This window comes from Choloepus didactylus, chromosome 1 (genome assembly GCF_015220235.1).
Source record: "Choloepus didactylus isolate mChoDid1 chromosome 1, mChoDid1.pri, whole genome shotgun sequence".
NCBI lineage: Eukaryota > Metazoa > Chordata > Mammalia > Pilosa > Megalonychidae > Choloepus > Choloepus didactylus.
Genome location: NC_051307.1, coordinates 115,202,312 through 115,346,490, shown reverse-complemented (window position 1 = coordinate 115,346,490; position 144,179 = coordinate 115,202,312).

Below are 144,179 nucleotides of genomic sequence, written 5' to 3'. Positions count from 1 at the left end.
TTTAAGCCACTCTGTTTGCAATACGCTGTTATGGCAGCCCTAGAAAACTAAGACATCTCTTCTCCACCTTATTTTTCTCAATCTAGGGGCTGAATACTGAAACTCCTATTCCCCTCTCCTTCTGGAAAATCAAAATGGTGGCTTTCTGCTTGTCATCTGGGTTCTGACTCCACTGGCTTTTTCTTCCTTGCTTTATCTACAGTTTCCTCTTGGCAGAGAGGCTGATGTTCCTCTGCCTCATCCTGTCTCTGCATTGTCTTAGTGTGAAGGCAAACCTAGGTTGCATGGGGGGTGCAGGGCACTGGAAAGAGAGATGCAGCAGTGAGGCATGGTGGGGCTGTTGGCCACATTTTCCATTGTCCAAGTCTTAAGCATTTTCCTTCATTTTTGACCAAACTTCCTGGCTTTGCTCTTATCCCTGACCCAGGGAAGTTAGTGGTAGAGCCGTTGCTTTCCTCCCACAGCTAGAAAAGTTAGGTCTGGGAATCAAGGGGCAGAGTAATGGGTCATGAGCTTTCTGATTACGCCTAATAACCGACTTCCAATTTTTTTGTTTTCCATCCCTGTGACTCTGGATTCATTAATTCAGTGTTCTTTTTTTTTTTTTTTTTTTTTTTTTTAATTCAGTGTTCTTAATACCTAATTGAAGAATGCTGCTGAGGGGATCAGAACTATGGCTCCACTGACATGGTAGATGACACTCCCTCCTGACCTTCTGACTCATGCCACTGGTCAAAAGGGGAGGTGGGGAGGGAGGAAGAGGGTTCCCTGTTGCTTGGGAAGATAAACCTGGATTTTTAGGGAGAAATAGGGTAGTATTGGGGAGCACAGAAGAAACCTAGGAATTGCCCTGGGGTGCCTAAGCTGACTTACATGCCCATTGGTAATATTTGTCTAATAGTGAGATAAAATTTCATTGTCATCAGCCCTTAATCTTGCTTCTTTAATGCCTTTAATAGTCCAGCCAAACCATTAGGTTCTGCTCATAAATGAGTGTGGATTCTTATGTCAACCAATTCTTCTTTCAGGCTAAATAAATACAGATGTTCTTAACTTCTGTTTGCTGTTAATCTTTCCTTTCTCTGGGTGTCCTTTAGGGTCAGTCACATCTTAGTGCCACAGCTGACCATTTCAGATTATTGTGCAAGGTTCAGATATTTTTCTTTTTGGACATCCTGAGACATTTTTCTTAGTGTACTTGAAATTAACTTCCCTGATGGAAAACAAGACCAGTTTATTGGTAAATTTAGTCAAGATTTTAATTGAATAGTTGACTAATATTTACCTTAACGTTTACGCTGATTCTTTTCCCAGTTTTCAACCATCTATTTTCAAGGAGGAAGTAGTCATTGTTGAATGTGTTTAGTAGAGTCATTGGCTTGGTGTGATGTGAGGGAATTTTATGTCCTTTGATTAAAATTTTAGTCACAATTTGTTTTTATTTTTAAGATGTTCTCTAATATAAAAGTCAGATTATTTAAAAATATTTAGGAGTTTTGCAGTCACCAGACACTTTAATGAAGATTAATAGAGAATATTTATTTTATATTTAGTAGTACTTTATTCAAGCTTACTTAATTATACAGTAAAATGCCTCAATCTTAAGTACAAGTTGATGATGTCTTATCTCTATCCTTTCTAAGCACCCACAGATAAAGATATAAATCATCTTCATCACCTTAGAAAGGTCCATCGTGCTCTTTTCCAGAAACACCCCACTTCAGAGGAAACTACCAGTCTGAATTCTAGCCTCATATATTAGTTTTTCCTCTTCTTGAGCTAAAAGATATTATACAGTATAAGATTTTTTTTTCTGTCTTCCTTCACTCAGCATAGCTTTTTATGATTGATTTATGTTATCTAATATTCATTTATTCTTTTTAAATTGCTGAATATTATCCCATAATATGGATTTACCACAAGATGCTTATTCTCTAGTTGATGGACTGAATTTGGGTTTTGTCCAGTGTTGGGCTATTATGAATAAGTATACCATGAGCATTATTTTTTATTATTGTGGGAAATACACATAATGTAAAATTCACCATTTTAACTATTTTAAACTCTACAACTCAGCAGCATTTAGTATATTCATGATGTTGTAAAACCATCACCATTAGCTAGTTTCAGAACATTTTCATCACCCCATAAGGAAACCCCATACCCATTAAGCAGTGGCTACCCATTTCCTCAGTCCCCTAGACCCTGGCAACCACTAATCTACTTTCTGTCTTTATGAAATTGCCTTTGCTAGATATTTCATATAAATGGAATCATACAATATTTGGTTTTTTTTCCTTTGGCTTCTTTCACTTAGCATAATGTTTTCAAGGTTCATCCATATTTTAGCATGTATCAGCGCTTCTTTCCTTTTTATGACCGGATAATACTCTACTATATGGATCTCCAACATTTCTTTCTATATTCATCAGTTGATAGACGTTTGGATTGTTTCTACCTTTTTTTTGATATTGTTAATAGTACTGTTATGAATATTCATGTATACATTTTTGATTGAACACATATTTTCAATTATTTTGGGTATTTACCCAGAAGTGAAATTGATGGTTCATATGGTATTTATATGTTTAACTTTTTGAGGGCCACCAAACTGTTTTCCACAGAGGCTGCACCATTTTATATTCCCACCAGCACTGTATATTTATTTCAATTTTTAAATTTCATTATCTTATTTCCATTATTTCCAGTTTCTCCACAATCTTGCCAATACTTGCTATTTCCCATTCTTTTTCGTTATAGTAGTTCTAATGTGTGTGAAGTGGTATCTCATTATGGTTTTGATTAGCATTTCTTTAATGACTAATAACATGGAACATCTTTTCACATGCCTATTGGCCATTTGAGCATCTTGCTTGGAGAAATGTATATTCAAGTTCTTTGTCCATTTTAAAATTGTATTGTATGTCTTTTTATTGTTGAGTTGTAAAAATTCTATGAACATTCTTAATATTAAAGTTTGTGTTTGTGAGTGTGTGTATACATAATACACTCATTTCTCTTGGTTTTATACCTAAGAGTGGAATTCCTGTGTCATAGGGTAAGTTTAACTTTTTTGGAAACAGCCAAATTGTTTTCCAAAATGGTTATACTGTTTCACACCATCAATAGCAATTCAGAAATCTCCAAATGGTTCCAAACCTCATCAGTACTTGGTATTGCCTTAATTTTAGCCATTCTAGTGGTAAGAAGGTTTACATTTTGATGTACTTTGATACTATATACCTGTTGCTAAACACAAGACAAGGCGCTGAGCATCAAAAAAGGACTGAAAGGAAAAAATATTCTGATTGGACAGAATAAAAGTTTCACAAATTTTAATTAACATCTGGAGAGTCATACCATGACATAGATTTATTTTTCCCTTTAGCCATGAATTGAGACAAAGTAGGGCAATCAGAGGACAATCTGGGTCTTTTCACAAAATGTTAGTAATTTCTTCAGTGAAAAACATTAGCTAACAAAAAAGAAAATTCAATTTGCAGCTACTTGAACTGAATGTTCTTCTATTTTTTTATTCTTTGAGTTTGAACACTCTGTTCTCACTATCTGGAATGTCAGTCTAGGCTCTCTTTTCTTCAACCTTCCAGACTTAGATCCTATATCATTTCTTATGGGAAAACTTCCCAGCTCTCACTTGTGAGACCAGCCCCAAACAATGCCAACCTGTGCTATAAAAATGAAGGACTGCTTTATAAATTATCTTTCCTAAGAGGTGTGCAGTTTTTGTATAAAATGTAGCTTACAAATTATCTGGTTTTAGGTTATGAGTCAGCACTAAAATTTTAATCTAAGTTTGTTACAGTTTGTCATATTTTAAAATTATTTCCAACTCAAATCATCTGTTTGAGAATGTGGTAGAAGAATGAGTTCTTTGAATAATTGAGGGAAAAAAAAAATCCCTGAGAGCAATGCAATATGCCTTTGGAAAACTTAGACAAAAAGGAAAAATTCAGAGTGTGCTGAGAGTAATTTTCTGCTTAATTCTGAATAAGGATATGAACTGAATGATAACACTAAAAATATTTGTGAGACTATGCACAAATGCTTATTACGTCGGAATATTTAAAATTACTAATTATAGATAAACTTTGCAACTTTAATAATCTATTCCTTTGAAATAAAACATAATAAACTAAAAAATGTTTGCCATTTGCTTTCGTTATCCTGTCTAAGGTATGTCTCCAGCTCTTTGGCTCATTAAGTCAAAATCATCGCCACCTTTTACTTGGTGAACAACATTGAATCAGTTTCTCTGAGGTAGAGAGACATAGCCTCAGAAGTTAGCTTTATAAACCCAATTTATAAAGCCTTGGCAATTAAAAAAAATCTCATCTCCAATATAAGAGAAACAAAATAAGATTGATTTTAAATAACATTCCTCTTTGAAAAAGTTATTTATATGAACCTTGAAAGTAATAGTCATTATGTACAGTTACAGAGAAAATTTTTATAGAGAAAATTATTCATCTGGATATTTTTGGCAGTGTTTTGGATAGGAAAAAAATAAGTTTTACAACGTGATTCTCCTTCCAGAATTATTCATATCTGTATATTTGGCAGGTATTGAGCATACTCCATTGTGTCTCGGAAGAGATCCATAAATAATGATGAATCAGCACAAACAGTTCCAAATTGAAACATTCAGAGAGTCACTGTACTTCCCTTGTCCTCAGATGTTTGAAATAAACATTGGCAGTGTTTATTTAAAAAGGTTCTGGACTTTTTGAATGTGTCAGCGGCGTGCCTTGGCTCTGAACAGATTATGTCGCATTTTTTTTTCCTCATGAGTCAAAACTGTAAACTTAAAACTACCTAATTAACAAGATACCAAACAATAAACTTGGACCCAAACCTCAGTTATGTACCTTGTCTGAAATTAGATCATTTCAATAACCCCTCTCCATGCCAGACACAGTATTCGCTCTTAGTCTATGACATTCTTTAAACATTAACTGTGGCTTCTTGATAGTTTGTTGCTGTTGTGTTGAATTCTTTTTATTCTTTACCCACTTTGGTAAATTAAGGATTTGACTTGAATTTATTTTTTCTCAATAGGCTATGAATTATATATGGAGATGTAAAAGGAAAATACCTCAAATGAAGTGTAAAAAAATACTGCTGAAATGGACTCACTTATTTTAAATAAGAATTTATAGGCTAAGATTTACTGTGAATAACTCTCAGTCTGAAGGAAATGATCAGTGGAGAATCTGTATGTACTGCAGCCTAATGATAAACATTTAAAAGACAATGAGAAATGCTCATCATACATATTTATTTCTAGCATTTTCTTGGAATTTTTGAGGCATTGATAATGCTTCAATTGATTGGCATATGTTTTGGTATATGTGCCAAAGAAGACCATCAGTTGTGAAGAATGAGGCAGCCTTATTTCCTCTATTTTCTCTTCCTTTACTGCAATTGATCCTACTAAACTTCAGTTTCCTCCTTTTATCAATGGAGATTATAATGTTTTCCATATTTTTTTTTTACAGTCATATTGGCTGCAGGGATCACCCAAAATAATGTTTACGGACACTTTTAGAGACATGAAGGGTTTTAGTAATATATTGGATTTTATTGTTGGTGCTGGGTAATGTGGTCTACTCTCTCAAAATCTTTCAGCCTCTGTAGTAATTTTTGCTCTCTTCTTAACTTCAAATCTGCTATGTTGGCTGCTGTAAATCATAGGTGGTGGCAGAAGGATTTGGGGAGGTCACTTATCTATGCAGGAAGCAGAGGTTAGAAATATTTAGGGGGGTAGCAGGGGAAGAAGTCATGACATTTAAACTTTAAAATAACCCTACAGAGTAGTTATGTTTAGATCAATATTGCAAATGTGAAACTGGAAGGTTATAGTGCTATATTATCTTGGATAATGGAACCAATATCTAAACTAAGATCTGTTTACAAAGCCTGTTCTTTGGCTAAGGCAGAAACCCAGTAGTGTATTCCCCACAGCCACTAGCATTATGTTTTGTGAAAAATAGATGCTTAGAAATTGCACCAAAGATCAGAGTACTTAGCTGGGAAGGACAGCACAGTGTTTTACAAACTGGATGAAACCACTGTGTAATGTTGATTCTTTTTTTTATAAAATCTTTGTACTGCATCCATAAGCTACTTGAAAATTGGACACTGCATTTTACTTCTTTGTCTTTTTGGTTAAAGTAAGAGGTTAAAAATGTGCTTTATTAGGTTAGCAGCACAAAATGCAAATTATAGATGAGATGATCAGCAATTTGACTGTCTCTAAATTTGTTTATGGGAGATTTTTAGTAAAAATGGCTTTTGTCATAATGGAAAGAATAGCAATAATTTTTATGGAAGTGAATGATTGTAGCGTTGGATAAGACATATGTAAAAATTCCATCTATTATTGCTACAAAATTATTATATTTAGACCAATAGTCAATCTGCCCTTATCTCTGACATTCCCTATGATTTTTAGAGAATGGAAAGATTGCTTGGATAAACTGAACCAAAGGTAATGATGTAAGAGAAAAGTTGATTTCCTATTCTGACCCTAAAATTAGTGTGTAAATTGTTCTTTAAAAATTACTCTTGGCAATTTTTATTTCCATCTGTGACAGAGTAACTGGTACAAGTTCAGCCTCCTGCCAAAAACCACTATAAAACGGAACAAAACACATGAGGCAATTTTTTCCAGGCATTGAAAAGCAGTCAATGGAGGACTGTAGTTGCTAGAAGTTAGCCTCACAATGGGTCTAGCATTCTCCCTGAGCACAATTTTCTGCTCCTGTTCAGGGAGATAGAACCAAGTAGATTGGTGGTCTCAATGACTGGTCTCTATATTGACTGGTCTAATCTATGTGGAATTGGTATACCAGAGAAAGAGGAGAAAGAAGCGAGTAGAAACATATTTGAAGAAGTAACCGCCAAAAGTCCCTAAAATTTAAAGGATGCACTAATTTACAGATTCACTAAAGCTGAACAAGTCCTAATATGAAAACTACAAGTAAAATCACATGTAAGCATATCATACAAACTGCTGAAAACCAAAGTTAAAGAAGAAAAAAATCACTAATACATGGGCAACAATGATGATACAAATGACAGCTAATTTCTCATCAGAAAGATTGGAGGGAGAATGCAATGATATAACATTTTAAAAGTGCTGAAAGGGGGAAAAAAAACCTGTGAATCCAGAATTCTATTTTCAGATTAAATATTTTGGTAAGCAGAATAATGCTCCCTGTCCAACATGTTCACACCCTAATCCCTTGAATCTGTGAATATGTTACCTTACATGACAAAAGGGACTCTGTAGATGTGATAGAGGTCACAGATATTGAGATGGATCCTGAATTTTTCAGATGAGCCCAATATAATCACAAGAGTCCTTAAAAGTGGGGAATCTTTCTCAGCTGTGTTTAGGGGGAAACATGGTTAAGAAAGAAGGATCAAAGAGATCCAACACTGACAGCTTTGAAGAAGAAGGGAGGGGGCCACAAGCCGATGAATGCAGGTGGCCTTTAGAAGCAGGAATAGGTAAGGAAACAGATTCTCCCCTAGAACTTCCAGAAGGAACACAGCCCGACTGACACCATGGTTTTAGTCCAGTGAGACCAATGTTGTACTTCTGAAATGTAAGACAACAAATTTGTGTTGTTTTCTAAACTGCTAAGTTTATGGTAATTTCTTCCGTTAGCAATAGAAAACTAATACAACATCCTTCAAAAATGAAGGTGAAATGAAGACATTGTCACATAAACAGAGACTAAGAGAATTCATATTTAGCAAACCTGCATTACAAAACACTTTCACAAAGAAAAAGGTGAAAGAATTTGTCACCAAAAGAACTAAACTTCAAAAAATTTGCTAAAGGAAGTTCTTCCAACTGAAGGGAAATGAAACAAGAACGATGGGTAGAATAAACAGCATTGGAGGTGATGAGTGTATCCTTTGTTTTTGTTACTTTGTTGCTGTGGAAGGGTAGAAGCAGCACTTCTAACTCTATGTCCTGAGTAGAATCTTGAAGTCAACAGGCACCCTGTTAACACAATGACACAGACTGAAAATAAAATTTTGGTAAAAGATAACTGATGCCAAAGGTATGCATAAGAAAGCTGGTTGGCTGTATTAGTCTCAGATGAAGTAGACTTTCAGACAAGGAGTCTTACCAGTGGTAAAGCAGGTACGTTCAGTGCCAATTCATCAGTAAGGCATAAAAATTTTACTGTGTTCAGTTAGAGATTTTAGAATTATCTCTCAGTTACTGAGAAAAGAAGCAGACCAAAAAATTAGTAAAAATACAGATACACAAGATCTGAACAATATCATTGATCTCCTGAACCTAATTGATATTTATGGAAAACTACACCCAACAATGGCAGAATATGTATTCCTTTAAAGTACTCATGGAATATTCACTGAAATCATATCCTGGACCTTAGTAAAATCTCAATCAATTTAAAAAGACAAATCTTAAAGAGTCTAGTGCCTGACCACAGTGAAACTAAATTAGAAGTCAATAACAACATGAAATAAAGGAAACTTACATTTATTTGAAAATTAAAAAACAAACACATTTCCAAATAATCCATGGATCAAAGAAATACAAGGAAAATTAGAAAATAGTTTTAACTAAAGGGTAATAAAAAAACAAAACATTAAAATTTTGTGGGATTCAGTTAAAGTGGTGCTTAGAGGGAAATTTGTAGATTAAAATGCTTAGAATAGAAAGGAAAAAAGATCTAAAATCAATGACGTAAGTTTCCAGCTTAAAACTAGAAAAAGAAGAGCAATTTAAACCAAAATAAGTAGAAAAAAGAAATACTATAAAATAACATCCAAAATGAATGAACAGAAAACAATAGAACAAAAGTGCAAAAGTAATAGTTGGTTTTAGAAAAGATTAATAAAATTGATAGATGCATGTCAAGGAGTGAAGAAAAGAGAAAACACAAATTGCCAATATCAGGTACTTCACTACATATTGTACAAACATTAAAAATTAATAAAACAATATTATGAATCAAGAATTTTGAGAACTTGGATGAAATGGACAAATTCCTTGAAAAATATAACTTGCCAAACTGAGACTTGTCCTAAATTTATTTAAGAAGTTGAAGTTTTACCTAAGAAACTTCTCTCAAAAAACAAAACATAACAAAATAAACAAAACCTCAGGTTCAGATAGCTTCACTGGTAGATTTTGTCACACATCTAAGGAAGAAATAATAACCAATCCTGCACAAACTATTTCAGGAAAAAGAGGATGGGGGAGAAATCTCAAATCAAAACCCTGTTAGCTAAACATGGCAAAGTCATTAAAAGAAAAGAAAATTATAGAGCAATAACTTATGAACACAGACGAAAATCCTTAAAACTATTTTGGGTTGAATCCAGGAATACATAAAAATGATAATGCATCATGACCAAGTAGAGCTTTCTTTTGAGAATGCAAGGTTGGCTTAACATTTGACAGTGAATCAAGCTAATATACAACATAGGATCTAGTCATACATAAAATGACATGGATGAATCTAAAAAACACTCTGCTAAGTGAAAGAAATCAGACATTAAAGAACACATGCTACCTGTTTTCATTTCTATAATGACCAACAACAGACTACAAATCACTGAGATTTTGGAGTTGGTTGTAAATATAGCATAACTGATGTAAAAGCTAACTAATATACCACCTTTATGCAGCACAGAATTTAATAAACTTTTGACTTTGAAAAGTTATATAAGTTTTAAAGTTCTGTTTCCCTAATTCTAAAATGGGAATAATAATAGTAGTACTTATTTCATAGTCTTGTTTAGATAATGCATGTAAAGTCCTTAGCACATTTCCTGGTGCTCAATAAATTATTATTTTCTTATTCATTATTAATAAGATCATTTATGTAGGGAGTTTGGCAAGTATAATTTAGACAAATTTTCAAAACAATTGTGCTATAGATACATGCTACCTACAGCATTGATTATCAATGATCATTCCTTAAATTTGACAAAGAATTTAGTTATTATAGATTTTACTGCTTGGTGAAGGAAAAGAACAAAGAATTTGGAGCCTAAAGACCTAGTTCCACCTTCTTCCTCTGCCATGATATGACTTTGTCTCTCTTGGATTCAATTTCCTCACCTGTAAGAGAAAGATAATGAATCTGTCTTATTTATGTCACAAAGTTGCTTTAAAAAATGAAATACCTCGTAGGAAAAGGTCTTATAAAATGCCAAATGCCAAAAACTTAAAAGACCATTATCATTACTGAAGAGTAGAGCTAGAGAATGTTCCTGCCTCTATTCATTATTTCTTGCTTGTTTACTGACACTATCATTCTCTCTCATTTAAATTGCTGCCTTGAACTGAATAAATGTTGATATTAAAGACTTTCTATGGAAATCTTAGCAGAATTAGTCCAGAAAGGAAACTGATGACTACAGTGTTAGGAGCGTGAATCACTTTCATGGCTTGCTGTACCTATCGAATCATGTTGAAGTTTTTGGGTGCAATATTGTGGGTTCCCATCACCTGTGTCTCTCTATTCCCCAGCCTCATTTTATCCCACTTACCTCTAAACCTTCCAGACTCTGTTAGTTGCCTTTTGAGCATGAGTATGAGCACATGCCCAGAATGCTTTTTCAAAACTTTCTTACCTGAAAAATCTGCTATGTCTCCTTCCAGCCTTTGCTCAGGCATCATTGTACTTAAGAAGCTTTTCCTGAATCTAGGTAAGGGTGAAGAGCCCCTCGCCTCAGCTCCTGCAGTATTGTGCATGTAGTGCTGCATTATAACCACCTACATGGTGTTGGATTGTGAATGTGGGAGTCTGTCTTATCTACAAGATCCTGAATTCTACAAGGGAAGGACCGTCTTTTATTCATTTTTGTAGCCTTAGGGTGGAGTAGAGTTCCTAATGCACATAAAAGACTCAATAAATAAGCACTGAATTGAAAAAAATTGAATTTAGTTGCTTATACTTATGTTATGAATCCATCAAAAGTGTCATGGCAAAGCTCTAAAAAAAACCATAAAGAAATTATGGAGTTTTCAGTTTTTGGAATGTGGGATCCACTCAATACTAATAATGACTGGTTATAAATTGAAAATTTAGGAGCATTTTTCTTTAAATATATTTGATACCTCAAAATCTGTGTTCATGCTGTTAAAATGGAAAATTGGGAAGCTATTCTTCATTTAATGGTGTAGTTTATAAGAAAAGCCATAAGATTGCTTTAAATGGTGACTGGTGAATGGACATTAAATTGCCCACTTGCCTTGAACATGTGATACGCACAAAGTTGAGTATATAAATATCTTTAAAGAATGTGTTGGGCATGCCTGTAGGATTTTCCTTTCACTTTAGATGTATAAGGTATAATCTTCCAGAAAGATTGTACATTATTCCAACTAAAAACTTTCAAATTTCAATTGATTTCCATGACGACCTCAACTAACATGGAAAAAATATGTCCATTAATGTGGAGTACTTCAACTAATGTGGAGGTGTGTTTCAATGGGGAAAAACACAACAGAAATTTCCAAAGCCCAAAAATCAGTTCCCAGAGAATTTGGTATTCTTGGCCTTGTTAGGATGTGGAATGGAAATTTTCATACTGCTTTGGAATTTGGGCTGAAGTCCAAAGGTGAGGGGGCAACTAGTAACAACTCTTTCATTTTCTACAGAAGAACTAGACGTTTTCCTCATAGGACATGCCAAAATGTGCTCCAACTGTCAACTTTCATCACATCAATAACACATTTAATGGCCTGGAGATTCATTACAGGATGATTCCTTAAAGGGAATTTGTAGGAGTACAGAGCACTGTGGCATGGGAGGGCAGGAAGATGTTTGACCTTGCCTCAAACCTAGAGGACACTACAGGAAACCCTTTGGAGAAACGACAAGAAGGAGAGAGACGCTTGTCTGAAAGGAAGACTGCTGTCTTATTCCCCGCCGCATGCTTGCTGAGGCGCAGTAACTTGAAGGTCTTCTCATGTTGCTGTTAGAGAAGAACGTGAACAATTTTTTGGGAGAGTTTGAAATGTGTCCTCAAGAGCAGTGCTTCACAAACTTTTGGTGATAAAGCAGCAGCTTGTTTTAATTTCCAGTCCATTCTGGACTAATACTTCTGTTAAATTCAATAAAATGGATTTCTAGAAAAATGAAATAAAAACAATATTCACCAATCACACACCTGTCTAATGATGTCCCATTGTTATAAAAGTCTCCAAGTATCATTGTCAATTTATGTACTTACTGTATAATGAACTGGTAACAAACTGTTCAAGGAGCAGCGTTGGATGCCTGGACCCAGATTAAGTAAGAGCAGAGACTCACCTGAAGATCTAGTCAAATGCAGGCTCTGATTAAGTAAGCCTGGGTGGGTCCTGAGAGTTTTTATTTCTAAAAGACTCCTGGGTGGTGTCAATGTTACTAGTCTCAGAAGCACACGGATTAACAAGACTCTAAAGCAGTACAGTTCAATACAAACATCATATGAACCACATGTCATTTAGTTTTTCCTAGCATCCACATTTTTAAAAAAAGGGGAAATAGGTGATATTAGCTTTAATAATAAATTTTATTTGAACCAATATATCCAACATATTATCATGCAATCCATGTAATGATTATTAATGAAATATTTTACATACTGGTTTTCTTTTTTATTTGTACTGAGTCTTTGAGATCTCAATAGCCACATCAGGTTAATGGCTAAAGTATTTGACAGGGCAACTCTAGAGTTTGAGCAGCATAGGGATTGGGGCCTGATTCTTTTCAGGAGAATCAGAAGGTGAGAGACAGACTAAGGCTGCACCAAGTGGCAGAGGAAGGCCAGTAGCTCAGCAGTGCCTGCATTTTGAAAACATGCTGGAGAAAAGATATGTTAGTTTTCTGTAGGGCAAGTGGACACTGTCGAAGATAGTAGGTATGAGTTGTCTTGAGAGGACCTTACCAAAAAGGGATACTTGTGAAGGTGAAGGGATTCCAAGGACTTGCCAGGAGCAGGAGTTAAGGGTCGTATAAGGAATTAACCAGAGAGTGTTTTACATAGACCAGGAAGTGTTGTATTGTGTAGGCCCCCTGTAGACTGTTGCCAAAGAATTAACAAAAGTGGCTTATGAAAAGTCAATTTTGAACCTCTGTTCTATAAAGGGGCATTTGACAACAAAGAAAAAAATCTACAAACAAACCCAAGCTAGGGAGGGGGAAAGAGAGAAGCCTTGAATTAGAGGAGAGATTGAAGTTGTGGTATTTGATCAGACTGGATGTTTTTAGTTCCTGAAAAATAAGACTGTTGTACAATATGAGAAAGTAAGCAAAAAGTTATGGGATCTGCCCAAATGTCACTAAGAGGTGGGGAAGGAAAATCTGACAGAGCAGTTTTGAGAGAATTACTCACGTTTGTCAGGAAAAGCCAAGCAACTCCTCAAAGATACATTTCAGAAATTAATATTTCTCTCTTGTTAGATCATCTTGTTTTACTTTCTATAAACTTATCTTATTCCCTATGCTTGTGGCAGAAACTTCCAAGTCAAATAAGAGGGTAACCACATTATCTTTGGCATCTCTCTTCTTCTGAGAGCCCTAAACTGGGAAAGTAGGTGAAATTGAAGGAAGACCAGAGAAATAGATTAGCATGTTACTGGCTGTAATATAGCAACCCAGCTGCCAAGTGTCTTATAAACAACAATAATAATGTCCCACATGGCAAATTCCCAAGGTAGGGTGGATCTTGGGGCTAGTTGATGCTGTGCCTCTGTGATAACAAGTTCTTTCATCCTTTTCTCCACTTGGCACTATTTTGAGTTAGTTTCATCATCAGACTGGTAGCAAGAAGGTTGTGTCAGTTCTAGGCATCATGTTCAAGGGCAATTATACCTAGGAGAAGAAAGCCTCTTCTGATTCCCTCTTTTTCAAGAATCACCCTTCACATCTCACTGGTGAGCTGTAGCCCATTCCCATTCCTGCACCAATTACTGACAAGGTAGATGAAATCATCCATACAAATAACTATAACTAGACTCCGAGATTGTTATAAAAACTGTTATGAAAACTGTGACAATTCTTGAAGATTATTCAAGCTTATGGCTATTATATATATTTTTCTAACACTAATTTCTATAAACTTTCCTTAGAGCCATAACGTGTAGTTCATGTTTTTCCAGCATAATACTTAAGCATAATAGTATGGTTGGAAATTTCATTCTATCAGATCTATTATTCTATGAAGTGATAGGAATAATTAATACCAGACTAACTCCCTCACAAATAATCCTTGAGGAAAAATTTCACTCCTTGCACTAGCAGCTCATATTAATTCTCCTCACCTAGAATGCCAAATTTAGAAGAAAAAGAAACCCTAGAAGAGAGACATTGCTTCCTTTTCTTTGCTTTCTTTTTCAGGAGATATATTTTGCTCCATAGCTTTTCCTGGTTAGATAGTTTTTTTTTAAAGTTCTCTTCTCCATCTTTCTTTCTTGTTTACTCTGGCATTGCAACTTGACCTTGACTTTAAGGCCAAAGCCTTTTCAAACTGAGCAGTCAGCAGAGAATAGAAAAGAAATCAATGTGAAACATACTAGAGAAGAGTAAGTGTAAGAGTAACTGCCAGGAAGTCATGCAGGAATTGGAAACAACTGAGGTAATATGTAAGGTTAGAATAAACTACACCGAGATTTTTAGGATTCCTTTATGGTTTGCTTTTCTTACATGGTGGGAGGTTAGAATTATTGTAATTTAAAGCCTGGACTATTTTCAAAGCATTTTAGGGGCAAAAAGCTACTTTAAATCTGTAAAAATGAGATTTCTGTTCTGTTCCTGAAAACCTCTTTCTTTCTCTATTTCTCCAAAAGGTATGGGGAATGATTATTCCATACACCTGACATGGCACACAAACTTAAGAGTGTTTCTTAGAGCTCCATGGTTGAAAATTAAACTGAAAATCATGAGGCTTTTAAGATTTGCATTGGAAATAAACCTACTTTTGAATGAGAACGTATTTTGATTTCATAAAAGTACCTTACCCCATGTACAAGCTGAACAGGACTGAATAGAATCACAGTAGAAATTTTGATCATAAAATTATCCATGCAGTCCTAAGATCAATTGTCATTTATGCAAGAATTGTCTTCTCTTTTCTTCTTTTTCTTATCATGAAGTCAAGAGCAAATCAGTCAAAGAAAAAAAAATCCCATTACTTTGTTGAAGATTAATATTTACCAAAAATTACTGAACCAGTGAAAGAATGATCAGAAAAAAATTTAACCATTATGTATGTATGTGTGTATATATTCTCTACATCTATGCAAATGGGAAGAGACAAACAGGTTTTTAATCATATTTCCACATAGAAATAGGGTTTGGATGATTTGACCTAATTAATTATTAACCCAAAACAGACTATGATATATTTTCTGGCATATATGAAATTCTCTCTCAAAAATAAATTGATATTAAATATGTGGAAACCTCACTCAAAATATAAATTAAATATATGCTACACTTGGGATAGAGAGAACTGTTCAATAACTCAAATTTCTAGACATATGTGTTATAGATGATTATGCCGAGAATAAAGCATCTGTTGTGTAACATTCTTTCACAACTTGTTACTTTTGCACTGACCTAGCATACTTAAATTGAGGAATGTGTTGAGAACAGAGCTTGGTGTAGCCTCATTGATAACCATGAGTGTCAATTATTGGCAGAAATAAGGTTATTGATGATTTTGCCCATATCACACAGTTGAAAGTGAGGAAAATTGAAAAACTTTTTTTCCCATATGGAAGCATTTGGAATAATTCCCTGGACAAGAAGAAATCTATATTAGGGGCCAAGTAGGGGAAGACACAGGATGAGCCATTACTTTAATCAGTATAGTAAGTTCAAAGATTGCTTTGCTACAACATCACATCTTATCTCAAATTTGACAGAGTATCGTAAAGGGTCAAAAAGACAGGGACTTCCAAGCAGAATCAAATATGTGCATTTCATTTCATGGAAAATCAGCAGGGAAACCAGACAGATTCTGCTAACTTTGATTTTCCTTTTATTTATTTTCTCAGTCTGAACACTCCAGGCGAAAATTCACTTGGCTTCCACTAATTTGCAAATACTATCATTCACTGCTGTTTTGCTACCCATTTCTCAAATCTCAATTAAGAGTGATGACAGTTTACTTGCTAGAAACACACAGAAGGGTTTTTTCCAACCAGAGGTCTTCACTCATTTCCTGCTAGTGGACTTGGCAAGTGGGGTCAAAACATCCATTACTGAGGCTGAGTTTTAATTTAGAAGGTTATCACCAGAGTCAGCTATATAATTATAAAATAGTTTACAAATGTAAACTGTAACAGAGATGCATAGTAACAGCCCAGAACAATATATATCATGAAACCTGTTTATAATGGCTTTTTAAAAGGGTGACTTTTAGGTTACTACTTGTGGAAAACTTACATAACCTTATGAGGCACCTCTAGGATGAACTTAAAATTGTCTGCTCTCTGCAGATACATTAACAGAATGAAGGGAAAAAACACATAGTCATCTCACAGGGTGCAGAAAGGGCTTCTGAAAAAATCCAGCACCCTCTTCTTGATAAAAATGCTTAGAAAACTAGGACTAGAAGAAAACTTCCTCAATATGATAAAAGGCATATATGAAAAACTCACAGCTAACGTCATATATAATGGTGAAAGACTGAAAGCTTTCCCCCTAAGATCAGGAATAATACAAGAATGCCCACTGTCACTCAACATTGTGCTGGAATTTCTAGCTAGAGCGATTAGATAAGACAAAGAAATAAAAGGTATCCAAGTTGGAAAGGAAGAAGGAAAACTTTCCCTGTTTGCAGATGACATGGTCCTTTATGCAGAAAATCCTGAAAAGTCCACAACAAAGCTCCTAGAGGCAAAAAATGAATTTAGCAAAGTGACGGGGTACAAGATCAACACTCCCAAATCAGCAGTGTTTCTATACACCAGTAATAAATAATCAGAAGAAGAAATCAAGAAAAAAATTCCATTTACGATAGCAACTAAAAGTATCAAATATCTAGGAATAAAGCTCACCAAGGATTTGTACCCTGAAAACTACAAAACACTGCTAAAAGAAATCAAAGAAGATCTAAATAAATGGAAGGACATTCTGTGTTCATGGATTAGAAGACTAGATGTTGTTAAAATGTAAGTTCCACCCAAAGTGATATACAGAGTCAATGCAATCCCAATCAAAATTCCAACAACTTTCTTTGCAGAAGTGGAAATGCCAATCATCAAATTTATTTTGAAGGGTAAGGAGCCTCAATAGCCAAAGCTATATTGTAAAAGAAGAATCATGTTGGAGAATCTTAGAGCTTATTACAAAGCCACAGTAATCAAACAGCAAAGTACTGGCACAAGGACAGACGTATAGACCAATGAAATCAAACCGAGAATTCAGAAATAAGCCCTCACATTTATGGTCAACTGCTTTTTGACATGGGGGCAAGGACCGCTCAACTGGGAAAGAACACTGTTTTCAACAAATGGTTCTGGAAAAACCAGATCTCCATTTGCAAGCAAACGTAGGTGGACCCCTACTGTGATGGTTAGGTTCATGTATCAACTTGGCCAGGTGATGGTGTCCAGGTGTCTGGTCAAGCAAGCACTGGCCTAACCATTAATGATTTAATAAACTGAAGGCTGATGATTTAATAAACCAGCCATAAATGTCCTTGCAGTAATGGTTAGGCCAGTGCTTGCTTGACCAGACACCTGGACACCATTGTCTGGCCAAATTGACACATGAACTTAACCATCACATCTACTTCACAGCATATACAAAAATCAGTGAAAAAGAATCAAGGACCTAAACATAAGAGCCAGAACATAAAAGTCCTAGAAGAAAATATAGGGAAACATCTTCAGAACCTTGTGTTAGGCAATGGTTTCTTAGACTTTACACCCAAAGCACAAGCAACAAAGTGTAAACTAAAAAAAATTATTTTAGGACCTCATCAAAATAAAAACTTTTGTTCCCCAAAGGAAAGTAAAACAATAATTTATGCAATGGGAAAATATTTGGAAATCACAAATCCAATAAGAGTTTAATATCTAGAATATATAAAGAAATGCTACAACTCAATAAGAAAAAGAAAAACATCCAATTAAAAAATGGGCAAAAGACTTGAATAAACATTTCTCCAAAGAAATTATACAAATGGCCAAAAAGCACATGAAAAGATGCTCAGCATCATAAGCCATAAAGGAAATACAAATCAAAACCACAATGAGACACCATTTCATACCCACTAGAATGACTACTATTAAAAATAGAAAAATGAAAATTAAAAGTGTTGGAGAGGGTGAGGAGAAGTAGGAACACCCATTTATTGTTGGTGGGGTGTTAAAATGGTGCAACTGCTGTGGAAGACAGGCAGATTCTAAGAAAAACATAGAATTACCATACAACCGAACAATCCCACTTCTAGGCATATACCCCAAAGAATTCCAAGCAGAGACTTGAGCAGATATTTTCACACCGATGTTCATAGTGGGATTATTCATAATTGCCAAAAGACAGCAGCAACCCAAGGGTCCATCAACCAAATGAATAAACAAAATGTGGTATACACTCAATGGAATATTATTCATCTGTAAAAAGGAATGAAGTCCTGATACATGTAGCAACATGGATGAATCTTGCAAACTTCATGTTGACTGAAGTGAGCCAGATACAAAAGGACAAATAGTAAATGAGCTCAATGATATGAAATAAGCAAACTCATAAAGTCAGAATCTAGAATATAGGTTACCAAGGGACAGTGTAGAATAGGGGATAGGGAGTTAGGGCTTAAAATGTACATATTCTCTATTTGGAATGATGAAAAAGTTTTGGTAATGGGATGGTGGTGATTGTAGCAGAACACTGTGAACTTAAGAAACAGTACTGAATTATGTATTTGAATGTGGTTAAAAGGAGAAAATTTAATTTGTATATATGTTGCTAAAATAAATTTTTAAAAAAATTCCATGGAACTGCGTAACACAAACAGTGAAATCTAAGTTAAATCATGGACTATTTTTGATAGCACAATTATAAAAATGTTCTTTCATCAATTTTAACACATATACCACACCAATGCTGCGCAACATTGTGAACATAATTAACTGTACTGAATTATATATTTGAATGTGGTTAAAAGGGAAAGTTTTAGATGTACAAATACTACTAGAATAAAAAAAAATTGGTGGAACTGCACAACACAAAAAGTGAACCCTAGGTTAAACCATGGAATATAGCTAATAGTACAATTATAAAAATGTGCTTCCATCAATTTTTACAAATGTGCTACACCAATGCAAGGTGTTAATAGTAGGGTGGTATATGGGAACCCTGTATTTGATGCAAGATTTTTCTGGAAACCTACAATTTCTCTAAAACAAAACAAAGCAAGGACAAAGACAAAACAAAAATAACAAGAACAACAAGTTACTTTGTATGTCTTGCATGTGCTCTGGCCCAGTCTCTACAGTCCCAGTAAAATTAAAATCCAGTGGTGAGATGAAACACGGTTTTGGACTAAAGAAAAGCCAAGTGAGGGAAGGAAAGAAAGAATTGTTCACTTTTCCCTTATTTCTTCTTACTACATGAATAAATTTCCTTATCCTAAAATGTGTGTCGTATTGCTTTTAAGATGGTGGGACCTTTACAAATCATAGAATACAAGAATTATTCCTATGTACAAAATGGATACCTACTGCAAGGGTAATACCTAGCATATAGCAGGTACTCAATACACGTTAACTGCTAAGCACAGAAAACAAACTATAAGGAGTCTTGGACAGAGACCATCTTGTTAGCCTGACTTCTCTTTACAGCTGAAGAACTGAAACCCAAGAGGCTGAAAGAGTCTGTCAGCTCATGCAGTTGGGCCGTGGCAGCCAGGCCTGTAACTCGTTTCTTCTCACAGGTTCAGTGTTTCCTCTACTTGTCATTGTTGCAGAACTTGGGCCTCAGCGTATGATTTGATAACCATCATACTCCACCTGCCCAGGGGTAATCGATCAAAGGTGATAGAAGTTTGTGAGAATTCCTTTAAAATTTTAATTCACCCTACAGTGCATAGAAGGCCTTGTGTGTAGAAGGCACTCCATAAATCTCCAAGGAATGGAATTTGTTGAATAGCTGTGGTGAGGGCTGGCCCTGATTCACTCCCCAAGGCTCCTGGTGCTTGCTGGACTCTTGCATCAGGCTTAGACAACCAACCTTTCCGACCTCATGGTCACAGGCACTAGGGCAGGCACAGGCAGGCTGCCCTGGCCGACCGTGGAGAACCAGGATGGGGGTCTCTTTTTCTTTTGCTCATAAACTAAGAAGCTCTCTGCTTGACCCTGGTGTAAACCTCTGGCTGCAGTGGTCGGGAGCCATGTTGTCTCTGCCAACCTAGCTGCCCCAGACAGCCCTCATTTTCTCTTCTTTTCTTTCTAAGACAGAGATATAAACTGGGAGGCATTTCCCCTTGTGGTCTCTTCCAGCCCTGAACAAACTGGACTGTTTGTGACTTCCTAGAGGCCTGATGACCCTTGACGTCCACATAGCTCTCTGCCTGTGCAGTGTATGTTGTTTTGGTGGCCTTGCTTCCACAGGATCATAAAGAAGATGTGGAAATGGGCAACTGGCTCTGAAAAATGGAGATGAAGCAAAAGAAACTGATAAAAACCCATTTAATATCGTAAAGTTTATGGGCTCTTACACCCCATGGTCCTTCTTTTCAGCTGACTTGCAGATGGGTTGTGCTGTTGGCTGGCTTAAAAGAAAAAAAAAAAGCAGCTGTTATGGCTTTATCCATTAAGTACATTACTGCATTTGGTTAATTTTACTTATGCATTTTGGCTAAATGAGATGTTTTTAAAAAAACAAATCTGAAAATGTTTTTAAAGAGCTGAGTGCGAGGTGAGGTTAGGTAGGACTGCCAGTCCCCCCCCTGCTCTCTGCCTCATGTCCTCCTCCCTCTGTGACTTTCCTCACCGTATCTTCCTTCTCCAGGAAATGACTCCTTCTAGCACCAGCCACTGTAGGAAATTCCTGGCACCTGTCAGGAGAGAAAAGGGAGCAGAGAAGTAGGGTAAGGAGAAAAGAAGGGAAGAAAAAGACAGGGCAAGACACCATCACAATAGGATTTGGAAGAGTAATACGTGCCGGGATGAGTTAACCCTCCTCATGTTTGTTGACATTGAAGTCCTGCCTTCTCCCAACAAGTCCCACTGTCTTAGCTTTGGGGTTTATCAGTGCTCATGAGTTCCTAGAATAAGTGACTTGTGCATTGTGGCCCAGTGAATGAATAATAAAACACACAGGTATTTTTCATTATGGAACATGTGGCATTGGAAATAGATTAGTTGCACGACCAAGGACAAACCTCTTAGCTTCTCTGAGCCTCAGTTTCCTCATCTTAGACAGTGAGTAAAGGCCTGCCGTATTTAAATAAAGTATAATGTCAGCAAAGGTTGTACAGTGATTTCTAATTTTGTTTCTATTTTATCCTACAGAAGAATTTGTAACACGAATTTACAGGTTTCTCCTGTGTGCAGGTACATACAGGTGAATTCATATTTGAAGTTAAACCTTGATTTTGTAGTGGGTAATAACACACTTCACAGGCTCTGAACTCAACAGTCAAAGAAAAAAGTGTGCCAGACAATATTAAACAGCAGGGGTGACTTTATTCAAAGCTATATGCAATAGGGAAGAGATAGAGCCCAGAAGGCAATTGTGACAGAGGAGAGAGAGAGGGCTCAACTCTTCTGAAGCAGAGGGCAGGAGAGTCTTTAAGGACCAGGGAGAGCTAGTGGAAAAGTCCTGGAGGGGGAGGTCAAGGACTAGGGTGTGTCGATTACATGGTGCTATCTCCTGGTTTACTGTCAAGGCCAGGTAGGACATAATCTATTTGGATTCTGTAAGTGTCAAGGTGAGGAGGTCAGGGGCTTTGGGTCAAGGAGAAGCCCGTCTAAAGTTTAGTTAAGCTATGGAGAAGTTAAGGCCATCTTAGTCAGTAACACAAAGAGTGGGGTTTTCTTAACCTAGATTGTTTTCCAGGATCACAGGATTCAGGCAAAATCCAACATTGTCACTACTCATACAGAAATGCCAGTCCTGACGAGGTCCACCTCAGACACTTCTGTGGGCCCCCATTTGAGACCTTATGTGCCTTCACAGAGCGAGACCAGGTCTCCCCTCACTTCAGACCCCTGCGGCTCCCCATACCAGCTTCTGCTCCTCTGAAGAACAGATCCTTGCCAAGCATCCTGGCCCCAACGCCCTCAGTGCTTGTGGTCCACAGGTGTTGGTCTTCTGCCAGGTGAGAAGGGAATAGTTTCCAGTCTTCTCCATTATGCCCTGAACAATGGGCCCCTCCAAACTGCTAGAGAGCTTGGTGAGCGGATTCTCATGGTTCGCTTGCATCTCGCTGGTGGTGAATTGAGGGTGCTGTGGTAGCTCTAGGACCATCTGTTGAACCTGGATCCTTTCTCCCTCCTCACGCTTGGTGCTAGGGCTGAGGCAGCCTTGTCATGCCAGTCTCCTTCCTTCAGGGAACACTCTCAGAGATTCTGCAAAATCCTCCCAGCACTTTGGCTTCCCTTGTCTTCCCACCACCCTCGGTGCTCTATACATTCTTTTATAGATCTGATCCCCAATTGTGAATAGGGCTTACATTTTTTTTTTAGGAGATTCCTCATCCACCATATAAATCACCAGAAGGATTTAAGCACCTTCATAGACAGGAGTGTCTTCCAAAGCCAAATGCCAGATACGTCTGGATCGTATTTCTAGGCTAACTAGGATCCTCTCCCTGACCCCTTCACCTTTTATTGAGAAACTCCCTCTGAAGGGCATCATAATAGGGCCCTTTATTGTTAAACAAATTAACTAAAATCTTTTGACTAATCTCCCAAAGTAATAATACATATAATTTTCTAAGACCCGTTATACCTGGGAGTCACTTTATTTTTAAGGAGATGGACGTTAAAATGGGGCACATGCGAGGCTTAATACTCCTTGGTGTTGTTGAGGAAGTCATAAAAGCCAGTTTCTACTTAATGAATTATGAAGAAGTTGATTCCTCATGAAATAGGATTCATGGGGTTTAAAATAAATTTTTATTATTGGCAGACCTTTTATTTTCATGTCTTCTAGCATAAGACTTCAGCAACATGTAAGCTGTTCTTACCATTTACCTTAAAACTGTAAACATTTAATTCATTTGATCATATACATTTTAGTAAATGTTAGCCCTACATAAGGAGGGAAGCAGAGTCTTTACCCATCAGAAACTTAAAATCTATACCTAAAGAAAAACTTATGAATCCAACCACTCATCCAGTATATATTTATTGAGAATTTACTATGTGCTAGATGCCATGGGTGTCAAAAATGAGCAGGATATAGATGCTGCCTTGAAGGGTGCTGCGTGATTGTCCTCCAGACCCTTTATTAGTGTATTGTAACATCTGGGAGTCAGCCAGGAGTTAGGCCAGTCATAAATCGATAACCTCATTTCAGGGCTGGAACACAGACATGGCAAATGAAGCCTAGGTCCGCCCCAGGCAGTATTGACTGAAGCAACAGATGACTTAGAATAGCAGGAGGCAATGAATAATTTTGCTACCAAGAATGGAAGAAAATTCCCTTTTCTCTCAATCCTTTTCACTTAAATAGCATTTGGGGATATTCCTGCCTTTTCTTCAAAATCCACAAATGTTTATATTAAAGCACTGACTGTTAATGCTTCATTTGGGCTGAGAGGGGCAAGGTCTGGGAAATGTCATACTGAGGAATGGAAGTGGGTTTTGAGGGGACTTTTTTTACTTGTAGCAGCATAAGAGATCATCTGGTTTGCTATAATCCAATTATTATCTGGAATGGTTTCTGGATAACATAGGAAGCTAACATCTCATTGCTACCTTTTTTTGGCATTTTAAGGATTTGGAAGACACCAGGTGGTTGAAGCAGTGAGGCAAAGGCTAGGAGCTTGACTCTGGAGTCAGCTGGCCTGGGTTTCAATCCTGTTTGCATCATGTATATACTCTGTGATCCTGGACAAGTTACCAAACCTATGACTACCTCAGTTTCCTTATCTCTATTATGGTATGATGTGGTAATGGTAGTATCAACTCATTGGGTTGTTGTGAAGATGAAATACTGATATTACATTCTTAGTACAATACTAGCACACGGTAAGTGCAATATGTATTAGCTGCTATTGTGTCCTATCTCTTAAACGGCATAGTATTTTCACTGCTGTACCCAAATGGCTTTAATCTGCTTTATTGTTTAAATCGAGACAGCAGTCAATTTAAAAGACCATTATTATCCACCTTCTCACTCGTTTTTTACCCATAGAATCTCTAGCTAAATTGAAAGTGTGCAGTAATGAGGCCAGATGGTTACATGGAAAACAAAAGGTAGCTTCTCAAGCATGAGCAAAACTGTAGATAAACTATAGGGTGATTAAAATTGTGATTTTAGTTATAACTATTTAAGGAAATTTATCAATAGCAACTCTGAGAATGAAAAATTAATTTTAATCAAGAAAATCTTCTCAGTTTTGATATTTATCCTTTATTCATTTATATTACATATGTGTTCGTTTATGTTCATTAATACCTTTGACCTGAAAATAATTTAAGACAGTTTATAAAGATCCATATTTTATAGCAAGATGTTAGTTTGCTAATACTGCCATTATGCAAAATACAGAAATGGATTGGCTTTAATAAAGGGGTTTATCTGGTTACAAATTTACAGTCTGAAGGCCATGAAAATGTCCAAATTAAGGCATCAACACAAGTATACCTTCACTGAAGAATGGCCGATGGTGTCTGGAACACCTCTGTCAGATGGGAAGGCACGTGGCTGTTGTCTGCCCCCTGGGTTCTAGTTTCAAAATGGCTTTCTCCCCGGACATTTCTCTCTAAGCATCTGGGGGTGTTCTCTTAGTTTCTCCCAGGCAAACTCTGGGCTAGCAAAAGTCTGTTTCAACAGCCGTCTCTAACATGTCTCTCAGCTGCAGCAGTCTGGGCCTCTCATGGCTCTTTTTAACGGACTCCAGACCCACACTGAATGGGTGAGGCTGCAACTCCATGGAAATAATCTAATCAAAACTATCACAGTTGGGTGAGTCACATCTCCATGGAAACAACCTAATCCAAATATCCCACAAGATTGGATTAAGAGATCATGGCTTTGTGGGGGACATAATACATCCAAACTGGCAAATTCCACCCTCTGGACCCCAAAAAGACATATTTTTTTCCCAAACACAAAAATACATTCTTTCCATCACAATATCATAATAACTTAAATCATTTCAGGAACAATAGGCAAATACAAGATCTTATCAAAATCAGTTACAGGTGTGATCTGTCCTAAGGCAAAATTCCCCTCTAGCTGTGGACCTGGAAAACTCAGAACAATTTATCTGCTTTCAATATACAAAGGAGGGACAATCATAAGATAAACATTCCCATTGTCATAGGGAGGAAAGAAAAACAGGGTTGAGGGGACCAAAACAGTTGCTAATACCTGCAGAGTGAACTTCATTAGATTCCAAAGTCTGAGAGTCATTTATAAAATAATTTTTTACCCTTGGGGTTTGAAAGAGCAGCAGTCCCACACTTTCAAAAGGCTTATGTGGCAGCCTTGCTGTCTCCAAACACTGGGGTGAATGCTTCTACATATCCATGCATTGGGGAGACCACCTTCTTCTCAAACCTATGCTTCTCAAACATTGGGGCAGCACCTGGACTCTCTTCCACTTTTGGGGTACACACTCAACCCCTTCAGAACAGGGGGGTGGTGGCCAGGCTCTCCCCAATCCCTGGGGAATGTGCTCCACCCTCTCTGAGGCCTGGGTAGCAGCACTCTTCCTGAACATCGAGGTGGAAGGCCTGTGCTCTACTTCTGGGGCAAACTCACCCTTTCCACATGTGTGGGCTGCTCTGTTCTCCTTGCCCAAGATTTTTTGACCCCAGACTTCAAGTTCCATGGTCCTGTCTTTGAAGAATTTTTTTCTTTCAATTTGTTCCTTCTCTGTCCCCTCCAGTCCAGACTGGCAGCGGTTCCATCTATAGAGATCTCACAAAAAATTTGTTTGCTTGGTGTTAAGCATATAGTGATCAAAGCCATCAGACAAGATTTTCTACAGATCCTTTCTGGATAACACCATCTCCAATCCTGGCTTGTACTGAAATGGCAGTCGGGTTCCATGTTGGGTCAAATCCTCATGTGGGGCTGTAGCCTCTGGGGTGTTACTTTCTGGAAACTCAGAATTTTCTAGACCATCAATTTCTGGTTTCTTTGAACCCAAGAGTTCAGTTCTCAGCTTATCTGTTTCTTCTCACATTTTACTATAAGCTGCAAGGAGAAGCCAGGCTGCATTTTCAACTTTTAGTTTCAAAATCTCTTTAGCTAAGTATCTCAGCTTGTCACTTTCAAATGCTGCCTTCCAACCGACACCAGGACTCAATTTTGCTAAATTCTTTGCCACTTTAAAACAAGGATCATTTTTCTTCCAGATTGCAATGACACATTCAACATTTCTGTCTAAGACCTTACTGGAAGTATCTTTAGAGTCCATATTTCTACCAACAGTTTCTTCAAAGCAATCTAGGCCTTTTCTATCGAGTTCTCAAAATTCTCCCAGAATCTTCAACCAGCACACAAGACAATATCAAATTCAAATTAGTAGAAAAAATTAGATAAAGGGAAAATAAAGGCAGGAAGAGGAGACAGATTTTGCGTGTGAAATTGTACCTTGAAGTACCATGTCCTTGTTACAGGTGGTCCACCAAATTGGTTTTAAGATGCCTAGTAGAAAATTTTAAGAGGAGAAATGAGAGTGGCAATCAGATTCATCAAAATCATTAGGTAAAACCAGCTACCTGCTCAATAAAAGTATAATCATTACCGATATTGTGATGAAACTAGTTTTTCCCATGTTGCTTGGGTATTATATTCATCAGAAGCTTGTAATATGGTGTTAATAAATTCATACATTATCTGTGTACTGAACCCCTCCCACCAGAGAAATTACTAGAAAGTGCTGTAGAGAACAGAGAGCTGTCTAAGAACTTCCTTGTTCTCAAAGAATATGCATCTAGTAGAGTATAAAAGTGATACACCAATAAACTAAGTTCAAGATAGAAAGCAATGGTGAGAGGTACAAGTATGGTGTTAAAGGAAGTAATTTAAGTCTCACAGAAATCTATGGAACACCCCAGGAGAAGATATTGTAACAAATAAGTTATTTACATTTTCTAATATATTAACTGTCTTAATTTCTTAATGTGGTTTTTAAATACCATTCTCTACTGTAGAATTCAGAACCCACAGAGTGCAGTATCAATACATCATCAACTGAAGACTATTAAGGATAAATTGGGTGGGAAGATTTGACATTGATACTAGAAACCTCTGGGTAATTTTATCCCCTGACTCTATATACATCTTAAGAAATAAATTTATTAACTGAGTGTCAAGGCTTCCTCATATTAGTCCTTCATCTCAAACTCTCAAGTATTAATTCTACAGTTTTCACAGAGGAAAGAAAAATTTGCTGATGCCTTGAGTTCTACATACCTCAAATGACTAAATAGGTAAGATTCCCTCTTTATCTTTTTTTTTCCCAAAGTATATGTACGCTCATCCTATACATTCATTCAACATCACTGAACATTTTTTATGTGCTGGAAATGGTACTGGGCATGGGGTTACAACAAAAGGGATAATTAGCCCTTTTCCAAGAGAAGAATGCATTGTTTAGGTGGGGAGACAGCTGTATAAACAAATAATTATAGCAACAAGTGTCAACAGACATATATAAGAAAAGACAAGCTGTGTGTGTGGATGTAGGTGAAAGGCCACATTGAGCTGGTATTTCAGCTTCTTGTTGAAAGATGAGCATTTTGCCAAGTGGAGTATGACAGGAATGACATTCACTGCAGGTAGTGGAAATGTTCTTGGAGAATCTCCCAGATTGCAGATGCTATCAATCTAGTATTTCCTAAGTCCCAATCAAAGATTCCGTGTTGGGCTAGGTGCTGTGATAATTAGGAAGAAATGGAAGACTAGCTGTTAGTCTTCAAAATGTTTACATGTAATGCGAAGATTGGCTTTTTATGATCTTTTAACAGTGATTAACTGCTTGAGACTCTAGGTTCTAAATAGTATGTTACACCATAAATTCTATGGATTGGAGTAGAACATGATTACGAAATTCAGAGGGAGCAGCGGAAGCCTCACAGACTTGGTAAAATCTAATTTGATACTTGAAAACTGGGTTAGGATTTGTGTTGTGGGGGAGAAAACAGTTCAGAAGTCTAGCTGCAAACACTTGTTGAGTGCTTGACATGTGTTGGGTTCATCAAGGCAGCAGCATTGGGGTAAGGAGAAACTGGAATTGAAGATACATGGATCTGTGAAAAAATGGGCTGGACCAGTGAGTTGGGGTTGAGGGATGGTGGGATGAGAGCAAAGAGGGAAACAAGATTGGGCAAGAAACTTTAGCTGGATTATTGAGTGTTCTTTAATACAAGCCATGGATTTGTGGATCTTATATTTGGAATTACGAAAAAGAGGGGTCACTGAAGGTTTTTGAGTATTGGCGGGAGCTGATTAAAACTCATAAAGAAAGTTAATTTTTCTTATAGTATGTGACATCCAAATAATTAAAAGGGATCATAGAGATCCTTTTACTCACCACCCTTCACAGAGCTTCCCACTACCATCATTTCAAAGAAAAGAAAATTAAAGTCTAAAGGGTTTACGTACTTTTATTAAGACCAAATACAGTAATCTTTTCTCCATTACAGACTCCTTCTTTCTCTCCTTATGGTGCACATGTGTTTTCTGTGGGCTGGACTGGATGGACCCTAAAGGATCCTGGATGGGCCAGGGGAAGGGGGGAGGCTGGGCTTTGCTCAGACTATGTTATAGCCACAGAAGCAGAAGGTTAAAGCTGATAGAGAGGACCTAACCCTCATCCAGTCCCATCCCATGTGCTATAGAGAAGAGGAAGTTGAGGCCCCAAAGGGGAAGTGACTCATGCAAGGCAATGGCAGAAGCAAAGCTTGACTTAAACCAAGCTATTTTCCCTTCAAGATTCTCCCTCCTTCTTTCAGATCCTGTACTCCTGGTTTCCTCTCCTGACCCCAGCTCTGTACCTGCTCCTGTGCCGCATTCCTGGGTCCCTCTGTCAAAGAAAGAGCTTGTTATTTGGGGCTGGGATCCTTGGGCTGCTGACCAACTTGTCACTTCCCCTACTCAGTTGCCAGTTGTGTGAGTGTGTGTGTGATGTGCTGGGGGAAGAAAGTTAAGGGGGATATGCAGAAGATAGCTCTAGAATAAGTTTGTGTAGCCATCCAAAGAGAGCAGCAGTTCCCTCCATTCCCTCCATTCTTCATCCCTCTTCTCTCCAGCAAGGACCGGTCACATGTGACAGGGAAGGGGAGTGAATGATAGGAGAGGGGCACGGGTGGCATGAGAAATGTAGACCAGCCAGAAAATGTAAAGACCCTTCACACCGTTACCCTCAGCTCTGTCCTCTGGCACTGCTCCCTTCCAGCAGAGGTGGGGAGGGACAAGTTATTATCTGGGGCTGCTGGGGAAGTTGCTCTGCAAATGACACAGCAGGAGAGAACCATACCATAGCATCTTCACCAGTCAGACTCCTGCTCAGACATCAGCAGGGAAGAAGAAACATCTGCACTGGTAATGAGAACACTTGCTTGTAGTTTGAGTGACAGCCAGTGTCAGAGAAGATTGAAAGAGGCAGGGCCTGTAGTGAGAGGCAAGGACAGAAGATGGAAGATATTTGAGATATTCAAACACAAGAACATTTGCAAATAATATTAAAAGGCAGTTAGAAGCAAACATTTAGATTTGGAAATTTAAAAGAATAAATAGGCCCTTACATTAATAAAATTATTCTAGGTGGCTTCTCTCCTGCCTCCTATAGATGTGGCTACTGCAATTGACAGTGGCTTAAGCAACAGATGGACATTCACATTTTAGCCTTTGGGGATCAAATGAAACCTTAAATAACAAACTTGTCTCTACATAACTTAGAGTAGATCATATACAATTATGGCATATAATTACTCCCCAGTATAAATAAAGAAGATAGGGTTTAAAAATTAAATTACCTTGCTGTAACTTCGGTTGTGCTTATAAATAATTTTTGCACAGTATGAAACTCCAGAATGCACACTTAAGGCCATTCAGCCATTTACATGCTAATGTACATTTATTATTAATATACCAAATAAAACATTTTTCTCATTTAAGGTTATAGGTGTGTGTTTATAGTAAAGAGAGCAAATGTCCCTGAACTCCATTCATGTAGCTGCATGGTATTTTTCCATTCATTTAAACTGAGTTGGAATTTATCTATATGGTTTATATTATATTTGGGGAAAGCTAGTAGCAGAAATTTTATAACATAGACAATGGTATTAGCATTTTCAGATCCTCAACTCAGTCCTCACTGCTTTACACATGTAATTAGGTTGTTTCCATGGTAATGATCTAATTATGGGCTTCTTCTTGGCCTTGTGTAATCACATTTGCTGCATTTTGGCAGCGATGTTTTCCTTATTTTGTTGAGCTGCAACACTTGACAAGATGCTCTCTCTTAAGATGAATAATGATTTTTCTCGGGAGAGAAAGAAAAAATAACGCACCACAAAGTTGGTTTGAGAGGGATTAGAGATATTTGACAAATCATGCCAGTATTAAAATATCTATTCCCCTTGAAAGCATGATCTATTTTTATCTTTGTGCGTGTGAGTCATTACTGATGAAAATCTTAGGAGGTTCTTATTTTTAAATATCATGCACTCTGTTTAAATATATTCGTTCTGTGGGACCTAGAACTGAAAGAAAGTGTTAGGTCAGAAAAGGAAAGTTCCTGAGAGCTTGGCAGAAAGAGAACTGGAGACCACATTCAGTGAGAATATTATATTGCAATTGACAAGGCTATTCATGAAAAGATATTTGATTATGGTTGCCATGGCAGTAGGAAACACCTGAAAAAAATCAATTAAGGCTTATTTTGGCAGGAATCCAAATGCAATCCTTTCTGCACATGCAGAAGAAAGGGAGGAGGTGTAAATACTCCTAGAACAGACAGCTCTATTGTCACATGGTGTTCTTAGCAAAACCCTGGAAATATGACAAGAATAAAAGTTTGAATTCTTTTAAATGTATTAAACACTACTGAGCTATAAAACATTTTATATGGAAGATCTTTATAACAGAAAGAATATATATAATGGGCAGGCAGGGGTTTCTTACTCTAAGGGTTAGCAAAAAGGTTTGTGGGCTCCAGTGGCTGAATGCCCAAGTATCTGGGACCCAGGGGCTAGGAATTGAAAGCTCTCTCTTTTATTCACTAATATTGAAATGATTTCAAATCTAAAATTAGTGGACCAGAGCTCTAAGGATCTGGCACATTGAAAATTGCATTCTGAATATCATTTTGCAAGGAATAGGATAGGTGGATACAGTTTTCAGTCTGTACCTAATTGACTAAAAGGCATACATAGATTTAGCATGGTTGTTGGAAATAATTATAAAAATAATAAATGATTTTCTATTTATAGCAAACCAATCTTTGTAAAATATTGCATAGTTTGGCTTTAGACTTATATAATATTATTCCTCTAGTGGGGGAATGGTATCCATGAGATATTTAGCTATTATTTGCAGTTAATAACAGGCATGTTTATTCCTTATTCAAATGTATTCATTCATTGGAAAAAACCACATTTATTTACTACTTATCACATGTCAGGCTCCATACAAGACCGTGAGAGTAGAGGAATGAATCAGATAGATACGGTGGCTGCTCTCAAGTTATTTATAGTTTTCCAAAGATCACAGGCCAAATTCAATACTGTGCTAAGCATGTAGGGAAACATGCAGTGCAATGGGAGCTTAGAAGAAGGGGTCTGACAGGGGCAACATTCATTCTAGCAAAGGGCACAGGGATCAAAGACAACCTGGAACACAGACCAGACATCATGGAACAACTGCAAATAGGACTGAGTGATGGAAGGGGAGTGATGCAAGATGAAGCAGGTTCATGGTTTCAAGCAAAGGAGCAACATGGTCTGATTGGAAATACTTGTTGCTCCTATCTTTGGCATATAGTTTCTAAGCAGTGATTTTAGAAAAATCTTTCAATGATTTGTATTCTGAAATATTTCAACTGCCAACTGGGACTTTAATTACTGTGGTCTTAGGTGAATCACTTTGCCTCGTTAGTAACCCCAGTTTTCCTTTACAAGGGCCCTCCTGGTTCTCTTCTTCTATAATGTCATTTGTCATATGGCTTGTTCTTTTGTTAGCAGACAGATTTGCTTACAGTGTGAATGCACATGTATGTTTGAGTGAATTACCTTTGATTGCTCAGAGCTCTGTCCTATCCACCAGCTGGCTGATGTAAAACTCTTTAAACACCTTTACTCCCACCATGAGGCCCTGCCTCCCAGCAGGGTCAAGGCAGGAGGGCGTTAGCGGCTGTCACACAGAAGGCTGGGAATGTGCTTGGTCGCTGTGTGTGAGAGTGAATGATGGTTTGAAGAAGGAGTCATAAAGCGTTGGGAGCGTGGCAGTGAATGGCTTTCATGTTCTCTGCTCTTTTTGATTACACCAAGGACAGTTTTTTTATTGAGTAGCATATAGTGTGTGGCAGTGTTTTAAGTACTTTAAGGCCACAATCAAAATAAACCAGCTCTTACTCTGTTTGGTCGACAAGTCTACCTAACATGTAAAGAATAGAAATACACTTGTTATAAGTCAAAGATATGACTTGAAGGGAAAAGGGAGGTCAGATATCTGTTAGTTGATTGTAGAATAAACTTTCTTTTAAGGGTTTGCTGGAGAAACTGGACCTGGAATTCAGAGTTCTCCTAAGACAGAGAATGGAGATTTGGCAATATGCTCTGTCTGCCAAATGATTTTGCTTAGGTTGTTAATCCTTAGCATCAACAATGCTAATTTAAAGAATTTTGCATGTTTAATGTTGGTGTATATAGTTTGCAGAAGAAAGGCTATCATTATTGAATAAACATTTATTCAGAAAGTGTTTACTAAATACCTAACATATGGTGTAATAAGGTTAAAAAACCTTTCACCCAGAAGTTCATTCGGAGTTTACAGTTAATTATAGTATAATATGTTAACTATGTGGTGAAATATATTGAGTGGAACACAGATGAGGACACTTAGCCTAATTTGGAGGTTGGGGCAGGAGGGGTGTTATTAGGGAAGGTTTCCTGCTGGAGGTGTCCCTGAGATTAAAATTATAGGATCTTGTCTGGTGGAGTTAGCAGTAGAATGATTATAGGCATAGGACATGGCTTAAGCAAGGGTCAGGAACTGTACAGAGTATGTGTGTGGGTATCACAGTCAATTTATTCTAAGTGTGAGGAACAGAGGTGGGGGAGATGAGGCTGGAAAACCAGATGGTATCTATATCATTATCGACTTTATATATAGATATCATATTAAGGCGTCAATTTTTTTATAACATATTTAAGAGAATTAGAGAGTTGAAGGTACAAGTTTCTTAGAGATCAGGTAATTTGAGTCTCTCTATGTATAGAGGAGGAGACTGAGAGCTAGAGATAATAGATGCATTTTCCCAGGACATACAGCTGTTAGCAGTGGGATTCTTGTCTGGGTCTTTGTCATTCTTTTATTTATTTTCTTAATGGGTCAAGTCTAGGTCTATTATAACTATGCTTATGAAAATCTTGATGTAGCCAAGAGAATTCAGGAATTAAGAGAAAATAGAATATTTATAAGAATCTCTTGAAATTGATCATGGTAGCTTTTGCTCTGGGACAATGAAGGTGAGGTGATCTAACTGGTCACTCAGTCAGACATTCATTCATTCAACATTTTTGAACCCTTACTATATCCAGGCACTATTCCCAGGCTGGTGTTACAGGGATAAATCTGATTGATAAGGTCTTGGCTATTACGGGCTTAACTTCTAAGGGATCCCATGGTTTAAGCATTCTACTTGCTTTGTTATATGTTAAGACAATTTTAATTTGTCCTAATTAAAATTGGACCTTAGGACTGGATCTTGTAACAGAAAAAGAACATTAGTGGAAAAATGGAATCCGAATACAGTTTGTAGTTCAGTTAATAGCATTGTTTCCATATTAATTTCTTAGTTTTGATAATTGTAACATGGTTATGCAAGATGTTAACATTGGGTAAGTTGGGTGAAAGACTTATGGGAACTTTCCATATTATTTTTGCAATTAGTCTAAAATTATTTTAAAAAATTTTAAGTTAAACAAATGAAAAAATTTGGGCTTTGGCCATGCTCTGCTCTTCCATTTCCTGTGTTGTTCCTGATCATCTGCTCCCTCATGCCCAGTGATTACTATCGATTGAGGCAGTACAGAATAGATGAAGGCAGGAGGGTAGCTGGATCCTGGTTTCCGTGTGTTGCCATTCTACTCTTCTGTTTTCAGATGTCAAGGATGTCTTCCTGAGTACCTGCGCTATGCAATCATTGGAACGAATGTTCATTATCACTATCCTGGCCAATGCCATGAATTCCAAGGCAGAAGAATGGAGATCATAGAGAGAAGGTCCCTGCCTTTTCTATGCCACCTGGGATTTGGCTGTGGGTTTTAATGCTGCTCCTTAGTGTCTGGATCTAGGGATGCTGGAGTTGAAAGAGTTTTTGAAGATCATCTCACCCAGATCTTTTGTTTCACAGATAAGAAAATTGAGGCCTGGGCAGGTGAAGGGATTTGTTCAAAGTCACATTGCCAATGTGGGGGAAAGCCTGAGGTCAAAACAGCTTTCTTGACTTCTGGAAGGGGCTTTCTCTATTTCAAGCTATTTCCTGGGCATTTTAAATAGCTGAGATTTGAACTAATGAAGTTGGTACAAAACTCCCTGGGTGACAGTTCATTCCATTATAAACAGACCATAGCCATTTACGTTATACCATCTCAGTTCCTGTTGGTAAGTCTACCACAGGGTGTGACCTGTGGGTGGCAGTATACATGATTGCTGAGCAATATTGGCTGAACTTGATTACTACATATTGATCAAAATATTCCCCTCTATTTGCAAGCTTCTCCATATCTGGACTGACATCAAAAATGAAATGTGCAGAAATAACACAATCCCACACAATTTTGTTACCTAGTGACTTACATATAGCTCAAATATTCTTGCATATTTTTTTATTGGTTCATTGAGTGAGACCCACATATCTCTAGTAGTCATATGAATTAGCCATTTATTATGTCTTACCAATTCTTGCTAAACTCTACAAAGACTATATCACAGAGAATGGCTGCAAATTAAAGCCGACACATAGCAGCTGTGACAATAGCTAGCATCTGATCCCTGCTTATTCCCTTGTCTTTCACGTAAGCTCGGTGATTTGATCAATAAATCCAGATAATTACAACTATTAGAAAAGTTAAGTGTGTTTCAATCATTCTTGGCCCATATGATTTCCTCCTGGATGTCGTGGCTGTTGGTCTGGTCTCACTATGTTACATGTTTCAGCCAAACCCATGATTGCCACTCTGGCGATGCAGCCCAGTCTTGCATCCTTCCCCTTGAGCACACCTTCCCATCTTCCCCTGCACCTGCCTGGAACCTTGGCAGAGGCTGCCTGCGGGAGCTGCAGACCACAGGCTCAGGCTTTTCAGCCTCTTCTCTTCAGCAGTTGTAGTCCTCGAGGAAGCATGTTTTGCCATCATTATACACATCTTGTCTTGAATCAAATCTGTTAATCAGTCGAAGTCTTCTCCAAATCTCTCTGGAGCTGAGCTTTTCACCTGCTTTTTCTTCACTGAAGATCTCCCCAACTATTCCGGGTTGCTAATGCTGCCATTTTGCAAAACACCAGAAATGGATTGGCTTTTATAAAGGAGGTTTATTTGGCTACAAAATCATGGTCTTAAGGCCATAAAAGTGTCCAAACAAAGGCATAAAACTGACTATATCTTCACTGGAGAAAGGCCATTGGTGTCCGGAAAACCTTTCTTAGCTCAGAAGGCACATGGCTGCCTTCTGCTATCTCCCATGTTGTGTTTCAAAATGGCATTCTCCAAAACATCAGCAACAGCTTTCAATGGCCATCTTCAAAATGTCTCTCCAAACTGCGGCAGCTCTGAGGTCCTTCTGTTTGTGAGCTTTTATAGGGCTCCAGTAAACTAATCAAGACCCTCTAAATGGGTAGGGCCACACCTCCGTGGAAATAACCTAATCAAAGATATTAACCACAGTTGGATGGGTCACATCTTCATGGAAACAGGCAAATCCAAAGATTCCAACCTAATCAACACTGATACCTCGGTCCCCACAAGATTGCATTAAAGAACATGGCATTTTTGGGGGTGTAATACATCCAAACCAGCACACCAACCTTCAACTTACTCCATCTGACCCCCTCCATTTTCCTCTCCTACCCTTTCTCTTATGTCCTTCTCCTTTCACCCCCGGCTTTCTTTCCACCAGCTAATACTGTCTAGAACAGTGTTAGGTCCTGGGGACACAGAGGTGAATAGGATGACCTCTTAGCTCCTCAAGGGCCCATTTCTCTTGCTCCCTGCCTGTCCCCATTTCCAGCCAGGCTCTGCCTGTCCCTACCTGATCTGGGAGGTCCAGCCACCTGGCTCCTCGCTCGACACTCTTCCTCTCCCTCTGCACACTGTAAACCTCCATTTACATCAGACAGTCTCTAAGGTAACAAGCTGATGAGGAATAGCTGTCAGACAGCATGAAGATATTTAATGAGGGTTTAAAAAGAGCCTGGGAATAAAGTCATATGAGAAATTTGTTATATATTTAATTTAGGAAAGATTGTTGCAGTATCAGAGGAGGAAAGGATGAAAATATATTGCCCCCCATAAAAATGCAGTAAAAGATAAAGCACAAACAGCCCCTCTGTTATGTTGAAATATTGTGATTAAAAAGAGGCAGCAAGGTGGTGAGACATGGGGGAGGGATAAGGGCATCCACACTACAGGTTTGGATCTTTGCCAGAGCTCTGAGGGAATTAAAATGCAAAAACAAAGCACAATGACACAGGGGCTCTGAGGGTCTTCAGACGAGGAGTCCTGGTACTTGGTGAGCCAGATGGGCCATGAAATGAACTTAAATTTCAGGCCATTTTACACCTCTCTGTTTTCCTCAGCCTGACAGCACTGGCAGGAAGCAAGGTCACGTCAGTCTTTTTTTCATTGTACATAAACTAATATTATATCTTTATATCCTGGAAATCTATGAAAAGAACCAGCTTGCAAATGAGTCAGCCTGGCGTGTCCAGATAGCTCAGCCAATTTTTGGCTCTGTGCTTTAGCACATTCCATTAATGGGGTGGATTGCGTTTGTGTGAAAGGCTTCGGAAAGTGGCACACATTTTCTAGTCTATCACTCATTTGAGCTACCAAACCTGGGATCAATAAATATTCCATTACCACATTATTTATAGCCAACTATAAACAATTTATGTCATTAAATCTTTGCCTTTTGATTGTCCCTCATTAGCAAGGGATCAATTCCAGATCCCTGGCTGGGTCATGCTCAGAATTAAAGAAGAGCAATGTGTGGGAGTGTTTGTTCCTATGCATATTCATATTTTATGTTAAAATAGATAAATGATGAAAATTATTTCTGCATCTGATATTTTAATAGTGCTCCAGTTCCTAAGTCAACTTGAGCTTCCTTTCAGATGTTGTGGCAACAAGGGAAAATCACTGGGTAGCGCTTGGGACAATGCAGGCTGTCATCTCATATCTCTAATGAAATAGCTTTGTGACTTGTCAATGAGTCATTTGCCCTGGTTTCTTCATCTGAACAAATGAGTGGATTGAAATGGGTGATGCCTAAATTTCTCGATAGGCCTTAAATTCAGTGAGTGAAAGAGGACTGTAGAAAGGGGTAGTAGATGGCAGGTGGAAACAGGATTTAAATGGCATCCTTTGCTGACGTTCAGAATTCATGTTAGAGCAGAGGTAATGAAAGTCGTGAAAGTCTGAGTGCTCCCTGGAGGATCACTCATTGGTCGTGAGCATTTTGCAATTGACTGCTGCCTAATACGGGGGCATTTCCAGCTGGGAGAATACAAGTTGAACCAGAGTTGATAGACTGCCTTGAACTAGAGACAATTGAAGACATATTTTATTCAAAATACAGTGGTTTTGTTTTTGTTGTTGTTTTGCTTTTGTTGTGTATTTGAATGACTTCAGATGGGCTCGTGCTGTAATTTACCAGAGTCCTCACCACTTGACCTGATTCACTACTGACCTCCCTACTGTGGAGACATTTGAGTTGCAAACACCTAGCAGAAGGAACTGGGAAGGCAGAGCTGGCCAGACACTCAGGCAGCAGCATTGCTGAGCACCAGTTCTGTGCCAGGCACCATGGGTGGCGCTGGGGAAACCAAAGGAGAAATGTGGGGCATGGCTACTCCCCAGTGAGCTCACATTCCAATGAGGAACACTGGCCCAAACATCATTTTATAAATACTTAAATAATCACAAGTGTGCTAAGTGCTGTGACAGAGCCTGGAGCACGTTTTGTGCATGCATATCACAGGAGAAACTAACTTAGTTCTAGGAGCAAAAGAAGGCTTCCTCAATGAAGTGATCTTTAAGCTTATACAAAGAATTTAAGTAGAAATTATTCAATGAAGAGTATGCAAGGGAAGTGTTGAGGGAGAGGAAAAGCCCAGAGGTGGCTAGGACATAGCAAGTTTGTAAATGAAGTCTTGTTGTCTTGAGCAAGATTAACATGAATTAACGAATACTTCATTAGTAAAGGACTGGACTGTGCAGGGACCAAGGGGGTGATAAACTCACCATCTTTTTCCCTTCCAACATGTTCTCTGCCCCCCTATCCAACTTTTTTTTTTTTTAGGTTAATGAGTGATTCACAGAAGCTCCCAGTTACACAGTCAAGCAAACTTGGAATTGTTCTAGAGTCCTCCTTCTCTGTCTCATCACATAACTTGCCAGTCTCCAAATCCCATCCTTTATTCTTGTGGAATGTCTTTTACCTCTTCTACTTCTTATCCTTTCTTCTTGCTCCCACCCTTCTTTAGGTTCTCACTCTTGGGCCCATGTTCTACCACCATGGGGTCCCAGCTGCTGTCTTTGTCCATGAGCGCCCCTATCCCCAACCCAGCTTAGGTCTTCCTAAAACATTTCCTCACACTGGCACACTGACTGACCCTCTCAATGGCTATCACCTCAAGAACAAAGGCTCAACCTCAATCTGCCACTGAAAGACCCAGAATACTATGAGAACTCTGCATCTCCTTATTCAACATTTGAGTCCTACAGCCTGGCTACTCTGGAATACACACAAAATTGGGTGTCATGAGAGAACATTTTTTAATGCATTTTTTTATTGTGAACTTTAACATATATACATAGCAGGGATAACTTTTAAAGTATGGTTTAACAAGAAGTTAGAGAACAAATTTCAAAGAATGTCATGGGTCACAGTTCCACAACTTCGGCTATTTCCATTGTTGTAAAATATAACATATGTACAGAAAGGTGTTAACTTTCGATGTACAGCTTAACAAGCAGTTATATAGGTAATTTAAAAAATTGTTATGGTTACAGTTCCACAGTTTCAGTTCTTTCTGTAATATGCAATATAGGGTATCTACAGAAAGGTGAAGACTTTCAAAGCACAAGCCAATGAGTAGCTATAGAGCAAATTTCAAAGGGTGCAGTAGGTTACAGTTCCACCATGTCATTTACCTCCTTCCAGCTATTCCAATACCCTAGCATCTAAATATATATATATATATATTTTTATATAAAGTTTTACTATTTATAGACCTTTGTTAAATCTTTTCTTGTTTGTTGCTACCCCTTCCTCTCACTTAATCTCTTCCTCCATCTTCAGGAGTGCCTCGACAGTGAGCACCCTAACTTGTTCACATTGAAAGGGGGTGTTGACAGTATGGGGAAGGAGGCTGAATCTGATTATTGTTCTTAAAGAGGCTGTTGCCTCTGGGTTTTAGGACTTGTCTGGCATAGGAACACTCTGGTGGATTTAAGTTTCTGAAAGATAAAACTCAGAGAGTGAGTCTTTTATAGATTCTCAGGTAGTGACCTAGGTATTTGGAGACTACTTTTGGTGAGGGCATGACATACTGTGGCCATTTGGGATGTCTAGCTGGAGCTTGCATAAGAGAAATCTTCAGGATAGCCTCCTGACTCTATTTGGGATCATGAGAGAGCATTTTGAAAGGAAGAAACAATGTGACTAAACAGGTATTTGGGAGAAATGCATGATTCTTTACTGCCATTACCACAATCTGATAGTGACATTCCTTTTGCTCATACATGCATATAACTCACATATTTTCACTAAGGTGTAACAGACCTTTGTATTCTGCTAATGATGCCCTGTAGCAGATTGTGTCTTCCAAGGTGACGACAACAACATTTCCCATTCACCATGTTTTTCTTCCAACATGACACTGACCAATATGACACTGATGTTTTCACCCCTTGAATCTGGGTGGGTCTGTGACTACAGCCAAAGTGATGCTATGTGACGTCTGAGAACAGGTCATAAAAAATATTATGGCTTCCTCCTGGATTTCTTGGAGTGCTTGTTCTTGGAATCCAGACACCAAGTCATGAGGAAGCAGAGAGACCACTTGGAGCAGCCACAAGGAGAGGTCATGTGTATGTGTTCTGGCCAAGACACCTAGGTAAGGTCTTGATCCATAGCAAACATCAACCACCAGGCTCTGAAATAATTCCAGGACCAGACACCAGCTAACTGAAACCACCTGAGACTCAGAGAAAGAGTTGCTAGGCTGAGCTCGGTCAAGCCCCAGATGTTGAGGAATAATGATAATATAAAATGTTTGTTGTTTTAAGTCACTTAGATGTGGTGATTCATGATTCCAGCAATAGATAACCAGAACATAAGTTAAACCAGTAAATTATAGATGCAATTTTAAACTAGAAATTTATTGTAAGAAAATATTTCAAAAGGAAAAAGATGTTTTGTGACAAATATACCAACATTACCTATATTCTAGAAATAGTGGGGAAAGAAAGCCAGAGGTCCAATTTTTTTGTTTTGTTTTTTCCTTATATCTACTCACATTTGTTTTACCACTTAGCTTGTTAATTCCTTGAAGGCAGGGATATGTTTTAAACTTGTTACCCTATGTTATTTTTTATCAGAATGATGTAGTCTGTAAATATTTGTTGATGATTTATTTTAACAATATTTCAAGGGATATGCAAATTGTTCATTGATTTTATTTAATCCTTCCAAGTTGTTAAATCTCATATTATAAGAGAGATTAAGAGCCTTGTTCTAAGTTCATATAGGTATAAACTGGTGGAGCTGTGTACTATACCCAGATCTTCTGACCTCAGTCTGGGACATCTTTCACTCTGCCAACAGGTTCTTTTTTGTGATTAGTATTGCTTTCTTACAAAATTATAGCAACATGATAGACACTCATGTGTGTGGAGAGGGCTGTATCTTTGTTCTGTAGCCTTGATGTACCTTTGAATGGCCTTGCCGAAGGTTTTCTAGGAACCAGTATCTCAGAAGTGCCCACTGACCTTGCTGGCGGTTATATTTCAGAGGGGCTCCAACCCAGCACTACCCTAAGTTTTTCTTTAAAATACCAAGGTAGTTAAGTTACTTTGGTACATTTAATAACCCATCTTGCAAAGGTTGAGAATAAAAGGAAAGATAATGCAAAGAGCACCAATTGTGCAGTCAAATCTGAATTTGAAGCATGATTCTACCGCATACCAGTTATGGGGGTTTGAAACAGTTTCCTGTCCTCTCAGAGTCTCAGTTTCCTAATTTCTTAAATGGGAAGACAGTAATTCCTGCCTCATTGCGTTGCTGACAGGAGACAAAGAGGTGATGTGTGTAAAACACTCTCTAATACCTGGCTCCTAAGCACTGAATAATTAGTAGCTTATTATCTATAACAACAAAAACTTAATTTTGGCTAAAGTTTTCTAATTATAAGCACTTAAATATCACTGGAACTCTTCAGAGATGCGTATTCAAAGTTGTTGTGTGACCTTGGGGAAACCACCACCCCTCTCTGGGAGGATTTGGCTGGAGGATTCCTTAAATTTAAAAATTTGACTTTTAAGCAGTAGCTTATGTGACATTAAAGCATTTTGGATTTTTCCATCTTTTAATTACCACCGATTCATCAGCGTTTGTCTTTCAAATATCAAGTGACCTCCTGTCATTCTGGTATTTGATTTGCTAACAGTTGGAAAATGTTTACCCTCTGCAAACATTTCATTAGCAATGGCTACAATGATTATAGTATCAGTACATTTTTGCTAAGAATCCAATGGCTCCTCCATCCTTATGGTGCATTTGAGAAGGTGTCAAATGGAGTTCTTAAAGTCATATTGGCTTTCTTATGGTGGTGTCCAGCATTGTCCCCAGGGCTTCTATTATTTTAATTCATTCAGTCAGAATTAAATAAAACTAAAATCACAGGTGAAATTTCTGATTATGAGGGTTATCATTTGCAAAGAACTACAGCATAATCCTATAAATTTGATATTATTATGCCAATTTACAGATGATAAACAGCCTCAGAGAGAGTAAATTGCTTGTCACATAAATTCAGATAAACTGGAAGAAGTGGTTCAGAGCTGAGTTTCTAAGTCTTGTCTTGGTTCCAGAGATTGTCCACTCAACCACACTCTGTTCCTCTCTGTTGTGGAAATTCAGAGCCATTCTTGATGCATGGGTTGAGGGAAACATTGCTAACTACTTGCTAAATGTTTCCCTTGATTAAAAATGAAAATGTCAGCACAGTAGAAATGGGGCTACATCAGAAATGTAATCAGGAGCAGATCATGGAAAGACAGTATAAAAATGACAATTTTCCACAGGGTAATAGGTTGACATGACAGGTATCAAAATTCTGATGATAAGATCTCAGAGAAAGTACAGTGATGGCAAGGCCAGGAGCTGTTATGAGAAAGGAGAAGGCAGTGGAGCCTTTTTATGGTCTTCTGACCTTGTGGCTCCCATAGTGCACCGTGTGCCTGCCCAGCCACTCCAGTGCTGAATCCCTAATACCCAGTTACACTTCTGGGCTGGTAACTGAAAACTTGGAGTTTAATTGATTATGATGTGGTAAATCAGAGCAATGTAGTGGATATAGCTGAGAGGTGCAGGGGACACTGCAATGCCAGGGGAAGTAGGAGATCTCTCGAGCCTTAGTTCCCTTGATAATCTCTAAAGTTCTTTCCATCTCTAATATTCTATGATGTTTACACCAAAATGTTTTCTACTGATTTGAATTCAGAAAAGCAGTCAGCCCACAGAATTGAAGTCCCAGCCATGCTGCTGAATAAACTCAGTGTGTGACCTCAGACCTTATTCTATACATTTATTTAGCCAGGAATTAGAAATTGGAACAACTTACATGAACCAAATAGATGGAATAGATATCTTGCCCTAATCATATGTTCCTCCTCAAGGAAGCACTGTGGATGCAACATGGACTTGAGAATCCAGGAAGAAATGAACAGAGGGATGGGGAATTAACTGAGAAATGTAAATGGTCTCCTGCTGCTCGAGGCAAACAGAGAGGGCTGCCCATTTCACTAAGTGGAAATCCTGGATTCAGGACAGGTGCTTTGGTTAGGAATAGTATTTTGAGGTGTATACTGCAAACCTTAAAGTTGTACAGAAGGGTATCCAATTATAATGATTCAGGCTATAATGATTCATGTTCAATCTCTGTGGTATAACCAAGTTTTTTTTCTTTATTAGAAAAGTTGTGAGTTTACAGAAGAATCAGGCATAAAATACAGGATTCCCAAATACCACCCTATTAACACCTTGCATTGGTATAGAACATTTGTTACAGTTGATCGCAGCACGTTTTTATAATCATACTGTTAACTATAGTCACGATTTAACTTAGGGTTCCCTGTTTGTATAGTGTAGTTCCATGGATTTAGAAAATTTTTTTATTCTGTTACCATCTATACAATGTAACATTTCTCTTTTTAATCACATGCAGATATATATTTCAGTGCTGTTAATTACGTTCACAATGTTGTACTACCATCACCACCATCCATTACCTAATAGGAACCCTGTATATTTTAAGCCTTAACTTCCATAATCAAGTTTTTAACACAGCTGTATGTACCCAGACATAAATTGAAATAATACTCATTTAGCAGAACATCTATGGTATATATATTTAAATGTGGGAATGTTTACCCAATTATAAAAATAATATATGCACAAAAAAGAGAAACAAAATCATCCCAAATCCCATCATCCAGTGATAACTATTGCTTATTTTTAGTGTATATTTTTGTCATTCATTCAACAATTATAAGTAGAACACCTACTATATACCAGGTATTTTTCTAGGTACTGGGGATGCAAGCAGAGACTCAGATGAAAATCTTTGTCCCCAAGGAAATTACCTTTCAGCTGGGGTTGCAAGGGTGGGGGGTGGGAACTCAGAAACCAAGCAAAATAAATATGTAAATTATATAGTATCTCAGAAGTTAATAAATGCCATGAAGAATACAAGCAGGAAAAGAAGAATAGGAAGGACATGCCAAGTCAAAAATGAGAAAACCCATTTCTGACTTTTGAGGAAAGACCTAGAGAAGATGAGAAGTTGAGCCAGGTAGGGTAGGGCATTCTGGGCAGAAGGAACAGCAAGTGAGGTCCAGATGCTTAAGGAACCACCAAGAGGCAAATGTAGCTCCAGCCGAGTGAGCAAGGGGGAGATTGGTGGGGGGCACTCATACTGATGAGGGTCAACCAGGTCAAGTAGGACCTTGTTGGCCATTGTGACTTGACTTTTCTTTGGAGTGAGGCTGGAAATCATCAGAGAGTTTGTGTTCTGAGTTGTATTTTAATATGATCACTCTAGTTGCTGTGCTGAGGCTAGACTATAAGGGAAGAGGGGAAATCAGGGAGAACTAATTAGGCTATTTTAATAATCCAGTGAGCCATAATAGCTTGGACCAGATTGATAGTAGCAGAGGTGATGAGACATTGTCAGACAATGGGTATATTGTGAAAGTAATGTTGGCAGGATTTTCCAATAATTGAACATAAGATATAAAAACTAGTATGGAGTCAAGATGGCTCCAAAGTTTTTTTGGCTTGAGTAACTAGTATTAGGGAGCTGGCATTAATTGAGATAAGGTAGATGCTGGAAGAGGTAGTTTTTTGGGACCTGGAAACTCAAAGAGTTTGGTTTGGGATGTGTAAAGTTTGAGATATTGTCCACGTGGAGATTTGGTCAGGACTACAGGAAGAGGTTTAAGTGAAAGATACTCATTTGGGAAATGTTAGCTCAAAGACGGCATTTAAAGTTGTAAGACTGGTTGAGATCAACAACAGAACTGGTATAAAGGGGATGTTGAGATACCAAGTCCTCAAACTCCAACAGAAAGAGCAGAAGTGTGCAAATTCCTTCTTTTGTATGTATTTTAATATAATCATTTAGCAACGTGGTTTTATTTCCATTTTATTATTTATTCTACAATATCACTTTTAATGGCTATCTTGTATATTTATCATCACACATGCAACCAATTTCCTATTGTCAGACTTTTGGGTTGCTTATACTTTTCCCATATTATAATATTTTCAAGGAATATCTCTATACATACATCTTTGAATATGTCTTCATTTCTTTGGGATAATTTTCTAGAAGTGGAATTGTTGGATTTTTGGTTGCATTTTGCCAATTTTCTCTCCAGAAAGCTTATAATAAGAAGTTACAAGAAAATGCTATTTCTTTATATCCTCCCAACACTAGGTTCTACCTGTCTTTGTAATCTCTCCCAATCGAATAGGTGAAAATGATTGGTGAATATAAAATTTCATAATTTCATTTTAATTTTTTTTATGACTAGTGATGAAGGTAAGCATCTTTTCATCTTATTGGCCATTTGTGGAAGATGGTTTCTTTTGCTTCTTAGCTATGGCGTAAGGTGATGGTTAATTTCACATGTCAACTTGGCTAAGTCATGGTGTCTAGTTGTTTGGTCAAGCACTGGCACACCTGTTACTGTGAGGGTGTTTCATAGATAGGATTTGCATCCACAATCAGTGGATTGCATCTATGATCAATAAGGGGGATTGCCCTCAGCAGTATTGGGAGTCTCCCTATCCATTTAGTTGTAAAAGCCAGAACTGAGGCTTTCAGAGGACAGAAAAATTTCTGTCTTCACTTCAACATTGTTTTTTGCCAGAATTACCAGCCAGACCAGCTTACCCTGGAAAATGTGGACTAAGGGCATCAGCATCACTATTATTGGAGTTTCCAGCTTGCTGCCTGCCCACCAAAGCATATACTTCCTAGACCCCATGGTTGCATAAGCCAATTCCTTATAATAAATCTCTTTATGTATATATACATATACATATCTGGTTGGTTCTGTTTCTCTGAGGACCCTGACACAGTTAAGGTTACCACAGAGCAGCTTCTGCCCCTCCTTCCCTCTGATAGTGCAATCTAGTTTGGGGTTGGCTCTCATTGGTATAAGTACCAGGATCAGATTCAATGACCATCTCCAACTTTCTATGTCAAGTGAACATGGTGAGCCTTGAGGAGTCCTTTCCTTGAAAGTTTGCTGTTTACCCACTGTGCCACCTAAACAGTGGGTTCAGGAGTGAGATGAATTCTCTGCTAATTTCTGCCCCAAATTGAAGCTGAGAAGTTCAACAAGACAGGATCTTTGAGTTAAACCCAGCCAAAAATAAGTTTTTGTACTTTTCCTTCCTTTTTTCCCTTTTAAGAAATTCTCCATTGTGAGTGTCCTATAGTTAACTTCGGGAGTTCATTTCAGGAAAAGTTAATACTGTTTTGTTTTCCTACATATTGGAGAAACAAACTATATTTGGAGTTTGGCAAATAATGTCAACTATTTTTTTTCCCTGAAATGTTTCAGTCTTTGGGAAAGCCAAAGTAGTCTCTGCCAAGCCTCTTCCTCCACCTCCTTTTTATTAACCCACATGCATTTCAAAAGAAATCTAATCTGGCTGATTCGGATTCATTTACCATTAAATCAAATGCAGTTTATTAAGACATGCTTGATGTTCGAAAGAATTTGGGGACTTTCACCTTTTCAGAACCAAGATATCTCATTTTGTTGGCTATAAATAGAACTTAAACCTCAAGAGGATAAAATTCAATCTGAAAATTTCAAACTCATGAGCTAAGAGGGTAACCATCTTGGCATTTCCCTATTTATGGTTATTATTTTCATTTAATTCTCAATTTTTATATATAATGATGAAATTAAAGTTTTATAGAAAACATATTGATCAACTATGTCCCAAGACATAAAGATTAATTCAGAAGTTTTAAAAAAATCAACCTTCTGTTTTGTAAGAGTTTTCTGAAAAACTGAAGTGAAATTATATTTTTAACTGAATTTACAAGGGGCTTGTTTGAAAACACTGGCTGACACTTCCCTTGAACACACACTGACTCTCACTGAACGATCTAGACTTTGTGATGCATCCCCAAACAAGCCTGGTGAATAAGCAAGTTTTCATAAGTATTATTACTTCAAGCCATTTTCAATCTAATAAACATTCAGAATTCTCAATAGTTTTTAAAGTTTTAATTTAATTATGACTTGATTATTTGACTGTGGTATTGCTGTTTCTTTATAACTTTATGCTTTGTGAGTCAATCCTTAAGTGAGGATGTTTCACTTACTTAAAAGGATAAAAAGGAAATTATCAAAGGGGGGAAAATTATAGCACTATAATAAAAAACAGAAAACAGAACCTGCAATTGAGATATGTTACCACCAGGAGGTGGTGGTACTTTTATCACATCATCTGAAGTATGCCTTAGGTCTCAATTAACTAAGTTTTCCAACATTTATCATTTCTTTATTTTACTTTTTCTCATTAAAAATACAACTCTACTGAAATGGTAGTTTTAAAGTAACATTTTACAATTCATTTTTGTTTACATTTTTATTTCAAGATGGCAGACTAAACACAATTTGTGGATGGCCTCTTCAGTCCAAGTATTTGGAATAAAAGGAAAGATTTTTGTTTGTTTTAGTGATTAAATAAAGAGCCCATGATCAAAACAACTCTTGGTAAATCACAAAATGGGAGAATTCCCAAGAGAAGGGAGAAGTCATAATCTGAGGAGGGAAATGCTAAACAAGGAGGAAGCAGAATAAGTATGCTTACAATAGGAGGTGATCCAGAGAGAGCAGTGAGATTGTCTACATTTAAATAGAAAGGAGAAGTATGGGACTTCTGGGTATAGAGACAAGGCAGTGCACTTAGCAACCTGACCATAATTAGGAAGGGAAAGGAACCCTCATTCCTAGAAGACCAACCATGGAGGTATGTAGCCCAGTGACACATCCGCCTTTCCCCTCTCCTCGTACTAACACATACCCCAGACATTGTGGTAGGCACGTTTGGTAGCAACTCTAACCCCTCTTGTAGACAGGCTGAGCAGATATATACAGAACATAATTTAAAAGAGACAAGCAAATGCAAAACACAATAAATGTAATTAATATACACAGAGATGTGAAGGATAATATTTTAAATATAAAACAAGAATAGACAGTTGTGAAAAAGAACCAGACCTCTTGGAAATGAAAACTGTGATTGTTGAAAGACGTTAATAGGTGGGCTGCAAGATATACAGGCTCATTGTAGAAAGCTGAGAATTTACTGAAGGTTTTTAAAAAGCTGGGAATATTACCCATAAATCTAAAATTCAGAGATTTCTGCTGTTGCTATTTAAGGATATTGTGTTCCAGTCATTTTTTTCTTTATACTTTACATTATTTTTATCATGCTGAATAAACTACTTTCTATCTGCTTTTTTTTCCAGAGCAGTTTAGGAAAAAGATGACTAAGGTGCTGCTTGATACCTTTGTGACTAATTAATATGTTTTATCCACTGACATTTTTATACCTATAACTTTTTGGAACATTTTATTATAATACCTTATATTGAGTCCAAATGTAAGGCTCCTGCTTAGCTTTTTAACATCCTGATGGCAACTCCATTGTCTTCTTTTTCACATGAAGTTTGGCAAAGATGTGAGGACACTCTTTTCCTTTAAATGGAGAGTGTTACTTTCATACTTAATATTTATGTCTCTTATAATTCCTCTTATAAGAGCTCCACTATTACTAGAAACTTCAGCTCCTGGGTTAATAATCCTGTATTTTAATGAGCTCTAGTAATTATACTTTGATGTCTAAGACTTCTTTTCCAAAATTATCAGTTGAGGTTCCTTTTTTTATAACAATGTAATTTTAATTTCATATTGAAGAGCAATGAAAATTTGCACACTATAGCACAACTATAATTTTAAAGAGAAAAATCATTAATAGACAAGGTAATTTTAATCCAGGTTACTTCTACACAAGGGTAGTCAAAATATACTGAGAAAATTTTTCTTCATAAGCTAGAGAATTAATGTGTTTATTCAACTTCAAAAAGTAGCATACAAATAGGAAGACCTGTGAGACAGCTTGGTTTTCTGCTTTATTGAAATAGTTTTGTCAAAGTGAAGTCTTACTGGTGTCAAGGTAGAAAACAGATATTTCAATAGCTAGCTTTCCCCTAAACAGGTAATGGAACCACTTTGACATCTACTAGAACCATAGGAATTTTGAGTCTGAATAGCTCCATTTGGCTACCTTCTACACATTAAGCTAATTCTCTGCTACCAGTTGACCTCCCGATGGCAGATGTCTCCACCTCTTTCTTCTACAATCCCAAGGTATCTTCCTGAATCTCAAGATTTAGGGGCAGGTAAAGTTTCTAAGTATGTACAATTGTGCTAATGCCCAAGGGAAATTTAAGTTTTCAACGTGGCTTATTTTGAGGCAAGGCAGTTGAACACCTCCGTGCGTCATGCTTTTTTTCTGTGAAAGACCGTGTCCCTGGTCTTGGAATGAAGGGAGTGTGGGAGTCAGTGGGGCCTTGGAACAATCTCAATGCACCCGGGACCACACTGCCCTTTAGTGTTGTCTTCTTCTGTTATCTATAAGGTTATAAACAACTTGAGGCAGGAATTGTGGCTTAGAAATCTTCTGTCTCCCTCTTAGTTCCTATCACAATGTCTTGCACATAACATGGTGGATGAGCTTCTGAAGGCAAGTTCTAAGAGTTGGGCTCCTGACTCTGAAACCTGATTATATGACCTCGGGCAAGCTACTTAATTTTTGCAAACCTCAGTCTTCTTCTCTGCAAAACGGGGATAATAGCACCTTCCACCATATAGTTATGATTAAATAAATAATACAATCTATGCAAACTGTAAATCATGTGATAAAGCATAGTGTAAAGCAAATGTTGGATAGAAAGTTGTTAAGTAATAATAATATTAACACATGTTAATGTGTTGAAAAATGAATCTTTCTTCAAAGGGTTTGTGTGTCTCAAGAATGAACATGTGCAATTACCTTGTTTTGTCTTTTGGTTAGATCCTGTTAGATACTGATGACATATTTTCCATATGTAAGTATTGCAAAGAATAGTTGGCACATAAGAAAACTCTGGGGAAATCCGTATTTAACCAGCCAGGCGACTGATACTAATCTCATCAAAGCCTACAATGGAGAATTAGATGAAATCAGTTTCAAAATAAATAGACCCTATTTTTCCAGTGTGAAGCAGCTTATCTCTCTAGACAGTTTGCTAAATAAACATTACTTTTTGGGGTCAAGTTCTAAAAAACATACCATATTTTGTTATCTTCTCCTGAGAACAAATGCTTCGTTTCCTGGAGCAACTTCACTATCAGTCCACAGATTATTTACCTTTTGGGAGAGTTTTTCTTGGAGGAAGAGATCTATTTTACAGAGAAATTAGCTAAAGCAAAAATTTCTACTTCAGCAGTACTAAATTTGTAAATTTGTTGAAAATTAACCTTTTGGCCCTAGTCATATTTGTGAGAACTAAAATAATGACTTCAGCTTTGTGGCTTTCTTACAAAACAAAACAAAAAAATTAAACAAAATAATTTTAAAAACCCCACAAAGTTTACTCTATCCCTTTAATTGCTCAGATTATTTTATAACATGAATTATAGTCAGACTGGACAAGCCCTGTTGCACATATATTTGAGATGGACATCACTTCAATTGACACTTTTAGGAGGAATAATTTTTAGGCTTTAATTAATAATGAAAAATTCACTAATTCAGGGTCTCCTACTTTTAATTGTTTGTATGTTAATAGGTCAACTGAAGAAAATGACTTTTCTCATAGGATGCAAGGGGAAGCACAAACATGCAGGCTTATGCAAACTTTAATTAGGCTTATGGAAAAACTTGTCAGCATTTTTTAAAAGGAAATGTACTTAAGAAACATATAATTTCTTAAAAGCTTATTCATGTTGATCTACTAAGCAATATCATGAGAAAGTCAAAACTCAAACCACTAGAAAATTGGGTCTGTGCCTCTAGAAAATTGGTGCAATGCAAAGTGTCAAGCAAGCAACTACAAGCAAAATCTCTACTCCAAATGAGATTACACCATAAAAATAATAATAATGACTTGTTTTTATTACAATGTAACCGGAATTTCTCCAGGCCTCACCAGCCTGTGGATATAAATGAGGTCACCTTATTAGTCATTATTCAAATTATTCTGGCTCATTGCCCCTACCTGTATAATAGAGTTCTCTGAAAAGTCTTCCTCTTTATTTTCTGGGAGTCCCTAGATGTGCTCACCAACAAGTCTGCCCTTGCTATATCCTGCTGACACTGTGCTACTGATGATTCTCTAAGGACTGTAGTCTTTCCCACTGTCCTTGTCTGCTGCTGTCTTCCTGGGCACTGCTGGAGGCTCCAGTATTCTACAAGATACCATTATTATAACACTGAGCCAGTGCTATGCCCAAGGTCCTTGATATTCAATGACAAAGTGCAGAGAGAAGAATGACTTTTTCCCCATTGGGTTTTTCTCTGTAAGCAGAGACCACAGTGGCCTTGCTAGAGAACATTCCTTCCATAGGACGTTACTGTTCTACATGGGATACAGACAGGAACCTGATGGGGGCAGGCCCAGGAGACAAATCCAAGTAACAGATCCCTTCAAAGATTATGCATTTCTTCTAAGTCAAGGTTCTCATACCAGATCTTACTTTCCTCAGCTTTCCCTGAGAACACTTGGGACCTCATGTATATTGAATTATGAGCAAGTTCACTATATCAATTTATCTAGCCATCATCATAATGATCATTATAGATTATACACAGAACACTTAGGATGAGTCAGGGATTGTTACAAAATTCACTTAATTCCTACAGCACCATAAGTAGGTAACTCCTCACATTTTCAGAAGAGGAAACTGAGGCCAGGAGAGTTAATAATTGATAAAACTGCCTTTCAGGAAAATCTGAATCTTAAATTTGACTCCAAATGGAGAGTCTATCAGAATAATAATAGTAGTCATTGTTATTTTTCACTCCTCTATGTTCCAGATGCTTTACAGATACTATCTTATTTAATCCTCATGACCTCACCCAGATGTGTAACTCTCACTACATTGTAGAGATAAAGAAACTGGCTGAAATAGAATAAGTAATTTTCCCAAGTTTCCTTAGCTAGACAATGGCAGAGCCATGATTTGAACTTATGTATGTCTGATTATAAAGCTCTTTTTTGTATGTGACATCCTTTCAGAAATTACTTTTGCTGCCTTTATACATCCTTCAAGATTGGAATTTGTCTCTTCATATGTGTCATAGTTCAATTCTTAAGATGGTAACTTACTAGATGTTCTTGGACAAGTTACTAAAGTTTTCCAAACTTCAGTTTCTTCATCTGCAAGATGGGGATGGTAATAATAGGACCTACCTCATAGGGTTTTTGTAAGGATTCAGTGAGAATTCTTGTAGAGGATACAGTCCCTTGTACATAGATATTGCTCAGTGTGTGTTAACTGATATTGGTATCAAAAAAAAGAAAAATTAGAGTACTATGATGCTAAAGCAACCAATGCTAAATATCACATAAAAAATCAAAGCTATCCTGAAAATCTTTCAAGAAATTTCCAGGTTTAAAAACCAAATGAAGAGTTATCATTAAAATTAGTTTCCACACAAAGAAAGCAATGCTTTACAGTAGAAGAATGGGAATTCTCTTCAAAAGTTAGGATTGGGAAGGCAGGTCCATGACCCTGCCTCCAGCAGAGAGATTGTTCAAATAATAGTTCTAAATAGATTGTGCTCCTTGTGGGAGAAGAGGTCATATGCTGAAAGGAAGACTTTGTAGATAACATTTTTACCAAATGAGGAGAGGCAAGATATCTCCTGTGATCTCAGAAAGGGAATTTCAGCAACTCTAGACATTTTGATATTTAAGTAGACTTGGAGACACTCTTTACATTCCTGTGAAACTAACCAGACATGAATAGAGAAAAACAAAGAGGCAAAATTCACGTCTTTCCTTTTTGCTTTCTCTTTTCAATTTCTTTAATTATCTGTTTAAATAAGATTGGCAGAGACTTCAGCATTCATGGAGTTATGAACACATACAAGGAAGGTTCTGTAATAAAAGAGTATGTATAATTATGTAGTTAACGAGAAATTTGAGAAAAGAATCTGTGACTAAGATATTATGATGAACCATCTATAAAAAACCGTGGCAAGGTAGTGCTTTTATTTATTTATTTTTGCCTGTATTACATCATTTTCTATAATTTGACTTCAAACAAGCTATTCAACTTTGTCTCAGTTATATGTCACAAGAAACCTTTCCTCTCTTCTGACTCTCACCCATTTACCACCACATTCGGTTCTCTTTACCTAGGATATGATTCTTCTTACCTGTTCACCAGCCAAAGCTCATCAATCCTTCAGAGCCTAGCTCAAATCTCAATTATTCTAAGAAACTTGCTTTACTTATTCCAAGCATTGCAGTAAGTAATTAGGAAAAATGTAACAGTGAAGGGGAGCTTTTCTTGGTTCAAATCCTGGATTAGCGATTTACTGATTTATCTAATTTAGCTTCTCTGAATCTCAATTTCCTCAAATTTGGAATAATAGTGCTTCATAGGATTTTGCTATTCTTAAATAGAATAAAGGCAAATATTTTTATTATTGACTTCTCTTTGCTCTAAGCTCTTATTTTACTTTTCATTATAACTACCTGGTTTAGATCTAGGCTTCCAATTCTGAACATGACAGACTAATACATAACAGTTCTATCCTCCAAAGATTATAGAACTTGAAAAACTATATGAAACAAATGGTTTCAGGTATTGGGTAATATATAGCATAAGACTGTGATCCATTGACAGAAAGGATATGCATGAGGTCAGCTCAATACTCACCCAGGAGTTTTCCCTGAGGATGATTCATAATTGAAGTTCCAGAGAATAAAGCACACAGAGAGAGCAGTGGTTTTGTGAGATGTAGAAACAGAAACCAGAGTTTGAGACTGTTGAGTCAGCTAGAATTTGTGGAGCTGGGCAGTGAAGAAGCAGAAGTAATATGGAAAAAGTGCTCCAGGAATCTGTATTGAGGTTCCTTGAGTCTTTGACTAAAAATATTAAGATGTCTACACATAAGGCAAGACTATGAGGCTTGACATAGAATAACTACTGGGACAGGTGAGGTGAACAGTGTGATTCTAGAGATGGCACTGTGCTAGGCGACTTTGGAGTACCATTAGCTAGAGTGAAACTTGGGAGTTCAGCTGAGACCCCAGAAAGCCTATGACTTAGGAATAGCAAGGACTACTCTATATTCAATCCAACAAAAATAAAAAAATAAGCCTCAAGAGCATCAAGATAATTCACCAGTAAATTAATTGACCATCAGAGCAAAACTTTAAACTCTTTAAAGGAAGACAATAAAATTCAGAATCTCAACAAAATCTCTAGACATGTGAAAAAGCAGTTAAATATGACCCATAACCAGGAAAAGGCAGTCAATATAAATATATGCAGAGATTTCATAGAGATTTGTGTTAGCTAACAATGATTTAAAATAGCTATTTAAAATTTGTCCAAAGATTTAAAAGTAAAGATAGCAATCATAAGTGACTACATAGGGGAATTCCAGCAAATAAATGAAAGCTATAAAAAAGATTTAAGTGAAAATTCTAGAATAAATATATAAAATCTGAAATAATAACAAACAAATGGGTTTAAGAGTAGATTGGATATTGCAAATGAAAAGATCAGTGAGTTGAAGACAGTGTAAAGAAACTTTCCAAAATGCAGCACAAAAAGAAATAAGACAAAAAAATAAATAAATAGGTCCTCACTGACTCTGTGGGGGTTAGATAAAGTGGTCTAACATACATGTAATTGGAGTTACAGAAAGAGAAGAAATAGAAATTGGACAAAAAATTGAAGAAATAATGGCAAAATCTGCCAAAGTTGATGAAAAAATATCAACTCAAAAGTCCAGGAATCCCAGTGAATTTCAAGCAAGATAGCAAAAAAACAAAACAAAACAAAACAAAACAAACAAACAAAAAAACCCACTCCAAGTCACATTATAGTCAAATTGACTTAAAAAAATATAAAGAGAAAATCTTAAAAACATGTAAGACTAAAAGACATGTTACCTATAGAGTTTCAAAAGTAAGAATGAAAAATGGGCTTTACATCAAAAAATAAAGCAAGGGAAAAGACAATGGGGTAACATCTCTAAAGTGTTGAAAGAGAACACCATTAATCAAGAATTCTATGTGTTATGAAGCTATTCTTCAAAGGTGAAGGTGAATAAAGGCATTATCAGACAAACAAATGCTGACACGAGTTCATCACGAGCAGGCCTGATATATAAACAAAATACGATGGAAAGTATTCCATACTGAAGGGTAACAATACTAAATATAGATTCAGATTATACAAAGGGGTGAAGAGCACCTGAAATGATAAATATCTGGTCTTACCCAGTGCAATAAGGCAAGAAAACTTTGTAAAAGTAATACATACTAGAAAGGAAGAAATAAAATGATCTTTATACCCTAATGATATGATTGTTTACCAGAACTAGTAAATGAGTTCAGCAATATCACAGGATGCAAGTCAATATACAAAAATCAATGCCGTTTCTGTATATAATCTACAAACAATTTGAAAATTATATTTAATGTTATTATTTACAATCGGTTCAATTGCAGCCAATCTTTCGTTAAACTCAGTGATAAATTTAATGAAGAATAAGACCTTGACATTGAAAATCACAAGGTATTGCTAAAAGAAAGAATTAAATAAAATAAATAGGAGATATGCAATATCCATGAATTGAAATACTCAATATTGTTAACACGTAAATTATCCCCAAATTATTCTACAAATCACATGCCATTCTAATCAAAATTCCAGCATCTTTTTTTTAAAATAGAAACTATCTGATTTTAATTTTACTTGGGCCTTAAAAAGCCAAAACAATCTTAAAAATGTTGGATGATTCACACTATATGATTTCAAGGCTTACTGTAAAACTGCAATAATCAAGACAGTGTGGTCTTGACATAAGGATAGATATTTAGATTAACGGAAAAGAATAGCAAGTCCAGAAATAGACAGACCCACACTCATATGATCAACTGATTTTGACCAATGTGCCAAAACAATTAAATGGGAACAAGAGATTCTTTTCAACAAATAGCACCATAACCACTCTATATTCATATGAAAATATAAAATAAATCTGAAGCCTGACCTTACACTATACACAAAAGGCAATTTGAGGTGGATCTTAGTCCTAAAGATCTAAAGCTAAAAATATAAAGTTTCCTGAAGAAAACTTAGGAGAACATCTTCTTGACCTTAGGGTAGAGGGAGATTTCTTAAACCAAGCATAGAAAACATTAGTCATAAAACAAAAATCTAATAAACTGCACTTCCACAAATTTCAAAACTCTTCCCATCAAAAGACACATAGAAAATGCATATTCAAGCCACAGAGTGGGAGAAAATACTTGCAATGCATATATCTAACAAAGGACACATATCTAGAATATATGAAGAACCCTTCAAATTAGTAAACAGAAAAACCCCAATTAAAATGAGCAAAAGACCTGAACAGACACTTTGTAAAGGGATATATGCAAATCATCTGTAAGCACATGAATAAGTGCTCAACATCATTAGTTTACATGGAAGATTAAAATTAAAAGATTGGCAATACCAAATGTTGGAAAGTATAGAGAAGTAAACAGAATTCTCAAGCATTGTTGGTGAAAGGGTAAAATGTTATAACAGTTTGGAAAACTCTTTGTCAATTTCTTTTAAAGTTAAACCCAGCAATTTAACTCCTAGGTATTTATCAGTTGGGGATTGAATCCTGTACCTCATAAAAGACATGTTGAAGTGTGGATCTGCATTCCTGAGGGTGAGAGCCCATCTGTATATAGGACCTCTGAAACTACTATTATTAGTTAAGGTGTGTCCAAGCTGAATGAGAGTGGGGCTTAATCCAAAATGGTGAAGTCCTAATAAGCAAAGGAAATTGGACATAGAAATAGAAGCCAGAGAAAAGACTGTTATGTGACAGAGGATTGCTGGAAAGCTATTCCCAGAATTTTGACAGACCTTGGAGAAAGCATGACCTTGTCAATACCTTGATTTTGGACTTCAAAACTGTGAGTCACTAAACCAAGTTGCTTAAGCCACCCATGCTGTGCTCTTAGTCATAGTAGCTCTGGCAAACTAAGACATTATTGAAGAGAAATGAAAAAAAATCACAAAAAAAGACTTTTGCAAGAATACATATAACATCTTTATTCATTATAGCCCCAAACAAGAAATAGTCCATATCTGTCAATAGGAAAATGGATAAAGAAATTGTGGTAATCTGTATGATGGAATATTACTCAACAATAAAAAAAGAACTATTGATACAGGCAAAACCATGGGTGACTCTCAAAAACATAATGCTGAGCAGAAGAAGCCAGACACAAAAGAATATATAAGCACTGTATGAAGTTCTAGAACAGTTAAATCTAATGTACAGTGGTATAAACCAGAATGGTGGTTGCCTCTGGAGCATGCAAGGTTGGAAATTGTTTGGAATGTGGCAGAAGGGAAATTTCTGAGGTGATGGAAAGATTTATATTTTGTTGGAAGGTTGCATTTCTGCAGATGTATGAATTTATTAAATTCATTGAATGGTACATGCTATGTAAATTACATTTCAATATAGAATTCATTTAATTTGAATAAATAGATATCACACTGTGTTTTAAAATAAATGTTGCTTTTTTAAGTATATGCATTTAAAAATACATAACCTAACATCTAGATGTTTTGCAGGTATTCCAGGCATAAGTAAGCCACATGTTTATATGTTTTAACACAGCTGGGCATATATTACTCTAGATGTAAAAATAAATACTTATGGATTGGTAAAGAATTGTAAAAAAATATCTTAACATAGCTTATGTTGCTTAGAATCCTATTAGAAGTGTTTGTTAGTAGGGAAGGAGAGGCAGAGGTACCAGGTTTTTGATAAGTTAACAAATAAGGCCTTTAAAAAATTAGAAAGATAAAGTAGAGAAGGAAAATGTAGGGTCATTTTCTTATGTGGCAAGCATATTTTGGAAAGGGGGAATGTTCTGGTTTGCTTATGCTGCCTTTTTGCAAAATATCAGAAATGGATTGGCTTTTATAAAGGGGGTTTATTTGAATACAAAGTTACAGTCTTAAGGCCATGAAGTGTCCAAGGTAAGTCATCAACAATCGGGTACCTTCACTGGAGGATGGCCAATGGTGTCCGGAAAACCTCTGTTAGCTGGGAAGGCATGTGGTTGGTGTCTGCTTGCTCCCAGGTTGTGTTTCAAAATGACGTTCTCCAAAATGTCCATGTCAGCTTCCAACGGCTGTCTTCAAAATGCCTCTCTCAGCTGTAGCTACTCTCTCAGCTCTACTGCTTTCTTCAAAGTGTTCCTCTTGGCTGTAGCAAGCTCGCTCCTTCTGTCTGAGCTTATATAGTGCTCCAGTAAACCAATCAAGGCCCACACTGAATGGGCAGGGCCACACTTCCATGGAAATTATCTAATCAGAGTTATCACCTACAGTTGGGTGGGTCGTATCTCCGTGGAAACACTCAAAGAATTACAATCTAATCAACACTAAGATGTCTGCCCACACAAGATTGTATCAAAGATAATGGCGTTTTGGGGGACACAATACATTCAGACTGGTACAGGGAATGTCTTCCTTGGAGATCGTGACGTGCTAGTTCCCCTGCAATTGGCATGAAGCTTTTCCCCCTCCTGGTATTGAGTATAGGGTATGACAGGGAGATGCAAGGGACACTCTGCTCTGATACACATGTTCACCTTGGCTTGACAGTGGCTCACATGGCTTGAAGTTATTTCCAGTTTTCTCTTTCATTTATTCTCTACATGTTTATTGAAGAATCAGCTATAAACAAGACAGCATGCTCAGTGCTCGGGTCATAAAAATGAATGAAGTTCCCTGCTCCCTAAGAGATTACAGACCATTCAGACAAGATGAAGCAGTGAACAGATGATTATAATCATAGTCAACTCTATTATTCTTTGTAAATTAATTTCTGTTTTAATGATTATTATCATATACAGGGCACCTACCTGGTACTTTATTTCATTCATTTTCTCATGGTAAGAATTATTTTCATTTCAGAGAAGTGGAAACCAAGGCTTTGGGAAGATGTACCACAGAGTTGGCGAGTGGATTTGGGCTTGAACCTGTTCTGTGTGGCTTCCTGGTGCGTGGTCTTTCAACCAGGGTCCACTAGCATCCAAAATACATTTTGGTCACGCTGCTCAGCCTACAACACCAATACTTAATTTTGTAACCATACTGAAGGCAAAAAACTTCAAAGGAGCCTGGAGCTCATATCTTGCTTCGGTGATTTTTAATTTTTATACTTTCTAAAACTTAGATAAATTAATCATCACCAAACACAGAAAGGAAAAGAAAAAAAAAAGGAAGTCAGAATCATTTTGTGTCAGCCATATGTTTCTATTTAAAATCTCCTTGTTAGGAGATGGCAGTGGTTGGGAGCAGCACACATGCAGTGATTTTGCACATCGTGTCACATGCTGAATCCGTAGGTTCTGCTGTGCTTCCTGCTTAGCTGAGTCATGCAAAGGCTTTCTTTATCCCAGCTCTAACTCTGGCAATTAGAGTGGATGATTGGCTCGGGCACTGAGTGCCTCTCACGCTAGTCATTGCCATAAGCATGTGTTGGCTTCTACTATGTTAAAGAGACTGGGCTGGATGCTGGGTAGGCTATGGCTGTGTGGTGCCTTGCTGTCCTGTAGCTAAATTTCTGGTGAGAGTGACCCTCTTATGACTATGACCCAGCTAAGGGTAAGAGAAGTCAGAGTGCAGTGCTGTAAGAAAGTAACTTCAACAAGCCCAAAGGGGTACTATGGGTGCGGGAAAGCTGACTTCCTGGTAGAAGGATGAAGAAAGGAAGCTAAATTTCCTTACTCTACCATGTGAGCTGTATTAATCAATGGAACATTGTTTACTCCTCAACACAACAATGTGTGTGTATGGGAGGTATATTTATTATATACATATTTTAATTAAAAATAACACAAGCATAACTTAAAATTGAAATTGTATTAGTGAATATACAATGAAAAATAACTCTTTATTTCATCTCAGACTTCCAGTTTCCATCCCCCAAAATAATCAGAGTAAATGGTTTATTGCATATTTTCCCAGTAATTTTCTATTTAAATGTATCTGTACGTATCTGTGTATGCATCCTTTCTCTCTACATACATGGGAGCACACTGAACACATTGTTCTGGACTTGACAGTTTTCACTTAATAGTGTATCCTGAGATTCTTTCTATGACAGTATGTAAATATGGCTTCACCTCCTTTTTTTTATCTTATTAATGGCTACATAGTTTTCAATATATGTGTTGGAGTTTTGAGAGGATCCAATAAATAGCAACCCTCTTCCCTTGCCCCCAGATTCTGAGAATGGGTGGCTTATGAAAGCTACAATATTGATCTTATTGTGGATAAAGGCTAGAGGCTGGGGTTTGGTGTAGCTAGTCTAGGAGGCCTGTTAGATACTGAACCTGTTTTTGTAGAACCCGTCTGTGTAGCCCGGAGCACTTTCCAAAGAGTGAAGCTGAGTCAAGAATGCCCTGTTCCTCCTCCCAGCTTGCAGTCACGTTACCCCACCTTCGCAGGGTGGAGCGAGTAAAGGGCAGGAGAGAGGACATCAGGAAACTGTAAAATATTTCTTTCCATGGAACCAGGAGTGAGGAAAAGGTACTCCTCTCTGACAGCATGCATAAAGTGTCTTAATTTAGCTGGTCCCCCGCTGATGGATATTTAGACTTCTTCCATTCTTGCTATTGGGCATTCATTTTTATTCCTTTCTTATATCAGAGACAGCCTGAGGTTCCAGGTGGTTATGTGTGCAAAGTTACATGGCTAGTGGGGAGCAGAGCCCAAATTCTTACTCACATCTGACTTCAAGTCCAGGGCTCTTTGCATTTTTTACATTCCCTACTCCTCCACACAATTACTAACATTTGTACTGAAAATCTTTAACAGTCTGTGAGTTAATTTTAGCTAAAATTGTGCCTCGTAGCCCTCACATGAGGTAGTTGAGATGGGGATTATTTTCCCTTTTGTAGAAAAGTAAACTAAAGTCCAGAGATGTTGCTACTTCTTTACCAGCATCACAAGTTAATGGTGAGGTCTAAGACCCACTGCCATTCTTCTCACTTCAGACCCTCCCATACCACGGACAACCTTGCACCAGGCTGGAAATGTGGAATGCAAACCAGGAGGAGGGAGCAGTGTAATCAAAGGCATGTTGGTGGGAAAACGCAGTTTGCTCCAGAGTGACAAGGAGCTTGTGTCCTTCTCAGGCATGCACATTACAGTCGCTGTGTCAGAAATGCCTGCAAAATGTTTAAAACACAAATTCCTAGGCCCCACCCACTATATGAGAAGGAAACTGGGAATTTACATTTTAACAAGATACCCAGGATTTTTTTTTACAAGCGAGTCCATGAATCAGGGATGGGGAAAACACTGCTTTGGGGAATTTTAAAACTGTAAATTTTATAGGATATGGTGAATGGTTCATAGTCAGAAGAATTGTTTCTTGGGATAGTGTATTATTATAGAAAGAGCATGAGTTTAGGAATTAGCCAAACCTAGTTTGATTTCTAGTCCCTCCATTCCTTAGCTGGGTGAACTTGGGGAAGTTATGAATCTTATCAAATCTTAGTCAGCTCACATATAAGTTTGTTAGGAGGATTAAATGAGGTGATATACAAAAAACTGTGTCCTTTAGATTCTCCATAAATGTTACTTCCTCTCCCTTTTGTTTTCTTCTATTTTCCCACATTCAATAATCTTTCTCCATCTCCTTCACCTGTGATTTCTCTGAAAAGAAGCCTTTTGGTCTGATTTATCTTCCCATCAGAATTACTTAAAGTCCCTGCTACAGAAAAGTGCACAGATGTTCAACAGGACAAAGCTTGCTTTAATCAGGCTGCTTTGTGGACAGGCCTTGTTATTCTGCTTGTTCTATTAGATCCATGGGATGAGATGAGCAAAGCAGAGTTATTGCATCCCTTTTTGGAGGACATGCACACAGATTTGTTAACAAAATGTTACATTAAGACGGCTTGTACTGGAATGGATTTTACTTGTGTTCCCTAAATGTGTCAGAATGAGTTAGATTGCTGTAGACAAGCTTTGTAGGTAGACCGTTCTTATTTTTCTCTGATACCTCCTGTTCTAGTTTGCTAATGCTGCCAGAATGTAAAACACCAGAAATGGATTGGTTTTTATAAAAGGGGGTTTATATGGCTACACAGTTAACGTCTTGAAGCCATAAAGTGTCCAAGGTAATGCATCAACAATTGGGTACCTTCACTGGAGGATGGTCAATGGTGTCTGGAAAACCTCTGTTAGCTGGGAAGGCACGTAGCCAGTGTCTACTCCAAGTTCTGGTTTCAAAATGGCTTTCTCCCAGGACATTCCTCTCTAGGCTTCAGCTCCTCAAAAATGTCACTCTTAGTTGCTCTTGGGGCATTTGTCCTCTCTTAGCTTCTCTGGAACAAAAGTCTGCTTTCAAAGGCCGTCTCCAAAATGTCTCTGTAAGCTGAAGCTCCTCTCTCAGTTACTGTGCATTCTTCAAAGTGTCCCTCTTGGCTGGTGCAAGCTTGCTCCTTCTGTGTGAACTTGTATAGTGCTCTAGCAAACTAATCAAGGCCCACACTGAATGGACAGGGCCACACCTCCATGGAAATTATCCAATCAGAGTCATCGCCCACAGTTGGATGAGGCACATCTCTATGGAAACACGCCAAGAATTGCAATCTAACAACCCTGATACCTCTGCCCACACAAGATTGCATCAAAGATAATGGAGTTTTGGGGGACATAATGCATTCAAACCGTCACACCTTCCTACTCTGTGATTATCAGTGCCCACCTCAGCAGCCCTCCAGATGGAGATCTTTTTCTTGCTCTTATTTTGGCTTCAAACCTGACACCATTGTGTCCCCTAATCTCAGAGTCCTCCTCTAGGGAGAGGGACTTGATGAAAAACAGTCCCAATAAGGGTGTTCACACTAGAAACAGCTGTGTTTGCTAAGCCTCCTGAATTATACCTGCCTTTTGAAAGAAGAACTTTCAAGGCCTAAAGAAAAATGAAAGAGAAAAGTGAGAATTTTGTGTATCTTCACAATTTTAGGATGGCATCAGGGGAGAGGGTAAGGTTCAAAAGAAACTAAGAAACTCATAAGGATGTCTAGAGGGATTGCATAATCTGCTGATGGGTGAGACTTGCTCTATAAACATGTTCATGTTTTTAATAGGCAGGGAAGAAAGATATATGAACAGAAAGACAAAAATGTCCTTATGAAAACAATGTAAAGAAATATTTTAAATATCAGTTACCTAAGATAAATGGTCATACAGCCTATTGCTGTAAAATTATGCTTTCGATTTTGCAAGACTCAATGTGCAATTGACCTAAATTTTTTCTTTTGGAAAAATAATTCACTTTCCATGAGCAATCAATTTAAAAGAAAATTACCAAAGAGAAAATAAAGCCTACTTTCTTTCCTATAACAAAAGTAATTCACATTTGTAGTTGAACATTCAGAAAATACAAAGAACAGGTGAAAGCAAAAGAAATACAGCAACAAGAGAATATCTGCCCACATTTTAATGTACATACATCCACACTTTTTTGTATTCATCTAGTCATTCTTTAGGAAGTCAAAAGTGGAATCATAATGGACATTATTTTTGTTATTGCTTAAAAAAGTGTATACCAGTGCTTCTCAAATTTTAGTGTGCATATGATTTCCCTGCAAATTCTGATTCAGTGGGTCTGGGGTGGGGCTCAAGATTCTGCATTTCTCATAAGCTCCTGGTTAGTACCCAGGCTGATAGCCCAGGGAACACACTTTGGGTAGCACATGTATATACCATTCCAACCATTACTGAGCCCTTCACAAAATTTCCTTAACTACGTATTTTTAATCCCTGCAAGTATTCTGTCATACAATGTATGTATCTCAACAAGTTGCTATTATTGGCTAATGAGGTTTATTCCTTTATTTCTGTCATTATAAAAATACTGTGATGAACTTCCATGGTGGGAAATCCTTATGCGGCCCATTATCATTTCTTTGGGGTAATTTCCTTGAAATGAAGTGCTATGTCAAAGATCATTCAGAATTTTATGGCTTTTAGTACATATCGCCAATAAGCTCTGAGACAAGAAAAAAATACAGTTTTAAAAGAATTGTAGCTGGTTAATTATACTTCTCTGAATTGAAGGTTTTATTTTGGCTTGTCCCATTCCCTAGGGAGAAGTTGCTCCCATTGCCACAGTAATCCCACCACTTTCTCTTGTCTCTTTCTCAGTATTCTATTACTGGTGTCTGTCCATAGGGACGTCTGTCCAAAGCTGGCCAGTGTATTAGCCTCAGTGCTCAGCACAGTTTCAGACCCTCAAGAAATGATAGAAGAGTGAATAGCGTGATGGTTAATTTTATGCATCAACTTGGTTAGTTTATGGTATCCAACTGGTTGGTCCAATACTAGCCAAGTTGTTATTGTGGAGGAATTTCATAGATGGGATTTTCATCTAGAGCCAGTTGACTTTAAGTAAAGGAGATTGCCTTTCATAGTGTAGATAGGCATCCTCCAATCATTTGGGGGTTTTAACAGCAAGAATGGAGGGTTCTGGAGGGCAGAAGAATTTCTGCATCAAGACTTCAACATGACCTTTGCTGGAATTCCTGCCTGCCAGCTTTCCATGGGGAAACCGGACTTAGGAGTCAAGCATCGCCTTTACTGAAGGTTCTAGCTTGCTGCCTGCCCTACAGAGTTTGGACTTGCTAGTCCTCACAGTTGTGTGAGCCAATTCCTTATAATACATCACTTAACACACACACACACACAAACATCCTATTGGGTCTGTTTCTTTGGAAACCCTGACTGATACAAATGAAAATACACATATTCTAAAATATACTTTTCAAGAACACTTTATTAGGAGCAGTGCACATTTTTTTCCCAACACATTGGATACTTTGACCATCAGTTAAAGCTTAAGCATCAAAAATTATTTGCTGCTACTTGTGGAAAATCAAACACAATAATATTTGGTGTTAAACTATTTCTTTTTATAAAGCAGTCCATGTCTGTGCCATAATTCATTACAATTCCAAAAGCTGTGGGCTATTATTATTCTGCTCTGGGTTCTAATTAACAGCATATAGTTCATAGAACATTTCACACATCATCCCATATGCATCCAGACCTTATTTAAAATTTTGATACTTTATGCATCATAAGTTTTTACATTAATTTTTATTTTAAAAAATACTGCATTAATTATTCATCTTGACTACTGAGCTTCTTGCATCCCCTTAGATTTGGGGCTTTATCAATTCAGGATTCTTCTTTTTGTTCAATTGCTAACTCAAGAAATCTTTCTTGACTCCTGCTGTGTGATAGGAACTGTGATAGATAAGTGTTATGTATGGAAAGATAAGCAAAATGTGATACTTATCTTCAGGTCTCTTCCAGTGTGATAAGGGAGGCAGCCAATCATGCTAAGATAGAGTTAAACCCAGAGTGCAAATGGACAGAGAAAGGAAAGACAGTGACACCTAGAACAACCTGGTGAGTACAGGGAAGATGTCTTGGAAGGGATCATGCCTAAGTTGTCTCTTTCAGGAGTAGATTTTTGTGTGTGTTACACTAACAACATACATACACACATGCACACATGTGCACACACACTTTTCAACATTAAGTCCATAGCCATTGTTCTGGGAGGCCTTAAATACTTTGGCCAACATTCATTTAATCTAAATTGAATTTTATAAAACAAAATATTGAGTGTATTTGTGTGAGCAGGCAGGAAGTAATGCCGTTTGGAAGCCCATATGGCGTAGGTTGAGAATTACCGTGGCTGCTGAATTATGCTATCACTGACTTAGGAGTTATTATTGACAAGAAGCAGCTGTTGCCAAGAATAGTAAATTACATCCCACATTTTTATAAGACATGGTATTACGGCTTTTCCAAAGAGCTCATTTTAATATAAGGCACAAGTCGTCATCCATACTATGTATTTATATATATAGGAAGGGTATAGATATATTTATATTATTTATTTTTGGCCATTTTAATTTGATTTCAAGATATTTATTGAATGTTCACTATGTGCAAATGAATAAGCCCAAATCCCTGTCTCCAAGGAGCTTAAAATCCATTTGGGAAAAAGACATATATGTAACTAAAGTGCAAAGTCCAAGGACCCATGTGCTAAATATAGATACAAGCCACTGGACCATGGTGAGTGGTAGGAGGGATAAGTCCTAACTTATTAAGGGGGAAGACAAGAATTCTTGCCTGCAGAGGAAGAGTCATTTTGTTTGTGTGTTGATGGCTATGCAGGTTTTTTAGTTTAGTTTTGTTTCATTTTAAGTGATAAAGTAGGGGAAGGCGTTTGATGCCAAGCAAATAGCATGGGCACAAGAATCATGAAAGTAAATGCCAGTTTAGGGAATTGGGAAGTAATTAGTTGTTGTTGTTGATCGGTGCTTCTCAACCCTGGTTGCACATTGGAATTACCTGGGGAGCTTTAAAAACTATTGGTGACCGAGTTTCACCCCCAGAGATCCTGATTTAATTGGTCTTTGGTAGGGCTTATGCATCTAGTTTTTAAAAGGTCCCCAAATTATTCTAATATGCAGCCAAGGTTGAAAACCTCTGCTATAGAGTAATATATTTATTAAGGTGCTGTGGGCGGTGAGGCAGAAAAAAATGAAAAGAAAATATAATTTTCTTTGGCTAAAATATACTTGTGCTGCAGTTCTTACAAAGGAGCACAGAGAACTTAAAGGAATACACCTATTAAGCCTATGTGAAAAAATTAAGGGTCAGGAATTTTAATTTAATTTATAAATGAAAAAATGAGATAGCCATGTCTCTAAGTTCACAAAGGAGGATCTCAACTGTGGTGATATGACCAAGTCTCCAGAATTCACCATGAGAAAGGACAGGGTTTGAGGTTAAAGAGAAAGGAATTTGATTCAAGGAGGAAGGGAATTTTAACAAAAAGAGGAATCAGCATTTTAGTTCTTTTAATGGCAGTCTTAGCCTTGAGTTATGTGTATATGGAAACTTTACCTATAACTACTACTTTTTTTTTCTTTCTTTCCTTCAGTTACCAAACATGTAAATGGGATAGTGCAAGCACAAAGGGAGGTAAATTGGCTGAACTGGGCTGGTTTTGTTGAGCAGATGGAGAGGAAGGAGACAACCTCTGGGATAGCCTTTTTTTTCCTCACTTCTTATCAGTCTCCCAGGCTCAAGACTTCCTGGCTTGTTGGATGATTCCTGCCTTGTGACCCCAGGAGTTCTGTCAATTCTGTCTCAGCAATAGTTCCTACATATAATCAGATGATGGCTTCCATTAGGAAACAAAACAAAATCTCCTCATTCAAGAAACGGATATATAAAAGTGCTTGCCGAAGAATCTTCTAAAGTAAATATATTTCCAAACCAATGATATTCAATCTTTTGACTGCTCTAGCACTCAAAGAGCTTCAAATCTGTTCAGTTAAGCCAATCTTCACACTCATCGGTGGAATCTTTAAGAGGCTGGGCTGTAATCAATTTTTATTCTTTTGCCTAACACAGTGCCTGCTACATAGTATGCATTCAATGAATGTTTACTAAATAAATTACCCTGTCTGCTTCCCCACATGAAGTTACTGTTTTGTTTCCGTTTCTGCCTGTCTGAGTACCAGCTTGACTTTGGGGGCCCAGGATTTTGTTTCTGTGGCCCTGTAGCACCCCATTAAAGGACAAACACTTTAAACATTTAATTTTCATTGATTTTCTGTCCTTCCACATTCCATAGTATCCTTCCACTTTATACCGGTTCTGAAATAAAAGAAAGGGTTAGTTTATAACCATTTTGTGGTGGTAATAGCCCTGACTCTAATCAGTGAGCTGGTCCTTGTAAAAATTTTATCAGCATCAACTCTTAAATCTACCTCTGGAGCATTCCACGATGGCCTGTCACTCACAAGAACCACCTTCTTTCCACACATAAGAAGTGGCTTTGCCAATCACAATAAAATGAAACATTAACCATGGCACAGAGGAAGAATGGGCACACATCTATTTTTCTTTTCTTCTGTTCTCACTATTTCTCTTCAAATCCTAGTTATTACATCTCTTTTCTAAAGGGATAACTTCCTAATTTATCCAATTTCTCCCTCTCCATTTCCTTCAAATACATAACTGCCAGATTCATTTTTTAAGTAGTTATGGTAGTCATTTCTTATTTATATTTTTTTATTTTTTAATCATTTTTAAAATTGGGTAATATATTTACAAAGAAGTGATCACTTTCCAGGTGCAATTTAACAAGTAGTTAGAGAGCAAATTTCAAAGAATGTTATGGGTTACAGTTCCTCAGTTTCAGTCACTTCCCCATTGTGAAATATAACATATATGCAAAAAGGTAATAACTTTCAAAGTACAATTTAACAAGTAGTTATAGAGGAAATTTCCAAAAATGTTATGAGTTACGGTACCTTAATTTTGGCTATTTCCTTATTGTGAGATATAACAAATACACAAAAAGGTAATAACTTTCAAATTACAATTTAACAAGTAGCTACACAGCAAATTTCAAAGAATGCTGTGGGTTACAGTTCCACCATTTCAGTTCTTTCCTTCTAACTATTTCAATACCCCAGCAACTAAGAAAAAGAAAATTATATACAGATTCAGTATTCATAATCCTTTGTTAAATTCCACCTTGTCTGTACCCCTTCCTCTAGTTTAATCACTTTCCTGATCTTCTGGGATGTCTAGGCAGTGACCTCCATAACTTGTTCATGTTGAAAAGGGGTGTTGACATTATGGAAAAAGCAGACACATCTGGTTAATGTTCTTGAAGAGGCTATTGCCTCTGGGTTTTGGGACTTAGCTGGCATAAGAACTCTCTGAAGAATAAACTTAGTGAGTGAAATTTTTATAGAGCCTTTGATAGGGATCTGGATATTCTTTAGCATTTGGGGGACTACTGTTGACTTGGGTTTATCATACTTTGGCCATTTGGGATATCTAGCTGAAGCTTGCATAGGAGTAAACTCCAGGACAGCTGATAAGAGACTGATATCTGCATATATAAAGAAATCCTACAACTCAACAACAATAGTATAAACAGCCCAATTATAAAATGGGCAAAAGATATGAAAAGGCTTTTTTCCAAAGAGGAAATAACAGATGGCTAAAAACCACAAGGAAATATATCCGTCTTCACTAGCTATTAGGGAAATGCAAATCAAAACCACAATGAGATTTTGTCTCACACCAATAAGAATGGTTGCCATTAAACAAACAGGAAACAGTAAATGCTGGAGAGGATGTGGAGAAATTGGAACTCTTATTCATTGCTGGAGGGACTGTATAATGAAAGGTACAGCCACTGTGGAAGACAGTTTGGCGGTTTCTCTGAAAACTGGCTATCAAATTACCTTATGATCTGACAATTCCACCTCTTAGTATATACCCAGAAGACCTGAAAGCAGTAACATGAACAGACATTTGTATACCGATGTTCATGGCAGCATTGTTCACAATTGCCAAGAGATGGAAACAATCCAAGTGTCCTTCAACAGACAAGTGGATAAACAAAATGTGGTGTATACATACAATGGAATACTATGCAGTAGTAACAACAGACAAGGTCCTGAAACATATGGCAACATGGATGAACCTTGAAGATAAAATGCTGAGTGAAGTAGGTCAGACACATAAGGAGAGACACTGTATGTTACTACTACTATGAACTCCCTGAACAATGTAAAATCAATGTCTTATAATGTAGACTATTGGGGACCTAGTGATAGACAGAGGCTGGTGACAAGGAAATGATAATCTAATATGTTCAGATATTTTAATGAGGGTTAATTCAAAGGTATGGGAATGGATAGGGGTGATGATTGTTAATGAGGTTATAAGCATCAGAGCTGTACTGAAGGCAAATAGGTTTGAAAGGGGTTGTTTAAAAGCATATATCCCACAAATCAGCACTACAAATACAGATTGGTGCTTACATGATATACTTCTGCATATATAAAGAAATCCTACAACTCAACAGCAGTAGTATAAACAGCCCAATTATGACACTGGTACAGAGAGTTGACAACAGAATGGTATATGGGGAAAATCTACCTATTGCATACTAGGAATCATAATTAATAAGAATACCTTACTAGTACCACACAAATACTAGAGATAAATAAAGTAAGGGCTGAAAAGAGCTATGAGGTGTTTGAGGTCATGAGAACTGTATAAAATGGAGAGTGTTGAGGGTTGTACAACTAAGTGATGATAATGTGAGATATGGATGATTATTGTGGACAGAACACATGCTATGTGAACTTAGGAACTCCCTACTTTATAAGTCAACCCCCTACTTTATAATCTTGCCCTTATGAAACTTATGGTTGTAAAGGGGAGACTAAGCCCACCTATAATTATGCCTAGGAGTCACTTTCAGAGAATTTGTTGCTCAAATGTGGACTTTCTAAGTCCAGCTCTGCAAATAAATTCATCACCCTCCCCTCTACATGGGACAGGACCCCCAGGTGAGTGAGTCTCCCTGGCAATGGGGGACACGGATTCTGGGAATGAGCCTGACCCTGGCATTGAGGGGTTGAGAATGCCTTTTTGACCAAAAGGGTGGAAAAGAAAGGCAACAAAATAAGGTTTCAGTGGCTAAGAGATTTCAATAAGAGTTGATAGTCATTTTATAATCAAACCTTTCAATTGCTCTCTATTTCCAACTCAAATGGAACTTTACACTCTGGCCCAACTTTCCCTTCCAGAATCATATCCCACTAATGTCTGCTACATGATGTTCTAGCCAAACACATCACCTTGATGCACTTCAAATACAGCACAGTCTTTCCTGTCACCTTGGCTTTGCTCTTGCTCTTTCTTTCTTATGAAACATGTGCAGTCTCATCAAAAGAGCATTTACCCATCCTCAACTTTGGTTCAAAATCACCTTCTTTGTGAGGCATTCCTGATTCCCTCAAACAAATATGATCCTTCCTTTTATCTAATCTCTTGGTGAACTTTGTTTGTACTTCTCTCAGAGCCCTCAATCTGGCTTGCTTTATAAATGCATGAGTAATTATCACATGTTGTCCTCTGGATTGTAGGGACCTTGAGAGAATGGAGTATCCCTTCTTTATCTCCCTTGTAACCACTATGAACTGAAACTGTCAGTGTGCCATAAGTGTTTGAGAAAAGTTGCATTAAAGTGTAGTGAAATATTAGGGCTGAGAGGGATGAGATTTTTCTTAAGTCTGAAATATTAAAAAAGAAGCCTGATGGGGAGGCACAGGAATTATCTATGTCATATTTGGAGAGCCTTTTATCCCAGTAACTTTGAGCTCCATGCTTTCTATATGTTTCCATTGCCAGCCATTGTTTTCCCATCTGTATATACCCACTCACATACTCATATGCTTGCACGTAGATGAGACTTTTGCTCAGCATGGATAAGTAGGAGTAAACTCACTATGATTATTCTCTGTTGGGTAAAAATATCTAACCTCTTCTAGATGCAAATAGTCTTTAGTGAGGAAATAAAAAATGACCCTACCTGGTGGAATAAAAAGTAATTTGGACTTATCAAAAATTTAAAAAGCCTGCACAGCTTCTGTTCTGTGCACACAAAACTATGAACATTTAGTGACATCTGGACAGAAAAGTGTAAGCAGGAAAAACAATCTGTCTTTTGTGACACATTTTTGCGATGGATTCAAAGAGCAACTTTTAGGGACAAAATAGCAAATGAGTATTTTATGTTGGATGTGATATTTGGTTCTTCCTTCTGCAGGGCTGCAGCTCAGTAAGTATACCCCCCTATAATGCTGGTGCTTAACTCTCAGAAACACTCCAAAGGTAAAGTGGCATGGCTGATCTGGAAGCGTCCCCTTGACAACTAACATTGCCATTCCTGGTTTTGTTTCTTTTAATGATAGTCCTAACACATGTTGGGCATCTTTGATGTGCAATGTTAAGGACTGAAAATGCCATTTCTAAGGTCTTCTAAGTAAATAAAGAAAGAACTAAAGGGAGAGTTTTTTATACATCATCCCCAATAAGTCAAGATTCCTTTTCCAGCTTTTTGTTATTGATTTTCATTGTGACAAAAAATCGAAAGAAACAAAAACAAACTATGTGCTGAATTTACTGTAAAAGCTAAAATTTCCTAGTGCACAGACTGGGTTTTAAGCTACCCAATGATGCAGGAGGATGAGAAGGATGCATTCCCCTGGTATCAAAACTGAATTCATAAGCTGATTTTACTTTTGTTAACCACCAGCACGTTCCCTTATATAGACTTTAAACTGCATTCCCTCTTCACCGTCTCTCCTCTGACTGCCCTGACCCAAGTCCTTGAATGGTGAGGATTACGGTGAAAAGCTCTGAACACATCCTGGTTCACCACCTCATCCTCCTCAAATCCACCCTCTCCTCTGCTACCACACAGGTGTTTCAAAGAGAATTGCATCATGTCATCTGTTGAAACCCTTCCAAAGCTTTCTCCTTTGGAGGACATATGAAACCTGTGAAGATCTGCCTCTGCCTCATCTATCACCATTTTCTCTCTTGCAGCCCTGGAAGCAGGGCGCAGTAACGCTCTCTTTGTGAAGTTCTCCTTGGCTTTTTGTCCTCTCTCAAGTGTTCTTCCCCTATTTCCCCTCCATTCCCTGGCTCTTTCTTACTCATCCTGCCAGTCTCAGTACAGGCAACACCTCTTCGTAGACACAGCCTTCTGCCCTCCCCGCCCCCCACCCCAGCACAGCCCCTTGTGAGTCCCTCCAGCATAGCACTTACTCCGTTATAGTGTCATCGTGCACTCCCTGTCTCCCCAACTGGGCAGTGAGCTCTGTGAGGTGAGAACCATTTATTCTAGATCATTTTTATCTTTGTATCAATATTTCCTGGGACAGGATCTTTAACTAGGGAGGTGTTGATGATGTATTTGTTAAAATCAGATCTTTTCTAAATTGCTTGAAAACTCACATATTTTATCCCCCTTTCTAAACCTGATTCAAAACAAATAAAACTGTACCCATAGCCATCTAGGGAGAATACATTCATCATGTCTATACAGGGTGCAAGACCATAAACAAATCACTGTTTAAGTGACTTTGTTCATTTTCTCATGCACAGCTGATATCTTGAGCTGAGCAGCAGAACCACTATGAAGACTGTTTCAGTTGTTACTTTCGATTAAGTCAATCAGCATCAGACTGTACTCGATGGAGGGGTGATTAGAAGAGTTGGTGGTTTGGGTTCTCTGATGAAAAATGGACTACTCTATTCAGTACATGATCCAAAGTTACCATCAGAATGTTTTGGAAAACTATTCTGTAACTGAACCTGCTGTCACAATCACATAGTCTAGAGAGGAAATCACACATTCAGAGCCTGTGGTCCAAGAAGTATTATTGATGGTGATGAAAATGTGCTCAGAGAGAGCAATAAATCAGGGACTCCTTGACCCATTTCATGAACTGCATGCCATGTTGGGTTTCTATGGCAAATACTCACAGATGTGCTCACTATACCTCCTCAGTCTCCAGGATGCATACATGCACGCACACACATGCACACATGCACCCATGCGGCAGCAAGACTGATGTGGATGATAAGAATACGTACAGTTAGAACTATAGAGCCAGAGATTTTGCTTTTATAAAGGCCCTGCCAGTTGCTGTCAGACATGAAACCAGGAAAAGCAGCTGTTGCTGTTTGATTGAGTGAGTCTGCCGTTAATTAATAAGAAAAGCAGTCTTGGTATTGTGAATACAAGGTATCTGCAATTAGAACAATTGCCTTCTTTTTAAGGAAATGAGAACTGTAATTCTTAGCAGTTAGTTAAGGTTGACAGGTGAAGAGGCTATGCTCCCGCATTCAATGAAGAAAAAGATAGCTATTTTTATATATGTCCTTTATCCCGATAAGTTCTTTCCCTTTAGGTTCTAAGTTCCTTAACGGCAGGCATGAAAGGATCTACCAGCTACTGCACTGATGATGATCAAAGGTCTGTGCTCCGTGTAAGTGGCTATGTCTAGACTGGGGCACTTGTTGTCATGAAAGAGTGTGAACCTGGCTCAGATATTGTTTTATTTGAGGCACAATTTCTTTGGAGTGAGTCTGTTTGGACTATTTTCAAAGTGTTTTATTGAAGTGTCAAAAAGGGCTTACTTTAAGGCTGTCTGATCTTCCCTCAATATGGGTAGAATTGTGGAGAAACTTTGAGGAACTGAGCACCCAGCTAAGTCAGGTGGCTGGAGCAGTGGAAAAGAGCAGTGAATCCAGTGAATTGGGGCAGGGTAGGGAGGCTGCGGGATGGGGAAGTGCAAGGAGCTAAAGGTAAAAATCCCTACTATGTTCCAACTACCAGGAAAGAGGGATTTGCTGTATTTTATTTTATTTATTTCTTTAAGTACCTTGCAATGGAAATTAAAAGGCCCCCTTTGTGTGTGAGGAAATGGAGGCTCCTAGAGTTTGAGATCAGTTTGCATAGCTCATGCCTGGCAGAGGCAGGATTCAAATCCAGTTACTTCTGTTTTCAAAGCACTGCTCTTCCTAACACACTATAACCCATGGCGTTACCCCAGGCAGATTGGGGAATTGCTACTCTTGGGTTTATTTCAGTTCTGGCACTATTGTGCAGCCTTGGACAAGTCACTGTCACTTTGGGTCATTTCCTCAGCACTCAGCACAGATCACAATGCCTTCTCTGTCTTCAATTCATGGATGGTGTGGTGACCTAACAAAACAGCACATGTGTGAGAAATCACTTTATAAATTACAGAACGCTAAATGAGTATAAAGGTTTATTATTATACACATAACCCATGTCCCACACCTGAAGAATGCGATATCGACAAAGAGTAAAACAATTTGAGCAACAGTGGTTTTGTGGTCTATGAATTTGCATTCACAGTTTCATAAAGATTTCTTTGCTGTGAGGGTCTATTAATTAAAGCTGCCAGCCCTAGGTGTGCTGCTTATCTTACATACAATTAATTATTCCATAAATCAAATAAGCAAGTTGTTGGCAAATGTCTTCTGCAATCTTTGTGCTGACAGCAAAATATATTTTAAGCCATAAATATTGCAGGCCAACTTTTATTTTCTAGAATTTTTGGTGCTGTTATGCAAGAACAGATATTATTGCAAGAAAACACTTTTGCTTGCTGGTGATGACAGAATGTGTCCAGCCCTCTCAGCCACTCAGGGAGCAGGCTCATTTGACAACTTAAGACAACAATGTGATAATTGCGACTTTATTGAAACAATTTTTTCAGGGCCTGCTGACATGCTTTGATGTGGGAAATCTGGTCCCTGACTGCTAGCTACCTTGTGATCCTTTGTGACCCAGAGCAGTGCCTGGCACTCAGTAGGTGCTCAATCAATGTCCACTCAGGCTCCAGTCTTGGACCATTTGCCCTTTGTTTCCTCAGCATGGATGACTCATTGCTTCTTCTGTTGACATCTTCACTTGATTAACCTTCGGGTCTTAAACCTTGCCTGGATCCCACTGAATGCATCTGTATTGAGCCTTAGCCTGGGATCTTAGTTGTCTTATTTTCTTCCAGTCAGCTCACAAGGGACAAGTTATAGTTTTGCACGTGTGTTCCTGGCTCTCTACTGCTCTTTACCCTCCCCTGGAAGCACTGGCCATCCCAACATGAAAGTTGGCACTTTGTGTGCTGAACATAGTTGGCTGAGGGTGGAAGTGTACAGTCTGAATGGCTTAACTTCATGTATTTTAATGTCATCCATGAAATGTATCTTTCCACTTCTCAACAAGGTTAGAACTTCTTAATAGGGAAATTGGCAGTGTAATTCTCCTCTTGACCTAGATAGGTATAAATAGTTTTTAGCATTGATAAATTATAAAATATATCTTCCAATTGTTCACCTTGTTATTGCTCTTTTGCTCTTTTCTCTTCATGCACTCATAAGTCAATTAAAATGGAAATCTTAATTTATTTGATGCTTCTGCAGTTTCTCAAAGAAGGGAGCTGCTTTGTGGACCCATGCATATCATCATGAAAAGGCCATACAATTAACATCTATCATGACATATGTACTTCATTTCATTGAGTCCAATATACACATTTTTTCATAGGTTAATATCTCTGAAATCGGCAGCATCTTATAATTGAAGTCAGCTTAGTATTGTTTCATGATTTAATGGATGGTATTTTTTCTTTCTTATGACTATATAAAATAGGTACATCTTATAATCAATGGTGCCTTAGAATTGATGAAATATCATTTAAAGATAATCATAGCTAAAATTTTTAATTCACATTTAGTAGGCATTCATTTTTCTTCCATCCTCTTTTTCTATGCCTCTTTGTACTGCAGAAGCTGCAAGCCTTAAAATTTTTCCCAGACTTTATAGTAGCTAGACTTATAGCTGAAAATCAGGTTTGTTGATTAAATGAACACACAAAATGTGAAAGGTGGAAATGAGACAAAGACTGTCTTCCTGTCCCATGTTGGCTGTTATGCTTCTGGCAAGCAGGGTCTTGAAGGAAAGATATTCTTCAGCAAGAGCATTCCAGTGGCCTTTTCCAGTGGGTTCCAAAGGCAGTTGCAGAAGTAAGCAGCAGCAACAGCTGTAGTAGGTTCCTGATGTCAACTTCCTGGTCTCTGAATCCCTGCTCTAGGGTGTCGTAGTGGTGAACTCGGGGTTAGCAGCTCCCCTGGTAGGTGAGTGTTGTGTTGGAGGGCTGGAGGCTTGGCCTTACTCTTTTATCCCTTCCAACAATTTTGTAAACACCTAATTTTCTGTACTGAATCACTCTCTCCTTGGAATACCTGGAGTTGTTTTAGTTTCCTCTACTGGAGTGCCTGACAGTTAACCAGATTATTAAATGCACCCTAAAACAAATAAAAGTATGGCAAAATAAGAGACCCTTCACCTATTATTTTTAGGCCAACCCTAGTTGTATTTTAGACCTGATACACAGCATCAGGGTTTGTCATCATGGCTGAAGTAAGGAATATAATGCAAATAATTTCCTTTAGAGAAACAGCACTTAGTAATTCTGTAACCTCATTATATGACTATGGAAGAAACATTATTTCAGTAACACTCTTGATTTCTTTATCGAAGTCAGAGGAACAAAAACAAGTAGGTGAACACATAAATAAATCATAGTTAAATTATGGAAAAAGAACTACACAATATATTTTCACATTTATCTCCCCATTTGTCATTCTAAGAAATAGAATTTAAAAGAAAAAAGAAAACAGTATAAAGAATATCAACATGAACCATCAGTCTGACCTTAAATAAGTCATTTCATTTTGCTCTGGCTCAGATCTTCTTTCTGTAAAATATGGAGAATAAGACCTCTTACTTGCCTGGATTTCAAGGATATTGTTAGGAAGAAGGAGAATATTAGATAATGTCATTGGAAAAACTTAGGAAATGACTTGTAAGTTTTGAATATTATTCAGTTTGGGTTGTGTAGCCTTAGTATTATTCTTATTGGTAAGGTTTCTTAAAGAGTCACCAAAATTTGAAACTGAACATATGTAAAGACTGATCTAATTAAATAGAGCACAGTATCTGATTTTCTCTTTCAAAAGTGTACTTGTAATTTGCACTGTGAAAAAGCTCCGTCCACAGATGTAATAATAAAATATATCCCAAGGTTAAACTGGGACTTCTCTGAAAGCCATTAGGGATCAGTTCAAAGCTAAAAATAATTCACTAATAAATGGTCCTCATTTTAAGTTCCCTTCTCAGAGATGATTAAAGGGTATATCTCAGAGCCAATAATTTTCTAGTTAACTGTCGTGTTTTTAGTCTAATTTCTTTTTCTTTTTTGGTTTGTAGATATGTGATATTTAGGCCACATATCAATGTGTTCAGTGAACACTTTCCTTTAGCATATATCATTAATGCTGAACAAAGAGGGAAAAATTGCCACAAATTTTGCCTTAGAATGTATTTTCATTCTATTAAGTCTACTATAAAATCAAACCGGTGCCTCCTACTGGTGTCTCCTGCATGATTTCTCATTGGTTCAAGCACAGTTAGATGTCAAAGAAGTTAATTTCAACAAAAGGAGAAAAGTAATTTAAGCTATTTCCCTATTACCAAAGTGAGAACAAATGCATTTCTCTCAATCTGCAGTTTTGGAAGAGATCTATATACTTGAGTTACATTTATTTTAAGTAGCAAGAATAGAAATTTCAAGAAGGTTGCATTTCTATAGCTAACACTTGAGAGGCAGTTTATGGGATGGTTAGCGGCACAGACTCTGGAGCCAACCGCATGAGTTCAAATTCTGCCATACCAACTTCTGAGCTGGGTTACTTTCAACAAATTATTTAACTTTCTTGCATTTCTCAGTTTATAAAAGAAGACATTAATAGTATCTACTTTTTAGGATCTTAGGCATTAAATTAATTAATATATTTAAGAAATATCTTAAAACTGCCTAGTTCATGGCAAGTGCTCAATAATCAGTAGCTATTAGCATTTCCAACAGGAAGTGATACATGCTATTTTCTTGTCCACATGGTCTATCACATTTAAAAACATGACTTGTCACCTGATCAAGCCCAAATAAAAATTCTAGGTTAAACACAATGGATTATATTAAGTTTCAGAAATTTAAACAGTACAAAATAATCATAAATCGTTAAGCTCAAGGGCTGGTTTGCCCTTAATAGTTCCACAAATGTATGCCTATGGCTTGCTATGTAATCACTGTTCATGAAAAATGTAGTAAAGCAAATCTAGACATTGTTAATGCTGCAAACATACATATTTGAAAACATTCAAAAACTTGCTTGTATTTTTCAGCTTTCACATAGTGGATTACTAAATTGCAGAGACTTGGATGGAGTATTTTTTTCCAAAGATATGCCATTGAACTCTAGTCTCTTAAGGTACACCAGGAATAAAAAGTGTGTAGAATGGATTCCACACTAAGTAAGGTCAAATAAATTGAGGAAAGTCACATGCTGTTTCTTCCTTGGAAATTCACATTATTCATTAGTATATTAAAATCTTGGAATGAAGAAAGCAATTTCATTATGTTTAACCAAGTTCCCCCAAATATAAGACAATAAAATTCTTTGTCCTCATAACCCTTTGGGATAGTCTATAGAACCAGTGATCAAAGGAACACACTGGAAAAGGACAGCAAAGTAATAATGATATCAATGTCTCTAAGCATGTTGACTTATGCAGATATTCTCCTATCTGAATATCAAACTGTAGTTCTATTTTATTCAGATCTTTTTGAAGAACTTGATATGGATTATCAAAATCCATGGACCATCTCCTTTCTAGGCAAAAACTATTGCTCAGTTCCCCCAAGGCAGCCAATAGCTGTTCCTAGTAATGAGAACTTTTATTTTGTTAGTTTCTTTTTTGTTTTCTTTTGCATTTAATTGAGTGATTGGTATTTTAAGCTGGTTTCTGGTTTCCCTTCCCCGTTGGACCACTGCCTAAGGTAATCCTGAGCTTCAGTTTACCAGGAAGAAAGGAGCCTAAACATAAGAAGGTGTTGGAGGAGGGAACCTACAGGGAATGCTCAATTCTGAGAATTAAGCCCTTGTAAATAATCTTTTTTAAAATTATTATTACAAACTTGTCTGTGATTTGGGAACTGATGCTAAACTCCTTTGGGCTTCTTTTCTTCATTTTTATATCTGAGGAAAAGAAACCAATCCTCTCTCCTTCACAAAGGTGCTTTAGGATTAAATGAAGTAGTAAATGTTAAGTTGGTTTAATAGGCAAAAAACAACACAAATGTTCACAGTACAATTGTCATTTTTGTTGTTGAGGCTGCGGTGGTGGACTGGTGGTGGTGAATAAGAGTGTTCCATTTGGGAAGTGATAGTAGATCCTTTTCATGAAAGTAGGTTCTTTATTCTCCCTCAGCTGCTGTATAGAAGGAGCCATTAATCAGTTGTTCAAATCATCCCAGTATGAATATAAAGCCTATCACTGTGCCTTTTTTAAGATGGAAAATATTAATACATTGCATTGCTCTAGATTCTAAGTACGTGGAATGACTTTCTAAAATTAAGTGCATCTTCTCCCTCTCCCTTAGTTCTCATGGTTGAGTGATTTGCTGTTCATTTTATTTGTTTGGGAGTGGCATTTCTGACATTCCCATAGGTTTTTTTTTTTCCTCCAATTTAGATTCTGTCCATCTCATCATGGGGCATTTGATATCTGTGATATAGTCAAGAAAGTCCTGGATTTGGTGTCAGAAATACTGAACTCATGGCCCATATCTCTGGCTTGACCAGGTTTACACTCTTTGATAGAATGCAATGAAAGAGCACAGTGAACTTCAGAGAGTCATAGATATTTAAAGGTTTTTAAACATCATTGTATCCTACCTACATTAGCTGCTTCTAGACAGAAATCAGACAGTTTGGCATATTTACTAAGTGTTTTAGGAGGCCATTTAGAGCCTAATCTTTAACTATAATATATATTCCAGGATAGTAAGCATGGCAGACCATGTAGAATTTATTCAAGCTTTAAAAGATAAAGAAAAATGTGATGGACTGCCATGGAGTTCCACATTTGTGAAAAGAAAGTGTTCTAATTGCCACCCATATGTATTTGGTGAATATCTCTATGTTCAGAACTATGCTAGGTCTCGGAGATAAAAAGAAGTGCAAGACTTGAAAGGGTAGTCTTTTGACAAGACTGGAAAGAGAAGGGAACAGAGACCTCCGGACATGAGAAAAGGTATAGAGGTGGGAATACATATGCACTGCTCAGACCACATAGAATAAAACACTAGGTTAGAGAATAATGGGAGTAATGTCAATAAGTATTGTCTAGGCCATTGTGTACTCATGTGATGGATAATTGTTTGTGACCAAGCTTTGAGTAAAAAATTAAAGCATAAGTGATCTAGCTATTGAAATTTGGTAGACAACTAATATACCTGAATTTACATGATTCTGAAAAAATTCTTTTTTAAAATTTCTTTTTAACATTGGCTTAAAAAATTCAGGATAATGTTTCCAGTGCTTTTCAAGAGCAATTTCTGATGCTATTGGAAACAAATACTTCTAAATATTGAAAGAAATCCCAGTGTTTTGCAATGTTCCTTCTGAGTTTATAAACTCATGAGATTTTCATATTGCAGAGAATTTGGGGGTAAACGTCATTGTTTATATGTCCTCATCCAGATTCTACACAACCACAAAGCCCCTGAAGTTTCTGACAGCAAAAAAGAAAATGAATAGCTAAGTACAGAGAATCATAATTGGAGCGTATTCAAGAAGTGGAGAATCTATTTAAAACTGACAAATTCATCAGATGTATTCTAGTAAAGGTTTTATTTGTGTAACCATTGGCTTGAAAACCAAACAAACATATCTGCTTTCTTGTTTCATTGGTGAAACATTTTATTACTTTTATTATTGATATATAATTTTTTTTTTTTTTTTTTTTGGCTAAAGCTCCTTTCTAGATTTACTGCATCCCACCAATAGAAGAGCTAACACCTTAGGGAATTCAAAACACACCCATGAAAGTGGGAAATTCTGAGGTGACAGGTGAAGTATTGAAAAGGATTTACCTCAAAAGCAGAGCTGGATATCTGCCACTATCGAGGACCCTAGGGAAGGCTGAGCCTGGTGATGCACAAACACCAAAGTGCAAGTGTGTTGCAACTGGCCACGGCAGCCTGCACACAGAGACCTTATGCTAGAGGGAAGGAAGCTCCAGCAGATGCCCTTGTTCTCTTCACAGCCACTTAAATTCCCATCTTAACCTATAAATGGTCCAGAGGTGGATGAAAGTGGAGGGAATACATTTCCCAGTACAAAAATTAGTAAACATTGGAGAGCAGGACTCCTCTTTCACAGACAAGCATCATTGTAAAGGTTTCCTTCCCACTGAATAAAAATTCCCAAATTTACAATGATTCATAGATTAACCCTGGCAGTTTCATATTCTTGGGCCTCACATACTCTTGACAGAGATCTCACAGGGCCAAAAAGTCCTATTATCCACCCAAAGAGCCCATGTCCACAAGACGTAAAGGAATTTATCTCCTGCTCATTTCAGTCTGAGGAAAAGGCGATGCTAGTTTGTTGTGGGCTTAATACAAGGCATCTAAGTTTGAATACATAAATTTAGGCTTTTTGTTTTGCTTTTTTTTCTCTTCAGAATTATTGAGAAAGGGTGGCTTATAATTATTTTGTTATTTATTTTAGGGAGAGAGAAATATATTATTTTTCTGAATCTCCTGATCATCATAGTAAGAATAAAGCTTTCATGAACTACTGATAAAAAATTTTTCAGAAGCAGAGGGTTTTTAACCAGCTGCTATTACTTCACTTGACAACATTTAGGGGCAGTGCTTCTGATGTTTCCATAGAAAGTGGAGTAGGGACCAAGGGAGCTATAATTAAGGAGGAGCAATGCACTGGGATTGGAACAGGTTTTATATTAAGAGCAGCAGCATTCTGTTTCATCCTAATTAGTGTAACACATTCATTCGGCAAATATGTATCGAGCACCTTCTGTGAATCACTCTCTTGGCCTTCACTAAGACCTCCAGGGATAAAAGAAAAAAATTCCAAACTAGTTATTGCAACATTCACTTTGAAATAACATTTTAGGAGGAGATGAAAACAAAAAGCAACAGAAAATGCTTGGTTTGAATAGGCTTAGATCCCAGCAATTCCACAAATACCCAGACTGGAAGGTTGCCTATAGATGACCTTCCAATCTCCTCATTTTAAACATAAGACCCTAAAGCCCAGAATGGTGAGGTCACGTCTCCAAATTTAAAAGTTGCAGAATGGGTAACAGAACTCAGTTCTCTAGATTCCTACTCAAGTTAATTTTTTTTCCACTTTTAAAAAGAAACAAAAAACAAACTGCTGAAAGCATTTAAATCCATTGCAAGATCTGAAGATCTTGGATTGTGTGCTGGAGGAGGAGCATGGGAAGTAGTAGAAAGCTAGGTGCTTACATTTTTAATCTCTTTAAATCCTTAGAGCAATCTGTGAAATCAGTGTTCCTTTCTCCATTTTCTAGATGAGGAACCTGAGGTTCAGAGAGGTTAAGAATTTTGTAAAATCCTTAGGCATTTTCTGAGTTGTGAAACTAGGATTTGAACATCTTACTGCCTCCAAATTCTATGCTCTTTTCATTGCACATTAATTATTGCCACTGTTGGAAGATGTTATGCATTACTTCATAACTGAGTTCACTTTTGGCCTGCCACCTGGTTTTCATGGCTGTCCAGATCGATTTTTCTTTTAAATTTACATTTAGCCACTGCAGACTTTTTTCCCTTTCCATTTATCTCTTGCCTCAGTCATGAGGTTGGAAAAAATGAGAAATATGCTGGTTTTGTTTGGACTGAGAACATTCTAAAATATTTGGCTGCACCTCAAAACCCTGTAAAAATAATATTATTTATAACTTTCTGCTTGGTCAATTTTGTTTAAACTTTGACTATTTCCCACAGGCGGCTGCTCTTTCTCCTTGATGGTAAGGTTAGCTGCTTGGAAGCCTTAATCACAAAGCATTTTTCAAGTGAGCTGCAGGTCCTTGCCTTTAGGATGAATGGAAACTTGTTAGACAATAGTCCAAGCCCTCCAAAGCAGATTATTGAGGGATCCCTCTTTCAAATGCTGCAGGGTGGGGTGTTGGCAAGAGAATGCCATCCGCCCTAGTCACAAGGCAGCACCCATCCAGCACCAGGACAAACTAGGCCAGAGGTTGCGTTTTTGAGCAGGGCTTTGGTGTGCAATGTCTGTTTTCCTGAAAACTTTCTGAGGAATGCATAGTTAATTTCTTCTACATTCCTCCCTAGCAAGGCTATTATTGTTAGCAGATTTGTTTAGCCGCCTTAGCAGCTTGGGACCTTTCATTGACTTTTGAGCAGCTGATTTGATTTTTCAGGCAGAGACGAGGGGAAAGGCAGCTAGCAGAATCATTACAATGGAACACCCACCGCAAATAGCCGGGAGGGAGGCTTTTGACAGGGCATACCTGAAAGAGAAGACCTGTCTTTGCCTCAATGTATAATTGAACACTGTCTAAAATTGATGACAAAGCCATGTGAATCACAGAGGCCAAGGATTTGTTATTTAGAAACTTAAACAAATATGGTTTCTCTGAAAGGCCATTCCCTTGTAGGCAAAAACAATGGCCCACGAAGCAGCAATTCACAATGAAATGACAAAGCTTCTCTCCAGCTAGCAGCTGCTCTGAAGGGAAGAGGGGCAAAGGAGAGAGACAGAATAATTCACCCCCAAAATGTGGTTACATAACTGGTAACATTCCACAACTTGCAGACTTGCGGCCTCATTTCAGACTTTAGATGCATTCCTATCCCAGCGGTTGCTACTGGCCACAGGTTTCCATTTCTCATCTCCCTGCCTCCCTGGTAGCGAAACGCTTATTGATTTTCCCGGAACCCCAAGCTCTCTCCATAACAGGAAGATCTGGTGGACGTCTTGTCGAATGCCAAGGAAAGCCGCTGCCAGATGGAGCATTAGAACATGGTGTTTTCTTTTTTAATAGAAATGTGAAATATCGATGCAATTAAAAATCAATAAAAACCCAGAGGGAAAAGAATCTCATTTCAGGGAAGCTCTTCAAGCTTTTTCTTTTTTTTTTTTAAACTTGTAAAGAAAAATAGGATCAAGGAAACAAATTTATGAGGTAAAAACTGTCAGCAAAGTAGTCCCAGCTGCTGCTGGGTCTAGAAAAAGAAAGCCAAATCCTGCATGCAGGGTGGTTCTGTGAAAAGACACATTTTAATATGTTGGTTGGGAGAGGAGGTCAGAAAATACCTCCTCTCCTTCATTTGCCTGTTTGGCTATAGCCCCCAATTTTTATGATTTTTATTATTTTGATAATGTTTCCCCCTTATGTTCTTTTCTAAAGCCCAGATTTTCTCCTCATTTTGCCTTCTGTATTCTAGATGGCATTTGGGGACTGCCCGGGTGTATTTTGGGGTATTAAAAGCTCATAATAGATTGCTTACCATACCTGAGCCACATGAAGGATCGGGTAGTGACAGAGCCACAGAACCTATACCAAGGTGCATCACCAAGCTGAGGATGAAGTCGGAGAACATCGGTATTGGGGGCATCATAGCTGGGTATAGAAAGTTCCACAGAAATTGTAACCCATAACAATTTTTATCATTATCTATATAACTGCTTGGTTGAACTGAACATTGAAAGTTAACACCTTTCTGTATGTACGTTGTATTTTACAATAATGGAAATAGCTGAAGTTGTGAAACTGTGACCAATGACATTCTTTGAAATTTGCCCTCTAACTACTTGTTAAATCATACTTTGAAAGTTATCACTGTTATGTATATATGTTAAAGTTCACAGTAAAAAATGCACTAAGAAAAAAAGTTCCACAGAGAGAAGGTGTGATCAGAGCACAGCCCACTAAATTGGGTTGGGATGCAGAAAGCAAATCTATCACTCAGCTTAGCCTGAAGCTGTCCTTCCCTACAACAAGGTTGTTTTTTATCCTGGAGCATGTATAACATTTGCCAGCCTCTTACAGAAATTCTGAATTTGGTAAAGGTAAATGGAGAAGTGTGAGAGAAGGAAGGGCAGATGTGTAAGAGAGATATGAAAAAATGGGCTGAGACTGTTGGAAAGGGAGAAAAATATAGTGTTTGACAACATTTTCAAAGAATCATGGTCACTACGACAAAAAACCCACAATCAATTATACAAAATTTATTGGTAAAAATATGAGATTTGTTATCAAGTGATATAAAGATAGGAAAATATGGACATAATTATGTTGTGAAAGTGACAAGGGGACAGAATTGCTGCGTCAGCATCACGTACTTTATGCTATTGTGCTCATGGTTTCTCTTTTTTTTTTTTTTCCCTAGGTCAATTTAAAAAGCTTGTGAGTTTTTAAATAATTTCTCTAGATTAATAGCAATAACTCATGTTTCACAATTTATTAAGCTGCTTTTATGTAATTTTGAAATTCCTCTCTAGTATCCAACAACTGCAACTACTTTGGACTTCTAAGAAATCCAAAGAGTCCTTGTTCTGACACGTTAGCAACTCCCTGACCCCATCTCTACCACATACCAGACCTTTGCACATCTCTATGCTTTTGGTTTATAGACTGATGGAAGATGGGAGATGGTGGGTCCAGTTCTGGATCTGTCCTGAGAAAGTTAGCCACCATGGGCAAAATGAAAAGATATTCCAAATATTGGGAGTGCTGTAGTGTAAGGCAGGACTACCTGTCATTTTCATTTGCTTCCTGTTTGGTTAGGGTTTTTGTTTATTACTTTCCATTTATTAAAATTGTCATACAACAGTATCAAGAGTGATTGATTATAAAATATGGGATGTGAGGGTAGGGGTAGGGGAGGAGATAGCACCTGGTTCAATGTAATAAAGATGCCCAGGGATATAACAAATGGAATATTTATAAAAATTATAATCTTTACTCTTCCTGGAAGCTATAGTTACATAAGAATTAGACATTCTTGAGTATTGTATGGTGACTTTGTTTTAGGAAAATTTGTTCTGAATTGTTCATAGAGATTACATAGGTAATTGAGTCAGGATGTTTTGCAGCATAAAGCAGTATACACAGTCCTGTCCACACCAAAATTCAAAGTGAATGCCTAGACCCATCCTTAGGGGAGCACAACTGGAACATCCGTGTTGTTTTTATACATAATTTCAAATGGAATTTCACTTAATGAACCTAAACTTTGCCAATGGCCCACTTAATGATGTTTACTTGGCTTAGGAAAATAGTATAAGAGATCCATTTGCCATGGAGGCCTGAGAGGGAGTTCAAATAGAGAAGCATTTGCCCTTCAAAAAGAAATTCTCCAGTTTTTCAGATCAGGAATTTTTAAATGATGATACTGTATTCTCTGAAGCAACTGGGTCTTGTGGGTTAAAATTACTCATGGAAAATGAGTTTTGACATGAAAAATTATTTAGAAAAATGCTCAATACTTCCATTACTGAAGAGAGTATACAGGGAATCTTATGCAATCAATACAAGGTGTAAGAGTAACCTGCCCACCAAGAACCTGGAAATAGCATTGCCTGAGAGAGTTAAACTGGTAAGACTCTACACACAACAGATCTGATTAGCACTCTCTAGAGACATCTGTAAATGTAGGACTGGAAACTCTCCATAGCATCTGAAACTCTAATCAAGGAGACTCCTTAAAGAAGCAGAATTGGAATATAATTGTGATTTAGTAAACTGAATTTGACTAATTTTATGGTACATTTTTGAAGAAAGACACTATTAACAGAACAGACATGGTTAACCAGGAATCCTTAAAAAAAAGTGTCAAGAAGAAAAATTCATCAGAGTATCTCCAGCACTCCCTAGGGGGAAGAAATACTTTTGCTAGTCGTGCAAATTCCCCAGTCCTTTTGGCAGGCATATTCCAGAGTGTATATGAATGCATCTAGCGTTTATAGCTTGATGATACACATCCTTAAGACTGTCTACCTCAAGCAAATTCCTGATTATAATTTAACTTCTCAGCTTCTCTCTTTCTTATAGGAAAAGACTGTCTGAAAACTGATTTGAAATTTCTAGTCTTCTTGGTAGATCTTTTTCTCTTTATACATTGAGAATTGACTTGCTGATTTCTACATCAGAATCTTAATCTCTAAATGGCTTGATTAGTGAGAGTCACTTCCCCAAACCCAGATCACTTCTAGGTGCACTGACAACACTGAATTTTAAAATGAAAGTGCTAGTCACCCCATGGAGAACCTGATATGCTCCCCAAGGCAGCCAGGAGGCTCCCAAAATGTTAGTGCTTTTTCATCTTGCTCTAACTGAGAACCAAATACACTCTGACTCAATAAAGTGCTTTTCTGGGTGGGGGGGGAAGAGTTAAAGAAGGACTAGGTGATATAAAATGGTGTTTGAGAAACTCAAAAGCTAGGGGAAGAGATATTGTGAAATAAAACATCTAGTAAAATAAAAGAAAAGGATTTTCTTTATATCTTATATTCCTTATACTTTATATTCTTTGTACCTTTAATATTATGCATTTATATCTTCCAGGTAACAAATAATAAAAGCACATTATAATCAGAATGTTAAAATAAAACAAAATGAAATAAGAATGTTAAAATAAAGAGACAGAATCTTGATCTTTTCCAGTCTTCAAACATCTCAAACCTTATAGGTACATTGATATCTCTTTGAGTAATTCAGCAACACAGTAATTAACATTTACTGGGTACCTAGCATGTGCAGGTACTGTGCCAGGTATTTAATACACTTCATTTCATTGAATTTGTTTGAAGAAAAATAATTGGTAGAGTCAGTCAAATCAATATCTAGTATGTCTATATGAGTATTTCCCTTTAATCTTGAGACTATTTTAAAACGACCTTAAAAAGATAAATTAATTTTGTTCTTCTTACTTCCCCAAATACCAATTACTTATTTATTTATTTTTATTTTTTATTAGAGAAATTGTAGGTTTAGAGAGAAATCATGAAGAAAGTACAAAGTCCCCATACACTCTCTGTTCTAGTTCGCTAATGCTGTTGGAATGCAAAACACCATAAATGGATTGGCTTTTATAAAAGGGGGTTTATTTGGTTACACAGTTACAGTCTTAAGGCCATAAAGTGTCCAAGGTAACACATCAGCAATTGGGTACCTTCACTGGAGGATGGCCAATGGTGTCCAGAAAACCTCTGTTAGCTGGGAAAGCACGTGGCTAGCGTCTGCTCCAAAGTTCTGGTTTCAAAATGGCTTTCTCCCAGGACGTTCCTCTCTAGGCTGCAGTTCCTCAAAAATGTCACTCTTAGTTGCACTTAGGATATTTGTCCTCTCTCAGCTTCTCCGGAGCAAGAATCTGCTTTCAATGGCTGTCTTCAAACTGCCTCTCATCTGCAGCTCCTGTGCTTTCTTCAAAATGTCCCTCTTGGCTGTAGCTCCTCTTCAAATTGTCACTCACAGCTGCACTGAGTTTCTTCTGTTATGTCAGCTCATTTATATGGCTCCACTGATCAACTTAGACCCACCCTGAGTGGGTGGAGCAACACCTCCATGGAAATTATCCAATCAGAGTCATCACCCACAGCTGGGTGGGGCGCAGTCCAAAGAAACACTTAAAGAATTACAATCTAATCAACACTGACAATGTCTGCCCACACAAGATTACATCAAAGATAATGGCATTTGGGGGACACAATATATTCAAACTGTCACACTATCCCTCACTATTTTCCCTATTATTAACATGTGGCATTAGCATAGTTCTTTCATTATAATCGATGAAATGACATTATTATAATTATACTATTAACCGTAGTCCTTAGCTTACATTAGGGTCCACTGCATTGTATAGTTCTATGTCTGCTTGTTTTTTAAGATTTTTATTCTGGTAACAGACATACAACCTAAAATTTTCCATTTTAACCACTTTCAACTATAAAATTCAGTGGTGTTAATTACATTCACAATGTTGTGCTACCATCACCACCATACATTTTTATTACCTTGCAAAAATGGTAGAATGTTTGACTGGATTCTTCAGAGGAGAAATGAGGGCTGTGACACCTTGATGGGACCTGAAGAGATTAAGTATTGGGGGAAGAGCACAAGGTCAGCATCTGCAGGCCTCAGGCAGTAGGCTGGGTTTTTTTCTCTCTAACAAAGAAGCAACTGTTTTCCTCTACACTTCCTTTGTGTCAAATATATGAAATTAATGATATATTTTACCTCTCTTGCAAGCTTGGTCCCTGTCCTCGTATCCTCTGTCTCTCTGAATGTACCTGCCCATGCACATCGGTGCTTTTTGTTTTATACCCAGGAAGGAGGACCCGTGTCCCTGGTGGTCTGACACCTGCTCCAGGACTTTATGGTTCTCTTTGTTGAGTCAAGGTGGTTTCTTCATCTCATCCTTAACAAAAGGAATATTTAGGAATATTATAATTTTTTCCCCTTTAGTGATTTTGTGAGTTTATGTATTCATTGCTTTTTGTCTCAAAATCCTTTGGGGTCAAAATATTTTTATTGGAGAAGGAAACCAATAAGAAGATACTATTTGAATCAAAATATCTTTACTTAATGAGTGTGGTCACAATTATGGCAATTTTAGAATACATAGCTTTTGAATTAAAGTTCTTTGGCAAAAATAAGATTATTCCTTGGGGGTAAAAAGCAAGGACTAATTACATTCTCATTTTGAAATATAGATTCAGATAGCACTGGCATAATAAAAATGTCATAGTTTGGGATTCAGAGATCTGGGTTCCGTTTCTGGGTTTAATAGGTGATATTAATGAGGTTACTTAAACACTGGTTCTTAGCTCTCTTACCTAAAAAGGTGGGATTGAATTAAATGATTTCCAGGATATCTAGCAATTCTAAGACTCTGTAAGTCTTAATGTTATAACAAGGTCCATTTAGATATAAATGAAAATTATTTGGTAATATCATACATTAGAGGAACCAACATTGGGTCTAGTATCACAATTAATGGCTATAGAGTAACATTATCATCTTGATATCACATCCTGTCGACATGAATACATGTTATAATGAGCTTCAAATAGCATCGATGAAATTGTTTTGAGAAGGCATAACTTCTCATCTTTCCTTGAAAGCAATACTGTCCAAAGGAATTATAAGGTGAGCCACATATGTCATTTAAATTTTAGTAGTCATATTGAAAAAGGAAAAAATTGAAATTGATTTTACTGTTCTATTTTATTTAACCCAATATATACAAAATATTATTTCAATACACAATCAATATAAATAGTATTAACGAGATATTTAACATTCTTTTTTATACTGGGTTTTCAACATCTGGTATGTATTTTACCCATACAACACACCTCAATTCAATACCACATTTCAAGCCCTCAGTACACTCATGTGACTGAGTGACTACCATATTGAACAGTGAAAGTCTGAAGGGAATACTTAATTCTAATAATAACTTTAAAAAGTATGTATGAAAAATATATGGAAAAACCCTCCGTATTTTTGTATTCAACAGAGTTTCAATTAACCTTTTCAGAAGATTGTGTTTGCTCAGGTTTTGACAATGTGGTCACTTTCACATAGCACAAACTGCAGGGTTGTCAATCATTTTTTAGAGAATGTAGGTTGTACAATGAATCCCAATTATCTAGCATCCATGACAGGGGCTGTGATGGCTTTGCCTGGGATTTCAAAAAAGGACTCAACTTGAAAGTGGCACATTTCATTGTGTTCATTGCAAAACTGATGCCTTATCAGAAAACCTATTTTTCTACTGCCTCTAGAACATCTACCACTGCAAACAGATTTACAAAGATTCCGTATATACTGCAGACAGTTCTTTTAGCAAGCTCCAAAGCAGAGAAAATTACTTCAGATTTGTGCTTCATTGCAAACACTTTGTACAGCATTGCACTGAGTGCTTGAATAGACATATTACATAATAATTAACTTTTTGAGTTAAAAGATTTAAGCAAACTTCCTTTTTTTATCTCATATTCATATTTTAAAATTGAAATATGGGAAGTTTTATGAAGTCCTCAGGAAGAGAAAGGCTAGAATTAGGTTTGAATCAAATTAAATATGTGCTGCAGCCTTCATCCATCAGACTCTATGCCAATTAGACAGATTTTCTCTGTCATTTCTTTTAGGAGGAGACAATTCACAAGTGTTATTGATTGAATTGTGCCCCCCCCGCCCCCCCAAAAAAAGTATGTTCAAATCCTAACCCCCAGTCCTGTGAATATGCCTCCATTTGGAAATAGGATCTTTGAAGTAGTTGTTCGTTCAAATGAGGCCAAACTGGATTAGAGTGGGCTTTTCATCCAACATGACTATTGTCTTTATAAGGAGAGGAAATTTGGACACTGTCAGTAAGAGAGAGACAGAGAGACGGCCATGTGATGGGGAGGGAGAATAAGCTGTGCTGCCACAAGCCAAGGGCACCGTGGATTCCCAGCCACATACCAGAAACCAGGACAGAAGCATGAAATGGATTCTCCCCTTTAAGGTGAAGTGTGGTCTTGCCAACACCTTGATTTTGGACTTCTAGACTCCAGGACTGTGAGACAACAAATTTTTGTTTGTGGTATTTTGTTGCAGCTACCCAAGGATACAAGACAAAAATAAAAATGTTTTCCTTACAAAGTTTTAAAGTGTATCTAAGCCAAATAACTTAGATTCACATCATGTCAGTTTTAGAGTTTTAATGTTGAGAAAACTTAGACATAAATTAATCTTCATTTTATTTTATTTTATTTTATATGGAGAACCTACAATGAATGACAAATGTAATGCATCATGTTAGTGGAAAACAGCAGCATTCTAACTTGGGGTTTTTCTCTTGATTCCTGATTGAGTGCTATTTTTAAGACATCAACTTCTTCAAGTATTTGCTGATCTTCATAGAGGTTAGGAAGAAGAGTAAAGTAGACATAAATTGTTAGGGTTGCTAAGGACGTTTTCATTTCTTCTAGTCCAGTAATTCCTAACTCTGGTGCCTGACAAACTCTGCTAGAATCACCTATGATGCTGATCCTAAATATGGATTTCTGGGTTCTCCCCACACTCCTCAAATCAGGATCTCTGAGAGTAAGAGCTAAGATTTTAATTTTTACCAAAGCCCTGAGGTGATTCTTCTGTGCAGTCTGTTTTGAGTCTCCCCCATCTTTGTGTTCTACATACAGCAGAGAAAATAGAAGATGAGATGATTTAAAACATTTGTCACAAATCGCAAGGTGAGCAGATATCAAGGTTAGGATTACAGCCCACCTTAGCTTTTCTGTAAATGACCCAGTCTCTTCTAATTCTATACCATACTTTGAGCTAACCGAAAGAGGTAAAGAAGGACACATTTTAGAGACATTACAACAATGAGGATTTTTTTAAATGGATTTTAAAATTTTTAATTGAATTAAAATTAATGGAACATTCTATTTTTCCATTTGTTCTATGTCATCAAACACCTTGCAAGCAAGTTCTTCTAAGCATTTCTTTCTTGTTTTTAAGGGACATGAGATTTAAGATAATGTAAGAAGACCATGTCTTTTTCTGCGGCAGCTGTGTTCATTTAGGTAGGTTTATGTAACTTTTATGCAAATGTAACATATTTTTTGCTCCCCATCTTATGGCTGTTGTAATGATTTTATTCACCAAAAGTTGGCCTTCAGCAAGATCCTACTGAAGACTGATGGTCTATGTAGTTTCCTTTTGCCTGGAGTTTGTGACATTTATCATCATCCTACTCAAATACTTAGACTTGCAGGACCTGAATACAGGGATGAAATAAGACCCTGATTTTTCTCCAAGCCAGGCTAAACTATTTACCTCAAACATTTGTGAGACCATTCCTTACAAGTTTCTACTCTAGCTCCCAGTACAACTCATTTATATCACAAAGAAACAGTCATTTAGATTACAAATGCACCGAGTAAAACAACATACCCTAATATGTATGGAAAACATTACTAAATTTTATCAGTTTTGAGAATGACTGTTTACCAACAACTAAATATAGGAAAGAAAGTTGTTGACAATGCAGCTCTAGAGCAAATTTTAAGGGTGATGATTTCATTACTTTTCAGAGCTTTACAGCCAATTGGCAAAGGATTTTCTATACCATTGTGGCTTACTGCCTTTCAAATTACTTTTCTTAAATTAACCTGTTTGAGATAAAATGACACAATAGCAATGACAGTTAGATAAAATTGGCCTCTTTATATAATCTTAAAGAATCTTAACTAATTTAAATGATAGTACCCTGAGTTTATGACTGCTGGAATGTACTCCATAAAAACAGATTGGTGTTAAGATCATTTATAGAGTCTCATATTAGTTTTATCAATAGATAAATAATATTTTAAAATAGAATCACATACACATAAAGTAGAAAGAGACATCTAGCTTAAGAAGGGATTCCTCATTTAAATTCTGAATACCTTACTGTCCTATGTGGTATGGAGGAAAGAGCACTGAGCTTGGAGCCAGAGGATCTAGGTGAGCTCAGGCCAGTGACTGAGCTTCTCTGGACCTCAGTTGCCCCATTGACAAAATGGCTATATTAATACCTATGCTGCCTTCATCACAGAGTGCTATAAAAATCAAATGATAAATATGAGTAACTAGAAGGAAACCTTTATTCCCCAGAATTCTGAGCAGTTTTTACCAGGTGGAGTAAAGAAGTCAGAGTGAACACTTAGGCTTTGTAGAATATACACCTTCTAAAAGGTCTGCAGGGGAGAGTCTTGGATGAGGAAAATAATGCCTGAGCAGGAGTGAAGAGAGTGCAGAATGTCACAGTAGAAAGGAAATATCATAGGCTCCCTGAGGGTAGTGCTCTGGAGAAAGATAGTTTGAGAGAGAATTTTTAAATGTGGGGAATGAATGGATGGATGGATGGATGGATGGATGGATGGATGTACTGGGTTAGTCCTTGCACCACCATTTAAAGAAAACCATCAGTCAAGAACTACTTTGGGGTGGCTGTCTACATCTGCAGACCTGAATTAACCTTAAGTTTTGTTTTTTTTTTTCCTCCATTTTTACACTTCTGTACAAAGGCCATGTATTTCTATTTCATGACTATGGACCAATGATGGCTGGGCTGTCTACTTTGGGAGGAGACTTATTCCTTGTTGGTCTTTTAAAAATGGATTGAAATCTTGGTCTGGTGGCTTCTACTTTGGATCCTGATTCTGTCTTCTGAGTCCAGAACACTTCTTCCTTTGACATGTAGCAGCACTTTTCTAAAGGAGATGTTAGGTTTCTAGATGAGGCTGGAGATCTGTATTCTGGCTGTAAGTCTAAAATTGTGGCATGTAAAGCAGTCATAAAACTCTACAAGTCATAGTAAACTTGAAGTACTGAGAGTTAATTTCTACTTTATCTCTCTGACACTCTCCAAATTTCAAACACAAAACACATGTATATAAGCCATGCATTAGTTAGATGTTTGGAGCTGAGAGCACAACTCAAATTTTACAGTGTCAAGTTTTCATTATAGAAACAAACAGGCTCACAAAAAACCTTCTTCATCCATAAGTTTCATGAAGTACAGCACTAAGCTATTTTTAATATGGTGGCTATCTAGGGTTTTTTGTTTTGGTAGAGAAATGGAATCAGCATCAGAAACATATCTTCCACTTTCGCAAAGATGTGAAGAATGAATCTTTCATCATAGGCATACATCATTCAATCATTTATCATTTATCACTTCTTTCTTTATATATTGTTCACTCATTCAACCCTTCTTAGCTTGTATTATGTACTAGGCATCTGGCTAGTGCTAAAGATACCGAGTGAAAAAAGGCATGCTTTTTGGTCTAAAAGAGCCTGGTCATCAAGTGTTTAAGGCAAGAGGCCTTAGGTGAGGTATCAGGAAGGAGGATGAGAAAAAGAGTTTGTGACAAGCAGCAACAACCAGTGGGAAAAAGAAAGAAAGTAGAATTTGAAGTAGAAATAGCGGGGAGATATGAAAGTGTTTCTATGTGTAAGAAAGGGATAAGTTTAGCTTTCACATAGAGACAGCATGGAATAAGGAAAATGGAGGCAAAACCAGCTTAAACAAGCCCCGTGGTAAAGGGAAGAAAGAGAGAGTCTGTGCCAGCTCCTTATATGGAAAAGTAACCATGGTTACTGGAATGTAAAGAGATATGAGGTAAAATCAGAGGCGGGAACTCCCAGCAAAAAAAAAAAATTTTTTTAAACTGAATGAACTCTCTCGGATAGGCTGATCAATTCAAAATCTCAATAATGAGCTAGTTGGCTCTCTTGGATAGGCTGCACAAATTAAAATCTCAAAGATGAATTAGTTAGTTCTCTTGGATAGGCTGTGACCTCTGTAGTACCCAGTCAATGGAGAAACAGGGGAGGGACTTGCACATTAGAAGTAGGAGATTTAAAGATTGCCATTCTCTTCTTCTAGTGCGCCAGCCTACCACGTTTTTGGCTGTGTGCCCTTTCTTGCAAGATCGTAAATAAATTCTTTTCTCCTCCAGAACTGGGTGAGCATTTTTTTGTATAATGCTTGTTTCTAACATATGGAAGTGTGAAGTGTGACCCACCAGAATTATAAACCTATAGTGTTAGAAGGAACCGTATTGCTTTAAACTCTTCATCTAACATAGGAGGAAATGGAGACCCTGGAGGGACATAAGGGCAATATATGTTGCCTCCAGGACTAGGTCCCCTCACTTCCTTCCCAGTGATTTGGGTGTAATACCCGCTTACTTCATCTTGTTAGTGGAAGGCATCAGGCAACTGGACACTACCTATTCTCTGTAGGATTTAATTTTGTTGTTATTGTGATGTCATCTATAGTACCATACTTTCAATTTCCTACTCTAGATATATGATCTAATGGAATACTTACTAATTTATCCAATTAGTTGTTCACTAATCAGTATCTGTGCTCTGAAGGGTACCCTCCTGATTTTAAAAAACTAAGATGGCTTGCAGAATTTTCTAATTTATATTCCAAGAAAATCCAGCACAAATGCTGATAAAAGGATATTTCAATTTCATTATATGCTTAACTTCAGTGATAAACATTTAATCAAGTTTATTTTTCACCAAATACTTAAATCTGTAGTAACGAAATAAAGAAGGTAAGATCTAAATTTTCATGCAACATAGATTTAAAGAAAGAAATGCAATAAAAATTGCTTGAGTAATCACTATAATGTCCACATCAATATCAGCATCAAATTGGGGAAATCTTTTTTATAAAGTGCCCACTTGTTTCTCTCTTTAAAGAAAATATTGACTCCAAAGTACACATTAGGTTGCTAATCCAAAGGGAATTCTGATCTTTTGATTCTTGGTCTAATTTTCTCCCGACATTGCCAGTAAGGCCGCAGGGGTCCCATGCGCATATTGAAATGGAACTTAGTAAGCATTTAAAAAGGGAAAAGTAAAAAGGAAGTAAATAAAAAAGAGTAGGCGAATCTCTCCTTTAATGAGCTTTGGGTATAAATAAGGGTGTGGTTAAAAATGAGCCATTATTCCATTGCCTTACTACTTTTTGTGGCAGAGACAATGGTGCTATGAAATAGATGCTGGTAAAAAGGGATTTATATAAATATCGTCTTCTAAAACAATAGATGGGCAGTAGTGTATTTCTCTGGAAAATGCTCAAAAAGAAGGAGTAATTCTGTCCTTTTAAAATTTAATGTCTTGGAGACTCAGGCAAGATGGCGGCATAGAGAGGAGTGGAAGCTAAGTAGTTGTGCCGGTTTGAGTGTATTGTGTCCCCCAAATGCCATTATCTTTGTGGTTTTGTGTGGGGCAGGCGTTTTGGTGATGGTTGGATTTGCTTGGAATGTGCCCCACCCAGCTGTGGGCAATGATTCTGATGAGATGTTCTCATGGAGGCGTGGCCCCACCCATTCGGGGTGGGCCTTGATTGGTGGAGCTATATAAATGAGCTGACTCAAAGAGAGAAAAGAGAGTGCAGCTGGGAGTGATGCTTTGAAGAGAAGCAAGCTTGCTAGAAAGGAATGTCCTGGGAGAAAGCTGTTTTGAGGCCGGAGCTTTGGAGCAGACGCCAGCTGCCCTCCTAGCTAACAGAGGTTTTCCAGACACCACTGGCCGTCCTCCGGTGAAGGTACCCGATTGCTGAGGTGTTACCTTGGATGCTTTGTGGCCTTAAGACTGTAACTGTGTAGTGAAATAAACCCCCGTTTTATAAAAGCCTGTCCATCTCTGGTGTTTTGCATTCTGCAGCGTTGGCAAACTAGGACAGTAGTCCCCCTGGAACAACTACAAAAAACCAGAAACAACTAGTAAATAATCCAGAATAACTGCGGGGGGACAAACGAGACCATCCATTCATCATACACCAACCTGAATTGGGAGGAATGTCCGAGAACACAGCATAAAATCTGTAAGTAAAACCTGCGGAACCAGGTCGGAAGACCCCCTCCCCCATAGCCTGAGCTGCGGAGCTGCGTGGTACCAGAGAGAAGCTCTCTCCCAGCAAGCGAATATGGCTCAGCTGAGCTCCAACTGGGGTTTTAAGTAGCGAGTGTGAACTGCTCACTACAGGTACGCAGCCCCAAAAAACAGACAGAGGCTTTGGGTGATGACTGACCTGGGAGAGCCGGAGGGTTGCCTTGGACTGGGTCTAAAGGGGACTATCTGTTTCTTTTTTGGCTCAGTGGAGAAAGCCCCAGTCATTTTCAGTTTCCAGGGCTGTGACTCTGGGAAGGGTGGAGACACCACAAGCAGAAAGCGAGACCATTGAAATCCTAATGACCTCCACCTGAAGGGTCTGTCTCCTCTAGGAGGAAAGGGGTGGGGCCCTTTCCATTCAGAACCAGACCCCAGAGCCTGGGGGAACACCACCATACCTCCTCACACCAGTCAAGAATTATAGGCTAACAGGTGTCACCTGCTGGGCAGAAAAGCACAGTGACCTGAGGCATCAAAGGGTGGAGCAATTTTCTAAGACACACCTGCAGGGAAACCAGATACTGAATATTTCTTCCCTTTGGGACCTGAGCCTGTTCTGGTCTGGGAAAACCTGATTTTGATAACCAAGGAAACCATGCCTAGACAACAGAAAATTACAACCTACACTAAGAAAAACAAAGTTATGGCCCAGTCAAAGGAACAAACGTACACTTCAACTGAGATACAGGAATTTAAACAACTAATGCTAAATCAAATCAAAAAGTTTAGAGAAGATACTGCAAAAGAGATAGAGGCTGTAAAGGAAGCACTGGGCATGTATACGGCAGAAATCAAAAGTTCAAAAAAACAACTAGTAGAATCTATGGAAATGAAAGGCGCAACACAAGAGATGAAAGACACAATGGAAACATACAACAGCAGATCTCAAGAGGCAGAAGAAAACACTCAGGAACTGGAGAACAAAACACCTGAAAGCCTACACACAAAGGAGCAGATGGAGAAAAGAATGAAAAAATATGAGCAACATCTCTGGGAACTCAAGGATGAAACAAAGTACAATAATGTACGTATCATTGGTGTCCTAGAAGGAGAAGAGAAGGGAAAGGGGGCAGAAGCAATAATAGAGAAATAATTAATGAAAATTTCCCATCTCTTATGAAAGACATAAAATTACAGATCCAAGAAGCGTAGCGTACTCCAAACAGAAGAGAGATGAATAGGCCTACGCCAAGACACTTAATAATCAGATTATCAAATGTCAAAGACAAAGAGAGAATCCTGAAAGCAGCAAGAGAAAAGCAATCCATTACATACAAAGGAAGCTTAATAAGACTATGTGCGATCTCTCAGCAGAAATCATGGAGGCAAGAAGGAAGTGGTGTGATATATTTAAGATACTGAAAGAGAAAAACCACCAACCAAGAATCCTGTATCCAGCAAAGCTGTCCTTCAAATATGAGGGAGAGCTCAAAATATTTTCTGACAGACAGTGAGAGACTTTGTGAACAAGACACCTGCCCTACAGGAAATACTAAAGGGAGCACTACAGGGTGATAGAAGACAGGAGTGTGTGGTTTGGAACACAATTTTGGGAGATGGTAGCACAACAATGTAAGTACACTGAAAAAAGGTAACTATGAATACGATTGAGAGAGGAAGATGGGGAGCATGTGAGACACCACAAGAAAGGAGGAAAGATAATGACTGGGACTGTGTAACTTGGTGAAATCTAGAGTATTCAACAATTGTGATAAAATGTACAAATACGTTCTTTTACAAGGGAGAACAAGCAAATGTCAACCTTGCAAGGTGTTAAAAATGGGGAGGCACTGGGGGAGGGATGCAATTAGCATAAACTAGAGACTGTAACTAATAGAATCATTGTATTATGCTTCCTTTAATGTAACAAAGGTGATATACCAGGGTGAATGCAGATAAGAGGAGGGGATAGGGGAGGCATGTTAGACACTTGACATTGGTGGTATTGTCTGATTCTTTATTCTACTTTGATTTAAGGTTATTTTTCCTTTTGCTGCTTCCTAGCTGTCATTTTTTTTTTCCTTTCTTTTGCCTCTCTACCTTCTTTGACTCTCCCTCCTGCCTTGTGGAAGAAATGTAGATGCTCTTATATAGATAGTGGTGAAGGTGGTGAACACATAAATGTATGACCAGGCAGAAAACCATTGATTATTTACTTGGGATGGAATGTATGGTGAGTGAACAAAACCATATTAAAAAAAATGGGTTGATGACAAAACCTTAAGGGCAATATACTGAGTGAAATAAGCCAGACACATTAGGACAATTATTGCAGGGTCTCACTGATAGGAACTAATTACAATATGTAAACTCATAGACATGAAATATAAGCTACCAAGATATAGGATGAGGCTTAAGAATGGGGAGTGGTTGCTTAGTATGAGCAGAATGTTCAATTAGGATGAACTTAAATGTTTGGAAATGAACAGGGGTGTTGGTAGCAAGATGTGAGAATAACTAACAGCGCCGCATGGTGTGTGAATGAGGTGGAAAGGGGAAGCTCAGAGTCATATATGTCACCAGAAGGAAAGTTGGAGGTCAAAAGATGAGAATGTATAAAACTGAATCCTATGGTGGGCAATGTCCATGATCAACTGTACAAATACTAGAAATCACTTCATGAACCAGAACAAATGTATGACAATACAATTAGAAGTTAATAATAGAGGGGCATATAGGGAAGAACTAGATACCTATTACAAACTATATACTACAGTTAGTAGTATTTCAACATTCTTTCATAAACAGTAACAAATGTACTATATCAATACTAGGAGTCAACAATTGAGGGGGGTTGGTTAGGGATAGGGGAGGATTTGAGTTTCCTTTTCTTTTTTTCTTTTTTCATCTTTCACTTTATTGCTTGTCTGGAGTAATGAAAAGTTTCTAAAAATTGAACAAAAATTAAGTGTGATGGATGCACAGCTGTATGAGGGTACCCAGGGGCAAGTGATTGTACACTTTGGATCTTTGGATAATTGTATGGTATCTGAACAATCTCAATAAAAATGAAAAAAAAAAAATTGATGTCTTCTGTGTTTTTGTTTTGGAGGAGGCTCCTTTTTACATTTTTATTTTTTTTTAAGCAAAATAAGCATTATGCACTAGTAGGTAGTGAGTGAATTCTTTTTGCCTGTGGGAAGAAAAGCAATTTTTGAATGCCAGAAATAGCTCCTTTGTGTGAAAATATCACATAGCCAAAGACATTTTAGAGAAGAAAAGAAAGATTCATGTTCTGAATTAATATTTAAAAATATATATACAGGCAGAGAATTTTTAACAAAAGAACAGGAAGGAGGTGACATAAATAGACTGAGAAGAAACAAGAAATCTTGTCTATAGTTACAGCAGCCCCAAAGTCTGAATGTTTATCCTGTTTGCAATGCTCCTAGCTTTTTGTGTGGTCTCAGAATCATAACGAATCACCCAAAGCTATGTCTTTACAAGGCAGGTGTTTCTAATCATCCTCTTTGATTCAAGACATTTTTTCCCTTTCCTATCCTCAACTATTTTTATGCAACATTACCAACTAGGCAAATGCAAACCAACCTGGTTATAGAAGATGGCTCCACTGCTGGGAATGGGTGGAGTTTTATTCCTTGATTTGTCTTTAAATCCTTCACACTGAGACCTTTAGCATTCATACATTTTAGAAGAGACATTTTACCCATTATTTACATATAGCTTGCCATCAGCCAATTAGAAAGAGTTTTGAAAGGGGTGATGGTCATCTATTGATTTTACCCAACCAGTGTCCCTTCCTACTTCATCTGGCAATATCACATAATTTTCCTTTGCAGAACTAACCAATCTTGTTACATGCTATCTTGGTAGCACTGTAAGCTCAGCTGTCCTGCCTTTCTTCTGGCCAGTGGGTGGGCATGTGACCCAAGATTGGACAGTGAGACCTTCTACCATGAATTTGAGTATTAAATGGAATGGTGCAAAGATGGAACATAATAGCTGATTCATTTTGCTAGTGTTCCCTGAAAATCCATAGATCCTCCTAGACCCTACACTCGGTAAATAATCCTGATTCTTTTCTCCCAAGACCTGGTTGATCAGTTTTTTGTTTGGTTCCATTGACTAACTCCTATCATTGCAATGAATTTGATTTTTAAAGTTGGCCAGGGTGTTGCAACCAAAAGATCCTAACTGCAACAAGGAAAATGTTTCTGTGAAATTACTGATCCTACCCTTTAGAAAGATATCTGGGTAAAATGCTTCGTGGGAATAGTGCTCTCACGAGAGTTCAGAAACTCATTCTTTGGTTCATTTCTTCCCATTACATTTGTTTCAGTTTTATTAATTATTGCATTTATTCAGTTATTACTTTTCTATCCATTTATTTGTTGACTATTTACCATTTTCCAAGCACTGGGGACTCTTTACAGAGATATTCACATAGTAAACTCCCTCATCTCCCTTTACTCTTTGTGTAAATGTCACTTTTTCAATGATGCCTATAGTTTCTTTTCCCAATCTACAGTTCCAATGCCCTTTATCCTGTTTTGTTCTTTCATACCAATTTTTTTACTTATTTATTATGCTTTTTGATTATTGTCTGTCTCCCCTAAATAGAGAATCAGCTCTAAGGAAGCAGGATTTTTTTTTTATCTGCTTTGTTCATTTTTGCATTCCCAGCAACTAGAATACAGCCTGGCATTTGTTGAATAGATGAAATGGATGAAGTATATTATTAAAGAGCATATATACACATACAAAGGAACTTATTATAGTGGCTTTTTAATGTGTCAACTTGGTTAGACTAAACTACTTTCCTCAAAATTCCCTTCCTTGTATGTTCCCATGGAAGGTGGGCCACAAGTTAGATTCCTCTGGGAGATTTGGAGAGTGGAAGTAAAGCAGCAGTAATTTTATAGCTAATACATCTGTTGCTCATCTGCTGGCTTATGTCATTGGGATGAAGCAGCAGCAAGCCCTATAACTGCTTCACCTTCCTATGGATCTTCCTTCATCTTTACTGGCTCCTGGTCCAGGTGTGTGTTTTAACTTATGGCAAGGGCCCTGAATACTGCAGGACATGCACGCCACAGAGATCAGAGACTATTAGCACACACGTTTCATAATTTGTCCTCATGGGTTCCAATCATGCTTGTGAATTCCAGCTTATTATTATTATTATTATCTCATGCACTTTATGTTAGTCTTCCTTCTCCAACAGCTTGTCTTGTGGACTTCAATCTTCAGCCTCAAACTGAATACCAAAGCCTTACAAAGACTGCTTAACCATCTCCCACAACTATGTACGGTCAAATCCTCTATCTATCTATCTATCTATCTATCTATCTATCTATCTATCTATTATCTATCTATCTATCTAACTCTGTGGTTCTTTGTTTGAATGCTGAACGAGACCTGCCCGTGATTTTGAAGTAGGAGTTGTCATTAAAAAAATTTAGAGTGTGGAAGTGGCTTTGGATCCAGGCCGTGGTCAGAGCTGGGAATGCTGTAAGAATTTTAAGGAGATGTTAGTGAAAGCTTAAAGTGCCTTGAACACACTGTTCATAGAATTTTGAACTTCAAGGAGACTGGCAATGTAGGCTTAACTGAAAGGGAGAAAAATTTTATAAGAAACTGGAAGAAAGGGCAGAAATTTAGCAACATTCTTGCCAGCAGTAGCGTGGAAAAAAGAAAATGTGTCTCATGAACTGGGGATCTAGTCAAGGAGATTTCCAATCAAACTGTTTAGGTACAACCTGGTTTCTTTTTGCTGCTTGCAGTAAATAAGTGAGAGGAGAGAGAGAAACTAAAAGAAAGACTGTTAAACAAAAAGAATCCAAAATGTGATGGTTTTGAAAATACTCAGACTCTTCATATGGTCAATGATAATAATAAAATTAATAATAACAAAAACAAACAAACAACAACAGAAAAACAAAACCACATGATGTGAAGATGAAGCCCAGATTATGGCTGTAAAATCTTTTATTAAAATCTCAGAAAGATCTAAGGTGGTGCCTCAGAGTGCCTTTAGTCAGACAAAAGGCCCTTTAAAGAGATTAGGACTGTGGTTTTATATCAAACAGTGAGACTTCTGGAATGCTTATGGGCATTGTACCTCAGTCATCTTAGCAGAAGCCCAAGGTAGAGAAGTGTCTATCTCAAAAAGACTTGTGAATGTGGCTTTTGTCCAGTGGATTTAACCCCAAGATGATTCACATGATACCCAAGAAGTTCTTAGAGGAGTTATATACATATAGAAACATCACCAGCTTGGACTCAGGTGGACAGAGACAGTACAGAATGAGGAGGGTCTTTGAATCCTCAGAATTTTGACACTTTCTACCTTTCATAGAAAAGGAAATATGAATCAGATGTGGAATCAACAACCCAGAGGGAAAAGCAGAGAACCATGAAGAAGTATTCTTAGACCTGAGACCTAATTGAGGAACTTCCAACATTTGCCTGACTGGATTTCAGAATTTCTATGGACCAGTAACCCCCAAACACCCACCCACCCACTGTACCTCTGATTCTTCACCCTCTACTTTTGAACAGGACAGTCTACAGTCTATAGTTGTTATCTTATGCATGTCCCACCATGGGATGTTGGGTGTGTGTGGGCAGATAATTTGCCTCTTCTGTTTCAAGGGTCTACATATCTCTATGAACTGTACTTGAGGACTTGTATTTAAGGAACTACACTCAAGGAACCTCATCCATACTTGGACTTGATCTAAATGAGATGATTCTGGACTTTGAGCTGATATTATAATGGGATGAGAATTTGGGGGTCTTTGGGGAGACAGGGTGTATTTTGTAAGGGTGAGGTATGTAAATCTCTGGGGCTAGAAGATGGAATATGTTAGGCAGCCTCCAAGATGGTTCCAATCATCCCTGTCTCCTGGTGTTCACACCCTCTGTAATACCTTGAGTGTAGAATAGGCTTATTGGCTTGATGTTAACAAGAAGCAAGAAGACATAGAATACAGCAGGAGTCATAGCATGTCGATTCTGAGATTAGGTTATAAAAAGATTTAGTTTCTATCAGAAGGCTCCTTCTCACACTCTTTTAGATGGTTCAGCCTGGGAGAAGCCAACTGTCAGGTCATGAGTCAGCCCTGTGTTGAGTCCCATGGTAGTGAGCTTGGAAGTAGATCTTCTGAGGCCTGTTAATAGCCATGTGAATAAGCTTAGAAGCAGATCCTGGCTAGTTGATCCTTGAAATGACTGTAGCTTATCCACCACCTTGACAATTGCCTCGTGGGGAAACCTGAGCCAAAACTACCCAGTTAAGTGACTGTTGGATTCCTGGTCCACAGAAACTGTTGGATAATGAATGTTTGCTGATTTTAGTCTCTACATGTTAGGATAATTTATTATGCAGAAATAGATTAAAAATACATTTATATTTTACAGGATAGACTACATTATTATGTTCTAATTGGTACTATGCAACATTTTATGAAGAAGCAATTCTAATCTTTTTAATAAGATGACATTGTCAATGAATTATTTAGTCATCATTTGAAGAGCGCAAACCACAATTTGATCCCCTACCTTTCCACTGTCTTATCTGATTTTTGATTAATTAACTCCCTTAATTATAAGATGGTAGCTAAAAAGGGAAGCAGGAAAGGGTGGTCCCTTGTGTCCCGGGAATTCCCCAGGTGGGAATGCTCAATGATGAGGCGGGCTGGATTAATATACAACAATAGCTATCTTTATGGCATGCTTACTCTGCAGCAGGTACTGTGGAAATTACATTGTGTTATCATTTTAGATAATTCTCATGACAACCCTTTGAGAAAGATATCATTATTATTCTGACTTTACGGAAGGGTTAAGAGACTTGCTCAGTGTTATACAAGATTTGAGCTCAGGCCTGCCTGCCTGCAAGGCTTGAGTTCTTAATCACTCTAAGCAAAGAAGCAGCTCTCCTGTGCCTTTTGGCATGATCAGAAGACTTACCCCAAATGGTGGATTCTCTTTGTGCTCCAGTACTTAACTTAACAAAACACAACCAGAGCAAGCCCTTTCCTTGATTTCGTGGATGCACCTGAGAGGTTCCTATTTGCCAAGTCTGTGTCCATGGTGTTTTTGAAGAGAGGGGTGAATACTTAAGCTGAAATAAACTCTGTCACTAGGTTATAGTCTCCATCCCTAAGAAAACTTTGGCTGATTTTAAATGTCGTTAAGAATTAGGAGACATTTGAACAGGGCAGTTATATTATTTTCAGGATCGGGAGTACATGATCCTAAGGCATCAATCTCAGGGTTTACAGGGACATTTTGCTGAATGGAGCAAAAACTGCTTTGCTGTGCTTGTAACCAAGACTACTGCCCCTTTGTTTCACCCTTTGTATGGTAAACTGCTATGTGCCAGAGCATTTACTAGATATACTATGCATCTAGGATCTTTCTGAAAAAGACTATTGGCTCATTTGTTGGTTATTTTAAAAAGATCATTGAAATATAAAATACAGTGGACTCCTTTATCTTAACAAGTGAGTTTTTTTTTTTTTTTTTTTTTTTTAAAGAAATTGGTGTTAGTGCAATTTCAAAAATGGAATTTTGGTTAAGATTCTTAATTAAATGTTTATTTTTACTTGCTATTTCATTTTGTTTCTCAACAGATTTCATTTTTTCAAAATAGAATCTTTGTACCTTTCACTTTTTAAGTTTCAGGATAAAGTTTTAAAATAATCATTAGGAAATACAGTCCATGTTTTTTTGGTCAAGTTTCCATATCCAGGCTATGCATTTAGTCACAGGGTAATGGTCAGGCCAAAGTTTATCTTATCACACCAGAGTTTTTAGGTCATTTCCAGTCTTCTGATGTTTACTTTTCAAACTTTCACTTGAAAAGAAAATTAATTGGAAAACACCAGCAAATCTTTTTCCTTCCTCTTCAGCTACTTAACTGCCAACTACCAATTCTTTCTGTATTCTTTTTCTGATGAGTACAAGATAATAAGGAAATTGTGGCTGTTTCTGAAGTTGACAATCATTAAATGGAATTACAGAAAGTGACCCAAACCAACATGTACACAAGGCTTTTTCTGAGACATAAAACTTTTTGAAGGATTAGCTAGCTAGAAGGAATTACCACTTAAGAAGATTTATGTCACATTTCAATGATAAAATCCAGAACAATGCTTCTCTATGAATACTCTATATTCTCACAAACATCAGAACTCTTGGGGGCCAGATTAAGGACACAATTTGCATAAATTAAACATACATAGGTACACACACCTCTTATAATCCAAAGATCTCTCAGAAGTATTATGATTCTCTCTGGAAATCTTCATCAGAATAACAGTACCATCTCATCAAAAAAGCCTGTGACACAAACCATGGAAATGCTATTGTAGAAACCTTATTTTAACAGCTGATGTATTGCAATATATTAAAGTGGTGGATGAATTAACTTGGTTTAAAACCAAGTATGTTATCTTTTCCACAATAGACTATTGTGAAATAAAAATTTTGTTTTTTAACATAGCACCTCAGATGGTATAAATCATATATTATAAACAACTTACTATATTATAGCTCTTCTGATAGATTTAAATACCAGATTTTTTCCAAAATGGAATTTTGTACATTTCCATTAATTAAGATAGCTACAATCTCAAGTTCCCTGAGATTAATTGTTTTTACCAGAATATCTGATCTGCTGTTGGAATTTGGGATTGTTTTATGTCTCTACCATCTTAGAATTTCCAGGCATCATGAAATAGTTGAGTTGGAAAGTAACTTAGAGAAAATTCTGTGAAATTGCTTAATTTCTTATCAGAAATAGTCCAGAGAGGTTGAGTAATTTTCTATTGTTAACTGATGGTAGGCCTCTGTAACCAAGGAGCAAGATGTGACTCAATGCCACATCCTCTGTGAAGATGGAGTCCACATAAAGCAAGAATCTGTCTGTACAAATTAGCTCAATAGTTGTTTATATGGCCATATAGCTTCAGCTCACAGGCTCCAAGGAGATACTTTATAGTGGAGGGCAGTGACATGGCATGAGTCTGTTGTATCCCTCCTCAACTTACATTGGGCCAGGCTCCCACATTCCGGCTGCACCATGCAAAAGAAGTTGAAGTGAGAAATTTTGGAGAGATCAGCTCTAAGTATGAAATGCTTTATGCAGGAAAAATTCAGAGGATCTTTGTGTGTGCACAAGAGAGCTGATTTATTTGGTGGGGATGAGGATTGGATGAGAGGAGGTAGATGGATGGGAAGATGAGAGCTGTGATACTCCTGGAAATAATTTGCTCCCATGTCATCCCTGTAAAAAGCATCTCCCTTAAATCAGACAGGCATAATGAATGATGTGATACCCGGTAGCCTACACAGTTATAAATACATGGCCTTTTATCCTAAAGATGGCCCATTACCACTCACTAAAACAGTCTGTCATGGTGGTGCTTTGGGGCCATTCATTTTTCATGACCCTTCTGGTGATGTGACTGGTATATCCTGAAACCTCCTGCAGCTCCTTGCCCTATGAGTGCTATGCATTAACACCTCTTAATTCCTCTCCTACAAATGTTACCAGGTTTTGGATTTTCTTTTGTGTTCCCAGAAAGCAAACAAAGAAACAAACAGAGGAAAAACTAAGCTTGGCTTTGCTGGAAACACAGCTTATCCATCGAGTGATGACTGGCTAAAATTTAACCTTATGATATCAGGAGTGTTCAAAGTTTACAGTTTAATGCACAGGAGGCAAGAAATTTTAAAAAGCATTTTAAAAGTTATATATCTTACCATCACCCAGGTTCAAATTTTACATGATGAAAGGCAGACTTTAACATAGCAATTGCAGCAAAGCAGGGCCTCCTGATTAGCAGGCTGCTTCAAATAACAGTTGTCCCTTTGATAATATTGACACCTATCTCCTTTCACAATCTAGTGCTTCTTCTGCACTTTGTAACATATCCCATCTGTTTTTCAGGGCCACTGTCATGAGGAAGCCTGGAAGAGTGAAGAAAGCCCTGATTGATCACAAGGTCCTATCAAATGTCAAAGCTGGCCCTGGCTGACCTCCCATCTATTCAGAGCTGCTTTGATTTAATCTCCAAACTGGCTGCTTCTCCAGCCTGTGAGTTCTATCTGCAACCCATGTGTCAGCATTGAGATACGACCTGCTTCACGCTCCATTCATCTCATTTGAAGGACGGAAATTAAACTGGAGGGTCGAAGAGGGGAACTGCTCAAAAGACACACACATTAACTGAAGCCTTTTGTGTGGGTGCAATATAGGAGTTTAAACAACCATTAAAAATTATATTAAAATGAAATTGATCCTTACTCCTTGAAATGGTTTAGAACTTCTCCCTTCACCACCCTCTTCATCTATTTTTTCTTCCCTCCCCTGTCTGTAGCAATCATATGAAACTGATCTCATTAAGGTTCAAAGTGAAAGGGAAGAAAAATTTATAATTTTCAATTTCTTTAAAAAGGTGTCCTTTAGAAAATTCATTTATTGCTTGTAATTTGCACAGTAAATATTTTTTTAAAAAGAGAGATAAGAAAAGATGGTAACCAGACTAATAGAAATGTTTCATTTATCATTACTGATTCCTTTAAGTTCCAACTTTCAAAGTTTTCAGAAACTGAATTAAAACTCCAACTTTGGTAATAGTCCTATATTTATCAGGACACACAGGTACATTATAAGTCTAAATATCACTAGATATTTCTTCTTTATTTCTGAATTCCCCTTGCTCTTTTCATTAGCCCTTTTATACTATTGGTCAAGGCTAGTAACTAATGCAAAGCTTGATTCCTTATAGACTTGTTTGTAATAATAAATTCAAAAATAATATGGGAATAATAATAATATTTTCAGTGTGTTGGGGAAGTTAGCTATATTTTTCTCTGTGTCTATTCATTTGTACATTCACTCAATTTATTTGTTATTTGAGCATTCTACTATAATCACATCCAGGTAGGAAAAATGTCTTTTAATCAAAAAAATATATCATACATTTCTTGTTATAATAATAATACATATTCAATATAGAAAAAAATTCAGCAGAGATAGGGAAGCAGAGAGAAAGAGAGAGAGAGAGAGAAATAGCACACACCAAATATACTGTTGACCAGAAGTAACCAACACTAACACCTTAGTCTTTATCACTCAATTTTTACTTTTTGTGTGTGCATGTAAGCACACAAACACACTTTCTATTTCCCTTATAAGAAGTCACACCGTTCCTGCATTTTTCAGTTGTTATGGGCATCATCTTTTACGTCTACATAATATCACCTTGGACGGAAGTGACTATTTTATTTTGCTGATATTGTATTGAGGCCCATTTAGTTTGCTTTAAATTTTTCACCATAATAAACATTGCTATATAAAATTTTTCATGCCTCCATGATTTTCTCCGAATCTCTATTTTGGAGAAAGGATGTGCCCTGTTTAACATTTGTTGTCAAACTATTATCTTTCCTTTTATGGTTTTTGTTTGAGGCCCATCTGGAAATAACTTTCCTTTGTAAATATTAATTTGTCTTTTCTTTAGTAGGCATTGTTTACTTGTTTTGCATTTAACATATGTGCAATCAAGTGAGTTTTATAGTAAATACTAATGCTATTTCTCATAAGCCGTTATATGGCACTTATGGAAAAGCTTTCAAATTGTAGTCATATGGAGAGAAAGTTTTTGAGCATGTGAGGCATTCAAAGAATGCAATTTAAGCATTTATTTTTTCAAGTAGGGAAGGAGGACACAAGATGATTGTCTCTCTCTTACACTGCTTCTCAGTAAAATCTCTCTTCCTGCATATTCTTATGTAAATATCCTATTAACCAAGCCAGCATGTGTTGGAAAAATGCATTTTGGAAGTTGTTTAACTCTTTCCAGTGCTGGGTTCATTGTTTTAATATAGCACTTTGCAATAGAGTTTTCTGCAGTGGTTCAAATGTTAAATATTTGTGCTGTTTAAATATTGTGTTAAATATTGTGCTGTTTAATAATAGGTAAATGTGGCTTTTGAACACTTGAAATGTGGCTAGTGCAGCTGAGGAAGTGAATTATTAACTTTATGTAATTAAATTTAAATCGATTAGCCACATGTGGCTAGTGGTGACCATATTGGACAACAGAGCTTTAATAGTTTTTCCATTATCAGAACCATTATAGTTTGCAAAACATTGTAGATGTTTACCCAGTTACTCAAGTGCATTTCATTGGAGAATAAATATTGGAGGTGAAGAACTTACAGTTTTGAAATATAACAATAAGAAAAATAGAAACTACTTGTGCACTTAGAGAAGTTTTTCAGTGTTTCCTTCAGAAAAGAGTGTTGAAAATTTTAATATGCAACAATGATGGAAGTGTCTTCACAGGGCCCTCAGGTGAGATTGTCTGGCCAAGAATAAGGTGATCTGGGTTCTAAGATCATCTGACTTTTATACCAATCAGCTTTTGACTAGGAATATGTTACTTCACCTTGGTGGTCTTAGTTACTTGATAGTAATGATAAGGGGGTTGGAATAAATGATTGTCTTTGTTCTTACTGCAGACAAATTATATGAATTTCTTCTCATCTATACCTCGAATCAAATATTGCTTTCCCTCTGTATCTCAGTAGTGTATATAAACATTTATTGTAATGCACAATAAGTATTTGCTGAATGAATGGATGCACATAGTTGTATGCTTTGATTAATAGCTCCTTTTACCTCCATTCCTGAGGCTTGATAATTTCTACTCTCTTCCACCACTTGAGCAAGGTTTTTAAAAATAAATAGTTCTGATGCAGGAGAAATCTGCTACAGGATGGTAGATGTTCATTGAACATAGTCCTGTTCTTTTGATGTGCTGCACAAGGTTTTCCTCCAGAGATGGCCAAGGTGGTCTGGCCTTCCTAAAGGAAACTTCTCAGGATGTTCCCAAAGGCCGAGATCAGATACACAGAAGTAATGGTGGGAGGTCAGGAGAAGGGCGAGAATATAACAAAGACTCAGCTTCCTGGAATGCTCATCATGTATGAGTTTTCTGAATAATATTTTCCATATCTCAGCAATATTAGTTACCTAGGTCACTCAAGACCAGAATAGTTAAACTTGCTTACTTTTATTGTACATTTCATTTATTAGGTATTTAATATTTTCCTCTTTGGAATTAGCAGTCAGTTTTTAATATGATGATATCTTTATTTCACCAAAACTGTTAGTTTCAATAAGGACAGAGACACTATGTTTATTTATGCCACACAGTTCTTGGTATTGCTCACAAACCCCAGCACAGTGCCATGTACTCTCAAACCAGGGATTAAACATATGGAAAAATATTGCCTAAACAAGTAAGTGTTGTATAGACACTAGTAGTTGTTACTATGATTAGAATTGATGTTATAGGTAATTTAATAGTTCTTCTCCCAGGAACTCTGCAGCTGGTTAAACATTTTCAGTGCTCACTATAGATTCTCTAAGATCTTCCCAGAATTTCTAGGACTACCACCCTACAAGAATATCTAGTGGAAAATTCATTACATTCTTCAATGAGAACATATGCTATTAAAACTTAATGACCATTTCAGTCCTCCGGGATGTAATACAATTCAGGGGAGGGGAGAAGGTCCACCACTATATTTTTGAAGGGCAATTAGCACTAACACTTGGAGTGATAAAGCCTTTAAGCTTGATGTTCTCTTAGTTTAAAGCAAGTATTGACAATGCCTCCTTTCAAAAAATAGTAATGTTTCATTTTCAATTAGTACATGCGTTTAACAAAGCATTGTAGCATTTGAAGCAAGAGCTACATAGAAATTCATGTACTGAACCCAAGAATTGTACAACTAAGGCTGTATCTTAAGGAAACTGTTCAAAAGAAAGAAACAAAAATTTAAGTGAGTGAGTAACCTATTTTTGCCTTGTCTAAAAGAATTTAGCTAAAATTTAGATGCCCAATACTAGGCAAATGCCTAAAGAGATTGTGGTACACTAGCAAGAAAACACATTAGATAGATGTTAGCATTTAGCATTTTAAAGTCTATGTACACAAACAAGAAATATCACAGGTTTGGGATCAGAGTTAGGTATGAATCACAACTCTACCATAAGCTATTTGACACTGGCAAACTATAGAACCTCTCTGAATTTAGATTTCCTTATTAGCTAATGTTTTTTGGTGAGAAATAAACACACAAATCCACTTGAAGAACCTAGGACATAGTGGGAGCTCAATACCATTATTTCCCTTTCCCATTATTAGATATTTAAGATATCCTTGGGTTGAGAAATTTTTACTCAAATTGATTGATTTTTATAGGAATTTCAATATCCTTATTTTTGACCAAAATAATAAATTTAATAGCAATTAGAAATTAAAGATTAATATGACAACTCTTCAATAATTGGTCAGTCATCTTCATTTTTGAATGGATTTCAGAAGAATATTTTTGAAAACAAGTTTTATTAAATAGAGGATTGGGGGTCAAGTTCTATATACAAAAGAAAATATGAAACTAAGAATGGTATATGACTGATCTTGGATATGAAATAGTGCAATTTGCATTTATTTTCCCCATACTCTTTTTTTTTCAATTTTGCGAATTTTTATTTTGAAATAATTTCAAACTTATAGGACAGTTGAAAAAATAATACAAACCCATACAGAGAGCTCCAACATACCCCCATCCACCCAAATACCCAGATCCACTGATTTTAACATTTTGCCACATTTGCTGTACAATTTCTGACTCTACATTTATGTCTCTATCCATCTATCTATGTCTATCTGTCTATTTATCAATCTATTTTCTAAACATTTGAGTGTAGCAAGATGTATAGATCATGCTCCTTGAAGACTTACTACTGCCTGTACAAGGATATTCATTTATATAACCACTTTAAGTATTGATATTGTTCTGGTTTGCTAATGCTGCTGTCTTGCAAAACACCAGAAATGGATTGGCTTTTACAAAGGGGGTTTATTTGGTTACACAGCTACAGTCTTAAAGCCATGAAGTGTCCAAGGTAAGTCATCAACAGTTGGGTACCTTCACTGGAGGATGGCCAATGACATCCAGAAAACCTCTGTTAGCTGGGAAAGCACATGGCTGGTATCTGCTCTGGAGTTCTGGTTTCAGACTGGCTTTCTCCCATGACATTCCTGTCTAGATGTCTGCTTGCTCCCGGGTTGGGTTCTCTAAAATGTCTCTGTAATCTGTAGCTCCTCCAAAATGTCACTCTCAGTTGCTCTGCTCCTTCTGTTTGTCAGCTAATTTATATGGCTCCAGTGATTTAATTCAGACCCACCCTAAATGGGTGGGGTAACACCTCCATGGAAATTATCCAATCAAAGTCATCACCTAATTGGGTGGGTCAGATCTCCATGGAAACATCCAATCAAAATGTTCCAACTCAATCAACACTAATACATCAGCCCCCACAAGATTGCATCAAAGATAATGGTATTTTGGGGGACATAATGCATCCAAACTGCCACAGATATCAAGTTCAAGAAATTTAACATTGACATAAAGCTTACAGTCTGTATTCCAGTTTTTTCATTTGTTCCAATAATGTCCTTTTGAGCCTTTTCTCCTTTCGTATTAGATCACCTAGGATCACATATTGCACACAATTGACATGGTCTCTTTAGTTGCTCTTTATTTTTAAATTAAGGAAACAAACATACAACATAAACTTTCTGATCTCAACTCTTTCAAAACATAATATTTGGTGGGATTAATCACATTCACAGTGTGGCAGCACCCTCACCACCATCCACTGTGGGAATGTTCACAACTCCCCAGTCAAAAATCCTACACCCGTTATATATTAACTTCTCCATTCCCCCTGCCCCTGGCAGCCCGTACTCTTCTTTCTGCCTCTGTGAGTTTGTATGTTTTCTAATATTTTCTTTGTAGTTGCCATGGGGCTTAAATTTAACATCCTAAAACTGTAATAACCTCTTAACCTCAATAATATGTACAAACTATGTTCCTACACCCCCCATCCCCCCACCTTTATGTAGTTCTTTTCACAAATAACATATTTATACATTATGAGTCCCAAACCAGTGTTTTATCATTGTATTTTATGCATTAGCCTTTTAGATCCTGTAAGAAGTAAAAAGTGGAATTACAAACCAAAAACATAATAGTACTGGCATTTGTTACTCACACTGTTTCCCTTATTGGAGATCTTTATTTCTTCATGTGACTTGAATCTACTGTCCAGTGTCTTTTGCTTTCAACCTGCAGAACTCCCTTTAGCATTTCTTATAGGGATGGTCAAGTGATGATGACCTCCCTCACCTTTTATTTATCTGGAAATGTTTTAATCTCTTCCTCATCTTTGAAAGATGGTTTGTCAGATATAGAATTCTTGGTTGGTAATTTTTTGTTCTCAGCATTTTAAATATATCATCCCACTGCCTCCTTGTGTCCAGAGTTTCTGATGAGAAATCAGAACTTAATGTTATTGAGTATCCCTTGTATATGACACATTGCTCCCCTCTTGCAGCTTTCAGTATTTTCTCTTTATCATTGGCATTGGACAGTGTGATTACAATATGTCACATTGCAGGTTTATTTGGGTTTATCCTGCTTGGAGTTCCTTGAGTGTTTTGGATGTGCGTATTCATGTCTTATGTTAAATTAGGGAGTTATCAGCCATTATTTCTTTGAATATTCTCTCTGCCCCTTTCTTTCCTCTCCTGCTGAGATTCCTACAATGTGTGTATTGGGTACACTTGATGCTATCCTGTAGGATCCTAAGGCTCTGTTCACTTTTCTCCATTCTTTCATCTTTCTTCCCACAGTTGGAGTGCTGCATTCCATGTCCTCCTACAGAAAGAAGAGAAAGTTCCTTTTTTACCAAGTTTAAGGCCATCCTTTGAGTCCTCATTTCCATATTTTTCATCAGAAAAAAAATGGAGGCCCAAGAAAGTGAGATGACATATTCAAAGTGCTTGTGGAAGAGTAGGCATCAAAGCATAGAAGGCTGGGCACCAACATAGCAACGCAAGGCACCCCCTGGAAATGTCTCCCCTCAGACACCACTAATAAAAGGACAAATCCCATTTGCTTGGAACTCTGGATGATGACAGAGGCTGGAGAAGGACTCCAAAAATGCTGAATTGAAGAAAAGGGGGAAAAAATACCAAGAAAAATGCAGGACACCTACAACCTGGACCTGCCAGTCCAGACTCCTCCCTCCACCCCACCCCCACACCCCTCGCTTGATCCCTTAAGCTTAAAAGGTTCATGGAGGCAGCATGACCTGGGGACCTCCTGACCGAGGCTGACTCAGAGCCCCTCAGAGCAGGGAGTTAGAACCCCACATGTATCCAGGCACAGGGTTCCATACTCTTGAAATTAAACTCTGGGGCACTTATATGTACTTTCCATTACCTACTGGAAATTCCTCTTTATGAATTTGAGGATGGAATGTCTCTCAAATATGAGGCAACTTCAGTATGCCTGGAAACTCACTACACTGTATATGAGCACTTAAAAGATATTTCACATATAAATGAAAAAAAAAAAGGGTGATCCTGGGCAAAATGACATTTGCTGCTTGTTAGTATAGGCCAGAGAGGACAAGGAAAAGACCTGGCAAGAGGGTGAAAATTCTTTGTCAGGTGAGTGAGGCTACACCTTGTACTCAGGTCTAATTACAAAAGGAAATTAGGAACGAGAGCATGCACATTACTGCATGTATTAATGTAGAGTTTAATTGGTTTGGAGTAAATTAATGGCTGCTTGCAATATTTCTGGCATTTTGTTATAAGCTGTGTAATTTTAAATTGGTTTCTTGAAAATGCTGGATAAAACATTTTAATTCACACATTGCTTTAGGAATTGATTTGGGGATAATAAAATATAATGAAATGTTTTACCTCAGATGGTTCTAAGTTCTATTTGCTCTGCATTTTCTTTTAACTTGAATGCAAATAATGACTACACTGCTAGAATATTTAGACGAGCTGTAACTATTTGTAACTAACTCTCTCAGTTGCTTTAACCAAAGTGATTTTAAAATTCTATTTTCTTGAAGCAGTAGAGAACAAGGAAAGTCATCTGGATTTTCCTCTTATGTCCAAAAAAATTATATGTGAAATTGAAAGACAAAGATGTATAAAAATCTGGCAACTCAGCAAAGAAATTATTTTAAAGGACTAGGAATTGCATTTAAGCCACTAAGGAGAAGCTCCATGAGCTCTCGGCTATTCTGTAATAACCAAAGGACATTGAACCAACTGTCAAACAGGGATGTATACTTGATACAAAATATAATATCAAGTGAAAATTAACTGCAAGTAATTCTGTAAAAAGTGACAGCTTCTTCCAAGATAGTCAAGAAAAGTAAAACAAAGGTGTTTATTAGCATATTATTTTTAGATTTGTGAATATTATTTTCTCTCTCTGCAATACGTACCTCAGAGACTTAAACATCAGTAAAAAGTAGGCCTGGCATAAGAAACTACTCAAAGAACCCAGGGCCCCTTTATGTCATGGAAATCTTAAAATATTGTTGGACTCTTTTCCATTTTTTTCCAGCTAGTTGTCCATTTCCTGTTGAGATTCTACATTCCAAGTAAGATTTTCAGTTTTCAGGAACATAGCCACCATCAATTTTCTCACTCTCCTTTTGGAATATTCTTTAGTCATTATTTTCTTCTGAAGACTGATCATTAGGTAGTGATAGGACCTAAAAAAGAACTCTTGTGTAAGTTACGACTCAAATGTCTAGAATTTGTGCCCAAATTACTGATTATATTATCATTGGCAAAGCAATGTATATTTTGCAAAATCCTTCTTTTTCCCTTTCTGTAATTATCCTACATTTAATGACTTCCTTTCTTAGGCACCTGATCTCACGCTAATTCTGTTCTCTTGCCTTCAATCAGAAAATCCCACTCTTAGGAAAGCCCTTTCCAACTCCACCTCACTGAAGTTTGCTCTTCTACTGTAGAGTTCTTCACATTATGTACCATAATATAGAACATATACATTTATTCTAGTAACATATACACAACCCAAAATTTCCCCATTTAACCACATTCAAATCTATGAATCTGCTTATTCTAATTATTTCATATCAGTGAGATCATACAATACCTGTCCTTTTGTGTCTTATTTCATGCAACATGTCTTCAAGTTTCATCCGTGTTGTCATGTGTATCAGGATTTTTACAACCGAAAAATATGCCATTGTAAGTATATACCACATTTTGTTTATCTATTCATTTGTTGATGGACTCTTGGGTTGCTTCCTTATTTTGACAATTATTAATAATGCTGCTATGAACATTGGATTGTTAATATCTATTTGAGTCCCTGCTTTTACCTCTTGTGGGTATATATATAGTAGTAGGGTTGCTGGGTCAAATGGTAATTCTATACTTAATTTCCTGGGGAATGATCAAACTGTTTTCCACAGTGGCTGCACCATTTTACATCCCTACCAATAATGTGTGAGTGTTCCTATTTCTCCACAGCCTCTCTAACACTTGTTGTTTTCTGTTTTTTTTTTTTTTTTAATAGTAGCCATTCTAATTGATGTGAAATGATATCTTATTGTGGTTTTAATTTGCATTTCCCTAATAGCTAATGATGTTGAGCATGTTTTCATGTGCTTAACAGACATTTGTATATCTTCTTTTGAAAATGTCTCTTCAAGCCTTTTTGCCTTTTTTTTTTTTTTAAGTGACTTGTCTTTTTGTTGTTGAGTTGTAGCTTTTATATATTCTGGATATTAAACATTTATCAGATTTGTGGTTTCCAAATATTTTTCTCCTATTCTGTAGGTTATCTTTTTACTCTCATAATTATGTTCTTTGGTGCACAAAAGCTTTTAATTTTGATGATGTCTCATTTCCCTATGTTTTCTTTTGTTGCTCTTGTTTTTGGTGTAAAGTCAAAGAATCCATTCCCTAGAACAGGTTCCTAATGATACTTTCCTATATTCTTTTGTTCTTACAAGTTCTGTCTCTTACATTTAGATCTTTGATCCATTTTCAGGTGATTTTTGTATATGGTGTGAGGTATGGGTCCACATTACGTTTGCTTGAAATGGAGATCCACTTTTTCCAGCACCATTTGTTGAAAAGATTTTTCTTTTTCCTATTGAGTGGACTTGGCAGCTTTGTCAAACATCAATTGGTCATTGAGGTGAGGGTTTATTTTTGAACTCATATTTCAATTTCATTAGACTATACATTTGTCCTTGTGCCCATATTATGCTATTTTGATTACTGTGGCCTTGTAATAAGTTCTAAAATACAACTTCATTCTTCTTTATCACAATGGTTTGGGTTATTCAGAGCCCCTTACCCTTCCATATAAATTTGATCATTGGCTTTACCATTCTTGTTTTGAGTAGGCTTGACATCTTAACAATATTTAGTCTTCCAATCCACAGACGTGGAATGTCCTTCATTTATTTAGCTCTTCTTTGATTTTCTTTAGTGATGTTTTATAGTTTTCCATGTACAATTCCTCTATGCCCTTGGTTAAATTTATTTCTAGATATATGATTCATTTAATTGCTATTTTAAATGGATTTTTTTCTTAATTTCTCTTCTGATTGTTCATTACTAGTGTATAGAAACACCACCAATTTTTGCATGTTGATGTTGTACCCTACCACTTTGTTGAATTCATGTATTAGTTCTAGTAGCTTTGTTGTAGAGTTTTCAGAATTTTCTATACATAGAATCATGTATTTTGCAAACAGAGAAAGTTTTACTTCTTCTTTCCTTTATCATATTGAGGAAGTTTCCTTTGATTGCTATTTTTCTGAGTTTTTTTATGAAGAAGGGGTGCTGGGTTTTGACAAATGCCTTTTGTGGTTATACATTTTAACAAGTGAACACAGACTTCTTCCTGGGGACTTTGGGAATTAGTGAATAAGACGGCAAGGTAAGTTTTCTTATTTTTGTTTTTATTCAGAGGAGCCATTTCAACACATAAAATTACCTCACAAAAGTGCCTTCCTTTCTGCCTGCCTCTAAAGCCATCTATGGATTTCCCCAATTTTTTCTACCCTTGCTTCCCAGAAATTTCAGTCTTGGAAACTTGGATGACTCTTTAGGGTTGGGGGGCATGGAGTGAGAGTGGGTTTTTTTTTTTTTTTTTTTCCTTTTCTTTTAATTTGTATCATTTTTCTACTTCTTGTTTTTAAGAAGCTTTCTCCAGGGCTATTTGGCTTCCTCACTGCCACCCTTTTAAGGAGACAAGAGAAGTAATACTAACATGATTTCTGTTTAAAGTCATTGAAGCTCAGAGACTCTAAGTGAGTGCTCTATGTTACTAATACAGAAAAACCAAGATTTTAATCTTTATCCATCAGTCCCCAAATCTAGTACTCTTCTCATCCTATAGCAACTTTACATAACATGTCTTCATCTCTGGATATTTTCTAACTAAACTTAGAGGTTCAATGACCTGGTTCAATAAGTCTTCATCACTCTGATCACACTGCACTTAAAATCTATATGTTCATGTCTATCAGTGGACTAACATCCATTATTAATCTAAGTTTAAATAGTTTATTAATTTAATTGTTTTGACAGTGTAACCTGTTTATTCAGATATCATTAGCACATCAACATGGTGATAAAATAACATGTAATCTCTAGGATTGAAAATTAAGCATATGTCTAAATTAAACTCAGCCATAATCCATAGACTGATTTACATATGATACATTTATATGACAAATTGGATAATCTGTGACATGTAACATGTATTTAGTGTTGACTAGATTGGATGAATGTTCATATGAATGTTCATAGCAGCTTTAGTTACAACAGGCAAAAGCTGGAAACAACCCAAATGGTCATAAACAGGTGAATGAGTAAATAAATTGTGGTCTAGCCATACAGTGGAATACTACCCAGCAATAAAAAGCAATGACCTATTGATACAAGCAACAACATAGTTAAATCTCAAAATAATTATACTGAATGAAAGAAGTCCTGATGATAAAACTGAGTACAAACTACATGATTCCATTTATATAAAATTCTAGAAAATGCAAACTAGAACAGATTTTGGTATTGGAAGTGGGGTGCTTTTGCTGCTGAGTTTGCAAATACCAAACATGTTGGAACGGCTTTTTAAATGGATAATGGGGAGTTTCTGGAAGAGTTGTGAGGAGCTTGATAGAAAAGGCCAAAACTGCTTTAAAGAGACTGTTTGTGGAAATATGGACTCTAAAGATACTTCTGACGAGGACTTGAACAGAAATGATGAATGTGTTGTTGCAAACTGGAAGAAAGGTGATCCTTGTTTTAAAGTGGCAGAGAATTTGGCAAAATTCAGTCCTGGTGTCAGATGGAAGGAAGAATCTGGAAGCAACAGCCTGGAATACTTAGCTGAGGAGATCTCCAGACTACGTGTGGAGGATGTATCCTGGCTTCTCCTTGCAGCTTATAGTAAAATGCGAGCAGAGAGAGATAAACTTAGAACTGAACTCTTTGGTTCAAAGAAACCAGAAGTTGATGGCTTGGAAAATTACGGGCTTCCAGTGGGTGGAATCCCAGAATCTACAGCCCAATGTGAGGATGTAACCAAACATGGAACCCAGCTGCCATTTCAGTACAAGCCAAGATTGGAGATGGAATTATCCAGAAAGGATTTGTGGAAAGTCCTATTGTCTGACGGCTTTGACCCCTGTATGCTTCATGCAAAGCCAACAGAATTTTTGCGAGATCTTTACAGACAGAGCCATTGCCAGTCTGGACTGGAGGTGACAGACAAGGAACAAACTGAAGGAAAAATTTCTTCAAAGACAGAGCCATGGAGGTTGAGGTCTGGAGTCAAGAGGCCTTGGGCTGGGAGAGTGGAGCAGCCCACACGCATGGAAAGGGTGAGTTTGCCCCGGAGGTCGAGGGTGGGCATTCCACCTCGATGCTCTGGAAGAGTTTTGCCACCCGAGGTCCCAAAGAGGGTGGAGCACATTCCCAGGGAATTGGGGAGAGCCTGGCTGCCACCACACTGTTCTGAAGGGGTTGAGCGTGTGCCCCGGAGATGGAAGGGAATCCGGGAGCTGCCCCGAGGTTTGAGGAAGGTGGGGCCGAGAAGGTGGTCTCCCCAATGTGTGGATATGTTGGAGCGCTCACCCAAGCATTTGGAGAGAAAACAGCTGCCAAAAAGGCCCTTGGGAAGGGTTAGGCTCCCACTCTCTCAAGCCCCAAGAATGCAACGTTGTTCTGTTAATGACTCTCAGACTTTGAAATCTAATGGAGTTTGTCCTGCGGGTTTTAGGAACTGTTTTAGTCCTGTTAACCCTGTTTTCCTTACTGTTTCTCCTTATGGCAATGGAAATGTTTATCCTATGAATGTCCCTCCTTTGTATACTGGAAGCATATAACTTGTTGTAAGTCCACAGATCCAAAGCTAAAGGAAAAGTATGCCTTAGGACTGACCACGCCTATATTTGATTTTGATGGGATCTTGTACTTAACTATTGTTACTGAAATGATTTAAGTTTCTATGGTATTGTGGGATGAATGTATTTTGTATTTGGAAAGAATATGTTTTTCTGGGGTCCAGGGGGTGGAATGTGCCGGTTTGAATGTATTATGTCCCCCAGAAAAAGCCATATTCTTTGATGCAATCTTGTGGGGCAGACATAATAGTGGGGATTAAGTTGGAATGTTTGGATTAGGTTGTTTGCATGGAGATGCACCCCACCCAACTATGGATGATAACTGATGGGATATTTCCATGGAGGCGTGGCCCCACCCATTGAGGGTGGGCCTTGATCAGTGGAGCCATATAAACGTGCTGACTCAGAGATGGAACTGAGTGCAGCTGTGAGTGACGTTTTGAAGAGGAGCAAGCTTGCTAGAGAGGAGCGTCCTGGGAGAAAGCCATTTTGAAACCAGAACTTTGGAGAAGACGCCAGCCACATGCCTTCCCAGCTAACAGAGGTTTTCCGGACGCCATTTGCCATCCTCCAGTGAAGGTACTTGATTACTGATGTGTTACCTTGGACACTTTATGGCCTTAAGACTGTAACTGTATAGCCAAATAAACCCCCTTTTTATAAAAGCCAATCCATCTCTGGTGTTTTGCATTCTGCAGCATTAGCAAACTAAGACACATATGATACATTTATATGACAAATTGGATAATCTGTGACATGTAACATCAGTGAATAGGGTGAATTTTCCATGCTTAGGAGGCTGTTAGTAACTCCTATACTTTCATTATTCTTTTAATGTAGGTAGATATAACTATGTTCAATGACTAGCCTTAAGTCAGTCTTGGAAAACTGGTATATATAAGGGATTGTGAGTCAGAAGCAGAGACACCTATTACCACCTCCAGGGGTGGAGTCTCACCATGTGGAGGGTGGCAAGAGAATAACAATCTCTGCTACCAGGAACTCAGTCCTTGGGAGACACCCCACTCCATGGTTTGCAGATGTTGGGGTTGTCAACTCACACAACACTGGATGGAACAGCATTTTACTCACATATGGAAGAGACAGAGTAAAGTCAGCTTCACTAATGGCATCATTTCCCCATAGCCAGTAGGCAATGCAGGGAAATGTTCTGTGTACAACACCCCTCTCTTATATGTCTGTGTGCCGTAGTGGAGAGCCCTCCCCTCCCTGCCAGGGACAGATATACCACGAGGATGTATAAAACGTGCACACTTTAATCAGACTTTCTCTAGTGAAATATTTGCATATGCTGGGACAAAAGGGGAGGGAGGGAATATACTGGCAACCCCTTTATCCCCTAGGGGATTTTTTTTCATCTCAACAGGCCAATAAATTTGATTCTGAACACAGGGTATCTTTGTGGGTCTTAGGGAAAGGTGGCAGACTATACTAGGACTCTCTCCTATCACATTCATCCATATGATAGAACCAAATGCTCATCACCTGTATAGAAAACCTCACAGTATGTGAAAAAGAGAGAGATAAATTAAGATATCAGCTACAGCAAAGATTGTACCTAATCCAATATGAGTCTCTCTTTTCTACTTTACTGGAATCAAGATCTTCACAAAAAGTGAACATAGCACTTCTGCTTCTGTTCTAGTCAGAAGTTGAAGGTTGATATTCAGATGTGGATGTTGAACTTAGCCTACCTCAATCAACTATAGCTATTTTAAGCCTTTACAACCTGGTCAATCCATTGATAACCAAATATCTTAGGTATTAACCACCCATAACTTTACCTCTTGGATCATGACTCGAACCTTATTCTGCTATTTTGCTTTTCAGTAACAACTTTACTTGAAGTGTGCTTTCAGCCCCACATAGTCTGCTTCACTTCAGAATGCAATTCTCTAGTAATTTCAGATTCCTCTTTCCTTTCTGGACATTTGGTCTTGATCCCTTTTGGTCAAGGCTATGGTACCTGCCTTCTACATTATTTAGAGATCTTTTGATTGTAAGAAATGAAAGTCTGCTTTGTGATAGGAACTGGTTTCTGTATTCATTTCCCAGGAACACAGCACTTCCTTTCAAGAGAGCAGCCAAATAAAATGAACAAACAAACAAAAAACAAAACAGGAATCTCTTAGACCCATTCCAAATTTCCAGAGAGGAGTGATTTGTCCAGCTTAGTCATATGTCCACCCCAGGGCCAATTAACTCTATCCAGGGGGTGAGATCTCATTATCCAATCAGGGGAAGGCCTATAGTAAGCATGTGGATATAGATGGGTTTGGGGTTTAGGGGAATGTCTTCGTTTACCAGGCTGCTATGACAAAGGCCACCTGATGGGTTGGCTCAAACAACAGATTTAATTGGCTCATGGTTTCAGAGACTAGGGGTCTCAAATCAAAGTGTTGGGAAAGCTTGCTTTCTTCCCAGTCTGCAAAATTCTGGTACCAACTCTCTGCAATCCCTGGAGCTCCTTGGCTTGCACTTCTGCCTCCCACCACATGGTTGATCTCTCTCTCCATGGGTCTGCTCTTATGATTTCTGCTGACTTCTGGCTTCCAGCTTCTCTGGCTGCTTCTGAATTTCCTCTCTCAGTAAGGTCTCCAGTCATAAGGATTAAGGCCCACCCTCATTCAGTTTGGCTACACCTAGGTAGGATCTTAGAAGATCCTATTCACAAATGAGAGTCCACGCCTTAACTGATAATAAATACATCTTCAAAGGGTCCTATTTAGGAATGAGTTCACACCCACAGGAACACAGATGAAGATTAAGAACGTGCCTTTGTTGGGGTAACTAATTCAATCTACTGCAGGTGATAAGCACTAGTTTCCAGAAAAAGAGGAGGCAGTTCCCAGGGGAGATTTTGTGTCCTGTACAACGGCCCTCTATGACATTCTTCTCTCAACTGCTGCATAATTTTTCCAAGAATCACAGGACTTTCCACCTTGTATAAAAAGTGGCCAAAAATCTAATGATTCAATGCCATTTTGCCTTAAATCTCTGCTAGGTGAGTTTTTTTAACAGCTATCTTGCCCTTTGAAAGTGAAATATAATTTTTTTTGTTGTCTTCAGCTCTCATACTCAGCTTTAGATCATAGCTTCTTAGCTAGCATTTCTATCTTTTTTTAGACAGAAAAACAAACCCCAGTTCCCTGGCTGTCTCTCTCTCCCTCTGCTTTACTGCCTCCCTTTACTTGAGGAAAAACTCTAAATAAACCTGGTGATCATTACTTGATGTCATCCTTGCCACTATCTCCTCATACAAAGATCAGAGCTTATCATAATTGCAGTCTGTCACTCTGGGCTGGGTTCCTCCCTTCTAATGAACATGTTATTATCCCAAATAGAAGATAATATAGGAAATCTACAATTAATAATTTGGCGTTTTGCTAAAGAGTACAGTTTACCTGGCCTGGGGGAATACTAGACCTCCTTTCCTTTGAATACTTATTTTTTTAAAGTAGGCCTTGCCTTTTTTCTCTCTGAATCCTTAAAACTATTGTTTCATGCTTAAAATTTAGTCACACACTACTTGTCTTCCATAGATCATTAGACAAAGCAGAAATAGCAGCACAGTCACAAAACACTAATTTGATGATTGTTGACGGATACTAGCTAAAACATCTTAACTTGAATTATGATTGGAGGCATGAAAACACAAAGCAACAGTTCAAGAACTCATTGAAAAATTGTACACTTGGCTGTAATTAATAAGCTTAGAGTTAATCAGTAGAATTTTCAAAGTATAAACAGTTGACAAAACAAAGCCAGTATTAGAGGGATATGTTAAGTTTCTGACATGTTTTACTGCAGTGATTCCCAATTCTGGTGGCATGTAGAATTAACTGGGACACTATTTGAAAAACAGATTCTTAACCCCCACCCATGACCTACTGAATGAAAATCTCTGGTGAGGGATTTTAATGATCTGCAGATGTTCTTAGCACTCCATTGAACTGGAAATCACTGGTCTCTACTACTGTTCCAGTTGTTCTATCAAGCAAATCCCAGGAAGCCATTTTTCTCACAAATGTAGCATTTGCAGAGCAGAAATCAACTTCTTTGATAAATCCAGACAGAGTTTCTCATCAGTCTGTTCCCACAATCCCAACCCCAAGCTGTTTCTTCCTCCTCATCATTCTTTGTTTCCACTTGACACCTTTCCAGAAAATCTTTCTGGAGTCAGGATCTATCCCAGCAGATCTGAGAAGAGAGAGAATGGCTCCTCCCAACACCCAAAACTTGGGCTGATTTGAGAGAGAAAAGCCATAATCCACTTGGCTGCAGAGTGTCCAGACAGTGGAAGTAAGACGAGCGCAGAGTGGCAGAGACAGCCTGTCTTCTAGTCTCCGGGGTCTTTTCTGTCCTCAGCCAAGACCATTTATAACCCTGCCTGTAGCTTCAGCTCCATCCTATTCCTTAAGACCAATCTGATTGGGGACATAAATAAGGATGGAGCTTTACCTCAATCCCTGGGATGTCACTCCCTCTCTGGCCCTTATATTGTGATCTGACTAGGTTTCGGCATTGTTTTACATGTCTGAGTCTCTGTCTTCACAATGTGCTTGGCTCTTCAGTCTTTCCAGATATCATTTCTCAATCTTTCACCAGAGTTTCCCTAAGTGCCTATAAAGAAATGTAGATATCTTGAGCTTGTGACCAGACCCAGTGCATCAGAATCTCTAGGGCTAAGTCCCGAAGTTCATTTTAAAGTAAGTGAACAGTCAAGACTTTGTTTTGGACAGTCCCTCAGATTCTCTAATCTAAAAATAGCTTATAGTTTTGGCTATTTTCATTATTATTAACATTCTAACTTTTTGATAAAAATGTAGGATAGCGCACAATATTTGTGCAATTGTTTTTCAACAGAGACATTCGTAAGATAGAACCCCTGAATTTGCATGGGGATGCAATGTACACATAAAAGTTTTGGATGTAGTAAATTCTAATAGTCTAATAAAAATGCATTTTGTATTGCATTCTGGGAAAAATTAATCATTTTATCAACCATGCCCATCCACAAGCATTACAAAACTCAACTTACCCTATGAAGGGCAATTAATTTTCATTACTATTATTGCAATTATTTATTATACCCATTAAAAGCAATTAATATGATGTATCACTAATAGTAATTTAAATGACTATAATAATAGCAACATCTGGAATTTTCAAGGCACCTTCATTCAAAGAGCCTAAATACGATGAGAAAAATGATCCAGGTTTTGAAAAACATTCCCTATGTATTCTTCTAGCAAGCCATCACCATTTTCTTATTTATAAGAAGCATATATTCACCTACATGTTACCCATGTGCTGAAGGAATTGTTCTCTCACAGCTGAACACAGATTAGAAATTTAGGGCAAGGCTTTATTTTGTATCAGATAAAATAGTTGTAAAATACCTTGAGAAGTACTACTATGAATATGTTGTTGAAAAACAATCAGATCTGACTTCAGCAAACCCCACGGACAGTGATATTTAAGTTAGATTGCAAAGTTAAAAAATTTTAAGTTAGATTGCAAAGTTAAAAAATTTCTGCAAAATATTCTTTGCACCAAGGCTGATGTGAGTTGGATTTGATAATTCACATTGGGCATTGAAATATTAGGTACAAATTAGTAGTGATTTATTTAGTGGTTTTAAATCTGGGAAGGAGTTTTATACCTTGGTTATACATAAAAGATATTCCTGTTTTTATGAATGCTAATTACCAAAAATTATAACATAACTCATCTCCTTTATTACTGAACTGCCTAGAGAAACTTACATGATTTTATCACCTTGACAAGTGTTCTAGAGTAGCATGCAACAATACCAAGAGTGAATAATGCTATTTTTTTTTCAATTATAGGAATTGTTAAATTATAAAGGGAGATGGTGGGATTCTTCCAAATCTATTTGATGTATTTGGTAGTAAAAAATATTCTAAATATGCCACAAACTGATTTCTTTATGGCTAAATTGCATTCTATTTATTTGTAAACAATAGCATTCTCTGGATATAACCAGATATAAAAGGACTAGATAGGCATCCAGTTTATTTTGTTGTTGTTGTTTTGTTTTCAAGAGTGAAAATGGTTATCCAGTGGAGTTGGAAGGATAAGATCTATTTTTTGTAGCATTTTATATGCAACATTTTTCTATCTTTAAGGTGATGTTTTTGTTTTTTCATAAAAGATTTTACAATCAGATTTTTCTTCAACCAAACAGATGAGAGACTTCCACTTCCTGTGACCTTATTAATCATGGATAGCAATATTATGATATTCAATGCTTTACTTAAAGGTGTGGGGAGTTCTCTGTAGGGGGAGATTTCCAGCAAACCTCACATATGTTCAAAGGTCAGCTGGTGCATTTACAAATGCATCCATGCTGAATAAATACGACCATTGCACCTGCATCGTAAAACCTGCAGTCCCTGGTGGTGGCAGTGGGGGAGACCACCCCATTCACTTATTTATTCAGTCAGCAAGTATTTATTGACTTCTGTCATATGCAAGGTACCATGCAGGGTACAAGAGTTACAAATACAAGTAAGCAGTCTTTGTCCTCAAGGAATACATAGGCTAGAGGAAGAGACAGATAAATTGATAACTTCAGTATCAGGTGGGAAGTGCAATATAGCACCATAATTGAGCAGACACTTTGGAGCCATAACACCTGTGTTTGAATCTCACTCTGTCATTCATTAACTGTGTGATCTTGGGGAAGTTACTTAATCTGCCTTTCCTCAGTTTTATTATCTATAAAATCTGGTATCTACCCTATAGGTTTATTGTGAAAATTAAATGAATTAATATATACATTAAGTGGAACCATACAAAATTGCTGTTTTTCTGTTCAAAAAACTGTTGCATAATAGAATATAAAAGTACAAACCATGAAAAATTAATAAATTAGATGTCACCAAATTTAAACTCTTCTAATCAATCTATCAAAAGATAGCATTAAGAGTATGAAAAGGCAAGTCACAGATGGGAAAAAGTCACAGTGAACTATCACTGATAGCCTTGAAAAGGGTTAAAAGTCTCATATAGGCAATCCGCTAGGAGCAGATAGGGACAGGGTCCATGTAATGTGGCCTCCTTCACCCCAAAATAAACGGGTCAACTTTTGATAGGAGTTCCAAGTCAGGCATGCAGCATCAGCCTCTGCATCAGAAATGTAGAGTCCTTTACTTTTTGCCCAGTCTATGGTAGTGACTGTGTTTTCATGCCCAGAATGATGATGATAGAAAGCTAGCAATTGTGACAATCTGGGTGGTACAGACTTGATCAGCAGCTTGATTCCACACAGTCTCTTCGGTTGTCTACATGAGTGACCCAGACTGTTCATCAGCAGCTGCAATTTGTATCCATGGTTCTCAGCCCCAAAGTGGGGTGGGTTTAATCTGCTGGTCTGTGGTCTTCCAAATGACAGATGAAATATGTAGGCTATTGGCAACAAAATAAGAGTCAATAAAAAATGGAAAAAAGGTTATCAAGGGGAGAATTTGCTAGATCTCTGAGAATGACCTTGCATTCTGCCCGCTGAGTGGAGAGACCACTTCTGTTTTCAGTTATGTGTAATTGGTGCTGAGGTTCAACAGCCACTGTAGGCAGATGGGTACCATTGAGTTTCAGCTCAGCTGAACCATCAGTGAGCTAGGCCCAGGCTTTTAGAAAAACCTTCTCCCAAAAGGATAGCTGCCACTTTTTCATGTAAAGCCAAGATTTTACGTGTAATTGGTAGCATTTTCATTTGACAAAGAAGCTTATTAGGTCCTTCCCACCTTGTTAGCTATTGAATCTGGGTTGAACTATCCCAAAATGAGAGTATCAGGCTGGAGCCAGAAGGCCTCTATTTGTCAGGCAAGCACACTCCAGAATGTCGTTGGTTTGGTGGATGTGTGATTACGGTGCAAGTCATTGCTGCTGTGACTGAGGCTTCTGACTCACCAACCAGTGCAGTATTGACTGAATTCCAGCTTTGGGTAGGGTCACTTGTGCTAAATCCTGAACTGCAAACTTGTGGGGCAAAGGACAGCAGGTTTAAGTACCCCTGGGGGAGTAGCTAGCTAAAGATGGTGAGTTGAGGAGCTATTTATGTGTCATCCTACTACTTCTCTACATGCAATTCTTCCTGAAATAGAAAATCCCCTCTGGGACTTATGGGGAAGTAAAGCATGCAGCAAATTAATTCCCATATGTAGTAGCAAAACAAAATGCTTAAATTGTTTAAAAAGCCCTACCCAAAGGGTCACTTTAGCTTCCTTCCCCCACTGTAGACTTCCAAACTCCATTAGCTAAATCCAGGTTTCTTTTACTAACAAAGGTATGGTAGGATAGTAGCTTGGTTGTCTGTTTCTGACAGAGCAATAATAGTTTGAGTGTCTTCTTTTCCCAATCTTTAGATCATATTCTTATCCTCCAGTGGGTCATCTTCATCAGTGTTGTAAACTCAATCCAGGATAGAAAGAGTCCAAATAACTGCCAATGCCTCATCTATGATTTCCCATGGGAATTTGACTTTCTCAGGGAAATCTCCCAAAGAGATTCTCTTAGAGTAGCCAAGACCCATGACAAAAACAAAACAACAACAACAAAACAAAAACAAAAACAAAAAACCCCCCAGATCTGTTACTATTATCTATGAATGAATCTAAAGTTGGCAAGACAAAATATAGAAGGGATTGAACTTTAAGAGCCATTCTTCCTTAACAAGAATTATGCACTCCAGCCCTCTGTATCTCAAGTGAACTACCCACATTTCCAACAGTTCAGCTGGTTTCTGCCCACTGGTGTATGTTTTTGTAGCTGATATCTGAAAGGAGGTGGAACATTTTTATCATGGTGTGGATCAAGGCTGACTGCCAGATTGACAGAGAAGTTCCCCCTCCGAGAAGAGAGGTAGCAAATAGTAGGGAAGCTGTTTTTGAACCTGCTTTCTGGTACACCTGCATTCAGCATTCCATTTCTGCCCCATTAACAGGCAACAAAGTGGATGATTTATTGCCTGGTTGGCCATGCATTTTGGTCAAATTCTCTACTTATTTCCATGGACTTCCCTCAAACAACATTATTCAACCCACAAGGCCTTTGTTCTTCCTCTTTCAGAAAGTCATGTCTCTGTCAGCATCCTATTCTTGTTGCCCTCAAACCAGGCATCAGGACCCCTTCTCATGGAATTGTTTGGTGAACTTATCTCTACTTCCTGCAGCTGTCTCCTGTCGCTCTTCTTCCAGTGGTTAACCATCTGGTATTCATTTGGATTTGTTTTGATTGACACCTATGCAGACACAGTCTGATTTGAACGTGCTTTGATGGCCTGTTTGGTGTGTAAGCACAATCTCCCTTTGCATAATTTTGCTCCTGATCATTGTTGGTAACTCCCTAAGGCATCACAGTCTTCCTTGGCCTCTTGATTATATAATTATTATGATTGCATCCCTTTGTAATTAAAATATTTGATTGGATATATTAGTCTCATCATCAATGATTCTTTCTAAGGCAAAGGTATAATAAATAATCTCTCTGACACTAATAGTAATAGTCACTTCTACATACTCTTGTTCTTCTTAGTTTCCTCAGCATCAGATGCTATGACATGACCTGTGGGCAATCTCCATCATCTTTCTTACTCTTGGCCTATGAAACCTATGGCAAGCAATGTTTTGTAATGTGTGTGTGTTTTAATAACAAAGCTATAATTCAGTCTACACATGGGCATTATAGCTGGGAACAGAGTTTACCTGTCAGGTGGGTGAACTTGGATGGCTAATCATGTTTAGAAGCAAAAGACCATAGTTATGGGGTATTTCTTGACAGCTTTGAGCACAGCTCTTTTCTGATCTCCTAAATGTAACATTATAGATTTTTAATTAAAATTTTTATTTTGCCATAATTATAGATTCATATACAGTTTCCCCCAGTGATAAAATTTTGCAAAATTGTAGTGCAATGTTACAACCAGGATATTGACACTGATACAGTCAAGATATTTGACAGTTTCATCACCCCAAGGATACTTCATGTTGCCCTTTTATATTTGTGCCCGACTCCTTCCTGAACCCTCTCCCCCAATACATGCACATACACCTCTTAACCCCTGGCTACCATTAATGTTTTCTCCACTTCTATAATTTTGTCACTTTAAGAATGTTGTATAAATGGAAGCATATAGTATATAATCTTTGTGATTGGCTTTTTTTCCATTCAGCCCAATTCTCTGAAGAATCATCCAAGTTGTTGCATGTATCAATAGTTTATTCCTTTTAATTGCTAATATTGAATACTTGAATAATATTCCATGGTATGAATGGATGTACTATAATTTGTTTAACCACTCATTCTTTGAAGGTCATCTGAGTTGTTTCCAGTTTTTATCTGTTATGCACAAATCTGTTATGAATATTCATATTCACATTTTTGTGTGAAGACTGAGTTTTCATTTCCCTGAGATAAATACCCAAGAGTGCAATTGCTGGGTCATATGGCTTAGTTTTATAAGAAGATGCCAAACTGTTTTCCAAAGTGGCTGATTGATTTTATATTACCACAAACAATGTGTGAGCAATCCAGTTTCTCTAACACTAGAAATGTTAAGAGGTGTATGTGAGGGAAGAATGGTGTGATTTGGGTTATTAATATTTTAGGCTGTAGATAATTCACAGCAATGTGTTTTTTAATTGAGTGGATACAACCTGCAATGCCCTGAGCTGAGAATTTTAGAAGATCCAAAGGTGAACAGTAAGATAACTTTTCTTAAGAAGCCCCCAGTTCCCTGGAGGATGCAGACCTGTAAATGATGGAAAAGAAAGGATACAAATGGGTGGTATGTGTAGTTTCAACCAATGTGCTGTGTAGAAACAGTGGAAAGGGCCATTAATTCTGCATGTGTGGGTGGAGGCATTCAGGAATGAACCAATACAGGTATTAATTTCTGAGCAGTCTTTGAAAAAAATGAGTATAATTGAAAAACAACCCCCCTCCAGAAAAAAGAAAGTGAAAAAGCCATTTGGTTGAGGGAAAGGGTATGAGATAAACACAGAAGCATTAAAAATGTGTATGCTTGGAGGATCAGGAGTGGGATTACAGCACTAGATGAGAAGAAAGATGGATTGTACAATTCAAGTGGGAAACAGAAGAATTATTGAAGAAAGGTCATGAGAAAACTCAAAAGACCTATGTAGGAGATGGACTTCTTTTGGTAGCTAATTGGGATTCACTGAAGTTGAAGAGGAGAGAGATCACTTGACCTGCATTTTAAGAAATTGACAAAGTTATATTGAAAAATTGGGAGACTGAAAGTGGAAAGACTTGAAGAGAAGCAGCTGTGATAGTTGAGGTGGGAGATGCCGTGTATGAGGCTTTAAATGTCCTTGTGCTACATTCTTTCATTTTTTAAATCGACAAACAATATTGTTCCTTGTAAATAAGTAGCAGAATAATAAAGAAGAAGCAAAAATCACTTGTAATTCTCTTATTCGGAAATAACCACAGTGGATATTTTGGTATTTATAATCTTTTCAGCTTTATGTGTACGTGTAATTTTGATCAAATATTTATCAATCATACTATATATAATGTTTATAACCTGATATTTCCTTTGGTAATACATTATGACCTCTTTTTAGGTATATAAAAGAATTTATTTAGAATTGTTTAAAATTATTTCCACTTTATTGAAGTACTACATCTCAATTGACCCCTCCTCACTTCAGGACACTTAGGTGTTTTTGTTTTGTTTTATCTTTTTTGCTATTTTTAGCATCCTTATTTTTATTCAAGCAGTTTATTCACAGGTTGGAAGTAAAATATAAGACTTGGTCTCTGTGATTTCCCTGTTGCTCATGCCCATGAGAGATGGATACGACGCCCAGGCCTGCAGATGAGAAGTGCTGACACGTTCAGTGCCACTTTGTGTTGGCTTCATCCCATGGCCTTGTCCCACCTCTTAAGCCTTGAAAGAGCATGGTCTAGGTTGAATTAGAGACCAATAAGATCATGATTTTTTTTTTTTTTTATCTGCTACAATTTCTTCTCAGGCGTTTTTCTCCAAACTGAGTTCCTAAAACTAGACTGTGCATCGAATTATCCAGGGAGCTTCTAACAAATGAAGATGTTAAGGTACCACTATAAAAGTTTGTGATTCAGTAGGTCTGAAGAGGAGTTAGGAATTTATAGCATTTTTCACTCTTCCCCATGTGATTTGGCTATACAGCCAAGGTAAAAACCATGGTTCTAGACCTTTCTATCCACCTTTTTGCTGGCATGACTCTCTCCATTGGTTACAAGTTTCCTGAGGTGGTGACAGAATACTTCATGCTTAGGTGGGGCTTTCCAGAAACCATCTGGAAACCTTTCATGTATTCAGCTGAAGGAGAGCCAGAGTCTCAGGGATCACTTATACATTGGGGGCAGATATAATTTGGACAAATCTTTAAGTCTGGGTCTGGGCTTTCAATGGATAACCAGCCAGATGTGGATATCCTGCCTTCCAAAATTATTGACTGAGCTCTCTAACAGACCTTTGACAGCCCTACCAGAAAAAGGTTAAAAATAGACATCTGGTATACATGACCTCCTCTTTCCTGAGCCCAAATTTTATGCAGATGGGGTCAGTAACATACAACTGAAGGAAGACAAGATGGAAGCACTTCAGAACAAGGACAAAAGGTACACCAGTCAGGAAGGCCCCAGGAGCTGAAAAAGGATTTTGCCTACCAGTCCTTTCATTGGGGGGACTCTCAGATGCTTGTGCAAAGGACAGAGTCCTGATCATCTGATAGATTCCTGTAGAAGTGTGACTTTAGGCTATCAACAAAAGTACTGCCATCACCAGACACTGCCCAAGGGTCCCAGGTGAGTGTCCTTGTGTCATGCCTGGGTTTTTCATCCATCTCTAACAGCTCAGAGTAAAGATTCCTCCTCCTCACTTTTGTCTCTGTTCCCCTTTATTCTGTAGACATGTCTGTAGTCCATTTCGCCACATGGCAGCCCTACGTTGTCTTTTGCCTTTGGCTTTATTTTCCTGGTAGGATCTCTATGAAAATCTGTCTTCAGTCTAGTCCTTATATCTGATTCTATTTGCCTGAAAGAATATTCCTTCCTCCATGGCCCAGACTCAGCCCCAGTCCTTCATCAATTTTATCACAGGGGCTGAGATTTCCTACTACATGCAAAGGGGAGAGCTGAGCTTACAGCTCCAGTCACACACACTTCTCCATAAACCTTAAGCAAATTGCTTGGCACAGTTTGATTTTCCGAGTCTCCAAAGAAAACTGCTGCCATGCTACCAACCTTTACTGATATGTTGAAAGTATCAGATTAAAATGAAATGGTTAATTGCACTTTAAAGACTAGAAAAGAATCCTGTAGCATCAATATTCATCTCACAAAATCTGTGTGCCAATAATGTTGCATAAAAAATGAAATTATTGCAAAAAGGGATGTTGTTACAAGAGAGGATCGATATGTCCTGCTTGGAAAATCAACGCTGTGACTTACCTCCTCATTTATAATGTATTAGCTAAAAGGTCTAAACTGTCTCAATCAGGAGATACCCCTGAATTCTCTGCATGAGGATTTTGAAGTGATGCAAATAATGATAGCAACAGTAGTTTATTACCTACCACGTACAGGTTTTATGCTTAAATCACTCTTATTTTATTGCATAGTGTCCCTGGCAGGGAATTTGTATCATCTCCATTTTACAGAAGATGAAGAGGTCTCAAAGAGAACATCTAGTCAAGGTCAAACACTAATGTGTGGAAGAGTTAAATGAGAAGATGTTTCCACGGGTCTTTGCTTTTACTCCAGCACACCACAGAGTCCCTTATTTACATAATCCCAGGTTTCTCAAACCTTGCTCTCAGTGTGACTGTAGTTGTTTCTCTGTCTTCTAATTTTCTTCAGTTCTTTCACTAGAGTTTGTGGGAGATGAAGTGGCAGTGTCTGAAGCATAACATGGCCATTGCTATTGATCAGTTCCCATAGACCAGATCATTATGACTGTTGGTTGTGGTTGTGTATCAGTCTGCCAGAGCTGCTATGACAAATACCATACAAAGGCTCACTGAAATAGCAAGAATTCACTGGCTCACCATTTTGAGGCTAGAAGTCCAAACTCAAGATGTCTGCAAGGCCATGCTTTCTCTTGAATGGGTGCACTCTGGTGATGGCAGTCCTTTGTCACATGACAATGTCTTTGGCCTCCTCCTTAATCATGTGGATTAAGTCTCGTCCTGATTCAATTTGGCCACACCATAAATAATAATAACATCTTCAAAAGGTCATGCTGAACAAATGGTTTCATACCCACATGAAAATGTAGATTAAGATTTGAGCATGTCTTTTGTAGGGTACATGTTTCAATCCTCAACAGGTGGGTACAGGGCTTCAAAAAAGAAAAAATAAGCAAAACAGGTAATGAGTGACAAAACTTGACTCAACAAACTTGAGTACCCAGGAAAATGTGTATTCACAGAGTAAAATTAAATAGATTTATGACATTATAATTCTATTCTCAGCACTGAGCCTGTTGCATTTTAGGAGCTCAAGCATTCTTTTCAAATACATCGAACATAAAGAGATGTATCATAATTGCATTTAAAAAAAATGTATAAAAACAAAGTATAATGAAAAAATTAATTCATCTCCATTCCTTCCATCCAGACAGAACCACACAATATTTTGGCATATATTGTCTGAAACAGTGAAATGAGAGATAGATAGAGATAGAGATAGAGAGAGAGAGAGTGATAGAGATGAGAGAGAGAAAGAAAGAAGAAGAAGAGGAGCAGAGCAGAGAAGAGAAGAGAAACATACAACAAATTGCCAGGTAGAAATATAGATGGAGACATTTCATAAAATAGAGATAGATTACATATATAATTATTTGCTTTTTTTAGTATGAGCATTTTCCAATGTCATATCCTTTGAAAACATGTTTTTAATGACCTAATAATAGTTCAGTATATGAATAAATAATTAATTTAATGATTGCTGTATTTGGGGGCATTTATGTTATTTCAAAGTTTTTTTTTTTTCTATTATGAATAATACTTCAGTGAACATCTGTGAACGTGTTCCTCATCCACATCTTGACCTATTTCCTTAAAACAGAATCCTAGGCATATAGTTATGGCCTCTGTTAAGTCTCATGATACTTTATAAAATTTTATCCCAATATTTCATATTAATAAACCCCTCTACCAGCAGTGTTGAAGAATGACTGCAATATACATTTGTATTTAAACAGATTTGACAAGTATGAAAACGGTTACATAAAAGCTTTGCATTTTATTTCTTCAATTACTGAGGTTGAACATTGTCCACATGTTTTAACTATTTCTGAATTGTCTGTTCATGTCTTGGATCACTTTTCCTAATAGATTTTCTTCCCATTGAGTCTTTGGATGTCAATTTTTTGTTTGCAAATTATTTTGGCCAATTTATAATTTGTCTTTTAATTTTACTCAATCATTATTTGCAGCTATATTAAAGAGCTAGATGGAAAATAAAATGGAAAACTCTAGGTGAATTTTGAAATGACATTGGATGGTAGAGAATTATCTAAGCACAAAGATCAATGAAAGAAATAATGAAGAGAAATATCAGACTGAACCACAATAAGATGTAAATCATGTGCTTTTCAAACAATTTTCATGGTGTAGTATGTGATAAGCCAATTTTAGAACTAAACATAAAGTACAATTATTTTTGAAAAATAAATATATAATGTCAATTTCTTTTCCAAAGTAGTTATGTCCAAAAAAGTTCATATTGTTACTTTCCAGGGAACAATTGCAATCATGAATCAAATGCAATATAAAAATACAAATACAAATATGACATGTAATATATAGACACGAATGTTTATAGCAGTGTGATTTATAATAGCTAAAAACTGAAAAAAAAATCTCAGTTATCCATTAAACAGGGAAGGGATGAAATATATCATTTTCATATGCTGGGATACTATAGAGTTGTGAAACGAATTATCTAGAGTTGCAAACACTGCTATGTTTGAATATCATAAAGATCATGTAAACAAAAGAAAGCAAGATATGCAAGAATACAGTGTGATTCTGCAACATTCACACACAACTCAACAGTAAACTGCTGGGGATACATATTTATGCCATGAAAGTATAAAGAAAAGCAAAGCAAAGTATTGATAAACACAGAAAATCTATTGTTCAGATTGCTGCTTCTCTATCCTAGCTGTACATTAGAATCAACTGGGGAGATTTTTAAAATACTGATGCCCAGGACCCACCCCAGAAGAATTAAATTAGAATCACTTTATTCAATGGCTCAGCTAAGAGTTACAATAAACAAATACTTAGGGCATCATCGAGGAAATTAGGGTCATCTTTCTCAGTACCACAAGGTCTTTGTTTCTGTAATTATTTCCTCTCTCCTGCAGTATTAATTTCTTCCTCACTAATGGGTCACTCTCTTTGGCATATACATATGACTTAATATTGGTCATCTTAAATGAAACAATAAAACAGAAATAAAGAATAGTCCCTTGATCTTATGTCTTCCTCCCTTCATCTACTAACCTATTTTTTTTCTCCTCCTTTATAGCCATAGTCCTAGAGACAATTGTCTCCATCTCTTTCTACTTTTTATTTCTGTGACATATCAGCCCACTTTAACCAGGCTGTTCCATCCAGCACTGCCCCAAAGAGCTTCGTTGAGACCAGCAGTGACCTCTATCCTACTAGATCTGATAGTCAGTTCTTTGACATCATCATTCTCAACCTCTCAGCAGCATTTGACACAGTAGGTCACACTCTCCTTCTTGAGCTTCACTTGGCTTCTGGGACACTGCATCCTTCTGCTTTCTTCCTACTTCACTGTCACTCCTTTGTGCTGGGTTCCTGCCACCCAGTCCCCACCCCTTCCTGACCTTTAAACACTGGCCTAAGCCCAGGGCTTGGTCTTTGGCCCTGTTCTTAGAGGCTCCGGAGATGATAACATCCTTCCTATGCCTTTGAATACCATCTACGTGCTGCTGGCTCCTAATCGTTTACCTCCAACTCTGAGGTCTCTCCTGAACTCAGGCTTAAATATGCAACTGCCTGTTCAATGTAACCATGTGGGTAAAACAAACTAGTATTTGGTTCCCATCCTAAACTTGTTCTTACCATTCACTCGGTTGCTTAGGATGAAACTTCAGTGACATTCAATTGATCAACAAGTCTCCTTAGATTGCCCTGCACATTGTAAAATGAAGTGTCCACTTTGATCATGTCTACTGCTACTAACTTAATGTCAGACGTCACCAGCTTATGTCAGAGCTAATACAACAGCCTTCTAACTGTTTTTCTGCTTCTGCTGTTTATCCCCATACAGTCTTCCCAAAGCAGTTGATCCCTTAAAGTATAAATTAGATGATATCCCTCTCCTGTTAAAAATCCTTCCATGGTCTAGGAGGACCTACAAGATCTCGCCACTGTCAACACTCTGATGTCACCTGTCACCACTTTCTTGGTTACGAGACTCTAGACCTACTGCCTTTCTTCCATGCCTTGAAAATGCCTGGCTCCTTTAGTCTTAATGCCTGGGCACCAACTTCCCTCTGCCTGGAATGCTTTTCCCTCAGGTCCTGGCATAGCTGACTCCTTCCCGAGTATAGTTCAGTTCTCAGCTCAAAAGCTACTTCCTTTCAGAGGCCTTCCCTGAGCATCCCAGCTCATCAGCTGCCTGCTCCAACCCACCCCTATCCTCTGTCTCTATCACCATCTGATTTCCATTCTTAAAGCATCTCTACGGAACACTGTTGGGGATTGTGCCCCACAAAAGACATGGTCAAATCTTAATCCACATTTCTGTGGGTGTGAACCCATTTGTAAATAGGATCTTTTGAAATGGCATTATTAGTTACAGTGTAGCCAAACTGAATCAGAGTTGGTCTTAATCTGTATGACTGGAGGCCTTATGGAGGAAATGCTGGCACAGTCAGTCAGAAGAAGCCAGAAGTCAGAAGAAGTCAGAGAGGAGAGAGTGCCATAAGATGGTGGACTACCATCAACAGAATGCTTCCAAACTCTGGGAGAAAACATGGCCTTGCAGACATCTTGATTTTGGACTTTCAGCCTTCAAACTGTGACCCAGTGAATTCTTGTTGTATAAGCCAACATATTGTGTGGTATTTGTGTTTGCATACCTGGTATACAAAGACAAGCATCATTTGTTTTTGTATATGTATAATTTCTTCCTTCCCCATTAGAATATAAGCACAAGAACTTTGTCTTAATCTAATCTGTCTCCTTAATGTCTAGAGCAGTGTCAGACAACCAGTGAGACACAATAAATGTTTTGAATGATAAATAATAAATCAAACCAAATCTTCAACCCCTTAATGTACTATTTGAGCAGTCTGTGATCCATGCTTATCTTAGCTACTTGTTTTCCAGTTTTATTTACAAGCCTTCTTGATCATTACATAAAATAAGATTGCAGCTAATTTTCTGAGTATTAAACTATTGATTTATCCTAATAATATTCCTTTATACAAAAACATAACTGAGGAAATAGTCATAAAACATTTTCTCTCCTCTCTGAGGTCACACCTCTCAATTCCAGGTATATCTCACTATAAACTTCACTGCTCCCCTCTCCCCCCACAACTCCCCACCTGTATTTTCTGACATGCTGAGATTCATAAATATTTGTCATTCACTTATTATCTTTGTTACCCTCACACTTCCCTACCTTCCCCAAATGTTTTTCTTGCTTTTCATCATCTTCATGACTTTTGCATGCTCTGTAGAAACATACAAAAGAGAGATTGTACCTCCCTAAGATCTCAAAATGTGGGCACATGGTCAGAAGAATTTTTCTTTCTATCCTATCTGACTTCCCAGCATTTGCCATCATGGAACTGATTGTTTGAAAAAAGCTTAAGAGGTTAGTTTTGACAATTTGAACCAGATGGCCTAGAGCCACTTTGCGATATCCTGCTAGATGTAATTCTGGGCTCAAGTAAGACCTTAATTAACAGCATTGTTCTTATTTGTTATGCAGTGGTCATTATGTGGTGTTATATTGACTATGTATTATACATGTTTCATTCTTTGTGTGAACAGTTCACTCGAGCACAACTTGAGAAAAAAACAAAGTGTTATTTTAAAATATAAATGTACCTAATTTAAATGTTCCTGAAGTGAATGAAAAGGCAGTTTTGTACTGTTCTTAAGAGAAAGGATTTACACCTACATTGTAAATTATGAAGCAAGCTGCGGTGTTCTTGGCACCCACTTCATGCTGTTTCTGTTAAGAATTCCCAGAAGAGCTTCTTAGAATATTCTAGTGATTAAGGGAGCTATAGTACATTCTAAAGATTTTACAGTACCACAGAGAAATGAAAATAAAATGAAAAATATATATTTGAATTGTAAAAGATGTTATTTCACAAATTAAAGTTAACATCTATCTACTGGTTCATTCCTTATATTAAACATAGGACTTCTGTCTCCACTTCCATTAAGAGTGCTTCAAAAGGCGTCATTGCGTGGTATAAACTGTCTTTTTCTCGGTGACTGAATACAAAATGTCAAAGGAGGAGATGTCACCCTTGACTCAAGTGTTTGTGATATTTGCAGAAAAATGGCCTTTCATTAAGTTAAAATATTACCATATTACTGAAAGTAAAACTCTTTCTGCAACAAATTATGAAAGAAGAGATATAACATCCTTGTTGTTTGGTGTTTTAAATAAATAAAGCAGATGTGAGATAAAGTTCCGTGATTTATTACAGAAGCATAGGAAAAGAGTCTTTCCACTGAAATGATCCTCCATCTCTCCTCGCCTGCAGGCCCTTGTCCAAAATGTTGAAGCCCTGTCTATCTTTCAAGGCCATGAGCTATTTCATCACTTCTGCAATTGATGCCTTCCTAGGTTTACTCTTTGGGAATCCTCTCTCTGGTTGCCTCTCTTAATCTCTCTCTCTTACTCTCTCTGTAACTCTTGTTCTCTCTCTCTCTCTCTTCCCCCTGCTAATGAACAGTACTTTTATTCCCTGTCTCCTTTGGCATTCGTCAATGTGTGTCCGTATTCTCCATATTTGATCATGCCTTACTTATCTTGGTATTAAATTGGCGACCATAGGACTTGCTCATAGTAGGTACTCCATGAAAATCTGAGTTGAATTGCAGTGATTTGGCTAATATTAGCTATCAAAAAACTGTTTCATTCTATTCAAGGCATTCTATAAATTTGACTGTTACGTTTTGGCAACAAATCAAGCAACAATAATTACAGAATGACTTTTATGTTCAAGGTACTAACACCTTCGGGAAAGCAAGACTACAAATAAATTATGAAGTTGGTAGTCACAGTGGTAAAAATTTGGAAGTATAACAGACTTTATTAAAAAGAGAGATAACAAATCAGCTCTTTGTTTTCAAAACAAGTAGAATGAAGAAAGGGGAAATGCATATTTTCATACTGCCAGGACAGGACTGTAAACTGGTGTAGAAAATTTAAGTAAAAATCTGGTAAGATATCACACAACTAGGACATGTTTATAGAAAATATAATTTATAATATATGTTATGTGAGTATAGGGATGTTTTAACTTTTAATTATGGAAAATTTCAAACATGTAAAAGTAGAGCAAATTGTAAAATGAACCATATCTACCTGCATCAGCCTAAACAATTCTCAGTCACAATCAATATTGTTTCATTTACATCTGTTCTAGTTTGCTAATGCTGCCAGGATGCAAAATACCTGAAATAGATTGGCTTTTATAAAAGGAGGTTTATTTGGTTACAAAGTTACAGTCTTAAGGCCATAAAGTCTCCAAGGTAAGTTATCAACAATCAGGTACCTTCACTGGAGGATGGCCAATGGTGTCTGGAAACCTCTGTTAGCTGGGAAGGCGCATGGTTGGCGACTGCTCCAGAGTTCTGGTTTCAAAATGGCTTTCTCCCAGGATGTTCCTCTCTAGGCTGCAGTTTATCTCCACAATATCATTCTCAGTTGCTCTTGGGGCATTTGTCCTCTCTTAGCTTCTCTGGAGCAAGAGTCTGCTTTCAAAGGCCATCTCCAAAACGTCTCTGTAAACTGCAGTTCCTTGCTCAGCTCCTGTGCATTCTTCAGTGTCCCTCTTGGCTGTAGCAAGCTTGCTCCTTCTACCTGAGCTTATATTGTGCCCTAGTAAACTAATCAAGGCCCAAGCTGAATGGGCAGGGCCATGCCTCCATGGA